The sequence below is a fragment of the Musa acuminata genome, chromosome BXJ3-6 (assembly GCF_036884655.1).
Source record: "Musa acuminata AAA Group cultivar baxijiao chromosome BXJ3-6, Cavendish_Baxijiao_AAA, whole genome shotgun sequence".
NCBI classification, from domain to species: domain Eukaryota; kingdom Viridiplantae; phylum Streptophyta; class Magnoliopsida; order Zingiberales; family Musaceae; genus Musa; species Musa acuminata.
The window spans coordinates 34531396-34652340 of NC_088354.1; the positions used below are offsets into that span (position 1 = coordinate 34531396).

Sequence of the window (120945 nt, forward strand, 5' to 3'; positions counted from 1 at the left end):
TTGTCGACAGGAGCAGCAGGAGACAACCAAAAGGTTGACTAGTACACACAACTTGCCATTGATTGGCGGACCACGTGGCCCCCATGCGCGGGGGCCCTTCCTGTGTCAGGATTCTGGAAACGTGGTGCAGCCCCAGCCACCGGTAGTGGTGTTTTTTTTGTCTTGTCGGAACTCGTGCCCATGAGCCGTCAACACTCGCTCGCCCCTGCCATTCCACTGGCTTTTCATGATCGATGAATGCTTGTGATTCCTTAGATGCCTGTGTCTCAGATATATGTGTATATATGCACACACATATTGGTCTAGTGCGACTCTTGGAAGGTGATGAAAGGTAACACGTCACGTTTGCTAGCTGGAAACCACGCCTTGGGTGGAATCCAATGGATGGAAAAGGTCTCTTGTCTTGAATGCTGACCTGTTGCTTCCGCGAAGAGTATGTGTGAGGCGTGGATGTTTGGTGACTCTGTTTCTTCCATAGGCGAATTGAAGAGCCAATTATGAAAGATATCATATAACAACTTTATAATGCGGCCAATATAATTAATGGCATGCCCGATAAGATGTATGGGCCATCTTCTCCTTACAGAGAACCAAATATTTGCAGTGTCACGAAGAATACCGGATTTGGGCTGTGTACTGATCGGCCCGATCCAAATCAAACATTAGGTTCAGATCTACTGGGTCCGACTTGACCTTATACTTCCGCTTCTCCTGATTCCCTAGGGTCATGGGTGGGGCCAGACCAGGCTGCTCCAGTTTGACCTCTAAACCCGTCGTGTTAATCTATTAAAACATGCTCGAAGTTGTCAACGTCCAAGTGTTCGACGGAAGGCCGCTGTTGATTCGGCAGCAGGCCAGCGAGTCATCACCACTGGATGGTAAAGAAGTACTTACTACTCATGGCATGCAACGATATTTAACGTCGATCGGCGACGGAAGCCTTGGCTGTGGCCGAGAGATGGCGAGGAGCAAACGGCAGTCCCTTTGTCTTTGAAGTGTTATCGAGTCCGGTTGGTAATGCCAAGCTTAAAAGACTACATGGTTTTCTTACTTGTATTCGCCGATCACCTGCATATGATTGCGTGTGATGCGAGTGGACCTGAACGAATAAGCTTTTGAAAAGTAATTACCATTATCTTTGAGATAAGGATAATTCGTGACCACGTTCTTTAGAGGGGATGAGAGAGAAAGAAGAGGAGGGAGAAGAATATGGAGTGTGTAGTACGCTAGTAACACCAACACAAGCCAGAAAACTCCCGGTCCGAACTGAGATGATGCATGCTTTGAACTGTTAAAAAGCAACCAATGAATGCCCGGAAGTACGTCTCGTACGGTAACTCTTGATTGGATTCTGCTGTTATCCCATCATATCAGGCTTTCTGTTGGCCTTCTCTCATGTCCACCGGTCACTGGCCGCTGCCACCTGCAGATGCCCTGTTCATGTCATCCCCTCGATTCCTCCCCCCCTTCCGCCAACGACACCGTCATCAGCAGAATCTATCTATTCATCCGTCTAACACACACACACACATGTTGACTCTTAAACCACAATAAGAACACCCATCATTTGATTCGTTACCTAACGAAGAGACTTATCATCTCTACTACTTGAGGCTACAGAGTATACATGAAGAGGTTGATCAAAGAAGGCCACGAACAGGACTGGTTTTGATGCTTCGTTGCTACTGGAATTCGGAACTACTAATTGTATTGGAATAGACTGGGGCGGTCTCGAACCGGGAACTGGGTCGGCGGCACCAGGTTTAGCCGCCAGGAGAGATAAGGCACGTCGCCCTCGTCCGCCGTGTCGTCATGCACCGAGATGGAAGGGCCGCTCTTCGTCGCCGTTGGAGCGTAGCATCCCCAGGGTGACTGCTGCGGCTGCTGCTGTCGTATGTATCCGTATCCGATCGTCTGCTCGGCAGCCGCCGTTACCACCGATGTCGACGAGGACGGCGATGCCGCCGCCCGCCTCTCTTCCTTCTTGTAACGGATGCCGCACGCGTTACACAGTGACTGCATTGCTGTAACATATTAGATTGCTCGAGACGGAGATACAAGTTTAAGGCGAAGCTAGTCACTACCTTTGGGCCTCTGGGACCGTTCCTCCACAAGGGAGTGGAGGTGGTGTCGCAGTTGGCGCACCTGCGGGCTAGTAGATGCGGGTCTCCGGCCATGTTCGAGCCGATGGTGTTTCCACCACCAGAAGCAATGCTTCCACCTGTTCCCATGGACGCGTGCTTCTTGGGATGAGATAGGCTATCCCAGCGAAAGCTGGACATGCACGAGGGTGGCTGGATATGTGCAGTAGGTGAGGGCAAGGTTTTGTGTTCAGTCAGGCGCGTCGATGGGGTGCCGAGAGACAAGGTGCAGTCCACCGACGAGGAAGCGTCGGACTTACTGCCATCGAAGGCATCATCATCAGTAAACTTGCTACCGGACGCCGGGAAGAAAATGGAGAACGAGGCGGCGCCACCGCAGAGCAACCCACACGAGCACTGCTGCGTGCTGCTCTGGTGGCCGCACTGGTGCAACATGGCTGTAGTCCTAATCGAAAGGCTGCAACAGAGAGGAAGCAAGAGCTAAAAGACTGGGAGAAGAGGGAGAGAGGGAGACGCGGTTGAGCTCATATAAAATGGGAGGGCAGCAGCACGTACTACTTCTACTACTACTACTTCTGTGGGGATGACACGCATCGGGATGGAGGAGGGAGGAGGAGGAGGAGGTGGTGGTCGTCCAACAACTACGAACTACATAGTGGTTTACACGAATGTAGCGAGTGTTTTTATATGTGCAGCCGAGGTAGCAGACAAGGATTAATGAAGCATATTAATGATGCTTTGTGGCAATAATAGCGTGTGGGAACTTGGGAAGTGGGGGATCGGGGCTTGTCGGTTCTTAAGCAAAGAGGATAGAGTAAGCAAGCTTAAACGACACATGAAAAGTGGAATATGACTGACTACCAAATGTGTAGCTGCTAATCTATGGAAGGGCTCATCGGGGGTTGGAGAAGACTAGTCAGCTGCAGTACGATAGTGTTTATGTGGTGCAGTGGGGAGGGCTCCACTTATCCACCGAGTCAGTCGAATCAGATGAGTTCACCCCTATTCGCAGTTTGGGTTTCGTGTGCTATCTCCATCATACACCACAGACAGTCGCTCTCTCTCCTCGCTGGGGGACTTCAGCTTCCACCTAACAATCTCTCAGCCTGTCCTCGGTATAGGGGGAGCGGCCAGCATCACCAAGTCGGAGTTGTGGCGGTTTCCTCTGCACTGCTTCTTATACAACAATGACGTATGACTGGTTCGGGGCTGTACATCACAACAAGACGATGGATCATGACACAGCGCGTTAAGGGACTGCAGTGAGAGAGAGAGAGAGAGAGAGTGAGAGGGAGTTTTTGGAGGCGCAGCAAACAATGCGGGTCAGAGGGGACAGACGGGGTTGGTCATTGGGCGGTCAAAAGTGGCCACGTGACTCCGGGAACAGTCTTCCACATAACATTTCTCTATACCCTTACGCCTCCTCGCCGATCACGAGACCGCGCGCCACCCCGCCAGCGACGACGACGGATGGTGGGTGTGCATCGAAGCAGAGGAGCAGCAGAGACGCAACACTGAGCCAGACACGAGCGCAGACCAACTCCACTTCAGAAAACGTTTGCTTGTGGACGACACTCTCGAACGGCACAGGAGCCATTTTTAGCTCACGTCACCATCTCCATATGTCGCCAACCGCTGCCACAAACCACGGAGACTCTACGTAGGAGACGACGACGTATCCGGGAAGAGGTGATGGAGTCGACATAGGAAGCGTATCCCAAAAGCGAGAACGGTGTGTTGTATAAAGAGGGAGAAAGTAAAAGACAGGAAAAGATAAAGAGAAACAAATGGGAAGGACGAGAGAATATAGCCATGGCTGCTGGCTGCTGGCTTCTGCATAGGGAGGGAAACACCGGCAGCAGCTCGGCTTAATCGGCCCCCCTCATCATTACCGTCGCCTCAAAAGGGGGGTCAACTTCTTGAACACATCCCCTCGTTGGACGCCATGGTTATACATTACAGTGAAAGTTGCACCGCCGCGTAGCTAATCATCGCCGGCTACAGCTTGCTCGCTTTGCATTGTACGATCTCCCAAGTGAATCGGAGATCAAAGATAAGATTAAACAGAACCAACAGTGATAGCACGTACTGCATCCATGGCTTACGGGAGCTGCCACTTGCCGGCCAACTGCCGGTTATCATGCAGGAAAGTGAGACACCGGAACGATGATAGTATACGTACAGCTTACTCCTGTGTACAAGTGGCGTAGGTGATCCAAGTTCATGTTCAAAGAGGGTTTCCGAGACACGACCACAAGTCTAGAGATCGCTGTCTAGGTTTAGATTTCTTATGTGTGTAGAGAGAGAGAGCGAGAGAGAGAGAGAGAGAGGCATCTTTTGGAAAGCGGTAGTCTCCAAAACCGATCAGTTCTGTGTGTCGTGCTGCCCATAAAATCCAATGGTGGCGAACTACGAGCGAGCGGCGTCCCCGAAAAAGAGAGAGAGAGGGGGAAGAATGAGAAAGAAAGAGAGAACAGGCAGGAGGGATTCAAATGCTCCTACGATGGGCGTCTCGCCTTGAGAACTGAGATATCTCTCCTCCCTTTCTTGACCAGAGGCGGAGCAGCCTTATGTCTGCGTCCATGAACACCAGACGAAGCCATCATCGTCCACGACGGGTGACACGAACCTATTCACAAGCGCCAGAGCCCGGTCAACAGCAGACGGAGCGGCTATTGCGTACTTGGAGTCGTGTCATTAGCCGGGGCAGGTGTTGGGTGTCAGGGACCCAACCAAACTGCGTCGCTGCGAGGTGCACAGACTGGGGGCGGAGGCGGGTCCCACACGACATGACCAATCCGGCGTGGTCCCTCTGTTGCTCCCCCGCCCCCGGTACGTTGGTGGGGTTGGTGCCCTACGCCGGCTTTTTAGAGCCCCATCCATATCGAATCGAGATTGACCGGCATCTGAAATTGCGCGGATTTCGTTGACCAATGCCAAAACAGAGTCATGCATTCATGTAGGAGTTCTATTAGTTCCTTTTTGTTTTCCTTCATCAGTATGCATGCCACTAATCAATCTTTACACATTCCTAGGATTTGTTTATAAGCAAGGTGTTCTTGTTGCATGGTTATAGCAAGGTGTGCTTGTTGTATGTTTGTTTAGTATTGATTTTGTGTCATATAACTTCATTGTCAATCCATCTTGTCTACCAAAGGTTTTTCTTTAACATTTCCTATTCTAACAAAAATACTAATAGAAAATTAACGCAACACATTATCGTCATGTATATATCATGTGACCAATACCTCATCGTCATTTTTCGTATGACATAATAACCAGTTTAGCTCTACACAAAAAAGTTGACCCAACCGGCAATTACCCCATGTTTGAGTTAAAGAGTAAACGCTTCAAACATTTAACCACGACCTCAAATACAACAGTGCTAAATCACACTTTAAAAAGATCATTCGAGTATGTTCTCCGATACTAGAATTTTTCAAATACATTTACTCTCAGACAATCTCACACTTGGTTGAATCCTTCGAATCCGAAGGAACTTCAATACGAGGACTTAGTTGGGTATTCCGCTGACATAATATCGTAGGGTCTCGACTCAGATTTCTCTTCGTTCAACGCCACATCACTCAGAGACATATATAGAGTAGGACTTCGGTTGGCTCCAAATTTGCATCAATGTTGGACAATCAGAACCTAAATTAACAAAGGCAAAGTTAACAACAAAGAAGAATTAACATGTTTACATTGTTTATATAAAAAAATAAAATGGAGATCTTAATGGATTGACGCAACTCAAAGAAAACAACTGACGTTTATGAAAAATGCATTCTGATTCAGCAAGTTAAAAAACTCGCAGACTGAGCAGAGAGCAGAAAAATGTAGGTAGGATGCCATACTTGCACATTTAAAGACTCGTCGCTTATAGAGGATCAAGTTCCTTCTCATCTAAATTCTTTTGATACTAATCACATAGTTCTATGATTTGGGCCTTACATAACAACATTGAGTATTGATACTAACAGAAAACAAAATCAACCTCAGATGCAAAAAAAATAAATCTGCTCATATTCAATGTGTAGACAGAAACTAAAGCACTGGTTTGATTCAGTTCATGAGAAAGATCAACCATGCAAGAAGACAAGGATGTATATTGATATATGAAAAAGATCTAGATATTAAAGATTCAGTTGAACTAAGAAGAACCAATTGTTGAAGACCTATAATTAAACTATTGGTGTGCCAATGCAAGAATATATAAAGCAATTTATTTCATTACCTGCGGACTTGAATATGAGACCTATCACCCTTGCAATAATGTACTAACCAACTTATTTCAAAAAGAAACATTAGAATGAAAAGTGATCACCACATGTTTCAAGCGGCTATCATCAAGTAGAACTGAAATATTATAATGGAATTTTTACCTAAAAGAATTGAATCACCAAATTAAATTAATACATGTAAAACAAGTTCCCCACTCAAAACAAGGCGGTGTATTTTCTTATAATTTCATCAAGAGTAGTTCATATCTTCTTCCACGAGCGGCACACTTGCTTATAATCTATACTAATCTATACCATCCATACATACCGTAACACTACACAATACATCTGATTTCTTTGGGTTATATGAGACAAATTGGTTTGCTACAATCCTTTACAATTACTTATGAATAGATTGATCTTAATATCAACTATTGTAATTATATGAAAAATGAAGAAGCTGACCTTGGTGGAAAAGCACTAGAATGAAGAATTGAATATCATGATTTTTAAATAAAACTGACTCAATCATTCGTGTAGGGTGAAGAAAATTTATTCCAAATATACAAAGTATCACAAAGTGAAACACTATGAAGGTTGATCAATTGGAGATTGATAATTGTGTGCTACGAGAATGCCTCTACATTTTAAACCCGTAATTCGAATGTTCTATAATTTACAAAGGTTGAACAATGCAAAAGCAAAAACTCAAATCAACACATCGGTGAAGACAACATTCAGCACCAATTGGTCTACATACCTGAAATCAAGCCAACAGAAATATCAACCACAGAACATTTTGAGAGGATGACCAGCTTGAAAATCCACAGAATTTTTTCCTTTGAATGCACATTGCTGTATAGATACATAAAACAAAGAAGAATTGAGTTGTCAAGTGATAACAGAAGAATAAACTAGGCTCCAGACATATGCATCAAAATCATGATTCTCGTTAGTGATGAACAGAGGTCACAAGACACAAAATAAGAAGGGTTATGCAAACACAATGTCCTTTTCCTTTAATAAACTTTCTATCAGGGCCATTTGTTCAATCAAGTGTATTTGATTGCAACAGTACTAACTGCAAAATTAAGAAAAAATCAGAACCAATCTCATATAAGACAGCTTCAATCTTTGGTGCAGCCTTATTATTGTGAACTGTATAGATTTGCTCCAAAATGTGTCCCTGTCACAATGCAAACAATTGGTTTTTGTTCTACATTTTATGGCATTGAAATGCTTTGTAAGGAAGATACAAAGACCCTTTAGTACATTCTTAATCTCAAAAACCATCATGAACAAAAAGATTGGAGTACACTGAAGTAACCAGTTGGAGAATCACTACATCTTTCGTAAATACAAAAGTACCACTGGCATTACGACAATTATGTGCTACGAGGATGTTGCTAAGATTTTTTATGTCCTCATAACTTCAAATTCTAAATATTTGTCAGTTAATACAATAATCTCTTCTGCTTTTGTATCTCTTTTTTAAAACTAGCTGGATCTGAAAGTATAAAAATCTTTGCACTGTCCCTTCCAACCAAATCTTAGTCAGCTATATTTCTAGAAGACAAAAAAAATTCCAATTCAACAAACATGAGAGACAATGTCTTCATTTTTTATTGACAACACTAGCTGATTAGTGATAGCTTGATAAATATTGAGATAAGTGAAATGAAAAGATTCAACAAATTCACATTTATAATTTATTAGCTTAATTGAAATTGAATGAAGAACACCACTTAGTACACCAAGAGGTAGGAATAGATAACCATGGGTCATGTGATGATGACAACTTATTTATCAAGTGAGAAATTAAGCAGGCTTCAGTTTGGTGTTCCAAATGAGACAAGTAGTTCTTTATCAATATACATATATAACTCTAGAAACTCAAAAGCATCTATGCCATCTTATAAATACAAAAAGCAGCTGGAAAATCATCAAGGGTAGCACATTATTCCACACATTAAGATGACATCTTCGTGATATAATGATTAACCTGGTATGGACCGCTAACTCTCTGCCGAATAGAAGAGAGAACCCTGGTAAATTTTCATCATAGAAATCAGAATAAAGGCCTTAAGCAGGAATTCATTACCAAGGTTTCCAGTAATTTTTCTAGTTCACCACATGTGCAACAGTTATAGCATAGAACATATACAAGTACGTGAACAACATATTGAAAGCAAAATGATCCATCTTTGATGACAATATGATTATGTTCAGTGTGGAAATTTCATGTGATGGTACTCTGATCTGATGATTAGGAAAACATAGATAGAGAGGAAACTAATATCAATTTGGTTTTAATATATCAATGAAGACTACTAACCTCTTAAGATATGTTAACAAACAAAACTTTGCATTAACACTGGAAAGTAAAGACCTTTAACAACAAATTATCAATTTGCCTATGGGTACTCTAGCTTCTTAATGACATGTATGCACTTTGTGTCCGTGTCAAACTTCCACCTAGACACAAATAAGTGATTAATCTCACAAGGTCTCCCTATAAATTTAACTCAGCTTCACAATTAACATCAAACAGGTACTTCTGCTACATCAGTCAAAACATGAAAATACCAACAAGGACAGGTTGTTCCCAAATTTATGGGTTCAGCTACACCTGCCATAGCAGATTAGAAAGAAAAGGAAAGTGAAACTAGCATCTCCTGGGCACAATCAATTATGATTTGAAACTACATATGCAATTTGACATCAGACAGACCAACATCAGTAACTAGCAGGTTGATTGTGGTACTAAACAGCAGAGGAACCAAAAAAAAAGAGAGCATAGCACCTGTCAAACAGCAATTCTTCCATCTGATGCAGCTAGACACTAAAGACATTACAAAGACAGCTGACCTCATGACTTCCATGATCAGATCACAGAGGAAACAATAGGCAGATGACATCTTTGTGAAGAATGGCCTAACGATCTCACAAAGGGAATTGCCTAACCAGATAATACTATCATTTTGCCAAGTTTCTGAGGAAGCCACTATTGCTCCTGTGGTGGCTGAGGAAATCCATCGACAATCTCCACAGGGTACCTATGGATGCAGTCCTCCCATGGACCATCTGGAGAGGGCTTGACACTACGAAGCGCCTGCCACACAGCACTATTACACTTGAACCCACTCCCGAAGGCAATCTGCCAAACACGGTGGCCCTTCCGCATCCGCCCCTTTGCCTCAGTGTAAGCGAGCTCATACCAGATGGAGCTGGAGGAGGTGTTGCCAAACCTGTGAAGGGTCATCCGGGAAGCCTCCACATGCTCAGGCCGGAGCTGCAGATTCTTCTCTAGCTCATCGATTACGGCCCTTCCGCCGGCATGAATGCAGAAGTGGTCAAAGGCAAGCTTGAAGTCCGGGATATAGGGCTTCACCTTGCCATTGAAGAGCTTCTTGGCCACGAGGGTCGCGAAGAAGAGGAGTTGCTCGCTAATTGGAAGGACGAGGGGGCCAAGGGTAGTGATGTTGATCTTGAGCGCTTCCCCAGCGATGGCCATGAGCTCCTTGGAGAGGGACACGCCGACCTTGCCAGCCTCGTCCTGCTCCTGGTACACGCAACGGAAGGCCTTGTCGTCGGCACCACGGTGCGTGCGGACGACATGGACAAGCTTGTACCTGGCACGCCGGCGATCCACCGTGCGGTTGGAGAGCAACACGGCGGCGGCGCCGACGCGGAACAGGCAATTGGGGATGAGCATGGACTTGCGGTTGCCGAAGTACCAATTCTGGGTGATGTTCTCGGTGCTGACCACGACGGCGTAGGTGGAGCGGTGGACCTGGAGGAGATCCCGCGCGAGGTCAATGGAGATGACGCCGGCACTGCAACCCATGCCACCGAGGTTGAAGCTCTTGATGTTGCCGCGGAGCTTGTAGCGGTTGACGATCATGGCGGAAAGAGACGGGGTGGGGTTGAAGAGACTGCAGTTGACGACGAGGATCCCGACGTCCTTGGGCTTGACGCCGGTGTTCCTGAAGAGGGTATCGAGGGCGCCGAACATGACATCCTCGGCTTCCTCGCGGGCGTAGGCCATGGAGGGACGGGGCGGGATGTAGTGCAGGGCGGAGGGCAGGCAGGTCTCCTGGCCGAGACCCGAGCGCTCGAGGATCCGGCGCTGGAACTCGAGAGAGGACTCGTTGAACTCGCCGGAGAGCTGCGAGTGCTTCATGAAGCGTCGGAAGGGAACCTGGAGCTTCGGCGGCGGGCGGTAGCAGGCGTAGTCAACGAGGTACACGGGGCGGGGCCGGGTCATGATGTAAACGGTGGCGCCAAAAACGAGAAAGGCGGAGCAGACCAAGACGCTGACGAGGTTGTACTGGAGGTGGAGCCACAACTGCCGGAGGTCGTCGGGTTCGGTCTGCGCGGCCTCCAAGAGGATCACCACCATCAGCGGGATTAGCAGCAGGGCCAGCAGGTGGGTGATGAGGTAGTGGTAGCCCAGCTTCACGTACTTGATGTTCACGCTCTGCAAGAAGTCCGGCAGCCGCCGACTCTCCCGCCGCGGCAGCACCGGAGCTTGCTCAACCGCCGCCGCCGCTCCCCCTCCCTCCATCCTTGCTGCTTTAGCCAATAAGGTGTCTAAGGATCTGAGCCAGAGAGAGAGAGAGAGAGAGGGAGGAAGGGCGAGGCGGACTCTCTCGAACCCTTCCCACCTGCCTTATGGTCAAGCACGTCTTTGTTGGGAGCCAAACCAAGTAGCGGATTAAATAGGAGCAAAAGGACACTCAGCGTTCACCACCATGGTGTTCGACAATACGAGTGGTCTCCAAAGTCCCGCCCACATGGAGCCTCTCCTCCCTCCCTTGCCCTCTCGTGTTCGCAGTGGGGGACAACCGAGTTGACGCCCCAACACGTTAATCGAGGGGGGGGGGGGGGGGGAAGAAGAAGAAGAAAAGAGACGGGACGGAGGGAAAGGTGATTCGAACCATCACGTAGCAACGTGCACAGGCTGGCGGTCCCGCGTTTGTAGCCGACGAGAGGCAGCCCCGTTCGCGGATACCCCGAACCACAAATCCAAGCCGCGTGCCCTCGCGTGCCTCACCCGAGCCACCCAAAGAGACGCGACGCCACATTAAACCCGCCCCCTCCCGGCCTTGATCCAACACCGCGAGGATCACATCACCGTCGGTTGATGCAACCTGTACACCGCCAGCGTACACGGGAAGTAACCAATCGCACGACGCAATACCAGGCTGATCGATTACTATGATTAAGCAATCATTGGTCTTATCGATCGAGACCGAGACAATCCGTCCCAGTTGCGGTATTAGATCAGGAGGGGAGTGTTGATGCCATCGGCCGACGCACATGCGACCTGCTTATTCTAAAAGGTGGAAACTTTGTGGATCTCCGCTACTTAATGGTCAAACTCCGTTGCTTCTCTATCCAATCAATTATTGAGAACGAAACTGACAAAGATGACGTACAAACGATTTTAAGTCAATAATAATAATAATAATTATTATTATTATTTCTCCAGAACCCACACTTGATTTTATACTAAATTAAAATCGAATCCATCTAAATCGAGATCCAAACCCATCAGTAATTTTATAATTTTTAGTCAAACTAAAGGTTTTTTATTTGATTCCAACTCCCAACTATGTAACAAAGAATTTATGATATTTGGAACCATCATAAAACTAGTTTACATTTTTTTAATAATTTATGATATTGTTTTTTATATTTAGAGTGAATGATGATAGCAAACCTTTCTGCCCGAGGGATAGATAGTGACTCGAGCAATGATTGATGCTCCATAATGATCTCCACATGTACTTGAGACTGCAGCCCTAACTCTGCCAGCCAAAATCTAGAAGCCCCACAAGAAGCTTCACCCCCACCGCCAGCCAAAATCTAGAAGCCCCACAAGAAGCTTCGCCAGACTTGGTCTGGGTCAATAACTGCTTAAGAATCAAATCTCACATCATATAACCATACATTGGTCTTTCAGTAGATCCAGCAGAGGCATGTAAAAGAAGCTCATTTGGTTTGAACTGTTCCGAATGTTTTGTTTTGTCCAACTTAAGCCGGCCTTCTAAAACAATGCTGACATCCTCTTCCGGTTTTCTTCAGAAGATGAAGCTGTCATGATGTTGACATTAACAGTACTGAAAGCTTTTCGAAGAAGAGTTCATCCTTCCCCCACCTAATTCTGCGGCTTCTGCGTTGAAGACGATCATGCATCGGAGCTTATTAGACTGTCGAAGTGTTCTTCTACGTGTTCCTCCCCACCAATATAAACCTAGGTAAGCTTGCATGGCCTTCTGCCAAACACCGTGATGACACCATGCAAGCATTGAAGGAGCTCCACCTAGCATCATAAATAGGCACCTACTAGGCTTCAGGTGTGAGTTAGTGGATCCAGTGGAGTAGTATCATCACCGGTTCTTTCAAGATCAAAAGATCATGTCCTAGCACATGTATACTATAATTTTCTAAAGATTGACTTGCAATAGACAGATTGCAATCAAGAATGAAAACCAAATATTTACTGATCAAACCCATGATTAGTCTAGTATATGTTGATAGGATCTTACTGTATAAGGTCATGTTGCATGGCTAAGCATTGAGCATGTTCAAAGGTCATGAATAACTTAGGTAATCTCCTATCCTTATTACTACAACCTATGAACCTGTGAACCTCAAACCCAATTTGAGTTCATGCCACTGCAAGTTAGATCAGTTGTGGCCGGGGACTCACATGATGATAATACATGTCCCAACATTTATACACAGGTTTAAGTCCAAATACAAGCCAACACCAGCATACCTACTGCTTGTTGGTTTAGGCACATGAGCAAGACATAGTATTATCATTGCGCTCGAACATATGTTTAACTAGACATAAGAGTGAACGAGTGATATTATCCAAACACTTATACGTTTGACATCATCGTTTATATGTCGATGTGTAACTTTTGTTGATGTTATGTCATTGTCGGTGTATCATCCTAAATAGGCTTGTCACTAACGTGTGGGCCCAACCAAGACATTGATATGTCTAGGTTTATGATTCGCACCTATATCAAGATTTATAAGCCTTGGATATATAACTAACTTATATATACTATTATATGCTAGAACGTGAGCTTGTAGTCCTATAAAATTTTTGTTAAAAGATTGGAATTAGTTATCATATTAGATACCTAGGGTAGATCACCATATTTTCATTTTCTTTCTCTCATAATTGCATTTGTTAGAATATAAAACTATCGACAACTCATATATATATATATATATATATATATATATATATATATAAAGAAATATTTTAAGGGAAGATAACCTATAAACGTCTCCAATAGTCTCTCTTGGCTCTTTGTCCATGTGAGCGAAGAAAGGGGGATGGTGATTTTATCTTCTCTTTCCACCTTAGACACCACATGACGGTTGTGTGTCATATAACGATTAGCTGATAGTGATTCTCTTTATCATTTGTTCTACACCAAAGGCATTTTTCAGTGCTCTTACCAAAGGGGTCCAAAGTGCAACATCTAGTTCATCCAGCACATCGACCTCATACCTATTTGATCTATTATCGACTTGGTAGCATGTTTAGTTCATCCATTATGTCTAGTCCATCATGCATCTCACATAGTCTGGAATGAGTTTGTCCAATACGTTCATATAAGATCTCCTCCTCCAATATTATTAGTAGCAATCCATTACTAACTTGCTCCTTGTATCATCGAGGAACATGAATTAGTTGGATGAGGTTAGGTTTTTTGACCTCCACGCCTTAAGCATAGGCAAGGTCAGACTTCTTAACTTCTTACGAAATGTTGGATGGTTGATGATGCTTTATTGTCAGACAATAATTCCGTAGTCTCAATGGTGTATCTTGTCCTTAGATTTGAGACACCAATGATATCCTATATGAGTACTCCACTCTTTGATATCAGACTTATATGTTTGAAAGTTTCAAATCTAATACAATCGGTTATCGGGAGTGGCAGCCAACCTTCTGAGGACTATTAAGTGTCGATAGAGGATCATCCGCTCTCGGTGTAATGAGAGGAATATCTCATGTGTTCTTACTCAAACAAATCCCTGGCCAGGGTCATTCGGATTGAGAGAGAAAGAGTTCTCTGGGAGAATTAGATTAGAGCGAGACTCGAGTAGAAACCATATGTGTTTGACAACACTATGCCCGGTATACGGTCTTTGGGATATTAGATGGATGAGAGACTATAGGTATACGGTAACTAAGGATAAACATGTCCAATAGATTGAATTCCTCTATATCGTCTAAGGACTACGACATAATGGCTTAGTACGTCCACAATCGATAAGTCAAGTGAATTATTATGGAGATAATAATTCACTTATCCAGAAGAAGTTCTGACAGGTATGACTCACTACCAGCTCGATATTGGGCGTAGAGAGTCACACATATATGATAGGCATTGCGATGAGTAGAGATTCGAATATGAGATATTTGTCGAAGCCCCTATCTTATTAGATATCCAGTAAGCCCCTGAATTATTCGATCCTATGGATGAAATTCAATAAGAGCTAATGAGAGATTATTAGATAGAGATCCACTAATCTAATAGGCTTGGGTAGTTGAATGAAGATCCAAAACCCAATATAGCAGGATCCATTAGGGTTATGTTGATAGGGGACCTCTATAAATAGGAGAGAACTAATGGTTCATAGGCCAGAACCTCTTTTGGTTATCACCTCTTATTCTCCTCTCCCATTCTCTTCTTGAGATAGTAGGATTGGAGACTTAAGGAGTATCATTGTAATTCTGCTATATGGATCACCACTAGAGTGGTGGATGCTTGACCTCCTTCAACTATTAAAAGAATGGGCAAAATCGAGTATCCCAATTCTCTTATCTATCCAATAGAGGGGCTTTACAAATATTCCAAGACCCTTCAAAGAAACCAAATGGAAGATAATAGTTGTTAAATCCTCACCAATGGTGATCAATGCTACTGAGAATAGATTATCCGCTTCATTTTCTAAGAGAATACCAATCGAAAGCAGAAGCGATGCGAACTTATTTGAAAGTGACAACTAAGTGAAAGAAAAATTGAAGGACAAATTTTGTGGAGGAATGACCCAAAAACTTTAAAAGTTTGTAGTGTGATGCTCATTAAAACTTCAACAAGCATCCACCCAATTCAAGCAGCATGAGGTATTTAAGAGATTAGTGTATAGTAAGGATGGTCTTTTCCTTCATCTGAAGGATCCCTATGAACCAACAGTGATCAACACAACTCAGCCAACCCCATATTAGAGTCAAAGTCATTGGTGAGTTGAAGCAGTATGACAGATCAAAAGTTCAACTACTCAAAAATAGTGGCAATGAGTAGTTGGGAGCCAGGAGACATATTGTAGCTGGTGCAGAAGATTGAATACTCAGCAAAGATAAGGAGTTATAGTGTCGGTAAATACTTCAACGAGGACATCGAAGGAATAAGTGGGGGAGAATGTCATGGACAAAATTATAAATAGGATGTTTGATGTAATGCTTATGTATGTTCGTATCTGTTGGTTTGTTCATGCTTTACACAACATGTAGAGAGATGGTCGAAGGCTTAACAACCTCATTTTAGTTGGGTTTAGTGGCCGTTTTAAGCTTGTAAATAAAGGTTGTGTTATGTGGACACTTGTGAGAGATGTTTGGTCTATAGTGGACCATTTTAGATCCTTTGTTGTGCGACCGTTCAAAGCTTATAAAGTCTGTTTATAATTTACATTGGCTATGAAGTGTTTTATGAAATGTTTGCTTATGGATCCTGAGTGAGGCGATTTCTCTAATTTGTTTTCTCTTTTGTAAGTCCTAAGGGACCATGAGAGATTTCAAGGAGGTTGACCCTTGTGAACAGACATACAAGGGTACCGTACGGCTTAGTCAAAACTGCTAGTCATAGGTGCCCAGCAAGCCAATCACGTGAGTGATGGCACGTGTGACTTGATACAGAATCTTTTTGCTTATTATATTTTGGCGTATATCACTTTATAACTATTGCATAAATGCATACATATATTGTGATGTCCTTGGATTTGTGCAATGAGAATCGAATCGTGATGAGATCATGATAATGAGATCGATTCACCTTTAAACACATATCCTAAATAATCCCGGTCATAGGTTACTCGAGAGGGACATCGTGATAACCGGACAGACTGGTGTGTTGTATACCCATCCATATGATGGATTCAGTTGGTCTCATAGCTGCTCGTGTAGGGACACTAGGGATACAGTATAGGTGCTCATTGGAGAATAAGTTCACTGATTGATCCGCTTACGGAATGCTGGATGGTTGATGATGCCTTATTGTCAGACAACGATTACGTAGTCCTAGTGGTATATCTGGTCCTTAGACTTGAGACACCAAGGATGTCCTGTATAAGTGCTCCACTCTTTGATACCAGACTTATAGGTTTGGTTGTCCCAGATCTAGTACAGTTGGTCATTGGGAGTGGTAGTCAACCTTACGAGGGCTATTGAGTGTCGATAGAGGATCATCCACTCTCGGCGTCATGAGAGGAATATCTCATGTATTCTTGCTCAGACAAATCCCTGGCCAGGGTCATTCGGGTTGAGAGAGAAAGAGTTCTCCGGGAGAATCCGATTAGAGCGAGACTCGAGTAGAAACTGCTAGTCATAGGTGCCCAACAAGCCAATCACGTGAGTGATGGCACGTGTGACTTGATACAGAATCTTTTTGCTTATTATATTTTGGCGTATATCACTTTATAACTATTGCATAAATGCATACATATATTGTGATGTCCTTGGATTTGTGTAATGGGAATCGGATCGTGATGAGATCACGATAATGAGATCGATTCACCTTTAAACACATATCCTAAATAATCCCGGTCATAGGTTACTCGAGAGGGACATCGTGATAACCGGATAGACTGGTGTGCTGTATACCCGTCCATATGATGGATGCAGCTGGTCTCATAGCTGCTCGTGTAGGGACACTAGGGATACAGTACAGGTGCTCATTGGAGAATGAGTTCACTGATTGATCCGCTTACGGAATGCTGGATGGTTGATGATGCCTTATTGTCAGACAGCGATTCCGTAGTCCTAGTGGTGTATCTGGTCCTTAGACTTGAGACACCAAGGATGTCCTGTATGAGTGCTCCACTCTTTGATACCAGACTTATAGGTTTGGCTGTCCCCAGATCTAGTACAGTTGGTCATTGGGAGTGGTAGTCGACCTTACGAGGGCTATTGAGTGTCAATAGAGGATCATCCACTCTCGGCGTCATGAGAGGAATATCCTATGTGTTCTTGCTCAGACAAATCCCTGGCCAGGGTCATTCTGGTTGAGAGAGAAAGAGTTCTCCGGGAGAATCCGATTAGAGCGAGACTCGAGTAGAAACCGTATGGGTTTGACAGCACTATGCTCGATATACGGTCTCTGGGATATTAGATGGATGAGGGACTATAGGTACATGGTAACTGAGGACAGACAGGTCCAATGGATTTGACTCCCCTGTATCGTCTGGGGACTACGGCGTAGTGGCCTAGTACGTCCGTAGTCGATGAGTCAAGTGAATTATTACAGAGATAATAATTCACTCAGTCAGAAGGGATTCACAGCCTGGAGTTTTGAGGAGCGTCGTCGCAACCCTGCTGTGTGGATCACCGCTAGAGAAGGCAACCCTGCTGTGTGGATCACCGCTAGAGAGGAGGACGCTTGACCTCCTTCACCCTCTCCTAAGGATCTGCAAGGAAACAGGGATATACGATCTCCCTAGGTAACACAATCTCTATACGCAGTTTTGTGTTTTGCGGATTTTTGCACACCAATCTTCGCACGACGACGAACATCTTTTTGGGAATCAGGGATTTTGTTTTTCTTGTTCTTCCGTTGCGCATATGATGTCGCCCTCAATGATTTTCCAACAGTGGTATCAGAGCCAGGTTGTTCGTGCGAATGATTGGTTTTGAACTGCATGTGTTGTGTTTAGGAAGAATATTGACGTCAAAATCGTTGACGCGAAAGCGAGAAAGGGCAACAACAGTTGCTGCCCTCGATTTGCGTGCGTGTAGCGCAGCCGCAGGAAGGCAGCACAAGGGCTGCGTCTGCAGCAGCCAGCCGGCCGGCGGCCTGCTTGCAGCAGCTTGCGGCCGGCGGGGCTGGCAGCCCGCGGGTAGAGGCGCCTGCGGCCGCTGAGCCCGCGGGCAGAGGCGCCGCGGGGCAGCAGCGCAGGGCAGCGGCGCCTGTGGCCGCTGCTCCCACGGGCCAAAAACCCCGCAAGGGGCGGTCGCCAGCGAGGCAGCACCGCCTGCGGGCGTTGCCTCGCGGGCAGAACCGCCCGCGGAGGCGGCGGCGCCCGCAGGGGCGCCAACCTACAGGGGCAGCACCGCCTGCGGGCGTTGCCCCGCCGGCAGAACTGCCCGCGGAGGCGGCGAAGCCCGCGGGGGCGCCCACCTGCAGCGGCAGCGCCCCCAGCGGGCGTGCCGCCCGCAGGCGAGGGTAGCACCCCGCCCCTCGCCGCACAGGCCGCCGCCAGCATTGTGGCGGCGGCGGCGGCAACAGCAAAGGTAGTAGGGAAATTCAGAAATTCCCTACATGTCCCTGATTTCAGAAAATATTAATTAATTAAAATGTTTAGTTGATTATTATTTTTATTATTATCTAGTAGTCCTACATGATGATGATTATTTATACATGTGATGTATGATGTGTGAACGGATGATCATGAACCGTGTGATGTGTGTACTTGTGATTATTATTATTGAGGTCTACGAGCCTCCATTATATTTCTCGTTTATTGTCGGACCTGCGTGCCTATGATTAAGTTGTAATCACATGAGGAGGTGCAGCGGGAGCGTGGATCCGATAACGGGACCCACGAGACGGACGATCGCGATGCATGAAGATGCATCAAGATGTCGACGGAATCGATGAGGACGAGATGGACGATCACAGGGCATGGAGATGCACCGTTGCACACATAGATCTTGATGTGAGTGATTAGGCCTACTGGCTCAGGCCTAATCACATTAGGTTGTGGTCCATGATCATCTGGTGTAATTGATTATACACATACTAGATAAGTATATATATTTGCATGCGATGTATATATATATTAAATATGTATATGTGTGACATGTCATATTAGGAGACGAAATCTTAGAAACATCTCTCGATAATATTAAGTCGGTAAACGTAAGGCAATTAGATTGACCCACGTGGCCTTCCATCGTTATAAGTAGGAACCGATTCCCGGTGTAGGTTGAGTTGGTCGAGTCCCTCGAGACTCACCTATATCGCGATTCGCTATCTTGCTTACGACATAGAGATGTCACCGGTGACCTGAGGGCATGGTATACTTGGTCGAGTCCCTCGAGGGTATATCATCAAATCAGACTCATCTTGTAACGAAGGTGTTGACTTAACCGAGCATCATGGTTGGTCGAGTCCCTCGAGGCTATGGTGATTCGGAGGCCGAACAGGACGGGAATCACAAGGAGTTGTGATTGGTAAGAGTTGCCTACCTTTTAGGCTTAGTGTGATTGGTCGAGTCCCTCGAGGTTACACTAAGACGTTGATTGGATCCTGATCCCCACTAGAAGTCTGCCGGAGACTTCCGTTTCACGTGCTGAGGGTGTCGCGTGACTCGTTAGTAAAATAGTGGGAGCATATTAAGATAGAAGTCCATATCTTGATAGTTTATTTCTTGCAAAATCTGCATGTTATTCATTTCTGCTGCATCTTTATTTTCAGAAAATGCCGCTTTTAAATCCCTTACATGGCATACTTGATGTCAACCGCCTCACTGGTCCAAATTATACAGATTGGCTCCGTAACTTGAGAATTGTTCTCACAGCGAAGAAAATCATGTACGTCCTTGATTCAGTGATGCCTAAGCCTGAAGAAGGGGCAAACGAGGATGAGATCGCTCGCTATGTGAAGTACATTGATGACTCCACTCTTGCTCAGTGCTATATGTTGGGCTCTATGACTCCAGAGTTACAGAGACAACATGAAAAGATGGATGCCAGATCCATTCTCCTACATGTCCGTAAATTATTTGAGGAACAGGGAAGGACTCAACGATATGAGATATCCAAGAGCCTTTTCCGCGCTAGGATGACTGAGGGGACACCGGTTCAGAACAATGTCCTAAAGATGAATGAGTGGATAGAGAAACTCACAGGTCTAGGAATGATCCTAGAGGATAACTTGTGTATGGATATTGTGCTTCAGTCCCTACTAGATTCATTTTCACAGTTCATAATGAATTTTAATATGAACAAGCTTGAGGTGCCTCTCCCAGAGCTCCTCAATATGTTGAGGGAGGCAGAGAGTACTATTAAGAATGAGAAGCCAGTTCTCTACACTGGTGAGACCAAAAAGAAAAGGAAAGCAGAAAGGTCCCTTAAGAAGGGAAAGGGCAAGGGCAAACTAGGTAAAGCAAAGGTTGCTAAGAAAGACCCAGCAAAGGACAAAGGCCAGTGCTTCCACTGTGGTAAAGATGGACACTGGAAGATGAACTGCAAAGAGTACCTTGCAGAAAGGGCGAAACAAGAAGCTTGGTGAAGCTTTAGGTACATTCATGATCAATCTCAAATTGTTAGATTTTTGTGATAGTACATTGGTATTGGATACCAATATTGCTTATCACATCTACAATTTATTGTAAATTCTAGCAAAGCTAAGGGGAGATTGACGAGAGGAATATTGCATAAAGGTTTGTTTATGCAAGACACTACTCCACATATCATGAATGTAAGTGTCTAAGAGGAAACGAGATGAGGTGAATAGTACATACCTATGGCATTGTAGGCTAGGTCACATCCATGAAAGAAGGATTCAAAAGTTGCTAAATGATGGATATCTAGATCCATTCGACTACGTGTTATATGCAACTTGTGAACCTTGCATTCGTGGAAAATTGACCAACTCTCCATTTAGTGGAATTGGAGAGAGAGCCACTGAGTTGTTGGAACTCATACATAGTGATGTATGTGGACCCATGTTAACTCATGCCATTGGAGGTTACTCCTACTTCATTACATTTACTGATGATTTCTCAAGGTATGGATATGTGTACTTAATGAAGTACAAGTCCGAGGCCTTTGAGAAATTCGGAGAGTATAAGAATGAGGTGGAGAACCAGACTGGAAAGAGTATCAAAACTCTTCGATCAGATCGAGGAGGTGAGTACTTAAGTACAGAGTTTACTCAGTTCCTCAAGGACCATGGGATATTATCCCAATGGACACCTCCTTACACACCTCAGCTCAATGGTGTCTCTGAAAGGAGAAATCATACTTTATTAGATATGGTACGGTCCATGATGAGTTTCACTGACCTACTTCTAGGGATATGCCCTAGAGACCGCAGCTTACCTTCTGAACAGAGTTCCAACTAAGTCGGTAGTGTCTACACCATATGAGATATGGAAAGGGAAGAAGCCTGATCTTAAGGTTGTTAAGATTTGGGGCTGCCCAACCCACGTTAAAAGACACAACCCCGATAAGTTAGAATCAAGGACAGAGCGATGCATATTTGTGGAATACCCCAAGGAAACTTGTGGGTATTACTTCTATCATCTCGAGGACCAAAAGGTCTTTGTAGCTAAGAGAGCAGTGTTCCTTGAGAAGGAACATATTCTTGGCGGAGACAGTGGGAGAATGATAGAGTTGAGCGAAGTTAAAGAACCAAGCTCAAGCACCACTCTACAGCCCGAGTCTGTTCAGGTACCTAATACACAAGTTTCAACTTTACGCAGGTCTGATAGAGTATCTCATCCTCCTGAGAGATATGAGGGACATATTAGAGGAGAGGATGCTGAGGATATTGATCCTCAGACCTACGAGGAGGCTATTATGAGTATAGACTCCGGGAAGTGGCAAGAAGCCATGAATTCTGAGATGGATTCTATGTACTCCAATAAGGTTTGGAACCTAGTTGATGCGCCCGAAGGTATTGTACCCATCGGTTGCAAATGAATCTTTAAGAAAAAAATCGGAGTAGATGGAAAGGTAGAGACCTATAAAGCAAGGCTAGTGGCTAAAGGGTATCGTCAAAGGCAAGGTGTTGACTACGACGAAACCTTCTCACCCGTAGCAATGCTAAAATCCATCAGAATTCTATTGGCTATTCCAGCACACTATGATTATGAGATCTGGCAGATAGATGTGAAAACCACATTCCTCAATGGGAACCTCGAGGAGGAGGTGTATATGATGCAACCTGAGGGATTCGTGTCCAAGAACTGCCCAGATAAAGTGTGTAGGTTGCTTAAATCCATTTATGGACTAAAGCAAGCTTCCCGAAGTTGGAACATAAGATTTGATCAGATCTTATGACTTCGTTAAGAACGAAGATGAGCCTTGTGTGTACAGGAAGGTAAGTGGGAGCGCTATCACCTTTTTGGTGTTATATGTGGATGACATCTTGATCATTGGGAATGATGTAGGAATGCTATCCACAGTAAAGACTTGGTTATCTAGACACTTCTCCATAAAGGACTTAGGGAAAGCATCCTATATCTTGGGGATTAGAATCTATAGAGATAGATCCAAGAGGATGCTTGGCTTGTCCCAGTCCAGGTACATAGAAACCATTGTCAAAAGGTTTGGCATGGAAAATTCCAACGGGCAAACATGAATATGATACCTTATGCCTCAGCAATAGGGTCTATCATGTATGTCATGCTATGTACTAGGCCTGATATAGCGCATGCTCTGAGTGTCACGACCAGGTATCAGGCGGATCTAGGCTTGGAGTACTGGAAAGCAGTAAAGTGTATCCTTAAGTACTTGAGAAGGACTAAGGATCTTTTACTAGTATATGAAGGTAATAGCCTTAAGGTTAAAGGCTTCACTGACTCAAGTTTTCAGTCTGATGTCGATGATAGCAAGTCGAATTCAGGGTATGTGTACACCTTGAATGGAGGAGCAGTGTGTTGGAAGAATTCCAAGCAAGATACCACTGCTGACTCGACCACAAAGGTGGAGTACATTGCTGTATTAGATGTAGCAAAGGAGGGAGTCTGGTTGAAGATGTTCATCACAGATTTGGGAGTCGTTCCGGATAGCGAGAAGTCGACTTCCTTATATTGCGACAACTATGGGGTGATTACTCAAATAAGGGAACCCGGGTCTCATCAGAAGTGTTCTGAGGAGGTTCCAGCTTATCAGAGAGATCGTAGCCCGAGAAGATGTAGCGGTGGAAAGAGTTCCATCCGAAGATAACATTGCAGATCCACTGACAAAGCCGTTGTCTCATTTTGTCTTTGAGCGTCACAGGGGTCTGATGGGGATCAGACACATAGGTGATTGGCTTTAGGTCAAGTGGGAGATTGCTAGTCATAGGTGCCCAACAAGCCAATCACGTGAGTGATGGCATGTGTGACTTGATACAGAATCTTTTTGCTTATTATATTTTGGCGTATATCACTTTATAACTATTGCATAAATGCATACATATATTGTGATGTCCTTGGATTTGTGCAATGGGAATCGGATCGTAATGAGATCACGATAATGAGATCGATTCACCTTTAAACACATATCCTAAATAATCCCGGTCATAGGTTACTCGAGAGGGACATTGTGATAACCGGATAGACTGGTGTGCTGTATACCCGTCCATATGATGGATGCAGCTGGTCTCATAGCTGCTCGTGTAGGGACACTAGGGATACAGTACAGGTGCTCATTGGAGAATGAGTTCACTGATTGATCCGCTTACGGAATGCTGGATGGTTGATGATGCCTTATTGTCAGACAGCGATTCCGTAGTCCTAGTGGTGTATCTGGTCCTTAGACTTGAGACACCAAGGATGTCCTGTATGAGTGCTCCACTCTTCGATACTAGACTTATAGGTTTGGCTGTCCCCAGATCTAGTACAGTTGGTCATTGGGAGTGGTAGTCGACCTTACGAGGGCTATTGAGTGTCAATAGAGGATCATCCACTCTCGGCGTCATGAGAGGAATATCCTATGTGTTCTTGCTAAGATAAATCCCTGGCTAGGGTCATTCTGGTTGAGAGAGAAAGAGTTCTCCGGGAGAATCCGATTAGAGCGAGACTCGAGTAGAAACCGTATGGGTCTGACAGCACCATGCTCGATATACGGTCTCTAGGATATTAGATGGATGAGGGACTATAGGTACATGGTAACTGAGGACAGACAGGTCCAATGGATTGGATTCCCCTGTATCGTCTGAGGACTACGGCGTAGTGGCCTAGTACGTCCGTAGTCGATGAGTCAAGTGAATTATTACAGAGATAATAATTCACTCAGTCAGAAGGAGTTCTGACAGGTACGACTCACGGCCAGCTCGATATTGGGCCTAGAGGGTCACACACATATGGTAGGCATTGCGATGAGTAGAGGTTCGGATATGAGATATCCAACAGAGCCATTGTCTTATTGGATGCAGATCCAATACCCACTAGGGAAGGACCCATTAGAGTTTGACACGGGATCTCTATAAATAGGAGGGATTCACAGCCTCATAGGCTAGAGTCTTTGCTTGCCTTTCCTATTCTCCTCTCCCTCTCCACCTTAGAGTAGGCCTGGAGTTTTGAGGAGCGTCGTCGCAACCCTGCTGTGTGGATCACCGCTAGAGAGGAGGACGCTTGACCTCCTTCACCCTCTCCTAAGGATCTGCAAGGAAACAGGGATATACGATCTCCCTAGGTAACACAATCTCTATACACAGTTTTGTGTTTTGCGGATTTTTGCGCACCAATCTTCGCACGACGACGAACATCTTTTTGGGAATCGGGGATTTTGTTTTTCTTGTTCTTCCGCTGCGCATATGATGTCGCCCCCAATGATTTCCCAACAGAAACCGTATGGGTCTAACAGCACCATGCTCGATATACGGTCTTTGGGATATTAGATAGATGAGGGACTATAGGTACACGGTAACTGAGGACAGACATGTCCAATGGATTGGATTCCCCTGTATCGTCTGGGGACTACGACGTAGTGGCCTAGTACGTCCGTAGTCGATGAGTCGAGTGAATTATTACAGAGATAATAATTCACTGAGTTAGAAGGAGTTCTGATAGGTATGACTCACGGTCAGCTCGATATTGGGCCTAGAGGGTCACACACATATGGTAGGCATTGCGATGAGTAGAGGTTCGGATATGAGATATCCGACGGAGCCCTTGTCTTATTGGATGCAGATCCAATACCCACTAGGGGAGGACCCATTAGGGTTTGAAAGGGGACCTCTATAAATAGGAGGGATTCAAAGCCTCATAGGCTAGAGCCTTTGCTTGCCTTTCCTATTCTCCTCTCCCTCTCCACCTCAAAGCAGGGCTGGAGTTTTGAGGATCGTCATCGCAACCCTGCTGTGTGGATCACCGCTAGAGAGGAGGACGCTTGACCTCCTTTACCCTCTCCTAAGGATCTGCAAGGAAACAGGGATATACGATCTCCCTAGGTAACACAATCTACTCTATACGTAGTTTTAAGTTTCGCGGACTTTGCGCACCAATCTTCGTACGACGACGAACATCTTTTTGGGAATCAGGGATTTTGTTTTCTTGTTCTTCCGCTGTGCATGTGATGTCGCCCCCAAGATTTTCCAACAAAAACCAACTAAGTCCATGACAGATTGGGTTTCGGATTCAGGCAGGATAGTGTGGTACATTGAATTTTACGATTGGGGACCAAATTGCCTCCTTAGTTGACGATTCGATGGGTCTCAGGTGCTCGTAGGATGTCAGCCCCACATCGGGTGGGGGAAACCTTGAAGGGTGCTGGCGTTGGTAGTAGTTAAGTCAATGATCGCGATTGAGTTGGTGGTGTAGCTTGTTGGGGTAACTAGGGCAAAAGTGGAACGATGATCTGTATCATGCTCGTTAGGGTTTGCACTTAATAGATGAGATTCTATAACACATCGACAAGGATGAGAATATGGCTAAGGATCATCCTCGGGGGTGAGAGGCCTAAGTTATTGAATAAATGCCAATATCACATCAATGTTTGTGCCGAGGTAGATGCATCTATATGCGAAAAGGGTGATTGTTACCTATATTAAGTAAAAGTACTATAAGTTGAGAGTAAAGTCTCTTCCCTCGCTCGTTTATTGAGAAGGTCGACGGGCGAGAATTCATATAACATCGAATCCTCCTTCTAGCACCAAAATAATGAGGGAAGAAATCATTAACATCTTGGTCAGCTTGACGTGGTCCGAACTCGTATGCACAGGATTGTCCAAGGTGCCTCCGAGGTAAAAATGTCAAGTTTTCAAAATGTCACATTTACGAAAACTAAGGTCGAAAATGATTTTCTAATCCGATCCCTCCAATACCCAAGTTAGTAATCCGATGTGTATAATTACGGATACGAATAGTCAAAAAAACGAAAGCCCGCCTTTTTTATTATGTTGAAGATAAACTTTTATATCAATTATAAATAGATAAAATATTTTATAAAATATTATACAAGACAATCTACAATTGCCTCCAACAAATTTTCTTTCGTGACATTTATTATAAATGACATACTTTCTATCAACTTTTATCATAAATGATCGAGAGAATGAAGTCTATACTCTCACAATTACATCTCTATCATTCGTCTAAAATAAATAGAATTCATGTGCAAGACTTGCACGGATTAAGCACAAACACAATACACTACACATACAAACGATAGTTGACATTAGGAAAAAAGAAACTACGATTGCAATATATATGACACGAATTCAAGAATATGGTTCTTATGACATGACTTTTTATTTCAATATTTCATAGTCAACTATTAACTTTTGTTCGGATTCAACTCGAATTGATTTGAGGTTAGGTCAGATATTGTTAACCATTTTTTCTGGATTCAGAAAGATATAAAACACAAACAAATCATATGAATGTTTAAATTACATAAGCAGAGAAGAAAATTGAGGGGAACAAATCATTGGGCAAAAATTGCCTTCCGCATATAATATTCCTCAGATCGGACAAGAAAAGATTCCGACTTCACCGCCTGGGTTTGAGTCTGCCTTGGGATCACAATCACAGAGAAGCACTGGCCCGCGCCGCCTCTCCCTACCATTGGAACAGTCGAGCACTTGGGATGGACCACAGCGCCGCGATCGTGCTTCTGCCACGAGGCCGAGGCGCGGGACACCGGCCCGCGGTGGCCTTTCCTCCGGGACGGATAGAAATTCCAAGGGTTCCGTGGTTGCTGGGCCTTCTTCTGGTGCTGTTACTTGACAGGGATGAACTTGCAGTACAAAATTGAAAGAAAGAAATAAGAGAGCACAGAAATGCACCGTGTTAATTCCTAGAATTACTGGAACTTTCTTCCAAGTCTGCTTCACAGAAAAACTCGAATTCCACCTCTACCACAGAACATGATTGACCACAAGTCGTTCCACTCTGCAGAACCACCACATTTTGAATGATCGACAGCCGTTCATTCCAGTTGCCAACGAAACACTAATTGTCAACAAACGGGAAGTCATCTGCTACAATCCTCTTAAATAAGTATAAGAGAAATAAAGATAATAAAGGGCTTAATAGATTCAATTGATCTATTTAAGGTGGCATGCTGACCATAATCAGAAGAGAGGAACATACAAACCTTCCACAGTCTCTGTTTCCATGGCCTCCGGTGCTCCTGCAGAATCGCTTGGAGGCCAAGTGAAGAAGAGAGCTTTCGTAACATTCCTGGCAGGGGACGGCGACTATGTGAAGGGAGTGGTAGGGCTGGCAAAAGGCCTGAGAAAGGTGAAGAGTGCTTACCCTTTGGTGGTGGCGGTGCTGCCCGATGTGCCCGAGGCTCACCGCCGATTGCTTCAAGCCCAGGGCTGCACTGTTCGGGAGATCGAACCCGTTTACCCGCCTGAGAACCAAGTGCAGTTTGCCATGGCTTATTATGTCATCAACTACTCCAAGCTGCGGATTTGGAATGTAAGTGAGCCAAAACGATACTTCTTTAGGTTGTCATTCATGTTCCTTTTTTCCTTTCTCTTCGGGTATCTATATGGAGGAAGCTGAACCCTACAGAAAGTTACGCAAATGATGTCTAATTAATGATGATGACTCCTTGGTTGCTGCTAATTGCAGTTTGTGGAGTACAGCAAGATAATATATTTAGATGCAGATATCCAAGTGTATGACAACATCGATCACCTGTTCGACATGCCCGATGGCTACTTCTATGCAGTGATGGACTGCTTCTGCGAGAAGACATGGAGCCACTCTCGACAGTACTCAATTGGCTATTGCCAGCAGTGTCCGGACAAGGTGGCATGGCCTGCTGAGATGGGATCCCCTCCTCCGTTGTACTTCAATGCAGGGATGTTTGTATCTGAACCAGCTCGACCAACTTACGATGGCCTTCTTGAGACTCTTATGACAACACCTCCAACTCCCTTTGCCGAGCAGGTGAGTCCTCCAACTGGGTTAAGTTTTTTGGAGTTAGATACAAAATATAGAACAGGATTATTTACATAACTAAAAAAATCTAGTAAGATAAGGAGATAAGTTAGTGGACCAGATTAGAAGAACATTCTCGCAAACAGAACTTTGAGTTGAAACTTGAAAGATCAAGAACTAGACATGCAAATAAAACAATCTGATAGTCCAACCGTAACAATGATTAGAACAAAAACACAGTTCATTTAGTTATTCTACTTAATTAATTTCTACTTCTAGGTAAACACCTGAGATATCACAAAATTAACCCACTCCAGGTAGGTAACAAAATTATGAACCATGCAAATCTGGAAACAGGTTAACACATGCTTTCATTATGTAAGATCCACACAATCATTATCCTATAACCAGCATCTTGCTCCAGTCCCTAAAGAGGTAGGAGTCTTTCTAACCTTGGACATAGGGAAGTACCGTTAAGTCAACAAAACTATACATTTTTTCTTATTCAACAATTACATGTGGCATAAAAATTGACCATATATTCTCTACATCCTGCCTTATCTCTTGCGACTGGTGCAAATATTCCTTACAGCTAATGTTGTTTATAGAGATTATGAAGCTAGGGAATGTGACAATTATGACAATGACATCGGTGGTTTCCTTGCGTAGAGTTAGCATCGACAGTTTTTCTTATCTGACAAATATGAGGATAACTGGAATTCGATTTAGTCTATTGGAAAATATTAAGAACCATGTATTTTTCACTCTATTTCTGACCTCATTTTTGTAGGACTTCCTGAACATGTATTTCGAGAAAATCTACAAGCCAATTCCGCTCATCTACAATCTGGTTCTAGCCATGCTATGGCGACACCCTGAAAATGTTGAGCTTGAAAATGTCAAGGTGGTCCACTATTGCGCCGCGGTAAGTGCTACATTAGTCACTTATCACAAGTACCAACATCATAATCCAACGTTCCACAAATTAATATTGTATTTATCGACCTGCTGTTGCTTTCCAATGATGGTGATATAGGGTTCCAAGCCTTGGAGGTACACTGGAAAGGAAGCTAACATGGACAGGGAGGATATTAAGATGTTAGTAGCAAAATGGTGGGGTATTTACAATGATAAGTCTCTTGACTTTGCTGCAGAGGATGCAGTCCCAGAAGGAGAGACCTGCTTACCTTCTTCGATAATGGTGGCCATGTCAGAAAACAATATCAACTACATCTCTGCACCCTCTGCTGCCTAAGACAGAATAAGGGGAGGGAAACAAGAGCAACTATGAAAGATATAAAGAATATGATATGATTCTATAAACTCTCCACCTTTCAACACCTATCAGTAGCTAACCATAGCATCCTCTTGATCATGAGGTTCCCTGTAGTTTTCTCCCTTGATTATAAAATCTATAGCAGCCTTAACCACTTATTTTCCCATTGTCCGTTTCTGAGTGTAGGCATATCTATGCACCAGCAAAGTAGTAAAAGTTAAAGCTCGTAAGGTGACAAAATGCGTTGCTCTATGTTTCTAGATCCATATATATATATATATATATATATATATATATTGTAAGCTTCTCTTTATATAGAAGATAACTAATTGGTTCAGTTCCCATACTTGATGAGCTTCTTTTCTGTTGGAATAAAAAACGTTCTAGTTTATAAGAATGCCAAGCATTACATTTAAACAAGAACATTCAAAAGAACCACCTCTGTTACCGTCATTATGGAAGGAAAGGAAACCTTTTCATTGATTTTGAATGAAGAAACATGTGAATAGTGAAAAATAAGGAACTCTGTTTCAAATGCTATTGATAAATGCTATCAAACTCTAGCCTCGGTTTTTTACTTGAATTTACTTCATGGACTGGTATTTGTTCCAAGTTAAATAGTTCAAAAATGAAAAGCACCGATTAGTTCAGGCACCACAAATATCGGGGTTGTACCATAGGACGAATCAAGGGGGAACAATCTTCACAAAGGGGCCACGCATCCTCATGGCAGAGCAAAGTTTGCTTCGTTAGACTCGATTTCTAACTTATATTTAAATGTCTACTCTTACTACAACATTGATTGCATGATTTAAATCTTTAATTCTCCAACAACCTTTTGATAGGATGCTGAAATATCAGTGTGTCAATTTCAGATCCTACAAACACAGCACTGGCACTGTCATTGAAGCACATTGTTCTATGAGCAACTAAGGTTCTTGCATTTTTTGATGGTTTCATATATGCATATGTCAGATAAATCGATCAACATGAAAACACTTCCAAACAACAGTAACTCCTAATCGAAGCCTAAACCATTCCCGTAATTTGCTCATTGCCCCCTAATCACCAGATATACTTCTCAAATGTGACCTAAGCCTTTGCAAAGGTTCAAGAAACAGAACGGACTCGCCTTGATGGGCCGAAGCTTAGCCCGACCAAGATGGTCATGTTCCGCAGTTGCTAACGCCTTATCTTCCCTGACCAAGTGATGGGTTTGGGCAACAACTCGATTATAAACCGCAGGGGGCTGCTAAATTTCGGCCGGAAAAGAACAAACTGTCGTTTCGACAATGATACCAATTGTCAAAACCCCTTCTCAACCATGACGACAAGATCGAAGGAGTTGGAGATAGGGTATCAGAACTACTCTTCCTTCCAAGAAATCGAATGTAAATGAGTTAGATACGACAAGGGAAAAGTCAGAACTGAACCTTCTAAAGAGGCCGAGGAGGATAAGGCCGACCAGATTCCGATGTGTGCCGGTGGGGGTGAGCGGGGTCGGATGGAAGATGAGATCGAGGCGACCGACGCCGATGGCGGGAGGAGCGGCAAGTCTCGATGGTTTCCTCGATGTCACGCGATATATAACGGTGAGGAAACCTCCTTTATAATCCATGTTATGTACAACATATGTTATCTTTATTGTATCGGCTGTTATAATGACGATAGGGGAAGTGTCCGCGAGAGGTTCTATTGCGCACATGGTGCGTGTCGCCCGGCTCACGCCGGGTCCACACGAAGACTAATCATATTATCTGTTTTCACCGTGGGACCCAATACCAGGTCTGGTTCGGAAGATTCCTTCACCCGCGTGCGACAGACACGTGTGCGCACTGTAAAGTTTGCTTCATCTCCTTCGACACTCAACCTAGAGAGAGAGAGAGAGAGAGAGAGACGGGTGACATGCTTCGACTGCTCGTGCAGTGAACTGGTAATCTCTATAAATGGGGCAGTAGTGTCTTTGGTGTAAACAATCATGTTATCATCTCTATAAAGCCTTGCAACCACCTCCTTCACCATTCCCATCCCCATATCTCCTGTTACACTCCCTGCGTCGTTCCCCTTTCTTTTATCTCTCCTCTTCCCTCCTCTTCCATGGACGGGAAAGGTAACAGCAACATGAGTAACAAGAGCGTGAACAGCGGCGAAGAAGCCGACGTCAGGAAAGGGCCGTGGACCATGGAGGAGGACCTCATCCTCGTCAACTACATAGGCAACCATGGCGAGGGCGTCTGGAACAGCCTCGCGCGTTCTGCAGGTACGTCGTCTGTCTACGGTCGCCGTTCTTCCATTCCTCTGCCTCTCACTGCTTCTTGGTGCTCGTTGAGAAGGACTGAAGCGCACGGGGAAGAGCTGCCGGCTTCGCTGGCTCAACTACCTGCGGCCGGACTTGCGGCGCGGTAACATCACGGCGCAGGAGCAGCTCCTGATCATGGAGCTCCAGGCAAGGTGGGGAAACAGGTGAGCCAACAGCGTTAAGATTCCATGGGGACGCCCATGTTTTCTTGCATGTTCGCAAGGTTAGTGGTCTTGAAGGTCAGCACGACACGCATGGAAAACATATACTTGTGGCCAGGATGCTCAGCCACAAGTGAGCACGTGCATGGAGTCACACGCACAGAAATCAGCAAAGTCTAGTTTCTCTTCCTCTCTGTTTTTGCAGAGGAATGTGCAAACGCTGCTGTAAGTTTCAGATGCCGCTTGTTTCTTTGTGTGGCAATTCATGCCTTACTTCATGGCAAACATGATATGGCAGCTAATCATTACAATGGCAAGAAGAAACAGAGTAATGTCATACTAGCTGTAGGCTGTCAGCATCACTGACGAGTCCAAGAATAAGAACCGACAGATACATGCATGTAGTTTATTGATTGTTGTAGCAATATATTATAAATTCCATTTATTTGTACAGCCCTAGCTAATTATGCCGTTGTTTTCTCCAATAAGGTGGTCCAAAATTGCGAGACAAATGCCCGGGAGGACAGACAACGAGATCAAGAACTACTGGAGGACCAGAATACAGAAGAGAGTGAAACAGAGTGACTCGCCTCAGTTCCAGAATGCCATTCTTATTGATGAAGCTAATAGCAGCACTAGCCAAACACATATTGTCGATGCTGGGAGAGTTCAGCCAAGTCTCCTTGATGAGCCGGCTATCATGAACACTGATGGCATCGAACCTCAATTCTTCATTGATTTTAATGACAACTTCTGGACGTTCGACGAGTTGTGGTCGATGTAATCACCCGATGATGATTATATGAAATAAATCATGCGATGTTATGGACGAGAGATATGTATATGAACGATGGAAGAGCTTGTTTGTAGCATGATTCTGATTGGTAATACTGCTGCAAAGTTATTGTCCGTTGTTGTACAAAGCACAAATGATTAAACTTAATTATTTTGAGATAATCTTCATGGATGTTTTCTCTTACTGATTGTTTCATTTCATGCTGCAAAACTGTGTCCTAATTCGTGAACATCTGAAGCGAAGCAGGAGAGAGAAGAGTGTGTGTTTTCTGTACTTGATTGTAATGGAATTTGATCGCAAACATTTCATCTGATAAGCTTCTTATTTGTTTTCCCTGAGCTGAGGCTCCCCAGACAAGTGCAACGTGCAGATTCTAATGGCATATGTTCTCTCTTGCTGGTGTCATACTCGCAGCAAAACCACACGATTGCCTCAGCAATGATTTTGCATACGTTAAGAACTGTCGCCAGCCATCGCAGTCCTGTCGGTGTAAATCATGTTTCCTGTATCGAGAAGAGAGAGAACTGGCGTTGAAAGCAGAGCAGCTCAATGAGAAGAGTGACATACAGAGTAAAAAAAGATGGAAGCAGAGCAACTCAAACACTTCTTCCTTATCTATTTGTTCGTTTTAGACATTGGCTTGAATCGTTGCCATAGACTGCGAAACCGCGAGATACGACCATCACAAGACATTCCAGGTATGCACTTCGAGCATCGATGGGCATCAAGTGTTCGTACATGGGCCTAATTCTTAGGTGCTGGAAGACGATGGCGCCGACCGACCTAATCGACCACGTGCACGCAGAGGACAGAAGTACGAGTGGTCCGCAGCTCCTAACAGCGACGTCAATGGCCGCGAGCCAGGAATTTGATCCCCGTGGAGAACAGGAGCCATGGCCGGGGAGTTCCTGGCCATGGGTTCTGAGGCAGATGGCGCCGTCAAAGGGCCGAGGTTGGCACATGCTCGATTTGGTTACTTCAGGAAGCGTTGGGCATCTCTTTCCTTGGATGTGCCGATGGCTTCACCAAGGTGGCCATGTGAAGTTACTGCCTTGGGAAGGGGTGGCCTCACTTGATGGCGTCTATACCTGCCCTATGTTGTCTGAAAGTGAGGTGTGTGAGATGGGGGTGATGTGCTTTGAGTCACGTTTGGCTTTCTTGGATAGCAAAGGTCTCCATCACTGGAATGAGTTGGAAGAAGATGAGACCACAAGCGAGGAATGAGAGTACGAGGACTTGACTTGGAAAGAGAAGCAACAGGGGATGATGATTCGTGGCTGTGAACTCTTCCTTATCTTGCATGTGCTTCAAAGCCTGTGGTTGGTTTGGCTTGGTTGTTCGAGTCTACAAGAAAGACTGGCCTTTTACAGCAGTGTCTAAAAGCTTGCTTGGGATACGTGATTCACCTCCCTGTTTGAATCATAGCTTCTCTTTGAGAAGGCACAGCTGTGCTATGTGCATTAGACACACAACTACGAAGAAGACTGCAATATTAAATATGAGCATTGCCTGATGTCGTAAAACATTTGAGATAAGAAGCAAGAGAAGATTGAACCCTAATAGCTTCATATATCCATTCAAGCAAGAACAGTACATGTACTGTGAGCAAATGGAAACAGGTACTTCCATAAATCTCTCTCTCTCTCTCTCTCTCTCTCTATTTGATCACATGAGTGATAGATGCCGACTCACATGTTTAACATCTTGAAGTACAATCTTCAGAATTGTCCTTATCTTAACTCATTGTTATTGGATATGCAACATCTGCACCAGCATCAATCATACATCAAGGCCATGTCGCTCATAAGGACCATGCAGCTAGCCAATCCTGTAACACCAGCACAGGCTCATGGATTTACTCATATATTTCTCCTGATTTGACAGCTTTACTCATCATTTCTTGTTGATGTCACTACCCTGATAGTCTAACTCTGATTTGCTATGAATCGACTGATATAACTCCAGACTAAATCAAAAAGACCTTACCTAAATGCTGGTTTGACATGCTAAACTGAAAGCTCAATAGGGAAGTAACAGAAGGCAATTGGAAGACCACAAAACTGTGATCAATCATGTTCAGGTTATTCAACACCACCAGTACAAATCCTCTGTTTAGTTCTTAAGAAAGTGCACAAAGTGAAGGATGCTAGAACAGAACACTCTCCTCAAAATTCTCTCTCTAAATATTCTTTTGGATAAACCAGACAGTGGAGCAAAAGAAGAACAAGAAAGAAGAATTCTTCCCTAACAAATCTTGTATTTTACATCTTCTTCAAACGAAGTACTAAAATAGTTGCAGAAATGCAACAGAAACTGCAGCCATGGAAGAAAGATATCATGAGATCACTAAGATGATGGGAGATTGGGCCATTCAAATCAGCATGGATGATCACAACACAACCGTTGATCTTCATGCATAGATCTGAAAACTCCAAGCACTGTCATAAACCAGGTTTTGACTCCAATTAGGTTTGGATCCTGAGTGAGTTTGGCTTGGATTTGGGTCAGTTTGAACTCAATTCAACCAAAGGGACGCTCTGCGTATGCTTCGGGACCTTGTATCGTTTAATTCCCACTCAGCTTCATGGGATGCCGCTTGGCCTCCACGCCTCCGGTCAACCCCTTCATTTGGCTGCTGTGCCACACCGGCGAGCTATTGAAATGGTTGCTGGAGAGCAATGAAAGAGTCAGGCGACATATATTTAGTTCATCTTAGAATTGACATCATTGATCGCTGTTTGAGAGCAATTCTTCAACGAAAGGCTGTTAGTGGACGGGGCTAAGGATCGTCGGGATTGCAGTGGGAGCGTTGACAGGTTTATCTGAAAGCGCTTCTTCTGCAGAATACGATGAAACCAGACTGTTCAGCTCGTCCACAGTTCTGCACATTAAGCTATACCATCGAGTGCGATGTATAAGACGTCACTGCTGAGCAAAATTCAAAGATGCAAAACCTATAAAAACCACAACGAAGTCTTCGAATCGGTCAATGCTCCAAAAAGTGACGTGTTATGTTTTATGGACCATGAACTGGTTGACGACTGCAGACAGGTGCTGGATTCCACGCTCAGGAATTATATTGTTGAAGACCACGGCGACGAAGACGTTGGAAGCGATTTATCTATATTTTTCGTTGATCGGGAAAGCAATGGGTTAGAAGCAAAACTGCTGATTCGATCGACCATAGGCCCATCATTTGGAAAGCCACACAAGCGAGTGGTTTACAACAATCAGACCCAACTTCTCAACTTTCCCTTGATCACACCACCATTTAACAAGTGATCCATCATCCGTAGCCATAATTTTAGTGGGGTTAGAACGCTTAATCCCAAGGAGTATTAATCTTAGACGGCATGACTCAACTCTTGCCAATCCTCATTTTCTATCTGTTTCAAGTATGCTCCAGCCCTGATAGATGATATACCCCCAGTTGTCTTTCCCTGACATAATCAAACAAGAAGATCTATTCACTAACCGTCGACATAAATGAACCCTTAACAATTTGGGAAGCTAAAGAGAGAATAAGCAGTCAGTCACTCTCCCACAAACCAAGTATAAAAGTCAATCCCAAAAACCAGATTGGGGTAAGGACACAAAAAAATCTTTCCTAAGCTCTGTTAAATCTTCTCTATTTTTTTTACTAACTTAAGCATCAGATGAGTCGAGTTGAGAAATCTCTTGACGCTGACCAATTGTGTAGGACCCTAGTGCGTCTAAGGAGTTCCTCGGAGTAATACGGAGCATTATTAGATAAGAGCAAGTAGCACCTTAGGACGACTCGGAACTGCTAGTCATAGGTGCCCTACAAGCCAATCAGTGAGTGATGACACATGTGATATAGTATGCACTATTTTTGTTTATTATTATTATGGTATTTTCTCACTTTATATTCTATGTTAGATATATATATATATATATATATATATATATCTATGCAATAGGAATCGAATCATGATAAGATCACGATAATAAGACCGATTCACTTTTAAACACAGACCCTAAATAATCCCGGTCAAACATTACTCAAGAGGATAATCAGACAAACTAGTGTATTGTATACTCATCCATATGATGGAGGCGGTTGGTTTTATAGTTGCTCATGTGGGGACACTAGGGATACAATGCAGGTGCTTATTGAAGAATGAATTCACTGATTTATCCGCTCACAGAATATTGGATGGTTAATGATACCTTATTTTCAAATAACGATTTCGTCGTCATAGTGGTGTATATGGTCCTTAGACTTGAGACACCAAGGATGTCTTGTATGAATACTCTACTATTTGATATCGAACTTATAGATCTGAAAATTTCAAATCTAACACAACCGATCATCGAGAGTAGCATCCAACCTTATAAGGGCTATTAAGTGTCAATAGAGGATCATCCTCTCTCGGTGTCATAAGAGGAATATCTCATGTATTCTTGCTCAGGCAAATCCTAGCCCAGGGTCATTCGGATTGAGAGATAAAAAGTTCTTTAGGAGAATCTGATTAAAGCGAGACTTGAGTAGAAACCGTATGGGCCTAACAGTACTATGCCCGATATATGATTTATGGGATATTAGATGGATGAGAAACTATAGGTGTATAGTAACTAAGGATAGATAGGTCCAAAAGATTAGATTCTCCTATATCGTCTAGGGACTACGACATAATGGTTAGTACGTCCGTAGTCAATGAGTCAAGTGAATTATTATTGAGATAATAATTCACTAAGCTAGAAGAAGTTCTGACAAGTATGACTTACGGCCAACTCGATATTAAGCTTAAAGAGTCACATACATAAGGTGGGTGTTGCGATGAGTAGAGGTTCAGATATGAGATATCTGCTATAGTCCCTATCTTATCGGATATCTAATAAGTCTCTGAATTGTTGAATCTTATAGATGAGATCCAATAAGAGCCAATGAGATTATTGGGTAGAGATTCATTAATCTAAGAGGCTTTGGTAGTTGGATGGAGATCTAGTATTCAATAGTACAAGATCTATTAGGGTTAAATTAACAGGGGGTCTCTATGAATAGGAGAGAACCAAAGGGTCATAGGCTAAGCATTTTTTGCTACCACTTCCTATTCTCCTCTCCCCTTCTCCTTCTCAGCTAGCAGCCTCTATTTGGGGCATGTGGAGATTTGGGCAGCAATTCAATGAGCGTCTTCATAGCCCCTATTATGTGGATCACCGCTAGAGAGGAGGATATGTGACCTCCTTCATCCTCTCCCATAAATCTGTAGGATTTCAGGGATGTACGATCTTCCTAGATAAAACACATCTTATATATGCGTAGTTTTTGATTTTTACGTACCAATCCTCGCACGATGATGAAACCTTTTATGTGAAAATCTGGGGTTTTTGTTTCTGTTCTTCCGCTGCACATGTGATGTCGTCCCTATATTTTTCAATAGTAGTATCAAAGCCATATTGTTCATGCAAAGATTAGATTTTAAACTACATATATTATGTTTTAGAAAGGCTTTTGACATCAAAATTATTGATGCAAAAGGCAAGAAAGGGCAGCAACTATTATTGCCTTCACAAGTTGGCCAAAGACTACTTGCAGCCTTGGCCAAGAGCTCCCAAGGGAGCTCTCAGCCTGGCTACCTGCGAGCAAGGGCTGTAGGCGATCGATGAGCAATAACCGTCTGCTTGCAGTGGTAGTGCATGCAGGTAGGCTGCCTGCACATAGACATTGCACCCGCCCATCTTATTGGATATGAGATATCCGCGTAGATGTTACGACGAGTAGAGATTCGAATATGAGATATCTGTTGTACCCCCTATCTTATTGAATATCTAATAAGCCCATAATTATTGTATCTTATGAATAAAATCTAATAAGAGCCAATGAGAGATTATTGGATAGAGATCCACTAATCCAAGAGGCTTTGGTAATTGGATGAAAATTTAATACCCAATAGGGCATGATCCATTAAGGTTAAGTTAACAGGAACCTCTATAAATATGAGGGAACCAAAGAGGCATAGGCTAGACTCTTTTTTGCTACCACCTCCTATTCTTCTATCTACCTCTCCTCCTTAGCCGATAGCCCCAGTTTGGGACATGTGGATAGCAAGAAGGGTTGGCCCCTTCTTGATCACGTGATGGGCATGGAGAGGAAGCTCGTGCAGCGATATGAGGAGTGTCTTCACTGCATCTACCATATAGATCACTACTAGAGAGTATGCCATCTAACCTCATTCATCCTTTCCTATAAATCTAAAAATTTTAAGGGATATATGATCTCCTTAGGTAACACATCGTTTACATATGCGTAGTTTTCAGTTTTGCAGGTTTTCCATGCACTAATCGTTCGCACAAGGATGAGAAACTTTTCTATGGGAAATCTAAGATTTTTGTTTTCTGTTCTTTCGTTACGCATGTGATACTGCCCAAGGTTTCCCAACAGAAACTGCATATCATGTGAGCATTCTAAGAAGCTAAAGAACCCGTTGAAGGACCATGCCTCCTCAGATATGAGAGATCCATACCCGCAAAATTAAGAAACATATGGGAGATGCCAGATACAACACAAAAAAGGATGCAGGAGGAAATCAAGTCATACCCTTTAGAGGCAGGGTTAGACCGGCCTCAACTAACCAATCCTCATCTATCTGCCTTATAGCACCTGAAGTGGAGAGAATCCCCCTCAAACAGAGAATGTTGGTAGTATCCTTATTCGACAAAGCAAGAGGAGTATTGTCAATGACTTATGCCAACCTAGCTAAGGGAAAACCCTATTCTCGGTGAGCACTTATGAAAAAGAACCTCGCCCTCCAGCCTTTGTTGTTGAAAGGAGCACCACTGAATCTCCCTCGAGCGGATTGATAGTAGCCACTCGGCCCTCTATATAGGTGAAAGTAGGAGCTAAACAGGCACGGGTAGGGATGACCCCCACTCCCCTACACTCACAATGAAGGCTACCAAATAATGCCATGAATTGAACGCCATTTATGATAAAGAAATTTTCCACTGTTCGAGACAAGACACAATGATAAGATGGAAAGGAAGATGCAACCCCACCTCAAAAGCATCACAGGATAAATAGAAACCCCCAAGGGTCGAGTGGAAGGGACGTTGTCTAGGTTCAGGAACAGACAATGTGTATTTCAACCGGAATGCGATAACGAGGTCGCATCTACTCCAATTAAGACACCATTAGGAGTGAATCATAGTCATGTGCATCCTTCACCAATCTCAAGTCACACAGACCTCTTGGGTCGACTCGTGGTGCGTCCCTCAAAGATGAAGAACTACCTTGCACCACTCTTCGAGATGGACCAAAAGCTCCGATGGAGCGATAACATGAACTAGAGTATGAGGAAGAAGACATCTTGATCTAGGAAACGAAAGATCGAAAGAAAGAAGGGAACAACAAAGCAAGTCCTTAGGGTAACAATGGGGGAATTGAGCAAAAATGAAAACCCACAAGGAAGCAGGAATCGGGAAAAAGTTAGGGCATAGATAAAGCCCTCTCGACAACTGAAGAGAAGCCAAAAAGACCCCTCACCTCCCATGGTGAGACAGCTATCCACGCCCAAATCTGCTTTGGGATGGCATGAGATCTCTGCCACATCAACTACACCCATAGTAATAGGATTCAAGCCTATCCATAACGGATCGAAGACTCCAAAGCCCAATGGGACAGACAAGTCTCGAGTCCCACAGAGCCCTTCACCAAGCGAGAGGAACACCACCATGATCAGGACCATCAAGCACAAACCCTGCCATGGTTAACTCACTTCATAAAAACCAAGTACCCCCCATGCCTTAACCAGATGATGATTGGTAGTTGCCATGGTGGATTCATACTATCGTTGTGGCGGTCAAGATAAGACCCGCTATGGTAGAAGCTACCATGGTGGATTCATACTACCACTATGATGGTTGGGACAAGACCTGCTATGACGGAAGCTGCCATAACAGATTCATACTCCCGCTACAATGGTCAAGCCAAGATCCACCAGAAGGTGAAATGCCAAAATCGGTGCCCTCTCCTGGAAGTAACAGAATGAGAGCCCACCGTCAAACCCCCACGAAGTGGAAGGGGGAGACTAGAAAAGAATAAAGCCATGATGGAGCCATAAAATCCCACCATAACGATCAATCCAAAGACCCACTATGACGAAAAATACCATGGAAAAATATAACTACTATAGCAAAAGTCAAACAAGCAAAACAAAAATGCGACAGACCGATTGGGTCGAGAAACCCAACTCACACCACCATTAGTCAAGAAATCACTAGCACGAGCTGGTCATAGGACTTGGCCATCAACTCGACCGCTGAAGCAAACTGACGAAAAATGGCTATAGCAACAAAACGAATAAAAAATAGATGACACACCTCGAAACCCATGTCGGAGCCTGAGACATGACTTCTAAGGGGTCGAATGATAGGGAAAACAATGACACAAAAGCTACACTACTGATTTGACCGATCAAAGATCGTCACTTGGAATCAACACACACATGGAAAGTCACACAAGATAGTGGTGCATGGCAACTAGACATAATTTCTTGACTTTCCCTCGATCGCGCCACCCTCGCCATAATTTCACAGGGGTTCGCATGCTTAATCCCAAGGAGCATTAATCTTAGACGGTGTCGTCTAACTCTTTAGGCACCTGATATTGTTCCCCATCCTCTGTCAGTTTCAAGCATGCCCCTACCTTGGCAAATGACATGCCCCCAATCGTCTTTCCCTGACAAAAAACAAATAAGAAGACATGTTCACTAGCCATCGATATAAATGAACCCTTCAAGAAGCTAAAAGGAGAATGAGCAATCGAACACCCTCCTCCCATTAATCAGGTATAAAAGTCAATCCCTAAAACCATATTAAGGGACGGATATAAGAAAAACTCTCCTAAGTTCTGTTAAATCTTTTTCACTTTTTCTACTGACTTAAGCATTAGAGGGATCGGGTCGAGAAATCCCCCAATATTTACCAATTGTGTAGGACCCTGATGCATCTTAAGAATTCCTCGGAGTGATACGGAGCATCATCAGACAAGGGCAAGTAGCACCTTCCTTTAGTAGGCAAACCACACCTCCAAGAAACAGTGGATCAATCTCCATGAGCTAGCGACGCCTCAAGAATTTACATATTATCTCAATCACATGACCAAATTACTCCCAAGGAATCCACTTAGGCTTTTGAGATGGATTCGTATTTTCATAACTGAATGGGCTGTTAAGTTACAAATCACGGTATCCATGAACTAACAATAGCCGTATTATTGAATACGACGTGTTTCATTCTTAGCCGCCGGCCTCGTGGACTCCGGAGTGTCACAAACAAGCCGTTGGGTAGTCCGATGCTTTCGTTCCATACGATGCCAACCAAATGCCGCCGATTTTGACCATCAAGTCAACGAGACCACACAATGTCGGTCTGCGTTCCGATTATCTCATACATACACAACAAGCTACTCTCCTCCCCCATTCCTTCTCCACTTATCCTCCCCTCTACTTGCCATGGATCTCCACTTCTTCTTCTTGCCCTTCCTCGCCCCCGGCCATATGATCCCCATGGTCGACTTAGCCGGCGTCTTCGCCGGCCGCGGCGTCAGATCCACCATCGTCACCACCACCGCCAACGTTCCCCTCATCCAGCCCACCGTCGACCTGGCCAACGCCGATGACTCCCTCCGTCATCCCATCCAGATCCTCGTCCTCTCCTTCCCGTCCTTCGAGTCCGGCATACCCCTAGGCCACGAGAACCTCCTCGCGTTCAACGACCCCGAAGTCACCCCCGAATTCATGACCGCCATCAACATGCTCGAAGATCCCTTCAAGCAACTCCTCCAAGCTCACCGTCCAGACGGCATCGTCGCAGATATTTTCTACGCTTGGGCTTCGGATGCCGCCAAAGAGTTCGGCATCCCGAGGCTCTCCTTCCACGGCTCCAACACCTTCTGCACCGTCGTGTCCGGTGCTTTGGGACGCCTCAAGTTGCATGAGAGTGAGCAGGCCTTTGATGTGCCCGGGTTACCACATCGGTTTCAGATGACATGGTCGCAGCTCCCAGAATTCATCACGAAACCGGATGACTCAATGGAGCGGTTGGGCGATGGCTATCGCAAGAGTTATGGCATGCTGGTCAACAGCTTTTACGAGTTAGAGTCAGACTACATTGATTTGGTCAAGAAGGGGAGCGAGACGAAGTTATGGCACGTCGGACCATTATCCCTCCACAATCAACTCGCAAAGGAGAAGGCGGCGAGAGGTAACACGGCTTCGATTAGCGCCGATGAATGCTTGACATGGTTAGACAGCAAGAAGCCGAGGTCGGTGCTCTATGTTTGCTTCGGGAGTTTAGGCCAATGCACGGCTACGCAGCTGCACGAGATCGCACTGGGCCTTGAAGCTTCTGATCACCCGTTCATTTGGGTAGTGAGCAACGCCGGCGAGCCATCGGAGTGGCTGCCAGAACGGTTCAATGAGAGGGTGATCGGCGAAGGGAAAGGTCTACTAATAAAGGGTTGGGCGCCGCAACTGCTGATTCTGAACCACGAGGCAGTCGGAGGGTCCGTGACGCACTGCGGATGGAACTCATGCTTGGAAGGGATGAGCGCAGGCGTGCCGATGGTGACCTGGCCGCTGTTTGCGGAGCAATTCTTCAACGAGAAGCTGGTGGTGGACGTGCTGCGGGTCGGGATTGCGGTGGGAGCAACAGTGTGCAGCAACCGCAAGGAAAAGAGGGCGCTCGTGAAGGCAGAAGCAATAAAGAAGGCGGTGGACGAGCTGATGGGCAGCGGCGAGGAGGCAGAGAGCAGGAGGAAGAGGGCAGAGAAGCTCAAGGAGTTGGCGATCAAGGCGGTCGCAGAGGGTGGGGCCTCTCACATGGACCTCAGCTGCCTTCTGGCTGATATGGTCAACCTGAAAGCTGGTCGTGGGATTTAGTGGAAGTGTTTTCGTTTGTATTTGCTCTTTGGGTCATTGCTGGATATTGTTGTTATTAACGTAATCTCCTTTGTATGGACTCATTTGGATGAAGTTTGCATTTCAAATATAGGTTTATAAAATCACATTCATTAGTGACTAATGGCGACCGTTCTAATATTTATTGTGTTCTTTGATACATTATGATTTTTAAATATTATAATAATAGATTTATTTCATTTCTAATTTTTTTGAATATATTTCTTTTAAATTTTAAAATCTATTAGAGTCTAATAGGATGATTGACTCATTAACTTTGTTGAGCTTGAACTACTATTCTAAATACTTAGATTGAAGTTAATAATAATATATCCATTAGATTCTTATAAATTATTTTAAATCTTTACATGTCAAATTTCTTATTTTATGTAGATAAAATGGAATCTTTCTTTTGACTTCTTAAAAATGAAAAGAAATATTAAATATGTAGATAAAGATATTTTTTTATCTCTATTTTGATTGAGTTTCCTAAATGGATCCAAGTGAGTTGTCGTTTCATCATTTTATCAACGGATCAAATATTAAAAGTTAAATTCAAAATAAAGATAGAGTTAGTAAGTAATATATACAAAGGATCAAGATAGAGTTAAATTCAAAATCTTTTTGTCCCTGCAAATTGAATTATGTTGCAATTATTGTTATATGAATCGAGAATTTGTACAACACCATCTTATTTGCCATCGATTTTTAAGAGGGTATTAACTTGGGTTCATCATGCAGAATCTAGGTTGAATCCTTAATTAATATTTTCATCTTCCAACACCATACATATAGAAGATAACTTGCCTATGCATCAAATATATGAATGATTACATAATATTCACATTGACCGACCACTTGGATCGATAACATAAATAATTTCATATAGGATTGGAAGCATCTCGTTAGTGATGCTAGCTAAGAATTGTAACCAAAGTGCTCATTCTTTAGCAAACTTTCTATTATTCTACAAAATTCATCTTTTGTAGTATTTTTATGATGGGAATAACAAGTTATTCAATAAATTTCTTGGAATAAAAAATTTTGTATTACCACATGAACTTAAATTAAGTCAGACAGAAAGTTAGACTAATTATAGATTATTCTATAATTAATTATCTTTAGCACTTCGATCCCTACACTTTCAAAAAATTATACTGGAATCTTTATACTTTTAATATTTAATTTTATTTCTTCTCATATTATTGATTTTGTTAACGAAAATACCACACATGGTAAACGGAAGTGAGGTAGAGTCGATACGTGCTCATGATAAACCCTGTGATATTTCTATCAATAGAATTAACGATGTGAAGAGAAATTAAGTTAAATACTAAGGAAAGATGAAGTGGAGCTAAAAGAGGTTAAAAAATCTGAGGGTTGAATATATGGTAAGTTATTATGTTTAATAAAATATTTTAGTTTTAAGGTTGCTCTATTTATCTCTTCTAGAATTCATCAGTTTTTTTGAAATGATCTTGAATATTAGAGAGAAGTGAGATAAATATCTTTAATGGGAACCAAGAGAGAAGTAGGAGAGATAAATTATAATCATCGATCATATAGTTATGTAGTATGATTAAGGAAATGATTAAAATTTATTTCCTTAATCATGTGAATAAATTAAAACTTTCATCAATCAATTAAATTATTAATTTATTTATTTCATAATAATGATGTGATTTTTAGAAAGTAAATAGTTCATATTTTATTTTTGCATGTGAACCATACAAAATAAATATTATATTTTTATTTTTGTGTATGAAAGTAAAATAAAAATAAATTAAAATTAAAAATTAAATTAATGCTTATATTTTAGGTAGATCTTCTCCTATATAAAGGCGGCTCTTTTCTTATTCGTCATCAAGCCTAGTAATAAGAGTGAGGATTCTCGAGGAGAGATAGAATCCTTTATATTTTTTTTATAATCAATTGTGATTTATGTTTTAAATCTTTAATATTAGGATTGTTATAATTTTATGATACATAATAATATTTTAATTTTTTTAAAAATTATTAATAAATAATGATAATTGATTTGTGATGTTAAAATGATTAATTAAGTTATAATGGTCTCTTAAGCTTAAGTTAATCATAAGAATGATTTAATTATTAAAATTCTTATTTTTAGATTAATATAATAATTTTAATTTATTTAATTAGATATATTCATGTTTTAAAATTATGTGTAAATTTTTATTATTTAATTAATTTAAATTTAAGATTATAGATTTAAATTCTTTAATTTATGGATTTGAGTTACTCTCTAATACTTTAAAATATTAAAATTTAATTTGATAAGAGGAGTTTAATGGGAGCCTAACTTAAGTTAGGTTAATCTTTCAAAACACATGTGACCATGTATAATCCAACCTTTTAACCCAATCCATATGATAAGGTATGACTGAACCTATATGGCCAAGCATGATTCAACTCATGTGGTTAGGTATAACCCAATTCATGTATTCAGATATAACTCAAACTCATGTGCGTAGATACAACCCAACCCGCGAGTCTAAGTATGGCCCAATTTAGTGATAAAACTTAGCCAATTTGCAAAGTTAGGCTTGCTCAGCTAATGCTAGATACATCATCACTTCTCTATCCAGCTCATTATACATTAACCTAACCTATTACTTGAGACAAGCATATGCAACGGACATGATCTAGGCTTAGGTGGGTCGATTGGTTTAGGCTAACACTATATTATATAGTCTAATTTTTTCTCTCATTTATTGGTTTGAGCTCATTAATTTACTAAATCACATAAGTTTGAACACGGTGATTTTAGACTAACTTGACTAGTTCATATATACTTGGCCTAATTAAAATCAATCAAATCTAAATTAAACCGGTCTAGAGTGATTCCAGACTTATTCTATAAAGATTTTATGTAGTTTCATTATGTCCTAATTGAGTTGAGCTTAGTTCAAGTCAATTAGACTATTTAAATTAAGTTCTGATTGATTAAGGACTATTAAGATATTGATGTTTTATGTTTTTATGATTTGATAAATTTAAAAGTTTGAATCTATCACTTGAAAATGATTATTATTTTTTAAAATTTAATATATTGACATGATTGTTAGTATGTAGTATATATATTACTAGTAGTCTACATTGAAAGTGCACATTGTGAAAGGAGCTATGGAGCTATAAACCTATGGAGCCACTTATTAACATAGTCTAGTAGATCGTATATCAAACATGATTCTTTATAATATTTTATCATACTATTTTCTGAATGCATGTGCGAATGAATTATCATGATTATTTATGTATCCTCATCGAGAACAAGTAAAACTCCCTAGATGCATACACGAATGAATTATCATGATTGTTTATATATCCCCATCAAGAATAAGTAAAGCAATTCTCTTCAAGGATTAATAAGTCTATGATTAGACGGTTCATTCAATTACATACGAGGAATACACTTCTTGGTTCATAGTTAGTAGAATACAATATAAAAATTTTTATAGTGCTTTTTTTTAAAATGCAATGCTTATATATATATATATAATATATATATATATATATAATGATATATTCACATAATGAAATATCAATCATAGTAAATTCAGGATATTATGCCTTAAAGATTCTTTATTTGTTCCTGTGATAAAATCAAATATATTTTTAATAAAAAAATTAAATTAATAAAAATCACAATAGTAATGAAAAGTTAAAGTGACATATACAATCACTCTTGCTGCATCCTCATCCACATATACAAGTATAATTTCTAGTTATAATATCATTAATAAATATAAAAAATACATCGAATGTTTATAAAGAAATGTACTTACCTTTTCATCAATGAACCTGACATAACTTTTCTTTCCTAAAGTATGTTGTATTTATTTTATTTTGACTTGTTGACTTTATTTTGACGGCATCGAATCTTCCTGTGATGGATCGGGAGCCGATGACCGCCGACGACATACGATTTATAGGAAGAAAAAAGAGAGCCTAAAAAATCCCTAAACCAAAAGGGAAAAGAAAATAAACATTATAATGAAAAAAGATTAGCATTGTCCCTTAGGATGGATGGATCAACGCACCTGGTCGATGCTGAGGATGAGTCGCCTGAGAGAGAGAGAGAGAGAGAGAGAGAGAGAGAGAGGGAAGAGGGAAAAAGAAACGATCTTTCCTTATTACTACGTTGCTTAATAATCATTTATAATTATAGTTTCTAAAAAAAACGTATTAAAAGATTTAAATTAATAATTAATTTATAAATTTAAAATTATTATTAAGAAGGAGACAGTTTGGTAATTGACCTGAGTTTGTTAATCAGCGATAGCTGTGATTATATATTTCCTATTAGTTTTAAAGTGTAAGATTATAAATTTTTTTTAGATTTATTAAAAGTATTTTTTATACATGGTATAATAACTTAAATTATGAAAAGATTCAAATGAGGATGAACCATAGATAATATATATATTATCTACCTTATTTTTTTAAAAAATTAATATATTAATTTTAATTTCATGCAACGAGGCAATTTAATGACGGCAAAGGGTCCTTTCATTTTTATTTATGGTGCCTCGTTATGCAGCTAACATTCCATTCGTAAATATATCCAACCACAGTAAGTTTTTAAGATACCCAATAACTACTGCATAAAGCTGTCCTCCCTCACCCCCACGCCAACACTTCCATGCACAACTAGCCTCTCCTTGCCATGGATCTCCACGTCTTCTTCTTGCCCTTCCTCGCCCCCGGCCACATGATCCCCATGGTCGACTTAGCCTGCGTCTTCGCCGGCCGCGGCGTCAGATCCACCATCGTCACCACCGCCGCCAACGTTCCCCTCATCCAGCCCACCCTTGACCTCGCTAACGCCGACGCCTCCCTCCGCCACCCCATCCAGATCCTCGTCCTCTCCTTTCCATGCCTCGAGTCCGGCATCTCTCAAGGCTATGAGAACCTCTTCGCCTTCAACAACTCTGAAATCACCCCAGAATTCGCGACCGCTATCAACATGCTCGAAGCTCCCTTCAAGCAACTCCTCCGAGCTCACCGTCCTGACGGCATCGTCGCCGATATTTTCTACGCTTGGGCTTCGGATGTTGCCAAAGAGTTCGGCATCCCGAGGCTCGTCTTCCACGGTTCCAACACCTTCTTCACCGTCGTGTCCGGTGCTTTGAGACGCCTCAAGTTGCATGAGAGTGAGGAGGCCTTCGATGTGCCCGGGTTACCACATCGGTTGCGGATGACATGGTCGCAGCTCCCAGGATTCATCACGAAACCGGATGACTTCATTGAGCGGTTGGACCATGGCTATCGCACGAGTTATGGCATGCTGGTCAACAGCTTTTACGAGTTAGAGTCAGACTACATTGATTTGGTCAAGAAGGGGAGCGAGACGAAGTTATGGCACGTCGGACCACTGTCCCTCCACAATCAAGTCGCAAAAGAGAAGGCGGCGAGAGGTAACACGGCTTCGATTAGCTCCGATGAATGCTTGACATGGTTAGACAGCAAGAAGCCGAGGTCGGTGCTCTATGTTTGCTTCGGGAGTTTAGGCCAATGCACGACTACGCAGCTGCACGAGATCGCACTGGGCCTTGAAGCTTCTGATCACCCGTTCATCTGGGTGGTGCGTTACGACGGCGAGCTATCGGAGTGGCTACCCGAACGGTTCGAGGAGAGGGTGACCGGCGAAGGGAAAGGTCTCCTGATAAGGGGATGGGCGCCGCAGCTGCTGATTCTGAACCACAAGGCAGTCGGAGGATTCGTGACGCACTGCGGATGGAACTCGTGCTTGGAAGGGGTGAGCGCAGGCGTGCCGATGGTGACCTGGCCGCTGTTTGCGGAGCAATTCTTCAACGAGAAGCTGGTGGTGGAGGTGCTACGGGTCGGGATTGCCGTGGGAGCAACAGTGTGCAGCAACCACAAGGAAAAGAGGGGGCTCGTGAAGGGAGAAGCAATAAAGAAGGCGGTGGACGAGCTGATGGGGAGCGACGAGGAGGCGGAGAACAGGAGGAAGAGGGCAGAGAAGCTCAAGGAGTTGGCGAACAAGGCGGTGGAAGAGGGTGGGTCCTCTCACACGGACGTAAGCTGCCTTCTGGATGATATGGTCAACCTGAAAGCTAGCCGTGGGATTTAGTGGAAGTGTTTTCGTTTGTGTTTGCACTTTGGGACATTGCTGTTTTTTGTTGTTATTAAAGTAATCTCCTTTCTATGAATTCATTTGGATGAAGTTTACATTACAAATGTAAATTTATAAAATCACATTCATAAGTGACTAATGTTTATTGTGTTCATTGATACATTACGATTTATAAATATTATAATAATAGATTTATTTCATTTCTAATTTCTTTTTTGAATATATTTCTTTTAAGTTTTAAAATCTATTAATTGACCCATTAATTTCATTGAACATAAACTATTAGTCTAAATATTTAGATTGAGGATAATACTAATATATCTATTAGATCCGTATAAATCATTTTTAATCATTGCATGTCAGATTTCTTATTTTATGAAGATAAAATAAATTATTTCTTTCTTTTGACTTCTTAGATTAAAAATAAAAAATATTAAATATGTAGATAAAGATTTTTTTATCTCTATTTTGATGAGTTCTCATGCATTGATTCTTAAATGGATCCAAGCGAAATATTAAAAGTTAAATTCAAAATAAAAATAGAGTTAGTAAGAAATATATACAAAAGATTATTAATTTTATTAATTTTGCATTTGAACGAGTGGCTCAAGATGAAAAAAATCTTTTTGTCCATGCAAATTGAATTATGTTGCAATTATTGTTATGCGAATCGAGAATTTGTACAATACCATCTTATTTGCCATCGATTTTTAAGAGGGTATTAACTTGTGTTTATCATGCAGAATCTAGGTTGAATCCTAAATTAATATTTTCATCTTCCAACACCATACATATAGAAGATAACTTGCCTATGCATCAAATATATGAATGATTACATAATATGCACATTGGCTGACCACTTGGATCGATAACATAAATAATTTCATATAGGATTGGAAGCATCTCGTTAGTGATGCTAGCTAAGAATTGTAACCAAAGTGCTCATTCTTTAACAAACTTTCTATCATTCTACAAAATTCATCTTTTGTAGTATTTTCATGATGGGAATAACAAGTTATTCAATAAATTACTTAGAATAAAAAATTTTGTATTATCACATGAACTTAAATTAAGTCAGATAGAAAGTTAGACTAATTATAGATTACCCCCGTAATTAGTTATCTTTAGCATTCCGATCCTTACACTTTTAAAAGTTATATTAAGATTTTTATAATTTAAATATTTAATTTTATTTCTCCTCACATTATTGATTCGGTTAACGAAAATACCGCACATGGTAAACGAAAGTGAGGTAGAGTCAATACGTGCTCAATGATAAACCCTGCGATATTTCTATCAATATAATTAACGGTGTGAAAAGAAATTGAGTTAAATATTTCACTTTTATAAATATAAAGATTTTATTATATTTTTTTAAAATATAGAGACCGGAATACTAAAGGTAACTAATTACAAGGGATAATATATAATTATCCTCAAAAAATTTATTCAAGAGTTAAGCTTTGTATGCTTACCATAATTGTTGTATATTGCATGGGAAAAACAAAGAAAACGATAAAGCATGCTATAAATATAGTACACAATGTAAAATGAAAAAGATAAGTTGATAATATTCCAAAAAAACAAACAAGTTATGGTCTTATGTCATTTTTAGTTATTTCCAAGGCCACAAAAATGTCAATTTTACATGAATAGGTGGAAATAAAGAATTTCATGTTTCTAATTTAGAATTTAAGAATTTAAAGGTATCGAATTTTCGGGAGTTACTCCAGCAAGCAAATGAAAAATTATTCTGGGCCATTTCGATAATATTATGTTACAACAAACTTATATGAAATTGGTCATCTTGTTACGAATGTGTATATGAAGTTTGACTTATCCTAATATTGAAGTCTATTTTTATAAAAAATAATTGATATAGTTGATGAAAGAATGAGTCTCGTATGAAACTATCTTGATAGATATTAAGTGTATCTATGAATAAATCATCTTATGTGTTGTTGTAATTGTCATCCACAGGGTAAAACATTTTCCATCCTCTGAAGCGAAAACATATAGTGATGTAGTTTCATAAGATCATCTATTACTATTGTGATTGTTGAATGCAGATTACATATGTCGATCGTAAGATAAAATAATGTGCTTATAGTTCAGAAGGTAGAATACTCTATTTCTACGATATCATATCAGCTAAAAATAATATATTACTACGATTGTTTCCGGTTCTATTACTGTGATCGTCGAGGATATATGACTATGATTCACAAGTAAAATATATTTTTGTTATAGTGTTTGTATAAGTATTGGATGACCTTTAATATTTAAACTGAAGTGGGCACATCAAAAAAAACTTTTGATGCTTAGGTAGAAGAGGGTGCATTGGACAACTTCTAATGCTTTTGCTTGAGAACGATGCATTGAGTAATTTATAATGCCTAACCTTTGGAGGGCATATCAAGCAACTTTTGATGCTCACCGAGCATCTTCTAATGCTAGTTCGAGGAGGGCATATGAGAAATTTTTAATGCCTTGTCCGAGGAGGATGCATCGGGACAACCTCTAATGCTTAACACAAAGACGCATTAAATAACTTATGATACTTAGTCCGAGAAATACATATAAAAAGGCTTAGGATATATCAAATAACTTTTGATACTTAGCCTATGGATGGTGGATTGATAACTTGTGATACCTTGTGTAAGGAGGGTGCATCAAAGATAATTTTTTATGCTTAGATTGTCGATTCTTAGTCGAGAATGGTGCATCGACAAGCTTATGATGCTTAGTTTAAAGAGTGCCTCAAATAATATTCAATATTTTATCTTAAGAGAGTATATTACTCATATTCCAATGCTTAGCCCTGGATTGAGGGGTAATTAAAGATTATCTCCTTATAATTAACTATGATTAGCATTTCGATTTGTATATTTTAAATTATAACATTGGGTCCTTATACTTATAAAAATGAAATATTTAACCTCAATTCTCCCTATATCATTAACTTTATTGACAGAAAAAATCACATGTGTTATCTCATACAAACAAATGTAAATGAAAAATAATAAAAATATAATTTTATTATCTTTTATATTATTAATTTTATATAAACTTCTCCCCTCCTCTTTCCAACCTACTCGTCCACGACAAGCAATGGGCGAGTAGGTGCGATGGGTGGTGGGTGAGTAGAGGAGGGGAGGAGATGCGGTTCAAGGAATCAATGGAGTACGAAGTGGTGGATGTTAAGTTGGGGTTTTATAGCAATGACCATGACAACAACAAGCCCTTCGACGGTGTGCTAGGGATCTTAGCCTTTGCGTTCTTGTTGGAGAGTGATAGTTTGCACCTGGACGTGACGGAGCGATGGGCAATGGACTTCGAGAAGGAGTTACAAGTGGCGGTGGACCTACCAGTGGATGAGCGGGTATGACGGGCGAGCAAAGGAGGGGAGGAGGTGCATTTCGTGGAGTCGGCAGAGTACAAAGTGGCAGACATCAAAGTAGGGTTTTAAAGCAACGACCACAGTGACGATGAGCCCTTTCATGGGGTGCTGGGGATCCTTGCCCACGCATTCTCATTGAAGAGCGATAGTCTGCATCTGGACATGATGGAGTGATGGGCAGTGGACTTTGGGAAGGAGGAGTTATATGTGGCAGTGGACCTATTAGTGAATAAGCGAGTGCAACAGGCGAGCAAAGGAGGAGAGGAGGTGCGGTTCATGGAATCGGTAGAGTACGAAGTATCAGACGTTAAGATGGGGTTTTACGACGGCGACGATGAGCCATTCAATGGGGTGCTAGGGATCCTGGTCCATGCATTCTTGCTAGAGAGCAACAGCCTACACCTAGGAGCACTAGAGTGGTGGGCGGTGGACTTCGAGAAAGAGGAGTTACAGGTGACAGTAGACCTATAAGTGGATGAGTAGGAGCAACAAGCAAGCAAATGTGATGGGCGAGGGAGCAAGTGCGACTGATGACAAGCGAGCAGGTTAGAAAGAGAAGAGGACGAGAAAATTGATTAAAACAAAAATTTTATATAAAATTAATAATTTAAAAAATAAATATAATTATATTTTTTATTCTTTTTATTAGTATATTTTTTTGTATGTGATAACACGTGTAATTTTTTTTGTGAACAAAGTTATCGAGGTAAGAAGAATCAATATTAAATATTTTACTTTCGTAAGTATAAAATTTTTAATATTATTTTTAAAAATATAATGATCGAGATAATAATTATAATTAATTATATGAGATAATATGTAATTATTCCTGATTTGAAGATTAAACTATCGTGGCATAGATACTGAGACATATCCCATTGCTGATGGACACCGCTCGGATCTCAGATTAACGTACGGCACTGCGACTCTCGAAATATATTTGCTGTTCCCCACGTCATCGATGCCGTCTCCAACTTTGTTTGACTCCCCCAACGTGCAACCGATGTGCTGACTATTGCCACGTCACCCCAATGTGTGCCCCTTCCACGCCGACCTATACTATCTCCTTCTCTTTCCCCGCCGAACCACGACGTTCTCGTGGGCACCACAGCTGGGAACCAATGGGAGCCGAGTCTTACGTGTTTGGTCATTCACGAAGACAGGGAAGCCGCACGTCTGGAAACGCCCTCATCTCCGTGGATATGTATCCACACCAGTCTATAGCATCAAAATAATGAAGCAAACTATTTCAAAGAACAGTATTCTTTTGTTTCTTATATGGCGGTAGTGATGCAGCAGCTGATCCCTGACCTCTTCAGCCAGGCCAGGGGACAAGTCAACCGCTCATGCGCTGGCCTCGGGAATTGGAAACCATTTTTAATGCAATCCCCGTTCCAATCTTATTTATGAACTTGCGAGTCCGCCAAGCTGATTCCAATTGAGGCTTGGAAGTCTCGTGAGTTGAGGTGAAGGATGGTGGAAGGAAGGGGAAACGCTCGGCTCCCTTCCACCTTCGTCGACCTCTCCGGCGAACTCGTCTGATCCGGTCCGTCGCCTGTTGCCCTCCGGGGCTGGTTCCATGAACGCTCGGTTGACATCCGACGGCTCCATCTTGGGTGGCACCGCCATTTCACTGCAGCAGGTCAGCCTCCCAACTTCTCTTCTCTCATTGCATTCTGTCTGTGTGGTAACGATCGAGAGTGAAGAAACGTAGATTGATCGTAGCACCACTAGTGCTTCATGCGACGGCTTCATGTAGCCTTTTCGATGCTTTGGCATCCCAAAGCGAAACTAATGTCGAGGTAAACGATAGTTATCATAATGGGGTAGATTGACATCTGGGCCGCTGCTTTCTTTCTGTGGACGCTTAGATCACCATCGAACAAGTCATTTCCTAATAGAGTGACTGTAAATGGTCAAGCATCTTTGCAGATCGTATTAAAGAAAGCCTGGCATCTGTGGCAAATGAAAAGATTGATTCGACATGGCTCCTTGTCCGATACCAAATAAATAATCACCATATCACAGTTGTCCATCTTGTCATTTTCTCCCATCTCTAGATTTATTGTCAGCCGCAGTACACTTAGAACTTGTGCACAGTGTTTACAAAAATCCAGTGTTGTTTGGGTGGACATGAGATCACAAGACACCGTGCTGCGCACTTGAGCCTCTTTGGTCGGTTGGATTGATGAAGAAGAAAAAGGGAGACATGACATACCTGATAAGAAGGTGGGAATTGCTTGTTTGAGTTGACACCACCGTCTGTTTCCTCCTCTCCACAAAAAGCTGTTATTTAATCCAGAACTTGAAGCCGACTGTAGATCAAATTGAAGGGATAAGATTTGTGTCCTTTTGTTTATACATATCTTGATGATTAGTACAGGACAGCATATATAGGAGCTGAGTGACTTGACCAAACATAATGGCCTCTTAAAAATGAGCAACGATCCAAACGTGTTGGGGACCTCCGTGAGTTCGCATCGATGAATCTCTAATGGAGTCAGACCCACCCGCTCCGCTCCCTACCAACTAGTTTATACGATCACAATACCTAATCGTGAATACTTGGGGCTGCAGCTTTGCCTCAATGGCGACTGCATGTGTTGTCTTGGTGTGATGTAGAAACCCCACCTTCAACTTCTGACCAATTACTACCGCACTCATCACCTCGATAACTTTCCCTCTTGCAAGCACGCTCAAGGCCATTAATCCACCCCCCTGCGCCACATCCTCCAAATGGCACCAACGCAGCTAAGTGGGTCAATGGCGATTTCAGGGTTGTCAGCGAGGCGTTCTATTAACTTGTACTACATGTTCCCTTCAAGGAAATATCATCGTCATGATCCCATGAAATAAAGATCGCGCTTCTGACGTCTATATATGTGACACCACAGAGCTCCATTTACTCGACGTTGAAGCAGCGCAGAAGCCGGGTCCCCTGATGGAGAGGTCGAAGAGCGAAGCGCCGACGAGGAGCCGCTTCGCTACGCCAGACGAGGCCGGAGACCACATCGAGTGCACCGGTGCGTCGTGCCGGTCGTGCACCGCGGTCCTCGTCGCCGACTGCATCGCGCTGGGCTGCTGCCCCTGCGCGGTGGTGAACATGCTGGCCTTGACCTTGGTTAAGGTCCCCTGGGTGGTGTCGAGGAGATGTTTGGCAATGCTGAAGAGGAAAGGGGGGTCGCTACGCAAAAGAAGGGTAAGAGACGAGGGAGGAGAAGCGGAGAAGATGACAGCGGTGGTCATTAAGGGAAGGGAAGGGAAGAGCCTGGAGAAGATACGAGAGTGGGACGAGGAGGGCATCTGGGGAACGAGGGAGGGAGAGAACGGCCGTGGAGGTCCAAGACTCGATGCTGATAAGGTGTGGATGGAACTGTATCAGATCGGGCACTGGGGGTTCGGGAGGTTGTCCTTCTCGGGAGCTCAAGGGAGGGGCAACTAGGGAAGGCGCAGGGTGCGAGTGCCCGAAATGCCCCTGCCACCTCTGGTGAGTGATGATGGGTTTTGGAAGCTACTGCTACGGCAAGGCATGAGAGATGCACTGTGCCGCGTGGGGTTGTCTCTGCTTGTTTGCGCAAGGTTACAAGTCTGCGAGAGAGATGGAAATGTCCTGTTGGTTTCCCTTCTCTATCATCAGTTGCATTGCTGAGATTCCTTTCTCTCAGGTGCATTGATTGAGAAAAGCTGTACTGATTCTTGTGACTTGTGTGAGGTGTTACATAATCGTATTGTTGCAGCCCAAATTTGATGCAGCCAATAATGGTATTATCATGTCTAAGTCTTTAATGTTTGACAACATGGAAGCTGTTTAAACATCTCTGGTCGCAGACTTGCAGAAGTTGCCAAGATGGGATTTGTCTGTCATGTCATGTGATTTTTACCGGTCCAAAATGTTCATCTGTTTCTTGTATGCTTATTTGTATGATTGTAGGGTCCTGTTCCCAAACCAGGTAAATGGTAGACCTGATCGTGAGTTTAGGGTTTAGGGGTGTTTCACATGTCCTTATGTCCCACTGCACAATGGATGTTCTCGTCGAAATGTAATAGATTAGCCGTATCCATGGTGTGGCAGGTAATAAATATGACGATCCTGGCCTCATCACATCGAGGCCTACACGCAGCAGAAACTTGCAGGAAGGGTAGGGGCATCATAAGGTGCCACAGTTGTAGCAGTTGATTCCATTTCCACTGTTCCCCGCACCGACCTCCAACAGAGAAGAATGCAAGGGATTCAATGACTGTCACAACATCAACATCAGCACACCATTAAATTCACCATCGTCGATCTTTTCGTCAAGTTGTAGTCGAGCGTTAATAAGGCAAATCTCTATTAGGAATTAATTGCCTGGCAGGCATTGAGATCGATCCCCTGCATCTTCTTTCTTTTTTCGCTTGGTATATGCTGTTAAAACGAAGAGGAGGAAGAAGAAGATCAAGCTCAAGCTAAATTTGCAGTATTTTTATCGTCCTAATTTATGTACAAAAGCTTCCCTCCCTCTGGCTCGCAAAACCAACGGCGGTCATCTCATAACACTCCATTAGCAGTCTCATACGTTGTATTCCGGCAGGGTTACCCCTGCAAGATGGAGTATCTATCGTATCCACACCTCCTCCTCGAAGCCAACAGCCTGGAGAGCTTCCGGTTGGAGAGCTCCACCCAGGTAGGGTGGTCGGCGTGGGCGTCCCCGGATATCCTACCGGGGAGGCCAAGCTGCTGCTCTAATTCGGCCGCTTCTTGCCCGCTTCGAATGATGTGATCGTAGCAGATGTACCGACCACAAGCAGTGCTGTCCATTGCCTCGTAGACTGCTACGTGAGCCTCTGCGACCTTCTCCACGTCGATGGTGGCGAGCAACCCCTCCGTGAACAGCTGCCGAGCTCCTGCCAAAAATTACCGTGGCCTATTTAGCGAAGCTACACACGATCGAGGGATCTAATAGTGGTTGCTAACCTTTGAGGTAGGCAATGGAACTGGTAGAGTTGCGACGGCGGAAACCATGTCCGGTGACAAGGGCCGGGCAAACAGTCACCAGTTTCAAGTCCCTTCCTCGTGCCGCCCGCCATGCCGCTTTCTCTGCCATCGTCTTGCCAAGTGCCAACCATAGCTGTCAAATTGTTCCAAAGAAAGGAGTCCTTAGACAGAAACGTAGCCCTTAGGAGGTGAGTAAGCTCACATCTTACCGACAAATGTGTTACCACTCCACATAAATTGAATTTATCAGTGAGAAGGACGTTAATGAATTAGTCTAAAAGAGCCGCGATCAATGTTCATCTTTAATTAAATGAGGTGGGTGGCATTTCGTTGTATAGCCCCACCACTGCTGAATTGGCAACGATTAATTATTGGGTACTCGCCTTTCTGTCACGACATACGCTTTGATCGCTCCAGCAGTTCTCGTCGACACTGGTGGCGCGACGGCTACTACGAGTACAGGTGTTCTCTCGCCAAACACAAGCTAGAAGGGAGGAGGTGAAGACACATCTCCGGACCGATTGGGTTCTCACGCAGGCTTCAACCACCAGCTCCGCTGCTCTCACCTCCTTGTCCGCCATGTGCTTCTGTGGCGTCATAGGAACCCAAGTAAGATTGGCATTACATGCCAGAAAAGAATAATTATCTATCCTACCTCTCTCGATCATTATCTCATTACTTTCTGACCTGCAACATGCTTAGCATTCCGGACAAGAATTATTCGAGTCTAGTCCACGTTATAGAGAGCAAACAAAGCATTCATTTGCAGTCAGAAGACAGTGCAGGAATGGCAGAGAGAAAAATTACTAGTTGAAAGAGCAACGAAGCAAGGGACTATATTGTATTCACTCTGCCGATTTGCTAGTGATGAGATCAGAGACTTGGAGACCCAATCAAAAGTCCTAAAAAAGGGTCGATTTGCTAGTGATAAATTGAACGTTTGCACCTACTCTCGACGATTGACGTGACGATGTAAAGGAAGCTACGCTGCAGGCATTGGAACAAGGAAAAGGGACGGCTCACCGTGTAACCAGATAGACCCCCCGGATCGACCACGCTTGAGGTATGGAACACCCCGGCGCAACCGTCGAACGCTTGGCGCAAGCTCTCCAAGTCCATCACGTCGGCCATCACCGCCCACACTCCGTCCCTGCCCATCTCGCCAAACATCTCCGTCTCCCTTAGCTTGTCCAAATCCTCTGCAAGCAAAACCCACCAGTCACGACCAGCAAGCAAATCAAGCCGGCAATGATCGGAACATTAAAGAAAGCAAAAAGCGTTAGGATATCTATCTGCATGCGCATTTCTATCATGCGTTCCGCTACATACGACCTGGTCGAGTCCATCAACCCGAATTCATGATTGTTGGGAACACCAACCAGAGACTTTTACGTCGCTGTGATGCAACAAACTATTGTCCCCTTTGCTACAGTATGGACAAAGAACAATAAGATACGAATGTTAGGTCAGGTTGGATAGATACTACAGACCTCCCGGGTTCAAAATATGCGTAATTCCTAAGAAATCATTGTGTCGATGGTCAAAGAAAGCTAAATTAATGGTCCATCAGATCTGAGGGCTAATAGAAACTCGTTCCTCGAGTTCTACTAGAGGAACGAAAGTTTGGATCCATTCATAGAGTCGAACACCTACAGAGCCACATCGAGCTATTGACGGGCCCACCTAATTTTCATGTCAGGTGTCAATCACGCGTGTGCAACCCGAAGCACCCGCGGCATCTCGACGCCATAGAGAGCATCAGCATAGAGATCGACGAGGTCGACCAAAGCAAGCGGTGGGTACCCACCGAGAACGTACCGATTGATCCGGCTGATGAGAAAAAAGGGAGAGGGAGAGATTGGGGAAGAAGGCGAACCTTGGGATTGGAGGGCGAGGCGCACGGTGTAACCACGATCGAGGAGGCGGTTGACGACGGCGAAGCCGATGAAGGAGATCCCCCCGGTGACGCACACCGTCCGCGCGTCGCCACCCCCGCCGTCACCGACCACCCTCCGTCGTACGCCTCCCGGCTCCGCCTTCAGCACATCGGCCCTCCCGCTCCCCCCGCTTCGCAGGAGCGTCTCCCGCATCTCCTCGATCTCCGCCTCCAAGCTGGCCGTGCTCCTCAACACCCCCATCTCCCTCCCCTCCGTTTCTTGTGTTCTTGTGAGATCGCAATAGGGCGAACCCTCCCGCAAAATATAAAAAGGGGAGGATTGATACATTCACACCGCGTGGAGGTACGTCATTTGATGACGACGTTGCGGTCTGACCGTAATGGTGCCATGATCGGGGCTAAATCGGGTGAGAATAGAATTAGGAACGGGTCTCGTCTCGGCTTCGACTCGACCGGTGTCAATCCATTTTCAACTCAACTGTCGACATTATGAAAACGTCCGAGTCCATAATATATTTTGGCATTTAGGACACATTAATTGGCCGAGAATGCAACTGGTGGGGCCACGCATCCATGTGCTTCATTTCCAATTCGGCACGCTTCAAAGGCTGATTAGGTGAGGCGGCCCCACAGAATGCTAATGTGGGTCCTATCGGCGGTCGATCGAGAGACTACGCTCATGGTTTATCACTGCCATATTTGTTAGTGGAAGTTATAATGGGGTTCCACTCCGTTAGGAGCAACGCTCCACCTGCGTGACTGGGTCCCGCCATCGTCGTCATTGTACTCTCCACTCAGGTACGGAGGCTAAGGGCTGACTGGGACTGCCTGGATTTTGCGATTCCCACGTCACAGGCCGCGAGGCCTGCTCGATGGTGACCGCGCATGACATGGTGGACCAGACGCTTCAATAGCCGGCGATTTCCCCTACTCGGTCCTAAAGGCAGACCGCCGTTTGGCCACGTGAGGCGACCAACGACAGCTCGATGCGATCTGCGCCTTCAAACAACCGACGAGGCGGACGATTTGTAGTAACACTCACGTGGTCAGATGGTTGATAGCGGGGGAAGTCTTTCCAAGGATCTGACGACGTCGGGCATAACTGTATATTGTGACATCAATAAGTAGTACAATTGGGAAGAGGGTGTTGCAAAGCTTGGAAAGATAATAGGTTATTAATCTGTATGTGGAAGTGTACAGAAACACTCTGCTCTGTACTCTAAATACTCCTTCAAAACGCCTCTTTCTCTGCGAGGAACATCGAGGAGTCATTCTTCGCTTTCCTTCTCAACAGTTTCGAGTCCAAGTAGGTATTTATCATCACCCTATGTATGCGTACAGGAAATGCCATCCTCTCTGCACTCGAAACCAGTACGACGACAGCGTTCCTCCAGCGTCCAGAAGACGATCCAACTTCACGGGTTGCCTCCTCCTCCTCCTCGTCTAGTGCTCGGCACTGCTGTATGTCGAGTTGCTTCCGTGTTCGTGCTCATGCTCACCGGAATGGTCGTAGTCGATGCTGAAGCCCCCACTATCGAACGCCATTCTGCGCAGCTTTTGGATGTCAGCGGAGTACTGGCCAGAGTTGTAGACGGTGCTCTGGCCGAACTTGACGCCATTGGAGAGATCAGACAGGCTTCCCTCGCTATCCAATGCTCTCAGCACCTAACGCGAGAAGGAAGACGACCACTTGCATTAGAGTCGTGAGCGATGTAGGAGTGCAGATTACTGCAGGATGTAGAAACGAACACCGAGGTCGGTTACCTGCACCATTCGTGGTCGCTTGGGAGCAGAGTGACGGACGCAAGCAGCAGCTGCTTCGATCACACGTAACATATCAGCTTTTAGAAAGTTGTTCTCAAGCTTTGGGTCCACTAATTCTTCGTAGTCGCCTGTTTCAAGAGCATGAATCAAGAGTGGTCGAGCCTGTAAAAGAACACATAGTAAATGCTCATGCGCTTGATGATAAAGCCGCTGTAAGGCCAACAAACTCAGCATACCCATTCCACCAAGCTCTCGTCGCCCAAAGGCCGAGATGCATCAACAGGTTTTCGCCCGGTTATGAGTTCCAGAAGCACGACTCCAAATGAATACACATCTGATCTATCTGTTAATTTTCCGCTCGATGCATACTCCGGTGCCAAGTACCTGAAAATAAGAGCATGAACTACATCAGCAAGGAAAGATTATGAATGTCCCAGGAAGCAAGAACAGAGCACGCACCCGAATGTTCCCATAACTCTGGTCGACACATGAGTATGTGCATCGTTTGCTAGTTTTGCCAGCCCAAAATCTGCTACCTGTAAATGCGATAGAGTAAAGAAAGATGGCATTAATGCATAGTCTACCAAAGAACAAATGAACCTGAACATTTGGAGTTAACGAAGCATTTTTACCTGCGCTTCGAAGGATTCATCCAAAAGGATATTAGCCGACTTGATGTCCCTGTGAATGATCCGAGGATGACCTACGGCAAGAAGAATCAAGAATGAAGCGGATCTGTCGTGGTGATTATAGATAAAGATACAAGGAAACGAGGAGTAACTCACAATCTTCATGCAGGTACGCCAGTCCACGAGCAGAGCCTACAGCAATTCTCATTCGTTTGCCCCAGTCGAGAACGGGAAGTCCCTCTCCTAATAGTTAGAGATTGGGAGTTGAAGTCAAGTCGATCTCTGGGCTAAACAACCACGACAGGAAAGGAATATATCCAAGAATTTATGTACCATGCAAATGGTGGTCTAGAGTTTTATTGGAGACGAACTCGTAGACCAGCAGCCGATGTTGTTCTGCTATGCAGTAACCCACCAGAGAAACCAGATGGCGGTGGTGGACGCGGCTGATGATCTCCACTTCCGCCTTGAATTCCCTGTCGCCTTGTCCACTCCCAATCTTAAGCTGCTTCACCGCCACTTCTCTACCGTCTTGCAGCACACCCTTGTACACAGATCCGAACCCTCCCTCGCCAATATGATTCTCCCGAGAAAACCCATTCGTTATGTCCATCAGCTCTTCGTATGTAAACCATGACTTGGACCCTGAAGGATCGATCCCCTCAGCAGCACGAACCTGGCGACCATAACTCCCGTACGAGCTTTCCCCGGAAGGAGACGCTGCGTGATTGGCATCTGGATGTGGAGCTCTTCCGGCTGCTGCACCTGCCGGTCCATGGTAGCGGCCATCTACGATGAACCGATGGAAAGAATGAGAACGAGATCCAACGGGAAGGAAATCTGCGGTTACTCACTTGGTAGTGCAATTTCAGGAGGTGGACGCCTGGACTGTCCTGTTAAGCCATGCGTTCTTTTATTCTTCTTCCTTAGGACCACGAAGAAAATGGCAACTAAGGCGACTAATACTCCAGCAACAGTTATTCCGACCAATGTTACCGTTTCATGATTGCCTTGTGAATTCGATGAAGCAGCGGAAGGAGAGGAGCTTGAATTTTTGGAAGGGGAAATGTGCCGCGGAACAGTAGGTGATGGGGAATGTGAAGGAGTAGTGTTCTTATGGATAGGTGTTACGGGTGTCGGCACGGATGGCGGAGTTGGAGTGGTAATGGTTGATGATGGTGCGGGTGCAGGTACGGACGGCGGAGTTGGAGAACTTGGTGCAGTTGCAGACACAGGAGGAGGTGGTGGTGGTCGTGATTCTTGGTTTCCAGGAGATGGAGCAACCTTTGGAGGACTAGGTGATGGTGGCACGACGACGGGTGTAGGTGGCGGCACGACGACGGGTGTAGGTGGCGGCGGAGGGGGAGATCTTGAATCCGATGGTGAGCTAACAGGAGGTGACGATGCTGGAGGAGGAGATGCAGGAGGAGGCGGAGGCGGAGAGGTAAGAACACGTGATGGTGGTGAAGGAACGGGGGAGGCAGCTTTGGGAGGAGGAGGAGAAGGAGGAGGAGGAGGTGGAGGTGGAATTGGAGGAGGAGGGGAGGCATTTGGTGGTGGGGTATTCGGTGGTGCCAACGTTGGCGGCGTATTCGGTGGAGGGGTGAGTGGTGATGACTCAGGCGGAGGAGATGCAGTTGAATCAGAAGGTTGTAGCGGAGGCGAATATGGTGGCGACGGGGATGGGTTTTCGGACGGAGGTGGACTCTGGGGAGGCGGCGCCGAAGCTGGTGGAGATGGTGGAGAGGTCGATGGCGGCGGAGAAGTCGCCTCCGAGGGAGGTGGAGACGTGCTAGCCGTCGAGTTAGAGCTCAGACTCTCAGGAGGTGGAGCCGAATCTGACATTTCCTCCTCTTCCTCTGTTCTCTCCTGTTGCTCCTCTCGTCCTCTCCAAACTCAACCGCGCAAAACCAATCGTTCATGCAATCCCTCCTTCTGCATGCACACGAGAAGACCAGATTATGACATCAGAGACCAAAAACCACGATGAACACGAGTAAGATCGAAACCTTGGCAGGCTCGGCAGCGATGGGTGCAACCATGAACGCGACGACACGATCGATCTCCCAACACTGCCTCCGTTCCGGAAGCTGAAAGAACGCCGAAGGCTGATGACTCTACATCAAAGGAGAAGAGAAGAGACGGAATCGAGGGGGGCGGCAAAGATTTGGCTCCACGATTCAAGAAAGCCGGAGAAATGGCAGCGACGGGATCCAAAACCTGGGAAGGAGAGAAGGCGTGCCAAATTTGTGGGGCCAATTGCAGGGGGAGGGGAACCATCGACGGCCGCGGAGAAGAATCCGGGGAGGGCGCTCCTCTGGAGATCAGCTCGTCCGTTCGCTGCTCGGGGAATTCACGCCAAAAATAGCTCCATCAACGCCATTCGAACCATATTTTCTGCTATTTCAGTGCTCTGCTTCAAAAAAATAAACTAAACGACAAAACAACACATTTGCATGGTTTGCTTAATTTTGATCTAATCCCATAATTTCTTGTGCATGCTTTTCCACAAATCTCAAAAAATTACTTTATTATATGCAGAAAATAATAGTAAATATATCATATTTACTGATCTAATCTCAAACAGCTGATTGAGGATGTCACCCACATACTCATCTAAATTTAGCTGATTGAGCCATTACTTGCAGATATAAGAGTTGGTGACAACACGAATGACAGAATTTAATCGAATATATTCTACTAATAATTTGATTTTAACGTCTTATAAGCTTGCATATAAACACCACCGCATGTTCCCGTCGGATGCCTTTGGCTCAATGATGAATGGGACAGCACGACTCGGAAGGATACAGCCAACTATACAACGCAAAGATGTCGTTACGATGAGCACACTATTTCCATCATTTGGCTCTAACCCTTCCCATTTAGCCAAGGATTGCATCTCTCGACTCCCACTTCTCTCTCTCTCTCTCTCTCTCTCTCTCTCTCTCTCTCTCTCTCGCTCTCTCTCTCACCAGAAAACCCTACCTATGGCTCTGCATAATTATTTCTCTTCTTGTCAGGCACATCTCCTGGGCAGTGGTTACTTGCTTGCATTTGAGCAGATCGATGGACTCGACTTCTGTGATCCTACGAGAAACAAAGCATTGACGGGTGAAGATCACGCAGCAGCAGTTGACATGTAGCACCACTGTTGCAGGTTTTCATCTTGGCTCCTTAATCTCTGCATTCATTTGGTGCATATCTCATTATTGTCTTGAGGATCGATGGCACATCAAATGCTGCTAGCTAGACGCAGCAGTGTACACTGATCCGGAATTACCTGATGGTTTTAAGGATCTGCATAGATATGTTCACAGAGGTATATTCTTCTCTTGTCACTTGTTTGATGAACAAGATGGATTCAATCATCACATTTACATGCTAAAGTTCAAGGAACTGTTGCACATCAGCACTGGAATTTTTCTTCTTCGGTTTTCTTGTTCTTTGTGAGATCCATGTGTAAGTGTTCAGGACCTCATATATATTGGACTCCTTTCTAATAGCTTAGTCAAGTATATATAAGAGCAGGTTGTCCTTCACTTAATACTTATATGTTGTAATTTGAGCTTACATGATCTACTTGGGTTCAGTTCATATGTCATGTCTAATCCAGTTTGCATGTGGGAGATGTTAGAGCTTAATATTTGTTGAATCACTTCTTAATACCTTAAGCACAGTAATGTAGCCAATGATTTTAGATTTAGGTAGAGTTCAAACAACTGCTATAACATTGTGGACTTGTTTCTGCTGATCATAGCTTTTAAGACAGCTTAAGAAGATTATACTGAGGCTAATACATGGCTTTGGAACCCACAAAAAGACTGATGAACTTCAAGGAAAGCATTTGAAACCCTTTGCTTGGCATCATATTCTGCAACACGCCATAGGATGTTTCTTGAGATAAACTAGTCTTCCTTCCGGTCTTCGGAATCAATCTATCATGTTTAATTCCGTGATGTCACATGCTTTTTGCTCATTAAAAGAATTCAGATAATGTGGCTTCGTCTATTTCTCTTCAGACTTGCGGTCTTCAAATGTATCATCTCTTCTCTATGCATACACACACAAATGCCACATATATATATATACACGAGATATGAAGATTTATCGACTAAAATAAGATAGGATTTTCTTATTTATGTTTGGCTATCCACAAAAAATCCAGTGATCTATCTGTAAGCAGGTTAGGGCACTCAAAGTTAGATTCTCATCACAAGGCTCTCTTCTCATCACAAATGCTGTCCACCGTTCCTTTCCAGAGTTCTGGCTATGGCTATGGCTGTGGATGTGGCTGTGGCTGTGGCAGTGGCTGTGGCCACACCTTTGGTTGGTGTAAACCGTAAACCTATCCCCAAACCTCATCCCAAGCAAGTGGAGGAGCGGTGAAGAATGAGCAGAAGACACAGACGCACATCCCCTCTCTCTCTCTCTCACCTGTCCTTGTCCTCATCTGCTCGGGTCCCTCGGCATAAATCCCCTGGGATCCATCGTCTCCCTGCACAATGTCGACCGCCGCGGTGCACTGCGTCGCCCCGCTCGTCGGAGCCAACAAGCCCAAGGCCGCCGCTGCCGCCAGAGTCCTCTCCAACCTCAACAACAGCAGCGGCAGCAACAAGAAGAACGCCTCTTCGGCTCCCTCTCCCTCGTTCCCTCGCCTCATCAGGAACTCTCCCGTCTTTGCGACCCCAACCACCGCCGCGCCGGCCGTGGTGAGAAGCTTACTCTTCTCTCTGTTTCTCTACTTCATCTGCTCGGTGCTTTCATGGGTGTGCCTTTGGTGATGGAAGTCTCCGGTACACCAACTCCTTGGTCCACACCCGCCAAACACACAACTCCACCTAGTCGACATGCATGGAATTACGAGAGAACGTAGGAATAAGGAAGAAGCTCTCCACGTACTACCATGCAAACAATGTGGGATAATATAATGAGTTATCCCTACTGGATTCACCGAAAGATTACTGTTTCTGGTAGAAGATCTAAGGAAGCCAACGGTTCTGCGACACAACTTGGGTACGCAATATATACGACAAAAAGGGTCGTCCTTTTGTGCGATCAATGGACAGATATCCAACAAGACATGATCTTAAATTTGATTGTCAAGTAATTCGTTGAATATCCAATAAAAACTCCATCAGAGCCAACAGCAAGATTATATTTTTTATTTCTTTGGATAAATTATATCTGTTTTTTGGTTGGCTAAATGTTTGGGTCCCACACGAGCGCGTTCTTCGATCCGTGCTCATGCAAAAGATGGCCGATCGAATTCCAACCCAATTAATGTCCTTCAAATTCGCAGGAAATGGAGCCAGTGGAGCGAGTCAAATCCGGGTTTGCGGACTTTAAGAAGGAGGTGTACGAGTGAGTCCTCTTCTTCTGAACCACACGTTAATACGTGGGCGTCTGTGTTCAGTCTCCTTACGGCCTTCTTCTTCTTCTTCTTCTACGAATGTCCATTGCAGGAAGAAGACTGATTTGTTTGCTGATCTCAAAGAGGGTCAAAGCCCCAAGGTTTGCTTCACAAATAGAAACTCGGTTCTCTTTTGCTGCCAAGTGCGAGCTTACATTGGTAGTAACAATGGTGATGCAGTTCATGGTGTTCGCATGCGCCGACTCCCGCGTGTGCCCCTCCGTGGTGCTCAACTTCCAGCCCGGTGAAGCCTTCACTATCCGCAACATCGCCAACATGGTCCCTCCCTATGACCAGGTTATATACCTACCTACACACACTTCGGCGGTCATCTCCTCTCTGCCGCTATATGATGTCCATCGCTTTCTCCGTGTAGGTTAAGTACGCCGGAGTTGGGGCCGCCATCGAGTACGCTGTGCTCCATCTCAAGGTCAGATCTTGCTTCTTCACATGAAGAAGAGAAAGCGTTTGTCCCACGTACATGATGGCGATGTGTTGTGCAGGTGGAGAACATAATGGTGATCGGCCACAGCCGCTGCGGTGGGATCAAGGGACTCATGTCCGTCAAGGACGACGGCACCACCAGCACGTAACCCCCATTCCTCTCTCTCTCGCTCTCTCTCTCTCTCTCTCTACATTACAGCATTAGCATGTTAGAGGCTTGTGTTGACCAGTGACTTCATCGAGGACTGGGTGAAGATTTGTCTTCCGGCAAGAGACAAGGTGAAGGCCACTCACTCCAGTTTGCCATTCGAGGAGCAGTGCACCCAGTGCGAGAAGGTCATATTTGCATGTTTGAGATGTCATGTCTCTGTCTAATCTTCTTACTAAACTAAAGCTTAATCTCCGATTACCTTCTTGCAGGAGGCTGTAAATGTTTCACTGCAAAACCTGAAGACCTACCCCTTCGTGAAAGATGCCGTGGAGAAGAAGTCCCTGAAACTGATTGGAGCACACTATGACTTCGTCAATGGCGTCTTTGAGACATGGGCGGACTAAAAGGCTCACCCTCGGCTGCTCAATGTTAAAGCCGGAGTCTGTAGCAATAACCTATGATGTAATCATGTGTTTCTGACCATGGTGTTTACACACCATGATGTACCGTTCGACCCTTCTTTTGGATCAGAACATCATTAAGAATATAATATCCATCCAAGATAAAAATCTGAGATCAATAACCTGTATTTTAGGCTCAGAATGGCAAATATAAATGGTTTCAGCAGTTAAACTTCCATGAGCAATCTGAGCAACCAAAACCTGTGAGTGAATTTAGCTGATAAGAGACTAAGAACAAGAGATTGGATGATGCCTTCAGTACAATGCGAACAGAGCCACAGTAGAAATACCACTAGTTGATATGTTACAGGGCTTTGTTGAGTGGATAAGATCATTCACATCAACCACACACATCTTTTTCAATACATTTATTACTGGCTTTGTTTCTCATGTACTGACAGAAGCTTGAGTGAGCCTGGAATAACCTCAATTTGATCTGTTGAGGGCAGAACCAAATCCATTGACATATAACCAGCTTAATCCCAAAAATAATATCATTTTGTATTAGTTTAGATAACAATAGTTTCATTACCATTGTCATCATCATCATCCTCCTTTAACAAATGCATTACATGATAAATAATCTAATCATAACCAAATGCATGATAAATAATCTAGTCATTATAGCTGCTTTAACAAATTATTATGTAAAGCACAAACCAATGCAGCAAAAAGTGCTGCTAAAATAAATGAGAAATAGGGACAACTTGCTGCTACTGCTGCATTTTTGTGGAATTTCACCAGGTATTATTCAACACAGACCTAAATTTTTTTAACTATGCATAGATTGGAAATGAAGAGAGGGGAAGTATCATGATATGACAGATCGGTTCTAAGTGGATCTGACTGGAACCATGTTCAGTTTTGTCTATTACTATAACTTAACAAAATATGAGAAAATAATTAATAGTGAATGATCTAAGGTGCAATAGTATCAAGTTGAAGGCAAATTATGTCGCAAAGTAGTGTAGCTGCTATACATTTTGTAGAATCTCAGCAAATGTATTCAGTAGGATTATCTCAAGCCATGAATACTTTGCTGATTGAAGAGAAATGCATCATGGCATGATAGGTTCTGATGATATGGAGCAGAATGAAACAAACAAAATTTTGTAGAAACCAAGTGGTAACCAATATCTAATTTAAGAAAGTCTCAGAAAATTATCAGATGTATCCATCATGAAAACCGCAAACGTATCAAGATGAAACCATGAGTAATTAGCCTTATGCAGATGCAGTGGCAGAAGAATATTTAGCCAAAGACTTCTATCTCTGAAAATTTACAACCAGAGAAATAAAAAATTACACAAATATGATTTTTTAAGGAAGTTCTAAACTTTAAATTTCATTTTCGATACAATATCTCACAAATGACTAGTTCTAATAATAATACTAATAAAATCAATAGGTCTAGGTAATTCAACCTGACCCATTAGGTCATATTTTACAAATTGGATTACGTTTCCTATGCATGATACATCAAAATCCATGTGAAAAGAATAATGCACATAGAATTGTCCTGTTGTCGATATCTCAACAATAAGGTGCAGCATGTTGTTTTAAGATGATAACATGTCCTATAAATTTGAATTACTCCCTACATGTTCTTCAACACTAAATTATGTTAAGTAATACTAAATTCCGTGGATGGAACTCCAGAAACGCCAAGATGTTTCTTGGGCATATCCTCTCCTTGGCAAACAGAGAAGCAAATCACTTCAAAATCCAAACTTATAAACCTACTATTACCAGGTCTTAAGATAAAAGATGCTTCTCGTGAATAAGCAACAACAAAGGTCACTGCTATAAGTATTTCAGACAAAGCACAAGAGAATATGAGCATAAACAATGATATCAGAAGTGCAATAAGAACCCAGACAAAAACATTTGCATCTAAGAAACAGACATAAACATGGATATCAGTAATCTCTCACTCCTAATAACTCAGAAAAGCTCACCCTATAAATCTCTGTTTTTTCTGATTTCTGACTGTAGGTACTTGATTATGTTCTCTAAAGGACAAGATAAGTTTGCCTCCAGCACCAGAGAACTAACAATATCTTCAGTACCTCTCATCTCATCATGGAACTCAGAATTGAAAACCAGGTATGAGAAATGCTCATCTAACACCAAGCCCAATGCTTTGATGATGGATTCAAATGAAGGAACACTCTCACAGATTCTCAATCCCAGCACTGACCCAGCAGACGGACAGGGGCGTGCTTCCGGGAACCTATGGTACTTCTCTAACCACTTCACGAAGTACCGAATCAGATCCAATACTTCCTGTCCATCTAGTCTCGAAATCACGGAAGATAGCACAAGTCCTTCTGCGTTCGATGATCCGAACACATAATGCAAGCACACTTGTGATGGTGAGAAACCATCATAAGCCATCATTAGTAAGATTGAAGCCTCTCTAGCTAGCTTCGATGCTTTCTTTGGCAGCCCCATTTGAGTAGCTTTCTCAATGGCTAAAATAGCTTGGTTTTCCCATTGCTTCTTCACCGCAACCATACCATCATAAGAATCATCAGTTGGTGATAAGAAATGCTTAAGAACAGAGAGAAGCTCCGCGGACCGGAGATCTGAGACATGCTCGACCAAGAGACAGAGCAACTGAGTTTGATTTTTCTCCACAAGCTTCTCCGTCAGATTCGTGGAGTTGAGATGCCCCACCAGCCCCTCGAGAAGCAAGGTCTCCAGCAATTCCCATGCCTCGAGAACAACACAGCACTCGGCAATCAGCCCAGCAACCTCTCGACCTATCAGATATCCCAACTTCTCGATCCCTGCACGCGCGAACTCGATGCCCGACGCGTCTCCGGCGTCGGAACCGATCGAAAGGCCGACCTTTTCGGCGCTCTTCCTCAAAAACAAGTTCAAAATCCCAAAGAAGTCACCTTTACCCAAGGACTTAGGGCGTCGGAACTTGCTTCTGAGTTTTTCGACCAAACGGGAGGATAACTCGATGATAGCAGCGTCAGTCTCCGAGATCTTCCACCCGGAGACGTGTTTGAGGGAGACGCCGCCGGGGGCCTCGGAGTCAGGCTTCAACTGCGAGAAGATCTCGTCGGTATTGAGAACGATGGGGTACTTTGAGGGCCGAGGAGGGTTTCCGCCGTCGTTAGCCTCCGCCGCCGCTACCGCCCGTGTAATTTCTTCCAGCAGCGTCATGTCGACGGTTTAGGGTTTCAGCTGCTCACGAAGTAGAAGACGAGATTTATTGCCCACAAGCCCACACGTCCGGTCTAGCTTCATAGTTCGGTTTGATCCACTCACCTCCGGTCTAGGTTCGTGGTTCGGTTTGATCCCCTCACGTCCGGTTCACGAGAAATTTAGATTTAATACTGTTAAGCCTAGTCTCATATATTTTTGGGATCAAATCATTTTCTTCGTAGAAATCAAATCAAACCAACCCAAATTAAATTATTTTCTTTGCAAAGATCAACGAAAGATAGGAAGGATAGTTTTCAAACTACTGTTGTTGATCGAAGAGTCAACACTGTTTGGTTCAATCTCGAAGGTATAAATTTGTTTCGAGGTTCCATGCCAGTACGAATGAGATGGCTCGAATAAGTGGACTCTCGAGGCATTGCTAGCTCACAACGGCTAACTCGTGATCGTCCCAAGGTATGACTTGTTTGTCCGGAGAAGTTCGGGATCGTCCTGAGGGGCATCTTGGTTTTGTCCGGAAACGCTCAACGTTGCTCCGAAGTGCTCTTTAGATGTGTCTAGGCCTTGCATAAGCGGTCGGTGTCGGGAGGATATCCTGGCCTGACTCCTCCAATGCTTCAGTTAGTAGAGCAAGTGGAGGGGGTTTAGTAGAGCTCAAAAGAGTTAAGATAGAACTTGTTTGCCTCGTTGACCTAGGGGCTTAGGTTTTATACCTGAGCGATTGGTAGTATGAAGCTAACAATGGGTTATGATGTCCCTTATCCTGCCAGGGGATCATTGATAGTCGTAGCTAACGAGTACGTCCTCTGAAGGACAACGTTAGGATAGGATGCCTATGATGATACGCTTTGTCAAGACTCTTGGCCTGTATAGGACAGGCAAGGGATGACCCCCTACATCGTTCATCCGAAAGGTAACGTTGGAGAAGTTACATCATGCCGCTTGACTTTGATGTGTGTATGCAAACCTTCCCTTAGCTGAGGTGGCTTCTTCGGTCCAAGTGACGAGGTGAGTTGGTAGCGTTGTTATTTTTCCTATTACAAATCTTTCATATCATTTGGTCTAATCGAAAACCCGTGAATTAAACCTCCAACATAAACGGTTCACTAATCACATCAATTTTAATATAAGAAGACCAAAATACTCTTAATTACCCTTTAAAAAAAACTTTATTTGTCAAAAAAATTATTGTGATATTTGTAGCTCACACGATAACTTGAATGTAATCTATTCAAAAAGTCTTGGGTTTGATTCTTAGTTGATCCATTTGAATTTTTTTATTTATGTATTAATCTATACATCAAATTGAATATTATTTTATTTTCTCATATTTATATTTCAGTTATTAAAAAAATTATATATTATTCTGTAATTCAAATAAAGTTCTAAAAATAAAAATGAATATTCTAAACGGATATTATATTCTAATTAGACCATCTCAACCTTAAAGGATTTGGATGCTTTTTTATTTTTTGTTCACCATCAAATATATTTAAATCTTAATATGAATATATTTACTCACCATATTATATTTTTATATTAATTTTATATTTAAATCTTAATTTGCATATATTTATTCACCATATTATCCATCAAATATATTAATCTTAATCTTAATTTTTGAATACTCTTAATTTTTTTCACTATCAAATGTATTTAAAATTGGATGAATTTTAAAAAAATCATTAATTTTGAGAATTTCCTACCTCAACTTTGATAATTTATACATAGTATCAATTTTCTTTTTCAAAATATTTATTCGCTCAGCCCTTTGTCACTTATCATGCTTTCGCCTTGAACATCCATCACCTGTAGCATAGGTGCAATCATACATAAGGTACACAAGGTACCAATAGTGATGGAGGCCTTGCCCTTATAACCCTCTTCTTCCTAGCTCATGACCAATAGTGAGGGTACACAAGGTACCTCATATCTTTCTTTATCTGAGAGAAGGCTGCGAGGGATGATAAGGGTGTGTGGGTCGCCCCTCCTTCTTCCTCATATGTGATCGATGTATTGAATCTCGTATTTTGATGATGAAATAAATTGATAATTATCTTTATGTTTTAATCTGCATTTTGAGTGATGGAGGAACATGCCAGAAGATTGGACGTCGGGCCGGTGGATCGGTCGATGTATCGACAGAAGGCTTCGAGTCGTGGACTCGAGCATTGAACCAAGAAGAGCGGGTATTGCGCCAAGGATATCGGAGTTGCAGAGTCAACTGGCCGATTGGGCAATATGCCACAAGAAAGGACGATGTGCCGAAGAATCGGACGAAGTGTCGAGGGACCAATGACATGCCGGACAACTTAGTTAATTGCTTAGGATTAATTATCTCGATCGAAGTTTTGTTTTAAGTGTGAAGGATTAACTACGATGAAAGAAAGACATGCAGCAGGAGTTGCACCGGAGTCAAGACTATGATCACGTTGGGAGTTCGAGAGTTCGACGGAAGTCCGGACGGTCGTCCGAGGTTCTGCGAGAACAAATCCGAGAAGTCCAGGAGCTTGCCAAAGAAGCTCGTTGGAACTCGCCAAGTGGATCGTCGCAAGTCCAGGAGTTTGCCGAAAGTCCGCCGGAGCATCGCAAGTTGTAGTAAATGCCTTACGAAATTCGTAGTTAGCACGATGATTAAGTTAGAAATGGGAGGTGATCCCATTAACTTAATCTTGGGGCAATTGGGCCCTTGAAAGACCCAAATTGGGCCGAATGGATCAGCCCATTCAGACCCAGATTACTTGGCCAGAGGTGGCACCGCCTGGGTCGGCGGTGGCACTGCCCAGGGCTCAGTCTCTGAGCTCTGGCTGGGCGGTGCAACCGCCTCTGACAGAGGTGCAACCGCCCCAGTCAGGTAGTGGCATCGCCTGAGCTCGGTCTCCGAGCTCTGGCAGGAGGTGCACCGCCCCTGACAGGAGGTGGCACCGCCCAGAGGCTCAGTCTTCGAGCTCTGCCAGGCGGTGCAACCGCCAGACCCCGGAATTCCGGGAGATGACAATTTTGAGCTCCAAATTCAAACTGGTTTGGAGCATATAAATACCCCTCCAATCCCTGGGTAAAATACATAAGCACAGAGAGCAAAAAAGGAAAGAAAAGCTGTAGAAATCAGTTGAGAAATCCCTCCTCTAGCTTAAGTGTTAGAATTCTGTTTAAGAGAGGAGAGTGAGTGCTTGTAAGGGTTGTCTCCTAAACCCGGTAAAAGGAGAAGAGGGGTGTAAGAAGGAGATTGATCTTCGCCTAGTAAAGGAAGATCGTTAGTGGATGCCGGTGGCCTCGACGGAAGAGGAATCGGAGGAGTGGATGTAGGTCACGATTGACCGAACCACTATAAACTCTCGTCTTCTCTGGTTTGCATTTAATTTGAGCATATTATCTTTACTGCAAACCTCCTCAATAGCTTACTGCCTTCTGCGCATTTACGATCGTGTTTCAAAGTTCAGTATTTTCCGAATTGGCGTTTAGACGTAAATCCGTTTTATCGTTCGAACATCATATTTCAGTTTGCGCTTACATTTTGATTTCCATCATAACTGCAAACTGCCTTCATAGACTTGCTTTAACTGCATCTTGCTTGATCACAAGTTAAAGTGATTTACGAATCGACTTTTCTACCAAAATCGTTCTTATCGTACGAACACAATTTTAATCGTTGAAAGTTTTTCGCTGCACTAATTCACCCCCCCCCCCCTCCTCTTAATGCTCTTGATCCTAACACGATGATGATGAGAATCTACGGACCCCAACGGTGAGGGAGGCCTGTGGACGATGAATAGGGCACACGCCCCCCCTTCCCCTTCTCCCACCGGGAGCTACAGGCTATGAGGGGAGCCTATGGACAACGATCCTCACACCCTGTCCTTTCGCAACCCTCGACTACTAGGTTCGACGAGGACATAAGGCCGATGGCAAAGTCAACGATGGATCGGATGAAAATAAGGGTATAACATTATTTTCACACGATCGGAGCGTTTCTTAAAGTTGAGACACTCAAAAAATTCTTAAAATTAATTTTTTTTAAAAAAATCACTCTTTAAAAGTTTAAGAGTATTTAAATCTTTTTATATAATGATGAAAGAAAAAAAAAATGTTATTATATTTATTACTATTTTATACCTTCAATATGCCTAATGTTCCATCCGAAAATGATAACTATGATACGAAGGACCGAGGTCTCCTAAAAACATGCAAGTCTTCATGCCCGTTCCACATGGATTCTGCCACAATCAAAAGCTGTTCACCACCTAACTTGTGTTCATATATTGTACACGTAGAACATCCAAATCAAATGAGATTACGCCCAACACGGAGTGCACCCACCAGTGACTGTGAGCAAGCACAGATGCCAACATACACAAGACTACAACCTTTCGCCATCTGTGCGACCAGATCGAGTGCTTCGAAATGAACATGCATGTTTTATGTACATCAAGCTTTGTTCATCTTTGTTCCTCTATAATGTGGCACTGGAATTCCATGTGAAGAGATTGCGGGCTGAGATGAGAGAACTTGAAGCCAGGGCAACAAATGCTAGAAATGAGATGGCAATAGAACCGTTTGCCATGTCCATGAATTCATCAGCACCAAATCTCGATATCCAGAGATCATTGCGAGAGGCGGCTGCAGAGGATGCAGACATCAGAAGGTAAGCCAGTACCTGCAACAAGCAAGCAAAACCTTCAAGAACAGATCCAATCCGTGCAACTTAAGCACTTTGGGCTAGTAGTTATTCATATGAGTGGTTCTGCCGTCAGTTATCCTCCTGTCAGTTATCCAACTATTTGGGGTTGGCTATTTCTCCTGTATTCTTCTCAGCTTAAAGTTGAGATTAGCGATTGTTAGGTCAGTGATATCTTAATTGATTGACCATGTAATTCCATAAACCTGAGTAATGTTGTAATGATGACCTAGTATTGCAGCTTAAAGGGCATTGTTAAATCAGCCAGCATGGATCAAAATGGCAATCAGTCTGAAAGGTCATGCTCAGCTAAAGGCTTTTATGCCTTTTTGACATCCTAACCCACTTATTGTTGTAAGCTATTTCTTGTGGACTAAGCAAAAGCATAACATGGACCTAAATTAAAGCAAAAAAAAATCAATTTTTTGGTCGATTCAAATGTAATGAACTTGAACTTTCTTGTCTTTCTTACAATTTCTGACACCGAAAGAATAGATGATCATACAACCAAACAAACAGTTAGCCTATGAAAAGTTACTATGAAAAGTTAATATCTAGTCATCTTAGGGAGTGCTACAATGACGAAGAAAAGAATACTTTTGTGTTCTTTTAAGCTGAGCTTAGATTGTTTTCGGAACAAGCATTGAAATACTGCATCTGGTATATAATTGCCCAACATTCACCAGTTCAAGAAAACAAAAACAAAGGAACTGATTACCGATGAGCGATATCAGGAAAAGAATGAAGTATTCTTAGTGTCATATACTGGCATCAACTTGAGATTAGAACTCAATTCACCTTTGTTGATCTTGAAAATAATTGCATGAAGTATGAATCATATCTGAGGAAACCCCATCTAGAGAGTTCAATCCCAAAGGATTTGTGTAAATCGACACCTCCAATGGACTTGAGGTTAATCAGTATAGGTCTCCTAACAAGAAAACTAGACCCTTTTGTTTACTGTTATATCCCTTCTCAACAGCATGGAAACCTATGTGTTGTCAATTCTTTCATATTATTCATCAATTCTAAATTGTCAAAATGCATTTAAATAAAAAAGAGACCATTCAGGGAAAATGCATTTAAATAAGCAAGCGATCATTGTCTAAATTTCTTCTACATATTCAATCTTAGAAATGAAAATATGTGTTGCATATACAGGGAAAAGCTTGAGCTGCACTAAGATCGTAAACTCAGCCCTAGCATCCTCAAAAGGCATATATAAGATCCAAAAACACTTCCCAATGGGAAAGTTAGGATAACCGAAATTTAGCCACACAAACATGTTAATATCTTGACTAAAATGTACGAGTTAATATGAAGTTGGACTATGAATGGGCGAATAATTTGTCAAAAACCTTTCTACATTTGCCCTCCGAAAATTGCAAATAACATATCCCTCAGGCTATACCGTTTTCCTTAAAGAATCTTAATCTTAAAAGAAATGGAAGCTACTTGATTCCTTTATGCTCAGCTCAGACTGTTCTGATTCAACATTCACAAGCCCTTCGACATAAAAACATGGAACTGATGACCTGACACGTGAGATCATAATGTCCAACATGAACACCAGTCTTGTGGCTGCTAAAACATAAACTGTGTTATACAGTCCTTAAATAGTACATATGCAATTGGCTATAGGATAACACTAATTCGTAGGAAAAGAACACATCTTTTAGCCATCGGTGTGTGAGATTTTGGGAGAAGGGTTAACTCACCTGATCCATTGAGAGATCGAAGTAGTAACTTATGGGACGGCGAATGATGCGCTTCTTCAGGATCAAATAGTGGACCTTCGTGTATGCCTGAAACGCCGAGTACGCAAACGCAATCGCATTAACGCAGACCAAGTATCTGTTGTCACCAACGATCAAGAGATAATGACCATTCGATGTCGATCAAACGGACAGGAATATATCGGCCAAAAGGAACGATGACAGAGAAAGATGCTTTTGAATTGACCCAACCAATAAGACATAACGTTGGTGGAATATATCGGCCCGTACCGGTATTCACTGTAACGGCCGAAGGAGTCGCCGGCCCACCCCTCGGTCGAATCGGCGGCCATGACCGAGAAAGACACCAGGCTCAGCAGCGCCGCGGACACCCTAAGCCCGAACGCCGCCCTCGTCACCGCCCGCCGCCGCAAGATCCCCGGCACCGCCCCAAGACCACTCTCCGCCTTTCGCGCGGCGCAACAGCCGTTCCCCAGGCCTCGGTCTCCCTCTCCGCCGCTGACGGCACCTCCGACGACCTTCACATCGACCGCCATGTCCTCCTGGCTCAGCCGATCGACGATCGCCAGAGCCATCATCGCAGGCTCCGGGGACCCCGGCTTCTCGGGCGTGTTCTGAGGCGCAGGCGGCGGGGCTTCGCTCTCCGCCTCTGGGGATGGTGATCGCTCAGGGGAACTCATCTCTCTCTCTCTCTCCTCGAATCGTGGGTTTGGGGATCAAAAATTTCTCTTTTATCGTCGAAGCTGGACTTTTGATCAGATTCTACGAATATGGGGAAGGGCATTAGGGAAAAGCGAAAGCCTTGAGATCGGCGATGCTTTGCTTTCGCTTTTGGGCATTTGTCGATTCCATCCTCAGCAGCAGTGCTTCAGGCAGGCGCAGTGATCACCTCTCTCGCCTGGGCCGGGGAGCACACAGACAAAAGGCGAGCTTTTCGGGTAGGAATCTTTGGTTATTTTTACGTTTGGGTGCCTGTGACAAACGATGACGACTTGACCCCATCAGCTGCAGTGTTGAGCTGAGCCGGCAATTCGGGTTGAAATTGACTCGAACCCATCCGGTCCAATTGCAATTGAGTCGTTGGGTCAGGCTGTGGTGTTACGATAGACCCGAGATTGGTATTACAACATCATTTGCATGTCATGGCCTCCCATCTAAAATCCATCAAGTTTTCATTGACGGCAACATACCACAGAATCTTAACCACATGCAACCCAAGAACATGGCACACACATACTACACACACGCATGAAGACACAGTGGTGGATGGTAGCAAGAACTTGGACGTCCTTGGCTCACTCATCTCTCCTGATTCCTGAGAAGAAAGTGTTGATGGTTGGCATGATCTCCGGAGGACGTCGGCTGAGGAACCTGCGCAGGCCGTGCTGGCTGTACCTTTGAGCTTCATCTGCGTTCTCGAGGACGGGAGTGGTGCGATGAGATTTGTTGATTCTGCAGAGTCCAAGGTCGTCACACTGATTACTATACAGTTTGCTATAGCAAACGAAACTGTTGGATATCAGACCTGACATCAGGGTTCAAGAACATGTTCCTGGTAAGCTGGAACAAACACAAGCTCGTCACGAAGGTCATCGCAGCCATCAGCGGATACACCTTACAAGGAAGCAATTGCACCATCACTGGCATATTGAAACGAGACAGAGAGATTAATGATCACAACCATACCTCTGGCTTCACCCAACGCCCCATCTAAGTTCCCAGATACAGGTTAACCTGGATATGCTCGATCTTACTATGGATACACGTCTAAGCACACAGGAACGCAGGTATATATATATATATATATATATATATATATAGTATCGGACTGAAGGAGAAGTAAACTAAGGTTGATCATGTCATAGTCATGACCTAGACTTTGGGTTTCGGTGGGCATAGCATCGACGTAAAAACCAGCAGCGAAGCCTCCAGTTTTATCCCCGTATCATCGAAGTCAAATAGTTTCTTCCAACTTGGCCCTGGCAGAGGCGTTGACGTTCCAGAGTCATAGCTTTAGCTTCTCAACTACAGTGGATTGTTCTTGAAGAACTCTCCACCTAAAGACCCCACCTGGAGTTGACAGCAACTGAAGCTGAAGCTGATCTTTAGTTATGACAGAACATTCTTTGTGAAGAGCTTACGTGCAAATGACTTCATATGGAAATTGATTCGAGGCATTATTTCTATGAGATTTCTCAGGCTGCTTCCACGCCTTGTGTAAGAAATCCGGGGGCGATACAGGTTTGATGTTTCAATGGATACGACTGCTTGAGTTCCTATGTGGAATACAATCGACCTCAAGTAAACTTGCATTCCCAGATGATGTTCGAGTTGTCACCTCATGATGTATATATATGAGACTGTTCACAAAACAAGAACAATCCTGATTACTCTGGTCATCTTTTGACTGTACACAGAGAGCAGGTGATGGCTATCTGTAATCTCCTGTCTTGTAAAAGACTGGTCAAACCGTAGTTCCCATGGCGGTCATCTGAGCTAGAAGGAGATGCAGTGGTTTCGACGACGAAGTGTCGAGGACGAGTGGCCGAAGACGACCCATTTCTTTTGCACGTGGAAGGATCCGATCGCTGTAATTGGACTCGACTCGAGTTAGTCCAACCCATTGGTAATTGATTCGAGGAAACCTCGTTTCCGTTGTGGCTGTCATGATTGATTGATCGATTGGTGATGTAAATCCAACGCCGAAGGCCGATCAGTTACTGGTTCCTGGTACCCGAATCTTGATGCATAAAGAGCGAGCGAGATCACTCAGTTCACAGTTGCTTGCCTTCGCTCCGCTTCTTCCACCCTCCTGTTAGGACGACTCGGCGAGCACGGAGACGGCCGTCGCACTCTGCTGCGGAGTCATTGGATCCTTCTTCTCTTTCTCTCTCTGCGTGTGCGTCTCGGCCGCGGATCCTTCTTCCTGGTTGGTATGCCACCCTGGGCCTTTCTCCGATCCACGTAAGATCCGTTAGGGATCTCGTGATTCCTCTGTGGACTTACTGGACATATGAATCTAATTTGGTTTTGGATGTTAGGTCGATGGATTTATTGAGTGTCAGGCATCGTTAAATTGATTGTTTAGGGTTTCTTTTTCTTGTTTTCTTTTGGATGAATGCTTCCCATGCTATAATGCAGGAATTCTTGTGCCTTTAAGATATCAATTCTGGAAATTTTTCGTTCGTTAGCACCTTTTACCACTTCATCGATCGCTTCGATGACTAGATTGGCAGAACTGTGCCTGACTTACCTTGTTCTTATTTTTAGATGTAATTCTGCAGTGGTTAAGCTTTCTCTGCTCCATTTTTGATACAAGCTACCATCATATTTTTCAGTTCTACAAGACCCAAGGGGCTTGCAGTTTCATGATTGTCTATTTTATCCAAGTATGGATTATTGATGTCAGATAGCTGGAAGTGGTCATGAGCCGCCTCGATCATACAATGCCCAAATTCTTACACATGTTGCTTCTCATACAGATTCTTGTTCTAGTGAGCAATTTCTTGTGGTTGTTGTCATGTAGTTCTTGCATCATGCGGACAAGTGATTCCTGATTGCATCATGTCTTAAATAATAACATTGGAGATTTTTCCAATATATTAGTTTTATTTAGCTTTGCCACACTTTATCTAGTAAATTAACATGATAATGGCAAAATGTTTCTTGGAGAACTTCTTGTATCTTGTTTCTTGTGTGCAATTATCGGGTTACTGTTAGGTGACATCTATGCAAGTTAGTTCAACAATTGTATGCTGTTCACTAGGTAGGCTGCTTTAGGGTGGCCTGGCTGACCAAGACTCGTGAAGAAAGAAAGGCTTTCGAAGGTATGATTTGAGATACTGAAGCTATTATGTTGAAGTCTATGCGATTTTTTGCAGTTACTCTGTTGTGCTTATACTTGTATTCTTACCGCATACAATGATCTGGTTCAGTTAACTTTTTTGTTAATCCTTCTCATTACTTCTTAATCTTTATGCTTTAGTAGCACATAGAAAAAATTGCTTGTGAAGTTCTGGAATTAAGCTATATTAGAGTTTTACAATCAAGAACAAATTGGATTCAGTTTTAATTGAAAGTTCCAAGCTAGTGAAAGCGAGAATGTTTGTTGAAGCAATTTAATCTGTTCACTGTTCCAAAATGCAGTTAAACAAGTTCATATAAGTCACAGATAGCTCATATAATAAATATGCAGCAGCATCATTCCATATGCCACATTATGTTAAGTTTGCAGTAGCATGTATGGCCCAGGTTGAGATAGTTGAGACTTTACGGCTTTATTGTTGTTGTATGTGTATCCCAGGTTGATGGAACATGCATTTTTATGTGTGAATTACAGCAACACAAAATTTAATATATATTTGTGAATTTAATATTTAATTTGGTTCCAGAATATCTGGTTCTTTGTTAGAAATCATGACTGATTTTGAATTGTAAGGACATTGCAATTGTCCTTTCTATATCCTCAGTTGAGGATGGCAACTTTAAAACAGTCCTTTCCACAAACGAATAGCATCCATAGCCAATTTGAAGGGGATATTGGAAAAGATTATTCTTAAGAATTGCACCTGTCATAATCATGTTTATGATCTAAAGTAAATGGGATCTTGATGGATATTTGGATTAGGTTTGTCACTAGTTTTCTTATATCTTTACTGGAGATGTGTTAGTAGGGATCAGGATGGATAAAAAAATCAATCATAATGATTCATTTAATATCACTCAATGCTACTTTCCTGCTAGAAAATGTGGCACGCAACATTCATTGGATTCACCAGTTTGTGAGCTCGAGTTGGAAGATTTTCACGAATAAAATTATCCAAGCTGCCTTAAGTTGTAGATGTACTTCAAGATCATTTTGTTTGTCCCTTAAAAGAGATAGCCCCAAAAGTTCTTAGTTTATATTTTATAAATCGTATGCGAAGACATTTGACAATGATAAATTCTTTAAAAGCTCATTTTATTAAAAAAACAACCATCTGACAATCATTTGTCATGTTTTTCCTTGAAATTTTGAAATTTGAACACAAAAATTTTCAAGATCTGCAGCTTTTTACTCTTCCTAAAGGAATTTGTCACATAGCTTTTTCCACAAGCAGCCATCCTTTTGGTTCCAAAACTAGGCTTTTGTTAAATCATAGTTGGAAGCATTTCAGATGAAGCTGCTAATCCATCCAAGTCTCTGCATTACATGCTTAATCCCTTTCACCACGCTAAGATCAGAAAATACAAGAAAAGAGTATGTAAATGACTGTCCCTGTACATGTCCAAGGATGTTATAGCAATAAGTTCCTTGCATATCTAAATAGAATGGGAAGCCATTTCTCACCCTGTAATATCATTTCATATGTTTTATCTTTTCCTTTTTTCTCTAGCTTTTATTAGAAATATTTCATTTCAATATCGTCTTGCATGTCACGTAATTGTTGGATTGCCTCCTCTAGATGTCCGTTGACACTGAAACACCAAAAGTCGTTCCTAGCAGTGAGAACGATTTGTCATCAACATCTGCAAGTGGTTTGACCTGGAAGGACACTCTAATCAGCTTCAGACAGCAAGCATCAATATATGGTGTAGCTGCTGGCTATTGTGTTTCTGCATCCCTCCTGTCCATAATCAACAAATGGGCAGTCATGAAGTTTCCCTACCCAGGTGCTTTGACAGCCTTACAATACTTAACCAGTGCATTTGGTGTTCTGGTTTGTGGGTGGTTAAGGCTTGTGGATCATGACAGTCTTGACCTCATTACCATGTGGAAGTTCTTACCAGCCGCAGTCATCTTTTACCTGTCCCTCTTCACAAACAGTGAGCTCCTCCTCCATGCCAATGTTGACACTTTTATCGTGTTCCGTTCTGCCGTTCCTGTGTTCGTGGCTGTTGGAGAGACTGTCTTCCTTAACCAGCCATGGCCTTCACCCAGGACATGGATTTCCTTGGCAACTATCTTCGGCGGCAGTGTCATCTATGTTCTCACAGACTACCAGTTCACAATTACTGCCTACGCTTGGGCTGTGGCGTATCTGGTGAGCATGTCGATAGATTTTGTGTACATAAAGCATGTTGTCATGACCATTGGGCTCAACACATGGGGCTTGGTGTTGTACAACAATTTGGAGGCTTTGATGCTCTTCCCCTTGGAGCTACTCATAATGGGAGAGCTGAAGAAGATTAAGCATGACATCTCCGACGAATCGAACTGGTATTCTTTCAGTGTGGTTTTGCCGGTGGCTGTGTCATGCTTGTTTGGCTTGGCAATATCCTTCTTCGGATTCTCCTGCAGAAGGGCAATCTCTGCGACAGGTTTCACGGTGCTTGGCATAGTGAACAAGCTCCTCACTGTTGTGATAAATCTGGTGATATGGGACAAGCATTCCACCCTGATCGGCACGATAGGTCTGCTGATATGCATGTTTGGAGGTGTCCTCTACCAGCAGTCCACTACCAAGCCTAAGAAGGCAGAGACTGAGCCCAAGTCTCATATCAGAGACGAGGAGCAGCAACAGTTGTTGGAGATGCAAGCTCCTGCAGAAACTGATTCAACCAGGCAGCATATTGTCTCAGTAGATACAAAATAAGATTTTTTTACTATTCATTGAAATCATGTGGGAACTCTCTCACTTTCAACTTTCAACGGCTAGCTTGCCATAATAGAGTTACCGAGAAAGTTGCTTGCAGATGTAGTACATCAGTTGAAGCAGGATATCTACATAGTTTGGGGCTGTGCTCTCATCCAAAGTCAGAAATTGATTGACATAATATGAGAATATATTTTAGCTGAGCTAAATGTTTGTGGACACCCTCAATTTGGTAGACTATAATTGGTTCATTGAATGGTACAACAATGGCAGCAAGCCATCGATTCCAGCTGTCGGTATTTTGATCACCTTCTTGTGGAGAATCGTAGTGCCATTATATGCCTTTTCCTAATATTTCTAATCAAATTTATGGTGTTCTTATATATATATATATATATATATATATATATATATATATATATATATATATATATATATATATATATATATATATTGGAAATTATTGTACTATAGGTAATTGGACAAGGGAGATGGAATACAAACTCCAATACTGATGGTTTGTACGCATGTCTTATCCTTCATCAGGTAAACACCATGGAAAGCATGAAGACTGTCGAGTATCCCTTTATCGCTCATCTTCTTATGTAATTGACCATCAGAGGGTCCTAAAATCTCCCAATTTGATCTCCCAATTTGGTTGCTTACGTTGTATACAAGTGAAATGAAATGGCATGTTATAAGTATTATATACAGAATTTTGACAATTAACCCGGTCAACCGATGTGGTAGACCACTCCCTGGCACTAAAATATGTAGGCAGCAACGGAATGAGAGGCAGTCAAAAGATCATCGCAAACCCTTGAAATCAAAATCTAATCTTCATTATTTACTCTTTGTAAATAAAAAAAAAAAGGATGCTATCGTTGACGCAAGCTGTGCTCATTGCAGAGTCAAGACTGCTCTGAATGCTTTGTGATACTTCTCAAGAGAGCCAAGAGTTAAAAAAAAAAAAAAAAAATTTGTACGACATTTTTATATGCATAAGAGCTTGCTTATAAGCTTTTATGAACGGAAGAAAGGCAATGCCTTGGGAATCAGAAGCTTACTAAATATCTCATTTACGTTTAAATCATTCTAGTCTCAAAATATATTCTCATACCCACAAAAAAAAAGCAATTCTATAGATGATAGTGTCCCTCCTGATATTAAACTTGTATCCATCTGCAACGTGCAGCTACACCACGTCTCTAGATCCATATTTTAGAACTAGAACAAATATATGATTTCAGAATAAACACAAGGGGGTATTTAATAGTTTACCTTCAGCAAGAAATGGCATACGGAGCCAGCGGGATTAATTAGAGGTCGGAATAGAAGAGCCAGGAATTCTGTTTGTTGTTCAAAGCAACAACGGTGACAGTCAAGACTTCAATGGACATATAATACATAAGCATGAGTCTTTTAACAGCTACAAATTGCAAATTTTCATCCCAGCAGCTGCAAGTAGATATATTTTTCCTTTCGGTCGATGTTTTGCTGCTGCAAGCAGCAAGAATATCATCAGTTGCCGCCGCCACCGAACAGATAACCTAGGGAAGAACCACCACCAGGAGCAGCTTGCACCTTCGTGGAAGGCCGATCCTGCATAATGAGCAAGTCAGAAGTAGCTCCAAACAGTATGAGGCATCACAAGAAAACACCCACCACCATTATTCCTAGGCAACTATAGATGAGATGCAGTTGGTTGTACAATGGTTGTGATACTGGCAACTTCTTTGTAAATGCATGAAGAGGAAAAGTCTGGTTTGTCATGGAGGGTGTTTCTACTTGTGAAGGCAAACGCACTAGACCAACTATATTGGCACTTATTCCACAATTATATTTGAATGTCAGAAGGATCAATTTGTAGGATCCCAGAACAACTATATTGGTACCTACTCCATACTTGCAAATTGACAAACTTTTCAAGAAGGAATATTTATGAATAAGACTAACAGCATTTTAATTTAAGTAGTGTTTTAGCATCATCAATATTGCAACACCTAAGCAATTTTATCAATGTTTGTATCTGATCAAATACCTCCAAGAACAGAACATGACTCGATAAAGTTGCTTTCAAATTTAATATCTAGAACTGAATTTCCATTAGGACCTGTCAATTTTGATGAAGGTGAGGACCCAAAGTGGACATACACCAGAAGTGGTCCGCTTGCTTGGTGTATCAAAAGTGAAAGAAGAGAAACTCCACTTCAATGCTAGCTCTTTTCTGAACTTGACTTTAGCTTGGGTGGCTAGTGAATTTCATGAAAGTTGAATAAACAAGGATTATAAGGAAGGCATGGTTCAATTTTCTAGATGAATACAAATGAATTTGTTAACTTGGTCGATTTTATTTTTGCTTTTTCACAGTGACATAATAATCATTTCACCAACTGAATCAGGTCCAAAGTTAGACGTAAAACAGAAACCAAGGTGCTGGGGGCATAGGCAAATGTAACGACTTGAGCCAGTGAGATTATACCGTGATGAAATTGCCAGTGTTCTGCCCATCTGCCCGATGGTAGTTGTTTGCTAGGTTCCCTTGGATACCTGCAGGAATTTGCTTGCTGTTGTCAACTGGTGGTGGTGGAGATGGTTTCTGAGCTGGAGCAGCAGTCTCTCCCACAGATTTGGGAGCCTCTCCACTACCAAATAGGTAGCCCAGAGAACTCTGACCACCTCCGCTGCTTACTCCACGACCCATTCTTTACTTGACAAGCTGCCAATTTTGAGAAGCCACAAGTGTTGAAAAATAAAAGTACATTAACAGGAAGACAAATCAAAATAGCAATAAATTTGACAAACCATAAATAATTCAGCAGGGAGACACCCTAATGTTGATGATATGCAGATGTCCAAGCGTTCAAATAGTTCCACAAGATAAACTTAATTGCTCAGCAGCACTCAAACTCCTTAATTGGATAGGTCTTTCCAGTATACAATTATAGAGGACAAACAAAAAACATGTGACAGATTTGCTCTTTTTGTTCATGCATGTGGACAAAGATAGTTTCCTTAGGTGACCATAACCTTAAGTGGCTTATTTTGGCCTCAAATACCATGGTCGAATAATTTCACGAGTGATGAATCAATTAATTTAGCCAACAATTTCAAATAACAGTTTTTATACATGATCTACAACTTTGATCCTACTGTATCCATTGGCAGTCACGATTAAAGTGGATTCGACAATAACATTAATAACAAACTTTTAACATGAAGTGGCATAGGGCTGACCCAAACCCTAACTTGCCCAACTCTAATGGAGATTTATCATCTATGTGTGGCCTAGGGCAAAACTGGCTTGTTCTAGCATTTTCAATAGCCATTATAGGCATACTAAAATGCCACAACGACGCCTTCATTGTAAGATTAGCTATTTTAGTCCTATAAATATATATAAAAGAGACAAATGCTTTGGTTTGATGACAGACTAAATCATCATCTTTCTCTCTTGTTTTCTATTTTCTCTTTGGAGATATTAATTCCCACTAGTAGTCAAATGATTGGCGGATATGTGTGCGTGGATAACAAGTTTTGCAATGTTGCATCGACTTTGGGTGCACCAAGAAGTTTTTGAATACTAAAATTTAAATATACAAGGCTTATAGGGCATGAAGGTGACCATCATTTAGAACAAATCATGAAGTCCAAGACGGTCTAAGCCATATTGCAAGGCTCACTCAACACAAACAGTTCTAAAAAGAATATTAAAGAACAGATATAAAATTCTGACATACCATTCACTAATATCCAAATAACTGAAAACTCCTGTGTCCTATTAGCTAAAAGAGTAGGACGTTATTGATCAAAGACGATCTGAACACCATTCAACCCTGTTTGGCCAAGCAAAGCCTAAATTCCAGCGACCCACTCTCCTCAATCCAAGTCCTAATAGGACTCGAACTAGAGCAGCCACCATGCAAGAGAGGTGCGGCAAGAAAATCCTATCTGTGCACGCCCTACAAGGAAAGTCCTTAAACCCTAAGGACTTAGGGCAATCCTCATCCTATAAAAAAAGGGTGTGCTCCTATCGTAAAGTAACCAAAGTAGTCCCCAGCAAGCCCGGTCGGCTCTAGTTATTCCAGCCTTATAATAGAAAAGAGAAGAGAGGAGAAGAGAGAAGGGAAGAATTCTGCATGATGCAACCCATCCATCCCACCGCAGCCTCTTACTCAAGTTCTAGTAACTAAAGATTCCCGTCAAAAGCTTTGCCTAGTTGCTGCAAGTACCCAAAGCCTGCTGCCTACTGTCCAAACCCTAGGAGGAGGCTCCAGTAGCGAAAGAGGAGACCAAAACTGACAACGATACACAAACTAGTGAGAGCACCCAAGTGTTGTCTAAAGATTACTTGCATTCATATGTATATATAAGCTTTCTATCATGTTTTTATTTCATTATTTCAAGTCTTGTGGTTAGTACTTTGACTTTACAAACAATAAAGGTTTTTTCTTTCAGTTTTACGCTTGGGCTTTCTACATTAGTTCTCTCCTATGTCAAAATTTCCATCCAAAAGGTGTTATCAAGTCAACGGATTATTGAACCCAAACCCCATACAGTTCAGGTGGTATCAAAAAAACGATCTTCTGGATGGTGACAACGAGACAAGGACACGAAGAATCGAGCGAAGAACTATAGAAGTTGGAGTTCATGCTATAATCACCCAAAAGAAGAAACACAGACAGGATGGCAACCAACAACCCAACGACATTGGCTGACCTCACTGCCCAAATGACAATATTAACCTAGTAGATGGAGATTGTCATGAGCTAGATGGATATCTAAACCAATCCCACAATGAGGAATGATCGCATGAAGAACATCATAGCAAAGAAGAGAGAGATGTCTCCATCCAAGATACGCAGCCACAAGAAGATGTTGCCGAACAGAACATTCCAACAAGGACCCAACCCTTTCGTGTCACATCGACATACCCTCAATGCTAAGGTATTACCCTCACATCGACATACCCCCAATCCCACAGTGATGAATGATCACATGAAGAACATCATAGCAAAGAAGAGAGATGTCTCCATCCAAGATACACAGCCACAAGAAGTTGTTGCTGAACAGAACATTCCAACAAGGACCCAACCCTTTCATGTCACATCGACATACCCTCAATGCTAAGGTATTAGACTCATGGATAGATCAACTTGATACTTATTTTGATCAATATGACTACAACAGCAAGGATAGGGTAATGCTTGCATGACTCAAGTTGACCGGACACGCACTCATATGGAGGAAAGCCTATCTTCGAACCAAAAATGAAGAAGACATGCCATGGACACGATTCAAAATACTCACATAAGAAGAATTCTACCCAAAAGAATATCTCGAAGAAAGATAGAGGATGTGGCTTTACCTACACCAAAGGATCAATCCGTGCAAGAATACACCACCAAGTTCCAACAACAAGCAATGGCACTCGAAATTTCTTTCAACGACCACTCAATGATAATGGAATACACTGTTGGCCTCCATGCCCAGATAAACACAGAACTGAGCCTTCTCAAAACTCACAACATCACAACGACGAGTGTGATGGCAATGACAATTGAGAAAAAGAATTGAACCTGCATCGAGAAGAACACGGGGAAAGCAAAAGGGAAGTACCCAAAAGCCAAAAAGAATCCTGAGAGTGACAAAACCTCATCTTCTTCCAAAAGACATGATTTGTTTTGCGATCATTGTAAAATTGCAGGATATACACAAGAGAAGTGTTGAAAGGTTCACCCCAAACTCCTTTGGAAGAAGTGGAAGACAAGCAATCAAAATCGACGTACAATGATCACAATAGTGGAAGACTAGCTCCGATTTCACACCTGAATCTGAGTTCATCGTTCATGGCTAAACCAAAGGTTATAAATTCGAATCTAACACCCGATCCAAAAATTCAAGAAGAATTGCTCAATCTTAAGATCCGAGTGAAACAAAAGGTCATTAATGCAATCGTCAACACTAGAAGCCAAACGAATCTCATCTCAACAAGCTTAGTGCAAAAACTTAGACTCGAGACCACTCCTCATTCGAAGGCATATCCGTTGGGGTGGATCCATAAAGACGTCGAGATGAGGATAGATTACCAATGCACATTCAAATTTACAATCACCAACAAGTACATCGACGAGGTGACAACTGAGGTGGTGCCCCTTGACATATGTCATCATTTTCTAAAGTCCATACTTATAGGACTGAAAGGCCATCTACTACTATCGATCGCAACAATATATGTTCCAATAGGACGAAAAGAAGTTCATCGTAAAAAAGGATCGAAGTGGACAACCAATCGACCTAGTGACGATTACCCAAGCAAAGAGGATGGTGAACGCATGCGGAAAGTTTGTGCTCTTGCTCATCCGATTGATTATAATAGCAACACAAGCATTAGCCTTGGCATTGACCTATAACACCATAGAAGATAAAGGCCTACGGTAGCTCATCAACAAGTATCAAAACCTTTTTTAAGAATGCAACATCTTTCCCCATGATGTACAATGGGGCATGAAATCTAGATTATCTCTAATGCCCCTTTGTCGAATCTTAGCATATACATGGCTTGGTTCGTACGAGATTGCCTCCTTTGCATTACTTCAAAACCGATCAATTGAAAATTAGGATTGTACACTTTGTTGCCCGTTCTGTCACAACCATGGGAGAGCATATCCATGGACTTCTTAAGAGATCTACCTATAATGAAACGAGGACACAACTATCTATTTACGGTAGTCAAATAGTTCTAAAAAATGGTGATACTTATGTCTTGCAAGAAAACAATCACCGTAGAAGTAGCCCAATTATTCTTCCAACACATGTGGACACGCTTCGACCTTTCAAGTTCCATCATGTGCAACCATAACGAGCATTTCTTGAGCAACTTTTGGAGTTCACTCTGGATCTAATGGACACCAAATTGAAGAAGAGCACACCTTTCCATCTGCAAACTGATGGCCAAACCGAAGTAGTGAACCACACCATGGTTCATCTCCTTCGAGGATACAACTACTGACGTCCGAAAACAAGGAATGAAAGCCTATTGTACTTATAGTTTGCTTTCAACCAAGCAACACATAGTTCTACCAACAAATCACCATACAAAATATGCTTGGGTTATTTATCTCAAAGTCCTTTTGATCTAAATTTATGATCAATTCAAGAACATTCACAAGGTGCATGAAGTGGTTGGGAAGCAACTCCAATAAAGCCAACAGAAATACAAAGAACAACACAATCACCATCGTGTCGAAGGACAATTCTATGAAAGAGACCTCATATGGCTACACCATGGGAAAAAACAACTCAAAAGAGATAAAAAGAAGCTAAAGCACATCTGATATGGACCATTAAAGTCCTGAGGCGAATTGAAGACAATGCATGTCAACTCGAGTTACTGCCCTACATAGTGATATATTCAATTGTGAACATCGAGAACTTAAAGTTGTTCGAGCCTTCTATGTAAGACGATGAGCCGAACAAAACGCTATCATCTATCAAAAACTTAATGGCTGACCAAGAGAAACCCCTTGAAAAAAATAGTATCGTCGAGAAGAAATCCACAACAACCCGACAAGGCATCAAAATCGTCTGTCGAATTGGATGCAAAGGGTAGAAAACAAGTGCAACAAGACAGTTCACCAAAGCTACTAAAGTTGAGTTTCAATGCAAGATTCAACAAGACATGAATAGCCTAATTAGGGGAGTCATGATCAAGGATGATCTTAATGCCATTTTACCATGTTTGGCCAAGTGAAGCACAAATTCCAATAACCCACTCACCTCAATCCAAGTTCTAAAGGACTCGAATTAGGGCAGGCCTTACCCAAATAAGGGCAGCCACCAAGCAAAGGGGGTGCAGCAACCCTACAAGAAAAATCCTAACTGTGCACACCCTATAAGAAAAGTCCTTAATAAGGACTTAGGGCACCCCTCCCCATATAAAACAAAGAGTGTGCCTCCATCTAAAGAAGGCCAAATAAGTCCCCAACAAGAGCCCAGCTGGCCCTAACTATTACAGCTTTAGAATAGAGAGAGAAGAGAGAAGAAGAGAAAACGGAAGAATTCTACACAATGCAGCCTATCATTCCCCATGCAGAAGAATTCGAGATCCAAATCTGATCTCCATTTTAGATCCTCAACGTCAATATAATAGGCCATCACCTGCTAAAGTTGCTTCCATTTTCCTTGTGCAGATCATACTAAAATATTTGGAAAAGCATGCACCACGTATTTCATATCTCATAACAGTACTTTGGTACATCAATTATCCATCAGAAATACTGGCGGCATCGAAATGCCCAAAAATACCATATATCTAGATGACAAAAATTCAAACACGGCTTCAACGATAACATATTTGTCACCTTAACCCAATAAATGGTTTCCAGTCATTTTCCATTAATTGTCGCTCCAACATCCTAGAAACTCCTAATAACCACGTCACCAAGAACACAACTAGGAAAACAAATGTGAAATAAAGGAAAAACAATTATAAAAAGAAATGAGAACCCCGCAGTACGGCCCCCAATTCCCATGCCGAATCAACCAACGGAGAAGGCAAAATCAAAGATCCACCGCCAAAAACCATGTGATTTGCTAGAAATGCCTCAACGGAGCGTTAGATCGGAGAGAAGAAAGACCAGGACGACCGCGGACGATCCCAAGGGGTCGCGATAAGCACAGGGAAGCTAAAAAGCAATGATCCCGACGCTATTCCAAAGGCAATCAAGACACTAGTGCAGTAACAACGCAGAAAAACAGGACATTAAAGAGACAGAAGCGCATGTCTAAGGCTAGGGTTTCGCACCTCCCGCTTCCTCTGTGCGCTCCGAGAGGCGATGCGAAGCTCGCAAAGCGAGAGAAAGAGGGAAGGGGGATTTAAAGCGGAAAGCGAATCGAATTCTCCCCCTTTTTTCCCGCTATTTATAGATGGAATGAAAACAAAAATTTGTGGCGAGGGATAAATAAACGAAAAGTTTGGTAATGCTGCACTGACCCAACGTCATACCAGATGACGCATTCATAAGCCCTTTCGTAGGTCCCACTCGAGTCTTGTGCGATCTACGCATCCACAGCAGACGAGTGTCCGTTCGGGTCGAATAGTTTTTGCGATGCTTCGGAATAAATCAACGATGGTGAGGTGGGACCCATATCGACCTGCTCTACGTACCCGCTAACATGAACATACGAAAAAGTCATGGGCCTCACAGGTGGGTTACACGCAAACACCGGACGTTACCAATCATCATACGAGTGAAGGAGTGGGTACTGAACAAGCAGGTGACACTGGGAGCGGATCAAGTCCCAGGGTCCCACACGGGGGGATACGCCCTCGCGCAAAAAAAGCGCTCCCCACGCTGTACCCGTCAACATCCAACCGTTCGTTTGGTCCCGGGACGTGATCGAGGAGCATCTGACGGTGACGCCATTGTTCTCATTCTGGTACCCACGCGACCGGACGGATCTGATCGCTCTGATCAGGGCGTGCAAACGCGCGGGGACCAGATGCTCGTCGGTCGGGTTAGACTCGACCTGACCGTGGTTTACCGGCACCATAGTCCAGTTATGACCTCATCCACTTTTCGGCGGCTCATTCTAAATGTCCCATTTCTCCCCAAATATTGCACGGATCGATACCTCTGCATGATGAGGACGGTAATTAGATGATAGAAAAAGAACAATCCTACGACAATGACGATAATTAAGATGAAAAAAAAATCAATCTAAAGCATGCGAGAGACTCGATGATTTGAAGTTATAATTAAACCCGAAATGTCGATTCGATGGATTCATTCGAGGGGTTTGTTCAACTTCTGTATTGTTTGATAAGAAGGTATCAACTGTGATTGATACTAAAGAAAGAGGTCATATTAAAATGTCATTCTTGGGCGTAATTGGAACTATGAAAAGTTTGGTCAATGTATGATGAGGCTGGTGTCACATCCATAGTTCATAGTTGTGACATTATGTTGATAAGGACATGATAACCAGAAGCAATAGGAAAGGGCAAACATGAGGACCAGGATGATGATGGTTAAGGAATGTAATGTACTATTTCTTGTAGATATGCTTTCGGTTGACATGGAGTTGGAGAGGAAGAAGACATGCTACCAAACTTCCTGTTCAATCTGAGCTGTGAATGGAACAAATCATGCCAACTGAATCTTTCGGACCACAAAGAACAGATGGCCTTTTCAATTAAACCCTGAAACCAGATTGAGTATTATCCACACAAACAAAGGGATCTTCCAATGGTGATAGGGCTGAAAGAAGAATTATCACATGCCATCAACCTTTTTCATCATAGAAGTTTTCATGCCTTTCTCATGTATCAACTTCACCACCTAACGCATAATGTGAGGAAATATGTTAAAGGACTACAAATAGGTGTGAGCAGGTGTACAGACAAGAACATAAGATGCCTGATTGCCATTGCCGTCACGATTCAAGGAGTCCAAGTTGTTGGAACACTTTGGACTGTGCCTTTTGTCAAAGCATGTGATGGATGTCTTGTTTGATTTAGGCAATCGGCTGCAGCAATGGTGATTGGACGATTCACTGGGTCGGACTCGAGGGGATGGATGATATCTCCACCAAGAGCTTGTGCAGTGCTTGTGGCTTTGAGAAGAAGGGTGAGTGATCGGAGCCTTTCAGCCGGAAAACCTTCTCTGGTGGATTGACACCACACAGGCTCTGCTGTAGAGAAATGGGTATTGCATTGTCCTCGGTGGTTTCTATGTAAAATCTCCTTACTGAACCATAATTCTTGTCCGTGAGTGAGAGTTTCTCCAACACTGGAGCAAAGGGAATAGACCTCATGGCCACCAAAGCCAATGCCACATCCTACAGAACCAAAAGAGAGAAATTGAGTAAATGAAGGTAAGCACAAATAACAAAAGATTAAATGTGTAGTTAGTCTCGAACACCGGTAATAGTATACCTTAGCTGGACTCTGATTAAACAGCAACTCTTTCAGTAGAGACCTGTCCAGATCAATAGCTGTAGGAGGATGGTCTTTTCCATTTGCATACACAAAAACTTGTGCTTGTTGCATCAGATCATTCATACCTGCCTACAGTAGAAATGGAGCTTAGAACTGGCAAGCCAGTTTTCAAAGAAAAAGTAAAAAAAGAAGATTAGGAAATGGTGTTTTGTCAAACATATGTACATGTAGGTTTTATTACTTCTTCATGCTACGTTGGCCATTTGCTCATTCACATGGACTAGACTTTAAAATTTCTAGGGTCTTGTTATGTTTTTACTTCATGCCAAACAAATCAACATTCCAATTCCTGTAAAGATCTTGTTAAAGGTCAAAAATTCATATATCGTTACATACAAAATCGTGCTTATACCAAATTATGAAAAATGGGGTGAAGTGATGCACCTGTCTCAAAAGTCTTGTGACAAAATTCAAATATATGTTTATTTCTACTCTACTTGTCAAATTTATTTCAGGACAAGTTACAAGGACAGATTCAAACCTCTCGTGAAAACATATCAAGAGTATTCTGGCCATTGGTTGGCATTGCTGCACAGAGAAAAATGGCTTTGGCAACTTTAGAAGGGAACATTTCCATCGCATATGACACACAAGCACCACCAAAATCATGCCCTACTAAAATCACCTGAGAAATTTAAAAGTTGTTGAGCTCAAAGAAGCACTTCCAAGATGAGAGACATTGAGATAACACAGTGATTCTACCTTAATAGGAAAACCAGTTTACATGAATAATCAACCAACATGATACATTAAGTTCGGCAAGTTCTATGAACTCATGAACCTATTAATGATGCACTTACACATAAGACAACTTGAGCAAACTATTATGCTACAAATTCTTGAAGTATTTAGCTTATTTTAAGTGATGATAGGAAGTTCATCTGGACACTAGAATATAGTGTCTACAGTAGCCTTAGTAGGCTGGTCAATTGTCACCCAAAAAGATATTACACTGTTTTCATGCAACTGTGTAGCTTACAAAATATTTTCAAAGAACATTATTGCTTGTTCATTTGAGATGTCTGATTAATAAGTACCTATGTCCAACTTAGCAAATTCCTTAAATTCATCACAGACAAGTGAGTAGATGAATTAAAAAGAAAGAACCTATTGCTGCAACTATTTAATAATGAATAAGATAATATCGGAAGGAACCTAGATACAAATGGTGCACTCTGATTATGATCTTAATGATAATCATAGAAAGATTAAGCAGATGTCTTTTCTTGTAATAAGAATGAAAATGAAAATTATTTATAGATGTTCTTAAAAAAGGTAGAAACAAAATTTGGGCATGATGAGAAAAAATGAACCCCTTATAAACTTTAAGAGCTTATTAAGACACAGATGAAAAAAATTCTTTTGAAATAAATAAGCAGAGTACACACCTTGTCTAGATCTCCAAGGGTTTCAAGGAAATCAGTAAGTGGCTTTACATGTTCTGGAAGACTTGTAATTTTATTTGTATCAAAAGAATTAACTCCAGAACCTGTGAGGTCTATAGCACTGACTTTGAATCTACTGTCCTCTAGAAGTGCTATAGTTTTATACCAGCACCAAGCACCAAAGCCACCTCCATGAACGAGAACAAAATGCTTGGTCTCCAAGTTATCAATCTTTAGATCCTGTTTCAGAAAAAGAACTAAGATTAAGTTAAACAATAAAAATATAACGAATTAATGATATTAATATTTTACCATAAATACTATGGGTCTTATTTAAGTGGCTTGGATTGTTTTCATTGCTACATCATTATACATTGATGAGCAAGTTTCCTTGCTGTTTATTCTTTAATAAGAGGCTATGTTAGTGCCTAGTAATTCAAAGGGACTAGTCCTCTGATGATCTTGTCAATAGAAGATGTGACGAATCCATCAGTACTATAACCCAGCCAGCTTATGATAAAAAGGCCAACTAAGTATCTGTAGGCACAATGGGTCAACTAGCTCTGGCAAAGAAAGGTACAGACAGGGATTATACTGTAATATTTTAACATTCTGTAACATAAAGAATAAAGGCAAAGGGAAGGCATGTGACTACCTACTTTCTTTGCATGTTTATTAATAGGCTATAATAAGATGAACATATTAGACAAGTATATGTTAACCAAAACCTGAAGAAATAGGAAAAACTATGAATAGATGGTCATAAATGAAAAAGATCATTGACAAAAGGGAGGACCCTGCAAAAGACCAGAATAATTTATTATCTCTTTTTGTAAAAGAGCACTGTATCAAACAACTAATATAATTTGCTGCCACAAGAAGACCATGTGCTTAACAAAGCTTGTGATATACACAATACTGGCAGTAACCTTCTGAAACTAACAGACCATGTGTTGTTAAAGTATCAGAATCTCTTGCTTAAAAATATACTATTTCACCAGGCTAAGAAAAAGTTTTTCTTCACATTTGTTTTTCTCATATTAAGAAAAACATTCGTTTTAGCTAAATGTTTCCCGTATGCTAAGGCAAACAACAGAGATAGTCTTAGAATCATAACCACAAGGACTTGGTGATGATAGTTTGAAATATGCAACAAACACAAAAGATATTGAAGCTTCATGCTTGATAGAGTGATTAACAGCAGTTTTACTCGACCAAACAATGGATCGGCTGTTCATGGTATTTTGCCAAAGCTCATATGAACTTATCTTTTGTCTTGATCAAGCAAGCATTTGACCAAGATTAAAGATCAACAATGACATTTCTTTTGGAGTTTGCTGACCAGCAATAGAACTAAATTAATAAGGACAGTTATTCAACATCTAATAAAGAAATCATGATGAGGAGGATTGTGCAAATGAGAAGAATGCACTATCTTTGACCAGATAGTTTCAATCTTCAAATAAAAGCAAAAGTCTATTTTGGAATTCAAGCAATTATAACAAGTCAAGTTCCAAACTTTTGATGAGAAAAGTCTTTATTAAGGCTCCACAACTTTTTTCTAGTATGATTATTAGTGAAACCATAAAATTTTCTTTTATAGAATTTTAAATCAATCACTAGGTCTGGAATATTAAATCCTCAACTCCATGTGCCCAAATGTGTGGCATAACTCCTACTCTTCCAAATTGCTATCTTTCCTCAAAGAAAATTACCTCTCATGGTCAAAAAAATCCCAGGTCAAGAAATGTGTGAAAAGAAAACAAGTACAAGCCATGTTCACATCAGAAGTTAATTAATAAACTAATTATTAATTAGTTAAGAGAGATCAAAGAAGGTATTCATCCAATAAAATGGTGGCAAATCCAAGCACAATTGAACATATGCTGCGATTAGAGGTAATACCCTTTCAATGTCCCAAGCATGCCTCGAGTTCCAACTTATTTTTTTATCTTCATAGTCCAATTAGAACAACAAAACACTTAACATAAAATAATTTATCGATTAAAAAATAATACGCCTACCATATCAAATTCAGATACAATCAGAAGAAGAAGAAGAAGAAGAAGAAGACGGCAATTGGGCCAGGTGATGGTGCTGACCTGATTGACGAGCTGCTGGGGCTGCAGGACCGGATCAGCGAGAGACCGCGGCCTCGAGCTCGAGCTCCTAGGCAGACCCTGTTTTTTCTGACCATGGCCAGGATATCTCAGAGACGTCGACCTATCGAAGGGCACGGTCCCGGTGCCGGTGCCGTCGCCGCTGCTCTGCTGCAAGAGGATCGCCGCCGCCAGGGCCTGCTCGTGGGTCAGCAACTCCTCGCCGCGGCCCTTCCTCAACGACCGTGCCTTGCCACTTCGGTCGTTCGAAGCGAGCCCAATCGCCGCCGCCACCTCCGCGGACAGGCCCGGTGGGGGGTTCACCGCCTGCCGGCGGCGCTGCTGCTGCGGCCGTCTCCCCTCCCCGGCATCGGAAAAGCACGAGACAAGAGCTCCCATCGCCTTCGCATGGGAAAAGGATCGAAGAACTAGGGTTCACCAAGACTAAATTCTAGGGTCCTCGTTGTCGGCGTTCCTCCGCCCGCGGCGTCCAGCAGAGAAAACCAACTGTCGCGCCGAAAGGGCGGTGGCTGAATACTTATATAAGAAACGTCACATAGACGTACTCTCCATTGCAAGTTAATTATCTGAAATGAGACGGCAAACACTGATCTGAAGGTTAAGACGACATCTCAGCAACACGTGGACGGTGACGATCTTCTCCTGCTGCGAACTTTATGCGGACAAATGAAGGGTAGGTTTTCTTCTCGGTAAAAGCGAGGACGCGGCGAGTAAACTAAAATGAAGACACAAATTTCCCACCATCGTCTTCTACGCCCCGTGAAATAAGTCAATCTTGTGCTTTTGGGTCCCACATTTTCCCGTGGCCACCTGGAGGGTACATTTCGAGCTTAAGAAGCCCTACGCGAATCTCACCGTGGAGATCAGCTATTGCGTTCACCGCAGCAAACTTCACCAAGAAACTAATAGCTATTTGACACGTGTTGTACTTGTAGGTAGCACATGCATATGCCAATCTCGAGTTAAAAAAACCCAAAAAATTAAGTGAAATATATATGTATAGATATGTTAAAAAAACCTCGGAAATATATTGACAAATCAAGAAAAAAATTTATTTGAGGATTAATTATGTATTTCATGATGGACAAACGAATAAGAACAAACTAGTTTTACTAAAACATCTCATAAATTATCTCATGTAACACTTAATATTTCTATTCTTATATTTTTAAGGGTTACATTAGGATCCCTATAACTATGAAAATGAAACATTTAATATCGTTTCAATTTATGTCATCAATTTTGTTAATGAAAATATCATATTATTTATCACTAAGTACGTACTGATTTTACCTTACTTCAATTTATCATTGAGTACGTGTAATATTTTCATTAACAAAATTGATGATGTAAGAAAAACATGATTAGATGTTTTTACTTTCGTAAGTATAGAAATCTTAATATAATATTTAAAAATATAATGATCGAAATACTAAATATAATTAATTATAAAAAATATATATAATTAACTTTTAAAAACTAACATAAGTGCCAAGTAAAAATAGGCATATGGTTATTAACATCATGTTCTGATGTTATTGCTCTCCTTTCATGTCATTCTAAGCAGACTGCTGAGATTCCCCACCTTATTCCACCTACTAATCCTTTAATATCATTTCATGCTCTGTTTTGGTGTGTATGTGTGGGTGTGGAGGAAGGAGCATTGAGAACTTTTGGATTGCCGACTTTGGGAATTGAGTGGCAAAATGTGAGTGAAGCTTGACTTGTCATCACACCAAATTTTGACTTTGGCATTAAAACATACCCACATAACTCATTGAGCAGCTTGAATTTTCTACATAAAACAAAATGCATGACATGTTTCTTTCACACAAATTATTTTGAGGTGGACATGATCTCAAGACTACTCATGTCTCAGCATCAAGAACTTGATTCTAGATGGAATCAGCATTCAGCTCATTTTGTAATCATATCAGAAAAAGAGTAGTATTGCTTATGCTTGTAGTGGAACAGATTCCTCAAATTGACTACTCTGTGAAGGTTCCTCTCCTCTCTAAATGAAGATGCAGTTGGAAGGACTGACCGCTCTTATTAAATGAACATAGCAAACCTTCCTTGGATGGTCTTCACATGTTTACCTCTAAAGGGCACTTTAAAGCTGCTCTTTTACTCTGTTATTTATGAGAAAGCATCCAAGAAGTCATGGAAGATGAGCAGCATCAGTGGCTGGCTGCCTCATGAGGTGTACCACATTCTGAATCTTATGAGAGTGGTTGTGGAAGCTTTAAGAAGTGCAGCTTTTCAAGAACTCCATGGCTGAGAAACCAAGGACTCTGCTTTAGATGTTCCTCAAACTCTTTCCAACTGAAAGCTCATGATGCCTCTCTATCAGCACTGTCATATTAACAATCACTGTGGCAGAGGAGGTTCCTCCTTTTTACCAAAGTCTCATCTGTTAGCTGATCCTTTGTGATACAGTAGCATCCATGAGTGCTGAAATGATAAGCTGGAAAATGTACAACAGTTTTGCCCCCATGGAAGGTAGGAAAGAAAACAAGAATGATCTGCATATAGCTGTAGATAAAAGCTAGAAAAGAAGATAACATTTATGCAGTGGCAAAAAGACAATGTCAGCCAGGTTTCTTGTGACCTGCAGAGCACCACAGTATGAACCTTTTGAAGTTTCTGATCATGTTTTTTCCCTCAAGTAAGAAACAGAAGTTAGATACATCATTATTCAATGCTCTGCTCATGACAGCTCAAAACATCATCCTAAATCCTAAACTTGGTATGAGAAGTTAACAAGCAACAATAAGATCCTGAAATAGATCAATCTAAACATTTAATATCCATGTCAATATGCATCCTGTGCAGGTCCTCAGCTAAAGCAATTTTGAGCCCTTCCATGAGTGTCAGTAATTGATATTCTCATGAAAACACCTTTTTTTTTTTATATACTTTCCATAATAACCAATTACTTAGTTTTTTTTATCATTCTTGTTGTATCGAAAAAAATTATTTACAAATTGATATTAAGATAGAATATTCTACTTTGATGTCAAATTAGAAAGTTCTATAATGGGTATTTATTGGAAATCAATGCTATTTCCAAGTGAAAAAATAATGCTGGTATACCTCTTCTTATAGTGATTGAGAGTTTAAAATCTCATCTAGTATATTTTATATATCTAAAAGAATGATTGGATAGTGATGTAATGGATCCTTTTACCAAAGAGTGAAGATTTAAAATATCATCCTGATATATTTGAACACCTAAAACATTGGTTTGGTAATGATGTATCATATTCTTTTATCAAATATTAAGGGTTTAAAATCTTATTTGACATATTTTACATCTAAAACATTGATCTTATCGTTGAGGATTCGAAACATTTTTTTTTTTTAAGGTGTCAACTATTATAACTAGTAAAGTCTTTCTTAATTTATTATAAGATTATGAGCTCTTTCATTATTTAGTATATTTCTTTTTATTATTAAATAATTTGTAATCATCCCATCCATCCACTTATTTCTTTAGGTGTACTTTGCCAAGCTAATCTTCATCTGTCATAATTCTACTCTAGTGAATTAATGTAATTATATATCTTTATCAAATCTTATTTGCCCGAACGTTTTCTAAAGAATTAACAACCCAAATAATTGTCTTATATATCATCAATGAAATTTAGAATCTCTTGCTTAAACTATTTTTTGTGAGCATTCTTTTCAAACAATCAAAGATCTATACATCTTAATCATGTTCTTCAGGTCCTATGATACAAGTATCGAATCCATAAGAAGAGTAGACATGCCGAGACGAACCCCACGGACTATCTTGGGCTCAACTTCCTAAGCCTACTTCAAAGTTGGGAAGAGACTTAAATTGATTTACAAGAATTTATTTGATGTATAAATATTAACTTGATTTAAGCATTTTTGTGTATATAGTTTCAAATATCTAAATTTAATAGATTAATTTTATATCGAGTTAGATCGTTGTGATATATGATATTAGAGCTAATCTAATATTAGGGATAGTGAAGAATAGGAGCAAAATGCTACGTTAAAGCTTGATTTAGAGTTTATATTTAGATTAGGAGATTGCAACCTCCATGTTTTAATGTTTAGGTGAAGAATTAAATTAGGTTTTAATAATGAGATGAATGTATTATCATTAGTATATGTCTAACCATTTTGGAGTTCACAATGGTATTCTTTCTAATCTTATAGAGTATTTGATCATTTGCTATCGTAAGAAGAAGAAGATAGTCTTCTTCCAAATTATCTCCGTTCCATAATCTACATAATTAGTCTCAGAATTCATATTAATATCTCATCGAGATGAACCTCAAATATTATCTTCATCACATCAATTATTAGAATGGAAATATAATATTATCTTCATCATCATATCAATCGAAGCCTCATGCAACCAACATTAGAGATGGGAGAAGAGTCACAGATGTCTATATCCTTCACTGATGGCTTTTCTGCGTCAACACACTTATAGATATGAAGTGTGTCAGATAAAATCTCCATAAGTAAAACTACCTCCTTGATGTGATGAACCAATCACTATATAAGCAATTGCATGATTTGGAAGATTATATACAAGTTAAATTAAATTATTTTTAATGCATTGGATGAAACAGTTATGTTATTGCACTAAAGTTATTCAAATCAATTAAATATTAATTTAATTTAATTGAATAACTAAATCAATACTGTTAAACATTAAAGTTACTCTCTTGCTCACTCTCAATCTGAATTGAACGGCACATATCAGTAAGAAATTTTAATGAATTTTCTAAATCATTGTAATAGAAACACAATAAAACTAATGCGGAAATGAAATAGCGTACCTCCAGCCATTGTCGCCAAGAATTTCTGCAGAGGTTTCTTCTTGAACTTTGGTTCTTCTCGGCTCAGAACTCTCGCTTTAGATGGTGTAGGAAAGCCTTTCGCTTCAAAGAGATGATTGAGCCAAGGGACCAAAATCCTCAGTATATATAGATGTTCTCCCATCAAGAACATTTATCATCACCAACTCATAACGTTCAAGAATTAATTCAAATTTGTAACGTTTGGACCATAATGAAAAACTTAATGATATTAAATATTTAATTTAATAATAACGGTTTCATGCATAAAGAATAAGAAACTGAAATCATTTAAACCATAATAAATGAAGAAATTCATGATAATGAATCTTAATAAGAACGGTTACGTTATTATTAAATAAGATATTTAATAATAACCGTTACATTCTCCCACTTGGTCCATACGTTTATCTTAATAATTTGAATTAATCTTTCTCGAACAACTTTCTTAAGAAATAAATACATGAATCATAGCGATAAGTCCTCTAAGAGCGAGTATTATCATCCATGTATCACGATGTATTTAGTTTCTTAATCTTAATGTGGTAATATTACTTTATGAATAAACCTTATGTTTATTCTTGGTCCAACAACAATATATTTTCTCAAAATAATGTGCACATAAATGAGAAAATTTCACAATATATAAGAGTTTCAATATCATTACAAAGTGGAACTAAGTCCCATTTTCTTTACATGATCCTTGAATTTTAGAGGTGGCATGCCTTTAGTCAAAGGATCAGCAATCATCAATTCAGTGCTAATGTGCTCAATGACCACTTTCTGTTCTTTTACACGTCCTCTTATGGCTAAATACTTAATGTCGATGTGTTTACTTCGACTTCGACTTTTATTGTTTTTAGCCATAAAGACAGCAGCTGAATTGTCACAGAAAATTCTTAATGGCCTAGAAATAGAATCCATGATTCTAAGCCCAGAAATGAAACTCTTAAGCCATACACCATGTGAAGTAGCCTCAAAGCAGGAGACAAACTCAGCTTCCATGGTAGAAGTAGCAATCAAGGTCTGCTTAGCACTTCTCCAAGAAATAGCTCCACCGACCATCATAAAAATATATCCTGATGTTGATTTACGAGAATCAACACAACCGGCGAAGTCTGAATCTGAGTAACCAATCACATCCAGATTGTCTGTATGTCTATACATAAGCATATAATCTTTGGTTCCTTGTAGATACCTCATCACTTTCTTTGCAGCTCTCCAGTGGTCCATACCTGGATTACTCTGATATCGACCTAGCATCCCCACAATAAATGCAATATCAGGTCTAGTACAGACCTGAGCATACATAAGGCTTCCTACGACAGAAGCATATGGGATGTTTTTCATTGATTCCCTTTCAAAATTGTTCTTTGGGCATTGGTTCAAATTGAACCTATCACCTTTCACAATGGGAGCAACACTTGGTGAACAATCCTTCATCCGAAATCTTTCTAAAAGTTTATCAATATAGGTTTCTTGTGATAGACCTAAAATGCCTTGAGGTCTATCTCTATAGATCTTAATGCCAATGACATAAGATGCTTCACCCATATCCTTCATGTCAAAATTTTTAGAAAGAAATTGTTTCACCTCATGCAGCAAATCCTTATCATTAGTTGCAAGCAAAATATCATCTACGTATAAAACAAGGAAACATATTTTACTCCCACTAACCTTCTGGTATATGCATTGATCCATGAGATTTTCAACAAATCCGAATGAAGAAATCACTTCATGAAATTTAAAATACCATTGGCGGGAGGCTTGTTTTAAGTCGTATATAGACTTCCTAAGCTTGCAAACCAAGTGCTCACCAACACTAGAAGAGAAACCTTCAGGTTGTTTCATATAAACCTCTTCCTCTAGATCTCCATTAAGAAATGCTGTTTTCACATCCATTTGTTGCAACTCAAGGTCAAAATGAGCAACTAATGCTAAAATAATACGCAGAGAATCTTTCTTAGATACAGGAGAAAATGTCTCCGTATAATCGATTCCCTCTTTTTGAGTAAATCCCTTTGCAACAAGTCTTGTCTTGTATCTCTCAATGTTGCCTAACGAATCTTTCTTAGTTTTAAAGACTCATTTGCAACCAATGGCCTTTGCTTCATTAGGTAACTCTACAAGATCCCAGACTCCATTGCTCATCATGGAATTCATCTCTTCTTTCATAGCATCATGCCACAAATTTGACTTTTTGCAACTCATGGCTTGTGAAAATGTTTCAGGATCATTTTTGGCTCCAATATTATAGTCAGATTCTTGTAGATATACAACATAATCACTAGGAATTGCTGATCTTTTATTTCTAGTAGATCTTCTTAATGTTGTACCAATGGTTCCTTGAGGAACTTGTGGTTCAACTAGTTGTTCAGGAGCTTGTTGTAATTCCTGAACTGCTTGATCTATTAGAATATTATCAACAACTTGTGGAATTTCAATGATTGGTTGTTCAGCACTAGTTTCTACTTGAGGAGTGCTATGAACTATAATCAATCTATCATTTGATGTGGAAGGTTGAGATTCTATATGATCATGTGCGGAAACTATGTTCCTGAAATGATCGCTCCCACTAATCACATCATCCTCAAGAAATTTAGCGTTTCTTGATTCCACAATCCTAGTTGTGTGAGATGGACAATAGAACCTGTAACCTTTGGACTTTTCGGCATATCCAATGAAATACCCACTAACAGTCCTCGGGTCCAATTTCTTCTCTTGTGGATTATATATCCTAACTTCAGACGGACATCCCCAAATGCGCATATGTCGCAAACTCGGTTTCCAACCTTTCCATAGTTCAAATGGTGTCTTTTGGACATCCTTGGTTGGAACTCGGTTTAATATATACACAGCCGTCTTTAGTGCTTCAGTCCACAAGAACTTAGGAAGATTGGAGTTGTTAAGCATACTCCACACCATGTCCAATAATGTTCGGTTTCTTCTTTCTGCAACACCATTCTGGTCTGGAGAACCAGGCATAGTGTATTGGGCAATAATCCCATGTTCTTGAAGAAACTTAGCAAAAGGACCAGGTGCTTATCCATTTTCAGTATATCTACCATAATATTCTCCACCCCTATCTGATCTCACAATTTTAATTTGCTTACCACATTGGTTCTCAACTTCAGCCTTAAAGACTTTGAAGACATCCAATGCTTCATTTTTATTATGAAGCAAATATATATACATATATCGTGAGTAATCATCTATAAAGGAGATGAAGTATTTCTGACCATGTATGTCCATGTCTGGACAACATATATCAGTATGAATTATTTCTAATAAGTCTGAACTCCTATTAGCACCCATTTTGGACTTATTGGTCTGTTTTCCTTTAATACAGTCCACACAAGTCTTAAAATTAGTAAAATCAAGAGTACTAAGTACCCCATCTTTAACTAATCTTTTAATTCTCTCTATGGAGATGTGTCCTAATCTCCGATGCCATAATATAGAGGAGTCCTCATTAATATTACACCTCTTAATACCAGCGTGAACATGCATTGAACCTTGAGTATTATCATTTTGTAATAAAATACGGTAAAGACCGTCAGACAAAATACCATTCCCAACACAATCAGATTTATATAATAAACGAAATGATGTGTCTTTAAAATTAAAGGAATATCCAAATGGTACGAGTCTGGAAACAGAAATTAAGTTTCGTGAGAAACTTGGTACATAAAAGGTTCTTTCCAATTTTAAAACAAAACCACTACTTAAAGTTAAAATGCATGTTCTAATTGCTTCCACATGTGAGCCCATCTTATTTCCTGATAAGATGCTTTGCTCACTTCCCACTGGCTTCCTTAGGTTTTGCATACCCTGCAAAGAGTTTGCAATATGGATTGTTGATCCAGAGTCAATCCACCAGGTGTTAATATTAACATTGACCATATTAGATTCATAACATACATATGAGGTTGGTTTACCTTTCTTTTCAAGCCATTGTTGGAATTTCGTACATTCCTTCTTCATGTGTCCCTTTCTTTTACAAAAGAAACACCTTGCTTCTTTCTTGATATCAGCTTGGGGTGGTATTTTACCTTTTCCCTGCTGATAAGCTTTTTGATTGGCTTGATGTTTGTCAGTTTTGTTCTTCCCTCGAGTGGTTACCATCAATGCACTCTCACCCAATTCCATTACTAGCCTCTCTTCTTCTTGAACACACATGGTCATTAATTCATTAATTGACCATTTATCCTTATGTGTATTGTATGAAATTTTAAAAGGGCTATATTGAGGTGGAAGGGTGTTCAGAATATAGTGCACTAGGAAGGATTCTGACATATTAACCTCAAGTTTCTTAAGTTGAACCGCAATATCTCGCATTTGCATTATGTGCTCACGCACACCCTTTATGTTGGTGAGTCTAAGTGATGAAAATTTCATAATAAGGGTGCTTGCTAGTGCCTTATCCGAAGTGATGAATTATTCATCGATAGCCTTTAGCAAGTCTCGGACATTTTCATGCTGGTCAACAGAACCACGTATGCCAGCAGTTATCTTAGTTTTGATAAACATCACGCTGAGCCGATTGGATCGCTCCCATCGCTCATATAACGCGATCTCAGTTAGAGTGCTGGTATCAGTGACTATAAGTGGTTCGTCTTTTCTAATAGCATAATCAATATCCATCCACCCTAAATGGAGGAGAACCCTCTCCTTCCATATTTTATAGTTATCACCACTAAGTTCGGGAATATCACATCGAATATCAGAGAAATTAACAGTTTGAGAAACTGAATAAAATCAAACATGCTTATGTCAAAATTTGAAGCTTAATAGACTAAATTACATGTTTTACCAATGTGAAACATGTCAAAAATATGAATCTCATGACATAAAAATTGCCTGTGGGCTAAATTCTTAATTCAAATAGATTCAAATGATCTTTATGATAAAACTATCAAATTATATTCCAATTCATAATCCTTGTGGGTAAATTATGAAAATAATCTGATATTTTATCATGATTAATTATATTAAATATAATAAAAGATTCTGTAGAATAACAATTATTATAGGAAATATAATCAATCACAATATGATGTCTAATTACTTATGTGATCCTTATTTTAACTTTATATATAATTTTAATTAATTAAGGATGCTGTGGCTAATTCTTAATTAATTAAGATTATATGGATCACTAGACATTTTAAACATAAAAAATTTGCTCATAAACATAATTTAATATAACTAAATATGCATACATAATATGAGCAATTTACTAACTAAAAATGTTGAAAATGATATTTCCTCATGATTTTCAACAAAATATATCAACAAGTTTCCAAGAAGAAACCAAAATCAAATCATTTTCATGGCATAAAAATGAAAACTTTTTCATATCAAGGCAGAGGTCATTCGGCTCTGATACCAAATGTAAGAAATTTTAATGAAGCCAACTTGTGTTTCTAAATCATTGTAATAGAAACACAATAAAACTAATGCGGAAACGAAATAGCGTACCTCCAGCCATTGTCGCCAAGAATTTCTACAGAGGTTTCTTCTTGAACTTTGGTTCTTCTCGGCTCAGAACTCTCGCTTTAGATGGTGTAGGAAAGCCTTTCGCTTCAAAGAGATGATTGAGCCAAGGGACCAAAATCCTCATGTATATATAGATGTTCTCCCATCAAGAACATTTATCATCACCAACTCATAACGTTCAAGAATTAATTCAAATTTGTAACGTTTGGACCATAATGAAGAACTTAATGATATTAAATATTTAATTTAATAATAACGGTTTCATGCATAAAGAATAAGAAACTGAAATCATTTAAACCATAATAAATGAAGAAATTCATGAAAATGAATCTTAATAAGAACGGTTACGTTATTATTAAATAAGATATTTAATAATAACCGTTACAATAACTACAATTGTTTGATCTGCCACAAGCCGAGGATGCTTGCAATAAGCATAGAACAGAGAGATATCTGCCACAAACAGAGAGCTCTAACAAGCACAACACAAACAGAGTGGTAGAACGAAACAAGAAAGAACACCAGATGGGATTGTATAGCGTTTTATTTTCCTAAGAAAGGCAATTCATTACCAACTTCATTTACCTAATGCACCACACACTGTTCGATGACTTGAAGAACCAATTACTTCTTTCAGGTCCTCATCAATGTATATATGTACGTACAACTCGAACGCCATTATCTACCATTCGAATCGACTGCATCCGCTGGCACTTCTTTTCTCTTCATCATTAGCAATATGCATTCCAGAAGCAGGAAACAGAAGATGTCTCTGTATCTCGGGGAGATCAAGAAGAGGAGAAGCATTTCAGGGATCAGCAGAAGCAGGTATGGCGTGTCTGCAGAGAGGACACGCATGGCTTCTCTCCAACCATCGAGTGAGACAGCCGCCATGGAAGGCGTGCTTGCATGGCATCCGCGTCACCTCCACGCCCTCGTCGAACTCCGCGAAGCAGATGATGCAACTCTCCTCTCTGACATCTCCTCCACGCTCGTACTTCACCACCGCCAGCTCCTTCACCGCATCCGTCGACGCCGGGATGCCGCCGAAATTCCCGTTCTCGCCGACGCCTTCGACGTCCGAAGAAGGTTCCTCATCGATCGGGAAGTGGGCCAAAAGTACGTCCACGATCATGTCGAACCCGTTGCCCGAGTTCAAAGCCGTCTCGACTGGATAATTGCAGAAGGCAACGAGTTGTCTCTCCAACCGCCCGGCGAAGCAGATGTCATAACCATAGACGCCGGCGATTAAGAGAACGGTCGAGATCGCCTGGCGGCGAGATGCTTGGTGGAGGAAGTGGCCGAGAGTGAAGAGAAAGATGTGGTAGGAACGGGGCGGTTCCTCCACGACTTGACCTTCAAGAATGTGCATCACGGTGTAGCCGAGTTTGATCACCACCGGAGCCGATGCCGGCCTCCCATGAGTTTGATAGGCCGTGAGAACCCAATCGGCATAGCCATGGACAGGAGTCGTCTCCATCGCCTTCTTGTCGCACTTCAACCGTGTGAATGAACTCGGCTCAATTCCTGCCATGGAGTGGCTTTATATAGAGAGAGAGAGAGAGAGAGATTCTGGTCTGCGAATCCGAGACGGGATCGAATTCATCGAGTACAAATCGTAAAGACAATCGGACGCGTAGTTTCCGTTGCCACATAAGTTTGCGAGTTGGACTCCGAAAGCAGTTCCATTCGACACGTGTTGAAATCCTACGGAAGAACGAACTTGCTTCGTTCTTGATGGATTATTAGTGAAGATTTAATTGGAAATCGAAAGCTTTTATGACGTCATCTCTGTTAAGTCAACTCTTTCCTGCTCCTCCGTGTTGACGGAAGCCATTCACTACTAGACGCCAAATTAATTCCTCCCTAAAACCAATCAAGCATTGACATCCAAAATATAGCTCCACAGCAAAATGTAGAATTATTTTTTTTTAATATTTTAATATTTTATTATATAGTTCGATAATAATATATTGAATTAATTTTTATTTTTTATATTATTTTATTTAAAGATATAAGGATGATTTTTTTTTAAAAAAAATACTTATATTTTAGATTTTTTCAAATGATTATCTCATTTTATTTCAAACTATCCCTTCTCGTCCGCCCCTCTCACTTGGTTGCCATCACCATCACATTATCGTGTCTTTCCCCCCCCTCTCTCCCATTGCTTGATCTTTCCCTCTTATCTTTTCCTCTCCTTTCCGGTAGCTCATCCTCTCCTCCTCTTCTCTTTTCTTCTCTCTCCTTTCCGTCGTCTCCTCCCTTCTTCTCCCATCGTGGATGGCGAGCAATGACAATAAGTGGATAATGAGCTATCACGGATTTAACTTGACTTATCTAACTCATGTGGCATTTTTGCATGTCCAACCGCAAAAGGTCAACTTCTCCAAAACTTCTTATGATCTCTCGAGAACCTAGAAGATAAGTTATAGAAACTATTTAACTTGGTATTCACTAGTAATCATTTTAATAAACACTTAATAGGCAATACAAATGACAAATATAGACTTCGCAAACTCTGAACGGTCACTCGACAAAGGGTCCAAAGTGATTTGTCGCAATTAAAAGTCTCCACAAGTCCCCATATGATACTACTACCAAATAAGGTAATGAACTAGCCCTAAATACTATCCCAAAGGCTCATCTAACCATATGCCACCTAGGTAGCTCTTGGGTATTATGCAAGTTGACACTCTACACCACTCTATGGGGCTAGAAAACCCCTCAAAAGACTGCTTGGATGGTCTATTTCTGGACAATTGTATCTATACACGATAATTGCCCATAACCTATATTTACAAAACGACAACTAAAGTCAACCAAAATGGGTATACCAAACCTACTATAAGTCGTTTACATGCTATGCAAAATATGAATAAAACATGAACAAATCCAAAATATACAGACATGTATGAGTTTTATATCGAACACCCTATTTACAACTTCATATATAATATTCTCTCACACTTATTCCTTTAACGTACTTGTTGAAGACTTTACATATGCTACATCTTCTAACTTTTGTTAAATTTTTAATCTTCTACTCTAGCTGCAACGCACCTTTTAGCTCCCAGCTACTCTTCATCGTTGTTATTGAGTAGTCGAACTTTAATCTGTCATGTTACTTCAACTCACCAATGACTCAGACACTAGTATAGAATCGACTAAGTTATATTGATCATTATAAGTTCTTGTAGATAGATGAAGGAAAAAGTCCTTCCTTATTATGAACTAGCCTCTTAAACGTTTGTTTGAATTGGGTGGATGCTTGTTTGAACTTGAATAAACATTACCTCACAAACTTTAAAGTTTTTTAGGTCTTTCCTTCATAAAATATACCCATCAATACCACTCCATTTATTATCGTTTTCAAGTAGGTCAGTATCATTTCTGCTTTTGATTGCCATTTTATTAGAAAATAAAGTGAATAGTCTACTCTCGATAGCGCTAATTATCATTGGTGAGATTTTAAAAATTATTATCTTTCACTTTATTCGAAAGATCTTTAAACATAGAAAGAGCTCCTTTATAAGATAAATAAGAAACTAGAGAATTCAGTTTCGTGTATTCTTTTAAGGGTTGATAAAGTAAAAGTTATTTGACTTCGCCCACCTCCTCGAGGGTTGTACTTCATATATTGATTTGGTTACTAGCATTCGTTTACTTTTTGCTCACACTTCTGAAGTAACATAAGTGTTTGCACTCCTTGCATTGTGTTAGGTATTACAATTTACCTTCTCATTACCATTAAACTTTTGGAATGCATGAAGTTTTGTTGAAAATAATAAAATTTTATCTCGACTTGGAGCAAATCTCTAACAGTTTGCCACATTTAAAATTGTACCTTCTTCTCTATCATTTCTACTGCCTACTCCTTTGAAAAGAAAATGTATAACACCACATATTACCCTATTCATTCCTTAGTTAAGCACTCTTGCATCGACCCGAAGTCTCTCACTTTCAACTATTTAGATAAGAAGACCGTTGACACTGGTCTTGTGAAGTTTTTTTTGTCTCTGGCCATTAGCCTTATCTCAGTACTTGAAATTTACCTTTGTATTCTTCGCCTCCTTGGCTTCTTTCATGACTAAGTACTCACCCTTTATTGAGAGCAAGGAATCGATAACTTTATGAAAGTCGTGCTTATATGGTACCATGACATTGTCAAACTCATGACCCCATTATCTATCATCTCATATCTACGTTCCTTTCTAAGTTATTGGTATATTTGTCTCTACGATACTATGACACTACTCTAACTGCACCTCTATTCTAATCAATGCTTGATTTTGTGTAGTTCTCTCTCTAAACCCATCGTCACTTCCTCATCCCTTTTGACAACTTGGTTCAACACCTTTATGTTTTCTAAGCAATTCTCCTCTAAACTACAACTCTCATGCATGGCCATTGCCATCATGTTGTATGCCTTGTACCAATTATATTCTGCTTTACTTCAACTCTTATGTTTTCTAAGCAATTCTCCTCTAAACTAACAACATTCGCTTACTTAGCCTTGTTCTCTGGCATTTTAAGCTTCCTTAAGCAAATATAAGCATTGGAGCAGTCAAACTACCTAGTTACTCTGATTATACCTTTATATGATCAAGTCACTCATATGGGACTTACTAGTTCTTACACTCAAAATTTTTCCTCGATGGTATATAGTTCTTATTTGTTGATGACCAAAGATTTCATCCGATACAAAATTTGATGCACGCATAAAACACCCACCTCTATGGTATCATGATATTCACTTATTTAATCCTTAGCCTTTCTTGTCGTATTGTTCACTGAAGTGGAGCTCATAATAGCTCTCAATCATATCTCCGTATAAACATATCTCTTACGAGACTTCTCTTATATGTCATTTTTATCTTGAATGATTTTAACACAATCCGTTGTACAATGTTGCCTCTCAGTAACATCTTTATTATATTTTGATCTTTAAGAGATAAACTCAAACTATAGTATCTTTATGTGTAGCCTTTGCCTACGCATTACAAGGCCTTTACCACCTATTATTATATTTACTTCTTTGACAATTGATCTTCGTCCACCTACTCTCGAGTCACACCTAGATGAAGCATAGCTCTAGGGCATTCCATTGCCTAGTAGCCCTTGAAGTCTAATAACTTTGTTAAAATTAGTACGCCATTGTTTAGATCCTAAGTTTCTGTCCTCAGTACAATATCTATTGCACACCACTTCCTTCTTAGAAACTCGAATGGTAATACAATGACATATTCTTCAAGAGTATCTACTTAAATGTCCTCTTGCCCCATGCCAAAGTTTTCTAACCCCAACTTCACCTCGATAAATTGAGTTATGCTCTTGCCTCTATAAGAGTTCATGTCCTTGACTTTTGTTCAAGGAAAGATTTATATCTCCACTTCATATTCTATCTTTTATGTCGACTCTTTTCATGCTGCTTGGGCACTTCACCAAGTTTCATATAAGTTGTTTCACTCATTGGTTTGTATTGAATTGATGGTGGCTCTCGTTCCCACCATCCATGGGTCAACTCTCCATTAAGTCCAATCTCTACATCGACTCTAAGTATGCTTTCATTTAGTGTTGCTTTAGTTTTCTCTCCGACCTGATCTTGCAATGCATCCACCAATATATTACGTCATATGATAACTCCTCGTCGCTTGCTCAGTTCATTAAACTTTATGGAGTTGTTATTTTGAGGTATCTCTCCTCAACATATGTAATAAGTTATACATGATTCTTCCTTTGGAGAATCAAGACTTATCCCTCCTAGTTATATATCCTATTAGAGCAACTTTACTCTTTGCATCTTTCCTTTTAGAAGTTTTAGAGACTATCATCCTCTTAGACTATTCTACTTTGCTGAACGAGTTATGCACTATTTAACTCCCGTGAATGCACTTGCTAGATTGTGACTCTTCTAATTCAACCCTTGTTGTGCCCCTCATGACTTAGTAATATGTTGAACTTATTGTATACTTTAGGTTTATACAAACGTTTCTTTCTAATGTCGAAGAAAAAATTTCAATGTTCAATAGCACCGAGTTTTGGTCACCTTAGAATAGTCATGAATAGTCCATCGTCTACATACAAGTTTTTTGTATAAGTAATAAATTCTTTAAGTTAGTAATTTCTCTCACCTCTATGAGCTTTGCACAACCCTTTCGATCATTGAGCAAACCATCTCACCTTACATAGTTTTATCCTTTACCAAGTATCATGTTTGTCTTAAGCGCTATAAAGTTTGGTTGTCAACGTCAAGTCTTAGTTCAAAGTCAACCATCCTAACCTCCGTATGCTATAGATTTTTTATAGTTCGATTGTCCTTATGGTATCTTTGTGTGAAGGGTTGGCTATTTTTCTTTGAATGCTAATCTTGAAGGCCCACTCCTCTAAGTGACTCTTTTCCCTACAACTCTATGCTTGTTTCTCTTAAATAGTTGTGTATGCTTACTACCGTTAATGCAACCCTGCTAAGTCTCCATGTTTATTTGCAAAATGTTTCTAAGTATACTTGTCCAACTCTAATACCATATGTATAGACTTAGTTGGTTTTGCATAAGTCATGTGACACCATTACATGTTTATCCTTAAAAAAATCAGCCTGCTTAAATCCTCTTATAGCCCTTAAAGACATACAAAAGAGAAGACAAATTAGAGAAAGTATTTAACTTGTGATTCACAAGTAGCCATTTCAGAAAACATTTGATAGACGATTTGTATTATATAGATTTTGCAAACTCTGAATGGTCATGTGACAAAGGGTTCAAGGTGGATTGTCATGAGTAAATATCCTCACAAGTGCCCACATGACACTATTGTAAAACCCCTTAACACTACCCCAAAAGCCTATCTAACCATGTGCCACATAGGTAGCTCCTAGGTGTTATGCTGGTTGACACTTCGCACTACTCTATGGAGCTAGAAAATCAATAAAATGACTACTTGGATTGTTTTTAAGTAGTTCTACTTATACGTGATAATTGCACATAACTTACGTTTATAAGCCTAAAATGACCACAAAAGCTAACCAAAATGAGACTACAAAACCTATTATAAGTCATCTACATGCTCTATAAAACATGAATAAAATCAAAAGATGCGAATATATATAAGTATTATATCACATCAATACTTATATATATTTGTATCTTTTTATATATCTTACAAATTACCTAAGATATATCTTGCAATTTTGAATGCTTACTAAAAAAATTTAAAATCAAAATTTTGAGTTAAAAATTAAATATATATCAATCTTATTGGTCAATTTTGCAATCAAATAATTGCCAAGATCAAATCCTTCCCTCCCTTGTGATTATAATGGTATTTATTACAAATTTTTCTAAATATTTATGATTTTTTAATTATTTAAAAAATTAATCTTAATAAAATCAAAATGTTGGGAATAGTTGATACGTGGAATATTGACCTTTAATGTTAAATATAAAATTTTGATATTAAAATTAATTAAAAAGTTTTAAAAATTATCTTATAATAACCTAAATTATATAGGGGTATTTTGATTAAATATATGGATTGTCAAATATTTAGATGTCAAAGATTAAAAGTGGTGTCAATGGCTCAAACAATGTGATAAAAGTTCTTGATGTTATGCTGAAAAATCGAACATTATATCAAATATTGAAGAAGGATAAATTGATATGTCGAAATATACGATAATATACTAGAGGATCAACTGACATGCCAAAAGAATGCTAATGCACCGAAAGAATAAATGACTTTCCAAAAGAAGCAATGCTATATTAAAAAAATGAATGTTATTTTGAAATCTTTCTTGAAGTTAAATTAGGGTTCAATTATGCTAAATTCGAGAAATGTCGAGTTACTGAAGTGGGTCAAAATGGATTATTCTCTTGCTCACTCCCAATCTGCATTGAACGGCACATAACTACAACTGTTTGATCTGTCACAAACCGAGGATGCTTGCAATAAGCATAGAACAGAGAGATCTCTGCCACAAACAGAGAGCTCTAACAAGCACAACACAAACAGAGTGGTAGAACGAAACAAGAAAGAACACCAGATGGGATTGTATAGCGTTTTATTTTCCTAAGAAAGGCAATTCATTACCAACTTCATTTACCTAATGCACCACACACTGTTCGATGACTTGAAGAACCAATTACTTCTTTCAGGTCCTCATCAATGTATATATGTACGTACAACTCGAACGCCATTATCTACCATTCGAATCGACTGCATCCGCTGGCACTTCTTTTCTCTTCATCATTAGCAATATGCAGTCCAGAAGCAGGAAACAGAAGATGTCTCTGTATCTCGGGGAGATCAAGAAGAGGAGAAGCATTTCAGGGATCAGCAGAAGCAGGTATGGCGTGTCTGCAGAGAGGACACACATGGCTTCTCTCCAACCATCGAGTGAGACAGCCGCCATGGAAGGCGTGCTTGCATGGCATCCGCGTCACCTCCACGCCCTCGTCGAACTCCGCGAAGCAGATGATGCAACTCTCCTCTCTGACATCTCCTCCACGCTCGTACTTCACCACCGCCAGCTCCTTCACCGCATCCGTCGACGCCGGGATGCCGCCGAAATTCCCGTTCTCGCCGACGCCTTCGACGTCCGAAGAAGGTTCCTCATCGATCGGGAAGTGGGCCAAAAGTACGTCCACGATCATGTCGAACCCGTTGCCCGAGTTCAAAGCCGTCTCGACTGGATAATTGCAGAAGGCAACGAGTTGTCTCTCCAACCGCCCGGCGAAGCAGATGTCATAACCATAGACGCCGGCGATTAAGAGAACGGTCGAGATCGCCTGGCGGCGAGATGCTTGGTGGAGGAAGTGGCCGAGAGTGAAGAGAAAGATGTGGTAGGAACGGGGCGGTTCCTCCACGACTTGACCTTCAAGAATGTGCATCACGGTGTAGCCGAGTTTGATCACCACCGGAGCCGATGCCGGCCTCCCATGAGTTTGATAGGCCGTGAGAACCCAATCGGCATAGCCATGGACAGGAGTCGTCTCCATCGCCTTCTTGTCGCACTTCAACCGTGTGAATGAACTCGGCTCAATTCCTGCCATGGAGTGGCTTTATATATAGAGAGAGAGAGAGATTCTGGTCTGCGAATCCGAGACGGGATCGAATTCATCGAGTACAAATCGTAAAGACAATCGGACGCGTAGTTTCCGTTGCCACATAAGTTTGCGAGTTGGACTCCGAAAGCAGTTCCATTCGACACGTGTTGAAATCCTACGGAACTTGCTTCGTTCTTGATGGATTATTAGTGAAGATTTAATTGGAAATCGAAAGCTTTTATGACGTCATCTCTGTTAAGTCAACTCTTTCCTGCTCCTCCGTGTTGACGGAAGCCATTCACTACTAGACGCCAAATTAATTCCTCCCTAAAACCAATCAAGCATTGACATCCAAAATATAGCTCCACAGCAAAATGTAGAATTATTATTTTTTAATATTTTAATATTTTATTATATAGTTCGATAATAATATATTGAATTAATTTTTATTTTTTATATTATTTTATTTAAAGATATAAGGATGATTTTTTTAAAAAAAATACTTATATTTTAGATTTTTTCAAATGATTATCTCATTTTATTTCAAGCTATCCCTTCTCGTCCGCCCCTCTCACTTGGTTGCCATCACCATCACATTATCGTGTCTTTCCCCCCCTCTCTCCCATTGCTTTATCTTTCCCTCTTATCTTTTCCTCTCCTTTCCGGTAGCTCATCCTCTCCTCCTCTTCTCTTTTCTTCTCTCTCCTTTCCGTCGTCTCCTCCCTTCTTCTCCCATCGTGGATGGCGAGCAATGACAATAAGTGGATAATGAGCTATCACGGATTTAACTTGACTTATCTAACTCATGTGGCATTTTTGCATGTCCAACCGCAAAAGGTCAACTTCTCCAAAACTTCTTATGATCCCTCGAGAACCTAGAAGATAAGTTATAGAAACTATTTAACTTGGTATTCACTAGTAATCATTTTAATAAACACTTAATAGGCAATACGAATGACAAATATAGACTTCGCAAACTCTGAATGGTCACTCGACAAAGGGTCCAAGGTGATATGTCGTAATTAAATGTCCCCACAAGTCCCCATATGATACTACTACCAAATAAGGTAATGGACTAGCCCTAAATACTATCCCAAAGGCTCATCTAACAATATGCCACCTAGGTAGCTCTTGGGTATTATGCAAGTTGACACTCTACACCACTCTATGGGGCTAGAAAACCCATCAAAAGATTGCTTGGATGGTCTATTTCTGGACAATTGTATATATACACGATAATTGCCCACAACCTATATTTACAAAACGACAACTAAAGCCAACCAAAATGGGTATACCAAACCTACTATAAGTCGTTTACATGCTATGCAAAATATGAATAAAACATGAACGAATCCAAAAGATACAGACATGTATGAGTTTTATATCGAACACCCTATTTACAACTTCATATATAATATTCTCTCACACTTATTCCTTTAACGTACTTGTTGAAGACTTTACATATGCTACATCTTCTAACTTTTGTTAAATTTTTAATCTT

The 120945-nt window shown here is 41.6% G+C and overlaps 19 protein-coding genes across 30 annotated transcripts; 8 read left to right on the forward strand and 11 right to left on the reverse strand.

Annotated features, from left to right (window-relative positions):
* Positions 1 to 1551: 1551 nt before the first annotated feature.
* LOC135640983 (GATA transcription factor 19-like) lies at positions 1552 to 2726 on the reverse strand. The gene is made up of 3 exons (XM_065155896.1): positions 2676 to 2726; positions 2085 to 2559; positions 1552 to 2016 (listed from the first exon to the last, which is right to left on the reverse strand). Exons 2-3 carry the CDS (start codon positions 2535 to 2537, stop codon positions 1702 to 1704), a joined length of 768 nt encoding a protein of 255 aa, XP_065011968.1. The 5' UTR covers positions 2538 to 2559; positions 2676 to 2726; the 3' UTR covers positions 1552 to 1701.
* Positions 2727 to 8980: 6254 nt separating this feature from the next.
* On the reverse strand, positions 8981 to 11192 carry LOC135640981 (3-ketoacyl-CoA synthase 4-like). The gene has a single exon (XM_065155894.1). The coding sequence runs from the start codon at positions 10890 to 10892 to the stop codon at positions 9330 to 9332; it is 1563 nt and encodes a 520-aa protein (XP_065011966.1). The 5' UTR covers positions 10893 to 11192; the 3' UTR covers positions 8981 to 9329.
* A 16672-nt stretch (positions 11193 to 27864) lies between these two features.
* Positions 27865 to 30306, forward strand: LOC135639580 (galactinol synthase 1-like). Its single transcript, XM_065153396.1, has 4 exons — positions 27865 to 28216; positions 28373 to 28693; positions 29475 to 29609; positions 29721 to 30306. The coding sequence occupies exons 1-4, from the start codon at positions 27908 to 27910 to the stop codon at positions 29937 to 29939; spliced, it is 984 nt and encodes a 327-aa protein (XP_065009468.1). The 5' UTR covers positions 27865 to 27907; the 3' UTR covers positions 29940 to 30306.
* Positions 30307 to 31952: 1646 nt separating this feature from the next.
* Positions 31953 to 33377, forward strand: LOC103989222 (MYB-like transcription factor EOBI). The gene is made up of 3 exons (XM_009408023.3): positions 31953 to 32220; positions 32294 to 32423; positions 32910 to 33377. The coding sequence occupies exons 1-3, from the start codon at positions 32058 to 32060 to the stop codon at positions 33202 to 33204; spliced, it is 588 nt and encodes a 195-aa protein (XP_009406298.2). The 5' UTR covers positions 31953 to 32057; the 3' UTR covers positions 33205 to 33377.
* A 9256-nt stretch (positions 33378 to 42633) lies between these two features.
* LOC135639894 (anthocyanin 3'-O-beta-glucosyltransferase-like) lies at positions 42634 to 44262 on the forward strand. Its single transcript, XM_065153887.1, has one exon. The coding sequence runs from the start codon at positions 42693 to 42695 to the stop codon at positions 44118 to 44120; it is 1428 nt and encodes a 475-aa protein (XP_065009959.1). The 5' UTR covers positions 42634 to 42692; the 3' UTR covers positions 44121 to 44262.
* Positions 44263 to 48822: 4560 nt separating this feature from the next.
* Positions 48823 to 50256, forward strand: LOC135641436 (anthocyanin 3'-O-beta-glucosyltransferase-like). Its single transcript, XM_065156795.1, has one exon. The coding sequence runs from the start codon at positions 48829 to 48831 to the stop codon at positions 50254 to 50256; it is 1428 nt and encodes a 475-aa protein (XP_065012867.1). The 5' UTR covers positions 48823 to 48828.
* Positions 50257 to 54974: 4718 nt separating this feature from the next.
* Positions 54975 to 57958, forward strand: LOC103989225 (uncharacterized). Its single transcript, XM_009408025.3, has 2 exons — positions 54975 to 55301; positions 56554 to 57958. The coding sequence occupies exon 2, from the start codon at positions 56601 to 56603 to the stop codon at positions 57099 to 57101; it is 501 nt and encodes a 166-aa protein (XP_009406300.2). The 5' UTR covers positions 54975 to 55301; positions 56554 to 56600; the 3' UTR covers positions 57102 to 57958.
* A 126-nt stretch (positions 57959 to 58084) lies between these two features.
* On the reverse strand, positions 58085 to 60801 carry LOC103989226 (cinnamoyl-CoA reductase-like SNL6). The gene is made up of 5 exons (XM_009408026.3): positions 60508 to 60801; positions 59655 to 59830; positions 59015 to 59218; positions 58611 to 58764; positions 58085 to 58540 (listed from the first exon to the last, which is right to left on the reverse strand). The coding sequence occupies exons 1-5, from the start codon at positions 60767 to 60769 to the stop codon at positions 58230 to 58232; spliced, it is 1107 nt and encodes a 368-aa protein (XP_009406301.2). The 5' UTR covers positions 60770 to 60801; the 3' UTR covers positions 58085 to 58229.
* A 1124-nt stretch (positions 60802 to 61925) lies between these two features.
* LOC135640286 (proline-rich receptor-like protein kinase PERK12) lies at positions 61926 to 63704 on the reverse strand. The gene is made up of 7 exons (XM_065154583.1): positions 63255 to 63704; positions 63078 to 63164; positions 62925 to 62995; positions 62752 to 62828; positions 62529 to 62676; positions 62293 to 62454; positions 61926 to 62193 (listed from the first exon to the last, which is right to left on the reverse strand). Exons 1-7 carry the CDS (start codon positions 63532 to 63534, stop codon positions 61972 to 61974), a joined length of 1047 nt encoding a protein of 348 aa, XP_065010655.1. The 5' UTR covers positions 63535 to 63704; the 3' UTR covers positions 61926 to 61971.
* Positions 63555 to 64911, forward strand: LOC135641437 (glycine-rich cell wall structural protein 1.0-like). Its single transcript, XM_065156797.1, has 2 exons — positions 63555 to 63699; positions 63953 to 64911. Exons 1-2 carry the CDS (start codon positions 63555 to 63557, stop codon positions 64909 to 64911), a joined length of 1104 nt encoding a protein of 367 aa, XP_065012869.1.
* Positions 64912 to 67336: 2425 nt separating this feature from the next.
* On the forward strand, positions 67337 to 69568 carry LOC103989227 (carbonic anhydrase 2-like). Its single transcript, XM_009408027.3, has 8 exons — positions 67337 to 67633; positions 68224 to 68285; positions 68387 to 68435; positions 68515 to 68631; positions 68711 to 68764; positions 68838 to 68923; positions 69009 to 69114; positions 69199 to 69568. Exons 1-8 carry the CDS (start codon positions 67427 to 67429, stop codon positions 69331 to 69333), a joined length of 816 nt encoding a protein of 271 aa, XP_009406302.2. The 5' UTR covers positions 67337 to 67426; the 3' UTR covers positions 69334 to 69568.
* A 1577-nt stretch (positions 69569 to 71145) lies between these two features.
* On the reverse strand, positions 71146 to 72592 carry LOC135641551 (uncharacterized). The gene has a single exon (XM_065156972.1). It carries the CDS (start codon positions 72565 to 72567, stop codon positions 71350 to 71352), a length of 1218 nt encoding a protein of 405 aa, XP_065013044.1. The 5' UTR covers positions 72568 to 72592; the 3' UTR covers positions 71146 to 71349.
* A 4208-nt stretch (positions 72593 to 76800) lies between these two features.
* LOC135640280 (CASP-like protein 4A3) lies at positions 76801 to 79927 on the reverse strand. Its single transcript, XM_065154576.1, has 3 exons — positions 79249 to 79927; positions 78961 to 79096; positions 76801 to 77221 (listed from the first exon to the last, which is right to left on the reverse strand). The coding sequence occupies exons 1-3, from the start codon at positions 79656 to 79658 to the stop codon at positions 77018 to 77020; spliced, it is 750 nt and encodes a 249-aa protein (XP_065010648.1). The 5' UTR covers positions 79659 to 79927; the 3' UTR covers positions 76801 to 77017.
* Positions 79928 to 80131: 204 nt separating this feature from the next.
* On the reverse strand, positions 80132 to 80761 carry LOC103989230 (uncharacterized). The gene is made up of 3 exons (XM_009408031.3): positions 80665 to 80761; positions 80504 to 80592; positions 80132 to 80430 (listed from the first exon to the last, which is right to left on the reverse strand). The coding sequence occupies exons 1-3, from the start codon at positions 80686 to 80688 to the stop codon at positions 80274 to 80276; spliced, it is 270 nt and encodes an 89-aa protein (XP_009406306.2). The 5' UTR covers positions 80689 to 80761; the 3' UTR covers positions 80132 to 80273.
* Positions 80762 to 81747: 986 nt separating this feature from the next.
* LOC103989231 (GDP-mannose transporter GONST3-like) lies at positions 81748 to 85861 on the forward strand. 12 transcript variants are annotated; one of them, XM_065154482.1, is made up of 4 exons: positions 81749 to 81911; positions 82317 to 82472; positions 82745 to 82805; positions 84423 to 85861. In XM_065154482.1, the coding sequence occupies exon 4, from the start codon at positions 84423 to 84425 to the stop codon at positions 85551 to 85553; it is 1131 nt and encodes a 376-aa protein (XP_065010554.1). In that variant the 5' UTR covers positions 81749 to 81911; positions 82317 to 82472; positions 82745 to 82805; the 3' UTR covers positions 85554 to 85861. The 12 variants fall into 12 exon arrangements, with proteins under 12 accessions (XP_065010555.1, XP_065010554.1, XP_065010557.1 ...); XM_065154485.1 differs by having other exon boundaries at positions 81749 to 81907; XM_065154490.1 differs by having other exon boundaries at positions 81750 to 81911; positions 84464 to 85861.
* A 974-nt stretch (positions 85862 to 86835) lies between these two features.
* Positions 86836 to 94473, reverse strand: LOC135580956 (protein SPIRAL1-like 3). Its single transcript, XM_065154411.1, has 3 exons — positions 94360 to 94473; positions 88036 to 88272; positions 86836 to 87155 (listed from the first exon to the last, which is right to left on the reverse strand). Exons 2-3 carry the CDS (start codon positions 88255 to 88257, stop codon positions 87075 to 87077), a joined length of 303 nt encoding a protein of 100 aa, XP_065010483.1. The 5' UTR covers positions 88258 to 88272; positions 94360 to 94473; the 3' UTR covers positions 86836 to 87074.
* A 1343-nt stretch (positions 94474 to 95816) lies between these two features.
* On the reverse strand, positions 95817 to 100555 carry LOC135640151 (putative methylesterase 11, chloroplastic). Its single transcript, XM_065154329.1, has 5 exons — positions 100043 to 100555; positions 97944 to 98180; positions 97037 to 97180; positions 96493 to 96624; positions 95817 to 96395 (listed from the first exon to the last, which is right to left on the reverse strand). Exons 1-5 carry the CDS (start codon positions 100436 to 100438, stop codon positions 96108 to 96110), a joined length of 1197 nt encoding a protein of 398 aa, XP_065010401.1. The 5' UTR covers positions 100439 to 100555; the 3' UTR covers positions 95817 to 96107.
* A 10653-nt stretch (positions 100556 to 111208) lies between these two features.
* Positions 111209 to 111934, reverse strand: LOC135641438 (putative RING-H2 finger protein ATL53). The gene has a single exon (XM_065156798.1). The coding sequence runs from the start codon at positions 111932 to 111934 to the stop codon at positions 111209 to 111211; it is 726 nt and encodes a 241-aa protein (XP_065012870.1).
* Positions 111935 to 118724: 6790 nt separating this feature from the next.
* Positions 118725 to 119450, reverse strand: LOC135641439 (putative RING-H2 finger protein ATL53). Its single transcript, XM_065156799.1, has one exon. The coding sequence runs from the start codon at positions 119448 to 119450 to the stop codon at positions 118725 to 118727; it is 726 nt and encodes a 241-aa protein (XP_065012871.1).
* Between the last annotated feature and the right edge of the window lie 1495 nt (positions 119451 to 120945).

Coding starts and splice junctions, on each gene's coding strand:
- LOC135640983 (XM_065155896.1), bottom strand. CDS start 2,537: ATGTTGCACCAGTGCGGCCACCAGAGCAGCACGCAGCAGTGCTCGTGT. Junction 2,017..2,084: donor ACGGTCCCAGAGGCCCAAAG/GTAGTGACTAGC, acceptor ACAGCAATGCAG/TCACTGTGTAACGCGTGCGG.
- LOC135640981 (XM_065155894.1), bottom strand. CDS start 10,892: ATGGAGGGAGGGGGAGCGGCGGCGGCGGTTGAGCAAGCTCCGGTGCTG.
- LOC135639580 (XM_065153396.1), top strand. CDS start 27,908: ATGGCCTCCGGTGCTCCTGCAGAATCGCTTGGAGGCCAAGTGAAGAAG. Junction 28,217..28,372: donor CCAAGCTGCGGATTTGGAAT/GTAAGTGAGCCA, acceptor TGCTAATTGCAG/TTTGTGGAGTACAGCAAGAT. Junction 28,694..29,474: donor CAACTCCCTTTGCCGAGCAG/GTGAGTCCTCCA, acceptor TCATTTTTGTAG/GACTTCCTGAACATGTATTT.
- LOC103989222 (XM_009408023.3), top strand. CDS start 32,058: ATGGACGGGAAAGGTAACAGCAACATGAGTAACAAGAGCGTGAACAGC. Junction 32,221..32,293: donor CAGCCTCGCGCGTTCTGCAG/GTACGTCGTCTG, acceptor CTCGTTGAGAAG/GACTGAAGCGCACGGGGAAG. Junction 32,424..32,909: donor CAGGCAAGGTGGGGAAACAG/GTGAGCCAACAG, acceptor TTCTCCAATAAG/GTGGTCCAAAATTGCGAGAC.
- LOC135639894 (XM_065153887.1), top strand. CDS start 42,693: ATGGATCTCCACTTCTTCTTCTTGCCCTTCCTCGCCCCCGGCCATATG.
- LOC135641436 (XM_065156795.1), top strand. CDS start 48,829: ATGGATCTCCACGTCTTCTTCTTGCCCTTCCTCGCCCCCGGCCACATG.
- LOC103989225 (XM_009408025.3), top strand. CDS start 56,601: ATGGAGAGGTCGAAGAGCGAAGCGCCGACGAGGAGCCGCTTCGCTACG.
- LOC103989226 (XM_009408026.3), bottom strand. CDS start 60,769: ATGGGGGTGTTGAGGAGCACGGCCAGCTTGGAGGCGGAGATCGAGGAG. Junction 58,765..59,014: donor GCGTATGTCGTGACAGAAAG/GCGAGTACCCAA, acceptor ACAATTTGACAG/CTATGGTTGGCACTTGGCAA. Junction 58,541..58,610: donor TTCCATTGCCTACCTCAAAG/GTTAGCAACCAC, acceptor AATTTTTGGCAG/GAGCTCGGCAGCTGTTCACG.
- LOC135640286 (XM_065154583.1), bottom strand. CDS start 63,534: ATGGACATAACGAATGGGTTTTCTCGGGAGAATCATATTGGCGAGGGA. Junction 63,165..63,254: donor TCTAGACCACCATTTGCATG/GTACATAAATTC, acceptor TCTAACTATTAG/GAGAGGGACTTCCCGTTCTC. Junction 62,677..62,751: donor AGAGTTATGGGAACATTCGG/GTGCGTGCTCTG, acceptor TCTTATTTTCAG/GTACTTGGCACCGGAGTATG.
- LOC135641437 (XM_065156797.1), top strand. CDS start 63,555: ATGACTTGGACCCTGAAGGATCGATCCCCTCAGCAGCACGAACCTGGC. Junction 63,700..63,952: donor GCTGCACCTGCCGGTCCATG/GTAGCGGCCATC, acceptor TCGATGAAGCAG/CGGAAGGAGAGGAGCTTGAA.
- LOC103989227 (XM_009408027.3), top strand. CDS start 67,427: ATGTCGACCGCCGCGGTGCACTGCGTCGCCCCGCTCGTCGGAGCCAAC. Junction 67,634..68,223: donor CCACCGCCGCGCCGGCCGTG/GTGAGAAGCTTA, acceptor TCAAATTCGCAG/GAAATGGAGCCAGTGGAGCG. Junction 69,115..69,198: donor AGTGCACCCAGTGCGAGAAG/GTCATATTTGCA, acceptor ACCTTCTTGCAG/GAGGCTGTAAATGTTTCACT.
- LOC135641551 (XM_065156972.1), bottom strand. CDS start 72,567: ATGACGCTGCTGGAAGAAATTACACGGGCGGTAGCGGCGGCGGAGGCT.
- LOC135640280 (XM_065154576.1), bottom strand. CDS start 79,658: ATGAGTTCCCCTGAGCGATCACCATCCCCAGAGGCGGAGAGCGAAGCC. Junction 79,097..79,248: donor GGCCGTTACAGTGAATACCG/GTACGGGCCGAT, acceptor TGGTGACAACAG/ATACTTGGTCTGCGTTAATG. Junction 77,222..78,960: donor TCGATCTCTCAATGGATCAG/GTGAGTTAACCC, acceptor TGCTTGTTGCAG/GTACTGGCTTACCTTCTGAT.
- LOC103989230 (XM_009408031.3), bottom strand. CDS start 80,688: ATGGGGCGTTGGGTGAAGCCAGAG. Junction 80,593..80,664: donor GGCGTTGGGTGAAGCCAGAG/GTATGGTTGTGA, acceptor CTTCCTTGTAAG/GTGTATCCGCTGATGGCTGC. Junction 80,431..80,503: donor TTCTTGAACCCTGATGTCAG/GTCTGATATCCA, acceptor TGGACTCTGCAG/AATCAACAAATCTCATCGCA.
- LOC103989231 (XM_065154483.1), top strand. CDS start 84,423: ATGTCCGTTGACACTGAAACACCAAAAGTCGTTCCTAGCAGTGAGAAC.
- LOC135580956 (XM_065154411.1), bottom strand. CDS start 88,257: ATGGGTCGTGGAGTAAGCAGCGGAGGTGGTCAGAGTTCTCTGGGCTAC. Junction 87,156..88,035: donor ACACTGGCAATTTCATCACG/GTATAATCTCAC, acceptor CTCATTATGCAG/GATCGGCCTTCCACGAAGGT.
- LOC135640151 (XM_065154329.1), bottom strand. CDS start 100,438: ATGGGAGCTCTTGTCTCGTGCTTTTCCGATGCCGGGGAGGGGAGACGG. Junction 98,181..100,042: donor CCCAGCAGCTCGTCAATCAG/GTCAGCACCATC, acceptor TTTCTGAAACAG/GATCTAAAGATTGATAACTT. Junction 96,625..97,036: donor TTGATATGTTTTCACGAGAG/GTTTGAATCTGT, acceptor TTTCTACTGTAG/GCAGGTATGAATGATCTGAT.
- LOC135641438 (XM_065156798.1), bottom strand. CDS start 111,934: ATGGCAGGAATTGAGCCGAGTTCATTCACACGGTTGAAGTGCGACAAG.
- LOC135641439 (XM_065156799.1), bottom strand. CDS start 119,450: ATGGCAGGAATTGAGCCGAGTTCATTCACACGGTTGAAGTGCGACAAG.